This window comes from Microtus oregoni, unplaced genomic scaffold (genome assembly GCF_018167655.1).
Source record: "Microtus oregoni isolate MIOR12 unplaced genomic scaffold, Mior012 000046F_ref0000063, whole genome shotgun sequence".
Classification (NCBI taxonomy): domain Eukaryota; kingdom Metazoa; phylum Chordata; class Mammalia; order Rodentia; family Cricetidae; genus Microtus; species Microtus oregoni.
The window spans coordinates 13,521,340-13,663,928 of record NW_024543220.1 but is presented as its reverse complement, the minus strand read 5'-3'; the positions used below and the strand labels follow the sequence as shown (position 1 = coordinate 13,663,928).

Below are 142,589 nucleotides of genomic sequence, written 5' to 3'. Positions count from 1 at the left end.
TGGTTCTCACCTTCTACCGTGCGGGGCCTGGGAATAAAATTTAGGTGGTCAGACTGAGACGCAAGTGCCCTTACCTACTGAGCCATCTTGCCCTGGGTTTTGTTTGAATTGTTATTCTTTCTGCCTCACACACACAAAAGATGTTGTCAGCAGGGCGGTGGTGGCGCACGCCTTTAATCCCAGCACTTGGAGGAAGAGGCAGGCGGATCTCTGTGAGTTCGAGGCCAGCCTGGTCTACAGAGCGAGTTCCAGGACAGCCAGGACTACCCAGAGAAACCCTGTCTTGCAAACAGCCAATATGTGATTGTGAATTAAATATTTAACCTTTTACTTCTTAAAGAATATGTGATTATTGTGTGTGTGTAAGACTTGTGTGCCCTGGCTTGCACGTGGGCTCAGAGGACGGCTTTTGGGGGTCAGTTTTCGAACTCAGGTCAGCACGTTTACCCTCCCAGCCCTTAGCCATTTTTAACTGGTGAGGAAGAGACATTTTGCTAGAGAGCAATTTGGGGTCAAAGACCTTATATTTTAGAATTTACTTTTTGTTGTTGTTGTTTTGTTTTGTTTTTCTGAGTCATCAGACCCTAGACCCTGGAATGGACTTCACCTCCCAATTCTCCAACCACCTCCACCTTTGCTGGCTTCTGGGGTCCTGAGGCCAGGACTCCCCCAGCTGAGCTAGCTGGGTCCCCAGTTGCTGTTTGCTTTTTTAAACATCCCTGTGGTGAGCCCTAAACCAGGATTAGGGAACAGGAATCTTCAGCCCCACTCCAAGCGCCACAGAGGGAGGTGGAAGAGCTGGTGACCACTGGGCTGCCATTCCCACACAGGGGAGTGCCCGAGAGAGAGACTGAGCAATAGGGTTTGGCCTGCGGAAAACAACTCCCATCTTTTCTCCTGACCTTGGCCTATTTCTCCTCTCTTCTGTCTGGCTGGTGTGGAGCTGTGACTTCTACTTCCCTTCAGCTCCTCCTCCAGCCTAAGCGGGAAGGTGTGGTACCTCTAGCTGCACAGCCAGTCTGTCAGGAGGCAGACACCGTCTAGCCTGGAAATGAGAGGCCTCACCTGTGTGTTACGCGCTGGGTGTCTAAGACTAGGAGGAGCTTTCTGCTCTTTGTGGGGCGGGTGTCCAGTGTCATTCAGATGTGTGCAGATAAGTGTGCCTGCCTTGTTTCTGGGTTAGAAACTCAGATTCAAACAAACTTACAGGACCCGACTTTTCACCCTATGCAAATCAAAGGACCCAAACCTTGGGGACAGGCTCACCTGGATTTTGAGCCTGAACTTCCTGATTCCAGAGAAAGCTTTAAGAGCATTCAGGGCTTGGATTTTGACGCTGTTGTCCTTGTCATCCAGCATCTCCGCCACCAGGCTGACGTCGTCGGTCGTACAACCCGAGGCCTAGAGCGTGTGAGGAGAGGCGGAAGAGACAGGAGGAGCGGGTGTCCTGGGCCACTGTCTCCCAAGTCTCTGAGACCTCCCCCTGCCGCCACCAGCCAGAGGGACAGGTCTGAGGATGCTGCCTGGGGTTAGGGGTGAGCTGTGAGCCAGGGGGGCAGACTGACGCCCGGGACGCCCCCACCCCGCCTCTCCTCACCTCAGCCTCCAGCAGATACACATAACGGGTGATGCTGTGTAGGATCATGCTCTTGGCATACTCATCCTGTCTGCACTCCAGCGAGTTGAGGAGTCTTCGGATCTCTCCCGAGTCCCTCCCGTGGCGCTCTCTCTCGATGGCCAGGCCTAGACAGCACCCCAGGCCCACAGTTCAGGAGATGGGCTCGGAAGCGGGGGAGAGGAGGAGGGAGCCAAGGGCAAAGGCTTCTCTAAAGTGAAGGCTTCGCTGTGCCCAGCCCTTCAGGCACTAGCGGCACCGCCTGGGCTCTGTGCAAAGACCATGACTCCTGTGCCCTCTGTCCTGACGCTCGCTCACTGGTTCACAACCACAACCTTCCTGGTGTGTAGTCATGACAGGCTCGCCGGACACCTGGCAGATGACAACCAACCATCTCCAAGAAGTCACCCTTTCCCTGATGGCACAAAAGTACCCTATGGAGAGATGGCTTAGGGGTTAAGGACACTGGCTGCTCTTCCAGAGGACTGGGGCTCGGTTCCTAACACCCACATGGTGGCTCACAACCATCAATCGGATACTTCTTCTGGAGTCCCTGGGCATTGCACACAGGTGGTATACAGACATCTACACAGGTAAACTGCCGTAACACATAAAAAAAAACATGTACCCTATGACCTAGTGGGGAACTTAGGGCAGAAAGTCCCTGCTCTTCCTTTCTTCACTGGCTCCAGGTCCTGGGGGAGAGCAAGAGATAAAGCTCTTGATCCCACTTCTAATACCTGGGGTGGAAGAAGCCAGAGTGGGTGATTCCTCGGGCCCAGCTCCATGAGTTCTGCTATTCAGGGACCCTCCCCCCAACTATCTTCTATAGCAGTGCCTTGCCTCAGGTGCGGGAGAGGGGGAGGGAAACTAAGGCAGGCTGAGGAGAGAAAGAAGGGAGAGAGCAGCTTGAAGGAGTCACCTTTGGGCCTTCCCCCAGGGGAGGCCTTAGGAGCAGGTGTCTCCTGGGGTAGAGCCCTCTCCCCAGGGACCAGACACTCACGGGCGATGCAGATGGGTGAGTTGGAGCAGAGGGGCGGATGACATTTTATGCCAGCCCTGATGGCCTTGTAGAGCAGGTAAATGGCCCCGGCGCCTGTAGCTAGGCCCACAACGCTTTTGCGGAGGTCCAGTTGCTGCAGGCACCGGGGAATGGTCTTGCCCATGACTTCAGTGCTGCCCTGTGGTCTAGGTGGGAGCTAGGCCCAAGGTACCTGCAGAGAACATTCCGGAACCAGAACCCTGGCAGGGCCGAGAACCAGGGTACTAGAATTGGAGCCTAGGCAACAAAGGAAACCCAGGAGTTGATGGGGTTAAGGGTGGCCTTCAGGGAAGTAAGAGACCAGAGGATTCAGCTTTGGGAGGCTGCAGAGATGAAGCCAGGGACTCTGGAGGTAGAAGGTGGGGGGGGGGGGGGCTGAGTGGGGCTCAGAGGCTGCACTTCCCGGCAAGGCAAGGCCATGGGCTTGTCATTGCCTGTTTTTATATGCCCATCATTTATTTGTAGACAGGGTCTCAGTGTGTAACCCTGGCTGACCTGGAACTCAGAGGACTACCTGCTCTGCCTCTCCTTGCTGGAGTTAGAGGTGTGTGACATCACACCTGGCTTCAGTGTTTTATGCGTGTGTGTATGTGTGCCGTGCACACATGCATATGGTACCCAGGGAGTCCAGAAGAAAGTGCTGGATCTACCGGAGCTGGAGTTACAGCTGTGAGCGGCCAGTTGTGAGTGCCGGCAACTAAACTCGGGTCCTCTGGAAGAGCAGCAAGTGCTCTTACCCCTGAGCTGCCTCTCCACCTCCTCGCTTTCAATTTTTTGAGATGCGATATCACATAGCTCAGGCTGGCTTCCTTCTTACTATTTTGTTAAGGATGACCTTGGTTGACCCTCCTGCCACTACCGCCCAAGTGCTCGGTTACAGGTGTGCCCCACCATGCCCAGCCTGTTGGGTTGTAGGAGTGTGTGGGAGGTGTGTGTGCATTCGTGAACATGTTTCTGTATGCACATGCAGGTATAAATGCCCGTGTATTCACATGCATATACGCTGGACAGAGATTAATACCAGGCATATTCTTTAGCTTCTCTCCATCCTATTTTATTGATTGTATGTATCTGAATGTTTTGCTTTCATGTATGTACGTGCACCCATGGAGATCCGGTCACCTGGCACTGGAATTAGAGAGCACTGTGATCCAGCATGTAGGTGCTGGCGGCTGAACCTAGGCCCTTTGCAAGAACAACCAATGGTCTTAACCACTGAGCCATCTCTCCAGCCCCCATTACTGGTTTTCAATTATGTGCTTACATCTGTGTGTGGGTTTGTGACCGTCAATCAGGTGCCTTCAAGGGCAAGAGGCACCAGATCTTCTTGCAGCTGGAGTTGTAGGTGGTTCTGAGCTGTCAGATGTGGGTGCCGAGAACTGAACTTGGGTCCTCTGCAAGAACAGTGTGCACCTTAGCTACTGTCATTGTTCTCAGATGGACTCTCCCTGAACCTGGGGCTCATTGACCTGACTTGACCAGGTGTTCAACAAGCCCCAAGGATCCTCTCGTCCCCACCTCCCCAGTGCTGAGATTACAGGCACACACTACTGTGCCTGAATTTTTTATATGGGTACTGGGGATCAAATTCAGGCCCTTGTGTTTGTATGGTAAGTGCTCCACCCACTGAACCATCTTTCCAGCTCCTGTTTTTTTTTATTAGAATATATATTTATTGTTTAAATTGAGGGGCTGCACTATGACATCTTCACGTGTGTGGGCTGTGTATTTTGATCTCATTCATATGAATTTCTCCAGTTCCTTTTTCTTTGAGCCAAGTTGGAGTGGCCGGCGGGTGGCGCGTTCCAGTACCTTTTGTTCCACTAGAGGGCAGCAGAGGCCCACTTCTGGGCTTGGGCCTTTGGGTTTGGGGAAACTCAACTTCCAAGACCATCTGTTGATCTCCAGCATGGATGTTCTGCCTGGGTGGCAGGTTGTTTCTCAAACAGGGTTTCCTCTTCCCACCCGGGCTTGAAAATGACAGATGGACACCTTAGAAAGAATCGTCCCGCCCAGCTTCCGATTGCAGCCCTGGAGTACGCCTCCCTGAGGAAGTCTCAAGGGGGCACCCAGCTTAGCTGCCTGCACTTAGTAGTCACAGCTTAGAGACTTATAGGCATAGCCCTTACTGTTTGGAATGAGGGGCTCTGTGTCCTCCTGACATGGAGGGAGAAAGGGCAGCTTGCCCAGGTGTCTTCTCTCCTCACCAGGGTCTCTTCACAGCCTTTGCTGTTGCGTGTGGAGGTGAGGGGCTTTGAGCTGGCCAAGAGCATGGAGGTGCTAGAGCAGGGCTGAGCCTACCTGCTGGGAAGAGCCAGGACAGAAGGCTCCAGAGCTGAGCCTAGACAGAAGTTTAGGGGGGGAGTAGCTGTAAGGACAGGACCTGGCAGGCACCACCCACTAGGTGCAGGGAACAGGGACTGCTCCTGCAGCCATTATCTTCCTGTCCCCTCTTCAATTGCTAGCCACCAGGGGCACTCAGATCTGCCTGGCTTCAGGCAGGCAATTCCAGGGTCTCCTGCAACAAGGAACCAAGGAAGGGGAGCACAGTCTCTGCTGCTGTGGAATCACCCTCACCCGTCATCCCTGCCACCTGGTGGGGACTGTCACCTGAGACTCAAAGGCCACTCTGGCTGATCTTAAGACGAGGTCCGTGTTCCACCCTTCTCACTCAGCCTTCCCACCTTTTCTGACCCCCAACCGAGTTGATTCTGCACACTTGACAGCCTATGCACAATGCTCACCTCTCTTTTATTCCATTTTCCAGTATGTGTGTGTGTGTGGGGGTACCTGTGTCCATGTATGGTACCACATGTGTTGGCGTGTGTGTGCACATGTGTGTATACACGTGGAGGCTCAAGGCTGACTTCTAGAATCATCCTGGATTCTAGCTTGCTTTCTGTGGTGATAAACACTGTGACAAACCCAGCTTGGTGAGGAAGGGGTCGATTTGGCTTCCACTTCCGGATGACAGTCCTTCATTTAGGGAAACCGAGGCAGGAACCGAAGCACAAACCACAGAACGTTTTTTTCTAGCTTGGTCTTTGGCTCATGGTGAACTAACCTTTTCACGCAGCCCACTCCCACCTGTTTAGTCCTGGCACTTTCTAGCCAATCAGCAATCAAGGAGGTGCTCCACAGACATGGGCCCAGACCAATCGGATGGAGGCAAGTCCTCATTTGAAGTCCCTCCTTCCCAGGTGTGCCAGCTTGGCTGCTACCCTCTCTCCCACCTTCCTCATTAAGACAGGGTCTCTCAGGCAAACCCCCGGCATTCAGATAAGGCTAGTTTTGCAAGCAAACTGAGGGATCCCATGTCTGCCCCAGAGGCTAGATTTACAGGAGGAACACCATACCCCTCTGGCATGTACTGAACGCAGGGCTTGCCATGTACAGGCAAGGGCCCTACCAAGCTACAGCCTGTCCGCTCAGTACACATCGCCTCTGGTCACGATGAGAAGCCACACAGCTCAGGCGCAGGTGGCAAGCCTACCTGCCCCCTAGGAGGCCTCTTAGATGTGTCCACTAGTGATAAAGCACAAGCACATTCCCTGAGCCGAGGCCCACGTCCACCTGTGGAACTCCAAAGCCACTTCCTCACCGTTTTCACCCAAGCGTGGGTGGGGGTGTTTCACTGTCCTTAGGCTCCAGGCTCTCTTGGGGGCTGGTATAAACCGGACTGGGGGCACAACTGTAACCCCAAAACTCTCAGGAGGTGGGGTGAGGGTCAAGAAGTTCAAAGTCATCCTTGAGTACTTAGCAATTTGAGGCTAAGGTGTAGAGCAAACCTGTTATTCACAACACTTTTATTTACTTATTTATTTTACTTTTTTTGTTTTGTTTTTGAGACAGGGTTTCTCTGTGTAACAGTCCTAGCTGTTCTGGAACTTGTTCTGTAGACCAGGCTGGCCTCGCGCTCACAGAGATCCACCTGCCTCTGCCTCCTGAGTGCTGGGATTAAAGGCCCGGCTTACTTTTGGTTTTTTGAGACAGACTCTAGGTAGTCCAGGAGTTCAACTCAAGAGGTATTCCTGTCTCTGCCTCTTGATTGTTGTGTTAAAAGTCACCAGGTTCGGCTCCCCCAATTTTTAAATTATGGGGGGCGGGGGGGAGCGGGGCATGCACATACTAAGGCACACATGTGGAAGTCAGAGAACAATTTACGTAAATCGGTAGGTCTCTCACCATATGGGATCTGGGAATCGAACTCAGGTCGTCAAGCTTGAAGGCAAAGGCCTTTACTCGGTAAGCCTCCTTCACTTCCGCGGCCTATCTCTCGGGAGCCTTATCAGCTAAGGGGTTTTTAGTCTTCGCTACACCCATTGAAAAGCCCTTTGCGGTCCGATCGATTCGGGTTCTAATCCCCGCAGTGTGGGGTTCCTCAAATGCACTATCTGCGTTTCGGTGTTGGCTCAGAAAATGCAGCCAGCAGGACTGGCCAGAGAAGGTGCAGATCCTATCGCTGCGCAAGGGACACCTCCCCATCAGTGCTCAGAGGAGAAGACTGGGGGGCGCCCGTGCCTCGCAGCAGATCCCACACTCCCCGCGCTTACCCTGGCCGCGGAACTCGAGCCGAGGGGCCCCTCTGGCCAGCTCATGACCCGCGAAGGCGTGGGGACCAGGAGACGCAGCGTGAAGCGCGGGAGCGGCCAGCGCCCGGGAGGAGGAGCGCGGGGCGGAGCGCATCGCTCGGCCTCCCCCGCGCCCCCGCCCCTCGCATCCGGTGGCGGCACAGGATGTTCTTTCGCTTCGGTCCCCCCCCCCCCGCCCCCGCTCTCACTTTCTCCCCGCTCCCCTCCTCCACACCCGCCGCGCCCCACGCCGGCACCTTGTTTAACCCCTTCCCGCCCGCGCCCAGGGCGCGCAGCGAGCCTGGGGTGCCCCGGAAGGCACACGACTGCGCCCAGCCGAGCTGCCCGTCTTGCGTCAAGGATGGAGGGTGCAGTGGGCTTCCGGGGACAGGCCTCCAGTTCCCAGACTCCCGCTAGATCGCCAAGGGAGGTTCTCGGGGACCCAAACCTGCTATTTCCAGACTCCCTACACACCTTCACCCCTCCACCTTGCTATATCGCAAGGAAAGGTTCCCGGGGACCCGGCCCGCACTCTCAGATCCAGGGCGAGATCGTCAAGAGCAATCGCGAGGCGCGCGCTCTCCTAGGCGCGGACTGGCGTGCGTAGTTATCTCCCGCCTAAGGGGCGGGGGAAGACCCAGCAACTATAACCTCATCCTCCCCCCCCCCCCCCCCCCCGCCCCCCAGGTTGCGCTAAGGCGCCGCTCAAGCCGTTGGAGAGGATGGAGAGAGGCCACACCCCCTAAACGTCACTGTTTCCAAGGCAATCGGAGGCGGGGCTGGAGACAGGCGGACTTTAGGGACTACAGGCAGCCTGGTGCTCCGGGACAGGGTGCGGCTGGGCTGGGGGCGCGGCGGGGGGGGGGGGCGTTTCTGACTTTTTTTTTTTTTTTTGACTTGCTTGGTGTTGGAGAAAATGAATGAGCGACAACTTGTGTTCGTTTGTTTTGATTCAACAAACGTTTATGCTTGTCGCCATTCTTAGGGATTGTCTTGCTCTTTCCAAGCCTCCTGTTCACAGGTTGTCACGAATGCGGGTGGAGTGGCCTTGCATCTGGGATATGATTCTGGAATCGATGTAATTTTTCTTCTTTTACATTTATTGCGGGGGTGGGGCTCGTGTGCCACCACATGCAAAAGGATCTCTGAGAGCAGCTACTTGTAGGAGTCAGTTCTCCCTTTCCACCTCGTGGGAGCGAAGGAATCGAACCCTTGTCTCCAGGCTTGGCAGCGCCTTTATCTGCTGAACCATCTCTGCAATTATTCAGTGCCTCTCTTCTCTTGTAATAAGCGCTAATCAGGGAAGATAGTTCTGTAATTCATGGAAGGCCTCAGCCATTCAGGGAAGGAAGGCAAACCTGTGTGCTCACGACTTATCAACTCATTCCCAGCACTCAGGTCTTTGTGACCTTTGCCCCTTGTAGTTCTAGCTCCTTTGACAGTTGTAGGAACTGAGTCTGAGCGGTTCATTAAGCTAGGTGTTGGAACCAGTGTTAGCCCAGTAGCTGAGTGGTGGAGCCAGGATAGGACCCACTCCTATGGGTCTGAATCCCCTCGTCATGTTTCCTTCTTAGACTAAGTGACATGAAAGGCCGAGTGTCTCCGTCATGAAGGAGTTTATAGTCTACAGGGAAATGGTGTGAAGATACCACAGGACATAATTAAGCAATAAAACCTAGAAAATGTTGACGGCTGCTCAAAAGGTTCAAAATAGGGTTGGTATTATTAGAGGCTTTCCTGTGGAAGGTGCCTTTCCAAGTGGGTCAGGAGGTGGTTGTAAAGCCAGGCCGCCAAACTGGTGACTCAGAGCTAACCAGACCCTTTTTAATTTTTTTATTTGTTTTAAAACAGGATCTCTAGCCCAGGCTGACCTCAAACTCTGTATTTAGCCAGGGATAACCTTAAGTGTCTGATCTGCCTGTCTCTACCTCCCAAATGCTGGGATTATGGGTGTATATCACACCTTGTTGGGGATGGAGGGATCCAGGGCCCCCTACGTGTGTGGCAAGCACTTAGGTACATCCACAGCCCCTCCTTTGGGTCTTCTGTCCTCTGTGGCTCTGTCTCATAGGAGCAGGTACCACAGCAACTGCCCTGTGTCTTTGCAATTTAGCACAAATTCTCTGAGGGTTACCTGGGTGTTAGCTTCCCCTTCCGAACTCTGAAGAGTCTGAAGTAGATGAAAAATAGGGCAAAAACAGATTCAGTGGGCAAAGGTGCTCGCTGCTAAACCTGATGACCTGGGAGCCACATGGCAAAAGGAGAGAAATGACTCTTGAAAGTTGTTCAGTGACTGCCACATTTGCCCACTGGCACACCTGCACCCCCACCAAATATACATACATACACGCATGCATACACACATGCATACACGCATACATACATGCATACATACATGCATACATACACAAATAAATATAGATGCGTGCGTGCATGCATACATACACCAAATATACATACATGCATGCATACATACACACACCAAATATACATACATACATGCATACATACACACACCAAATATACATACATACATACATACATACATACATACATACACACACACAAATAAATGTTTAAAAACAGGGCCTGCATGAGCATCAGGAAGGCACGACGCTCTGTGGGACTAGAGGGACCAACTCGGGAGAGAGAATAAGGAGGTGAGGGGAATGTTGGATCAAATGAATGGTTTGTTCACTTAAGAATGCCTAGTGTCCCCTCGCTGTGGGGACTGTGCCCAGTACAGTGGGCTGGAATGCATGAATGAACCTGGGCCTCTGCTCAGGGAACACCCAGGATAGTACCCAGTGTTCCCAGAGTGCTTGGCTGAAGTTGATAGCATACACAGTAAATGGTGTTTGGGAACGATTATTCCAGGAGGGTGTGTAGGAGCAAGGAGAACTCCTGGTCAGAAAGCAGGACAATTTGGGCCAAAGGTGGACTCTCTAGGGCTGGAGAGAAAGAACTGGAAAAAGTCAGGAACAAATAATAGCAGTTTTAAACATAAGGAGCAAAGTGAAGAATCTGGTACGTGGTGACAGATCAAATATAGGCTGTTGATAAAGAGATCAATTAAGAGTTACTAACTGGAGCCAGCGAGATGGCTCAGCGGCAAAGACGCTTGCCACCAGCTCTGACGGAGTGAAAAGAGAACAGACAACAGAGCTGTCCTTTGACTGCCACATGTACCTTGTTCACGCACACCCACGTGTACCTTGTACACGCACGCGTGTACCTGTGCACTCACGCGTGTACCTGTGCACTCACGCGTGTACCTGTGCACTCACGTGTGTACCTGTGCACGCACACACACGTGTACCTTGTACACGCACGCGTGTACCTGTGCACTCACGCGTGTACCTGTGCACTCACGCGTGTACCTGTGCACTCACGCGTGTACCTTGTACACGCACATGTGTACCTGTGCACTCACGCGTGTACCTGTGCACTCACGTATGTACCTGTGCATGCACGTATGTACCTGTGCACGCACGCACGCGTGTACCTGTGCACGCACGCACACATGTACACACAGTGATTTTATTTATTCATTTGGTTTTGTTTTTATTTTAGGTTTTCTGTTTGTTTGTTGGTTTTTTGAGACAGGGTTTCTCTGTACAGCCCTGTCTGTCCTGGAACTCGCTCTGTAGACCAGAGTGCTTGGGTTAAAGCTGTGCACTGCCACTACAAAGGGCTCAGTCATTTTAACTTTTTTGTCCAGAAAATTTTAACAGGTTTATTTATAATGGTTATGAAGTTGAACTGTTGAACTGTGTTCACTGTACCCCTTTGCCCGCATTAATGCTTTATTTACATCTTGTATTTATACTAAAATTTCCTATACAAGTGAAAATGGAAAAACTGCCAATACCTGATTTCTGTCCCTTATTTTCCACTCACAATCATATACTCAGGTGCCTTTTGACCCCATGGGAAGAAAAAAAAAACCCTAACATTCAGAACTACCGGTAACAGGAAGAAGAAAAAAAAATTTTGAGAATGGAACATTTCCCCCTCATCCTGGACTCTGGGACACATTCTCCGTGGGTGAGGCTAGCTTCCTGGATGTCTTTTTGCCCAACTGTTACACGGTTGGCATGGACAGGTTGGTATCTTCAAAAAGGCCAAGCAGACAGGTTTCACTTGCTTCTTGCGAAGCACCAGTAGCTGCACTCTGGAAACACAGATCTCTTTTGAAGTCCCGAGCAATTGCTGGAAAGGGAGTTCCAGCAGTCAGAAGATGGGTGGATTTCACGGAAGTGCCAGGTCTGTAACGATGAGGTTTCTTCACCCGTCCAGTAGAGGGCACACTCTCGCGAGTGGCTTTTGTAGCCAGTTGTTTCCTGGGTGATTTGCCTGCTATGTAGGAGCCACAGTATGGCACTTCCTTACTGATCCCTCTACTCCTTTGGCTGGAGCTGGGCAAGCAAGAGGCAGTGCTGGCGTTAGGCTGTGAACACCCAGTCCAATAAAAACCAACAGGGGTAGAGATTTAGCTCAAAGAGCCTAGATTTCATCCTCAGCCTCCCTAAAAATTAGCCCACCACTGTAGGGAGTTTGGGGGATCAGGTCTCAGTGGGCAATGGGTCTAGGCACGTGGTCAGTTAAGTCAGTCCCTTAGAAGCGTGTGAAGAGAAGTGTCTGGTGGGGAACCAGAAGTTAGAGAAGTCAGTGTACCCAGGTCACCATTTCACTTACACCAGCAAACATAGGCACCAGGAACTGACATGGTTGTAGGTTGGAATAGGTGACAGTCAGGTTGTCTCCCTCCTGGGGTGTTTGTTGAGTGTCAGCTGAGTGACCTTCTGCATGGGGTGTGTGTTGTGTTGAAAAGTGGTCCCTAGCCTGGATCCACGTTGGCACCCCTCCCTTCACCTTTGGCTACAAAGCGTGCAGATGGTGCAATCAGATGGCCTGGGGACACTAGGCCCAGGTGAGGTACTCCAGCAGTCTAGGGTCCCTCCCCTAAACTTCAGCCTGGAAGGCTCTGGAACCCAAGCCTGTGCTGTCTGCCAAAACCTTTCCGGGAATCCGGCAGAGGACAGAGCCCCTCCCTGCCTGTCCTGGCACTCTTAAGGCACAGGGTGTCCCTCGGGGTACCTTGAAGACACCCCAGGAGGCTGGAGCACTAAACAACCCCGCCCCCAAGGAACCACCCTGTTCTGGTTCTGGCCTGCTGCCATGCTCTCAATGGCCCCACCAGACCACAAGAGTCAGCAAGCGCGAAGGAGGAATTTTGTGGCTGGGTGGCCAGCTTCATGGGCCTTTGCTGTGGCTTCAGGTGGGAGGGTGGGGACAGCAAAAAAAGCAGAGTCTCAGGCTTCAGAGGACCAGGCCACCTGCTTCTCCCTCCCTCCCTCCCGGGAGGAAATCTTCAGGGCCCCAGTGGTTTTGAAAGGAGGGGAGGAGGGGGGACAGGAAGAGACACTGAACACTCTGGGTCAGTCAAGGACAGTGCAGAACTCTGCCTTAATTCTTCTAGGATGCTCTTGCTTGGCCCCCCTACCCCCCAAACCTCAGAGCAAACTGACAGTCACAAGCCACTCTGAGACCTCCAGAGGTGTTCCAGAGTGGGTGGGGCTTGGTGGGACCACGGAGCCTGTAGCCAGCAGCTCCGTGGTCCTCTGCACGGGTGGATGCGGTGAGGAGGATACTCTCGTCCCAGGTGGGTTGAACTGGCCAGCGGTGCACTGGCCTGGAGGGTCCGGAGATGGCTTCATGCAGGGGTGAGGAGTCCTTGTACCCGACCGTGTGGAGGTACCGGAGCTCCACGCCCTCCCTCCCCAAGCGGAGCCGGCTGCTGACCGCAGGCTGCCGGAGCGGTTGATCTGGGGAGCGGGTGAACACACCCACTTACCCAGCTGCTGAGTCAGGCTGTTCTCGCTCGCGCTCGCCCGCCCGCCCGCCCGCCAGCTCTCGCCCGGGACATTGTGTTCCAGCCCCAGCGCTCTGGCAGCGGGCCCAGGCGCTCACACCAGCCTCCTCGCCCTGTTTGTGCTCGCGGCTTGCGCTATGGCGCAGCCTCCCGTGGCCGCAGGGACTCTCAGAACGCACCCCTGGAGGGTGGGCCCCAGCAAACCTGAGCACTCACCAGCCTCCGAGCACCCGCGCCTCTCCAGACGCCTCTGCCCTCCCAGGCTGGGTTCATCCCCTGCCCTGGGTTGGTGGAGAATGAGTACAGCTGGGAGCTGGGGCAGGTATTAAGAGCCCCCCACCCCACACTTCCCACTCTCCACGCAAACGTTCAGTACCAGTGACTGCAGGAGGATAGTTGGAAGCACGCCAGACCCAGACTTGGGAGACCTGGAATGTGACCACGTGACAACGAAGCCCGCTTTGAGGGGACCAATTCAAGCGATCCCCCGGAGGAGCCTCCCACTTTCTCCCCCCCACCCTTGAGCCGTCACAGAATCTGGGAGCACGGAGACTCCAGGGATTCCCGGAGTCCTCAACCAAGCCCGGCCTTTTTGGAAAGCTTGGGAAGCCCCTGGCAGGATGCTGAGAAGAGGGAGAGCCGAGTGGGAGTGGTGGAGCAAGGGCAGGGTGGCGCAAGAGGACCCCAAAGGCTCTGCCTGTTGTTCAGCCCCAAACACTGGTGTGTTACTGAGAGTCACCATTTCTCTCAACCGTCCTGCAAAGACAACACCAAGTGCTGGCTCCTCTCCCAAGCCAGGGACTGTGTGCTGAGCCTGAGCTAAGGATGTCATGAAAAGTGAGGCATGCTTTCTTTTTTAATGTTTATTTCATTTTTATTTGTGTGTGTGTGTGTGTGTGTGTGTGTGTGAGAGAGAGAGAGAGAGAGAGAGAGAGAGAGAGAGAGAGAGAGAGGGAGGGAGGGAGAGAGAGAGAGAGAGAACTGCTCTTTGGAGCTGCCAAATCCAGAAGAGGGCGTCAGATCCCCAGAAAATGGGTTATAGGTAGCTGTCAGTCGCTGTGGCCCGAACTCAGGTCCTCTTCAAGAGCTGCAACTGTTCTTAACCCTGAGCCCTCTCTCCAGCCCCATAGACATTTTCAAAGGTCCTGGCTTCTCCCTTCTTTCCATACCTCCCTGATTCGGCATCACGGCTGTCATGGTGCCTGCACTCTGTCTCCCCATCCTGTGAGGGAGGCACCAGCTAAACCGCACTCCCTCCCAGTCCTTTACCCAAATTCATTTGCACCTCCCAAAAGCTCAGCAGCCTGGGGCCTGTCTCCTGTTCTAGTTATCTGTTCATTCACCCAGTTCTAACTGGATTAGAAAGCCTTGAGGCTGAAGCAAAGTCAACTTTTTCTTAAGGCCTCCTTCACACCCTTCATTCATCCAATCCCAGCTCATCCCTCCCCCTCCAACCCTCCAAGTCCCTTGGGCTTTTTTTTTTTTTTTACTCACAAAGAGCCTTGGGCATTTTGTCAGCCAGGTGAAGAGGTTTAGGTTACCATTTAACCACACACACACACACACACACACACACACACATTTTGTACCCAGTGTGTGTATGGTTAACCTAAACCAACAGGTAAACGTTTGAAGTATGTAACAGCTACAGAAACCTCCAAAGAACAAGGGGGTGATATGAAAAACAAAAGGGCCCCAGAAGGTGCTATGCCTGGGTTTTTGTGGTGTGTGTGTGTGTGTGTGTGTGTGTGTGTAGGAGAATAGGGGAGGGGTGGAGGTGACTCATTTTAGTTGATATCCCCACCAGACAGCCTTCACACGAAATATTTCACAAGTGTTATCTCTGCTATGTAAGGGGGAGTTTGGGGAAGGTTGGGAAGGGGACTGTACCCAAGCCTCGCCCACTCACGGCCAAGCAAAGCATGGTGGGGGCAGCCTTGACTGTGGGCTCCCCACCCTTAGTCCTTGGGCACTGCCTGTTCCCTGCCTTGCCACTCCTACAATCCTACACCCAAGAGTGCCCAGCACTGCCCGGTTCTGGATAACTTTGTCCCACCCCGAAAACAACTGTGTGACCTTGGGTAAGGCACTTCCTCAGTTACTTTCCCTGCAACCCTCACTTGCTGTGACTGACAGGGTGGGTCCCTGTCTGAAGGATGCCTGCCATCTCCCCTGTGCTGCCTGGGCTGTGGTGGCAGCCTGCCCCTACTCACAGGCTCGTGGCTCCCACCCCCAAGTCTCACCCTTTTCCCACCCTCCTCTGACTCCCCACCCTTGTCTGGAGCTGGGAGAAGAACTTGGTACAGAGTGTGAGTGGGGATGGTACGCTTCCTGTGGCTGCCAGGGGACAGGGGCTTTCTGTGTGGTGCCAGGGCTGTGGGAGGAGGGGGGGAGGCTTCTCTGCTGTCTTCCCACCCCTCTGCAGTGCTCCCAGCTCTCAGGAAGGCTGGTACAGTTTGTTACACTGGGGCCGGAATGTACCGTGTGTTTCAAATGGCCTCTGTCCAGTCCTACACTGGCTGTTTCTTATTTATACTCCTCCAGCAGTGGCATCCTGCTGTCCAGCACCAGCGGCTCTCATCTGCCCACCTCCTCCTCCCCCCAGTACCCCCCAAGGCTCACAGAGTCAGTCTCCAGTCCCTACAGCCCATGGAGCAGTGGGGAGCCCAGTGAGTTCATCCTGGAGGGTGAAGGCAAACTCCAGAAGGGTTCAGGAAGCCCCCAGTTCATTTCATTCTCTCTCAGTCTCCCTCCCCTCCCTTCCCTTCCCTTCCCCTCCTCTCCTCTCCTCTCCTCTCCCTTCCCTTCCCCTCCCCTCCTCTCCTCTCCCTTCCCCTCCGTTCCTCTCCCCTCCCCTCCCCTCTTCTCCAGCTTCTCTGTGTTTGAGGTCAACTCCATCCCTCTCTTTTGATTCCTGTATTTGTTTCTTGTACCTCAGCAATAACCCTGAACCTGGCTGGACAAGTGAGGTTGACACCCTGAATCTGGACTGTTCAAGCGTCTGCCCTAGCAGTCACAGGGCACAGGCAGAGGTGGGGGCCTAGGGAGGGCAGAGATCCACCCCAGGATCTCAATGCCAGGACTCAGTCCCTACCCAAGATGCAAACTGGAACTGGACATACTATTTGTTTATAGACGTGATCACGCAATATATCCCAGGCTGGCCTTGAATTCATGACCCTCCTGTCACAACCCGCTGCACACAGCATCAGTGACACTGGCCCGTGGGACAGGATGAAATGACCCATTTGCAAGGTCCCCATGACACCATCAGCAGAAGATTTGCAGTGCCAGGCTTGCCTGTCATGGCTCCCAGCTTGGGACAGTTGAACTATCTGTTGTTACCTCCTTCACTCTCAGAGGTAAATGGCCTGATAAGACAGGGCTGTAGCCCAGGCTAGCCTTAAACTCTCTGAAAAACTGAGGAGAACCATGAACTCTTGATCCTCCTGCCTCTGTCATCTGAGTGCTAGGTCACAGGCTTAGGCTACTTTGCTCAGCTCACAGCAGCATGATCCACAGCACAGTCTCAGTGTCCACAGCAGGGCTTCAGGGAAGAATCTAGACATTGGCTCTGACTGTCCCACGTGGCAGTCCTAACTCAGCATGAGCCCCCTCCAAGAGGGCTGTTAGCCCTGCAGCGCGGGGAAACAGACCACGGTAGCTAAAGTGCTCGCTCAAAGTCAAGGTGCCTGGCTTCCTGTCACAGGGCTCCTCTGAGCTGAGAGATGAAGAAACTTCCAGGATGTCCTATATCCGGTGGTGTGTATAGCCTTTCATAGAGCCCTGTCACCCCAGGAGAGGAGAGAATCACAGCTCCACAGGGCCTGCCCACACTACTCTTCCACCCCAGCGGATGGAGACACCAAATAGCCCCTGTGTGGTTCCTCTGTGCTGGTTCCTGGCTTCCTGTCCTCGGTGGCTCTCTGGGGGACACTGTGTTCTAGGCAGCATTTTCTTCCCCTAAGTTTACTCTTCTTCCTCTTTTTCCATTCTCGCTCACTCAGAGTTCTGTTTATACAGTTCTTATCTGTTGGTCGTATTTTTTAAGATACTACATTTTATTTGTGTGTGTGTGTGTGTGTGTGTGTGTGTGTGTGTGTGAGAGAGAGAGAGAGAGAGAGAGAGAGAGAGAGAGAGAGAGAGGAGAGAGAGAGTCACAGTGCACACTGACAGAGGACTGCACTGCTTAGGGAGTCAGCTCTCTCCCCCCACCACATGGGCCCTAGGATTGAACTCAGGTCAGTCAGGCTTGGAGGCCCTTTACCTGCTGAGCCCTCTCGCTGGCCAGATGACCCTTCCCCAAACTTCTGCCAGAGTCAGGCTTATCAACTTAGGGCGCTTCTCTGGCACCTGACATAGGCTCTGGGACCAGACTGCAAAAGCTAGGTCTTTACTAAGTACCTCCTGTGTGCAGCTGGCATAGTGCCTTCCTCTAGAGCGGTGCTTCTCAACCTTCCCAGTGCTGCACCCCTTTGGCACAGCTCCTCAGGTTGTGGTGACCACAACCATACAATTATTTTTGTTGCTACTTTATAACTGTAATTTTGCTATTGTTGTGAATCATAATGGAAATATCTGATATGTGGAATAGCTGTTATGTGACCCTTGTGAAAGGGTTGTTAGACCCTTGTGGGGTCGTGAACCACAGGTTGAGAACCACTTCTCTAGAGACATGGATGCTGGTGGTTGTTCTCAAGACCACTGAATAACTTGGGGAAAAAAAATACATAAAACCATATCATCCTAAAGCCTTGGGAACTCAGGGACCCGGGTGTGGCCAGAGCAGAAGGTTCTGGCAAGTTTCCCTTTGGAGGAAGTAAATTTTCTTAAGTCTGCAGAGAGCTGGCTAGGCACAGTAGCATGCAAATTGTTCCAGGTACAAGGGACAGAGGGCATGAGACAGTCCTGTGCTGTGTGGCAGGCACCAGGCACTGTTTGGTCTGGCTGGACACAGAGTGCAGGTTGAGGAGGCCAGGGGGATGAGGCCAGAGGCAGGCAGGCCCAGATGGTGCAGTACCTTGTGTTCCAGCAAAGGGCTGACCTTTATCCTGGAGCAGCAGGAAGCTCAGAGAGCCTCCCGGCTCCCTGTACCCGGGGAGCTTCAGGGCTGGGTGAGGGCCAGGCCCAGAGTGTTCTCCAGGCCTCTATTAAGGAACATTTACTGCCCTTTGGCTCAGGGAGGCCTGTGGGAGAATCAGTCACTTAAACACAATGTCATTTGCAAGACTAGCTGTTCATTCATTCAGAAGTGCTCAGAGGCCACTCAGATGCTTAGCAAACTCCAAATACAGCCAAGTCTGGATCAGCTCTCAAGAAACTTACATCCTGGGTGGTTAGGGCCATAAACAAGCAGGCAAATGAAGCAAATTAGCAGATAATGTGGGGCCATAAGTGCTCAGGAGATGTGAACATGGAGACAGCTGAGCGGGTGCAGGTCCAGCAGGGAGGGCTGGGAGCCCAGGAGTCCTGCGGACATCTGGAGGCCCAGGACTCCCCTCAAAGGGAACAGCACTTTTGAAGATCCCAAGGTTGAAGAACTTGGTGTTTTCTAGCACACAGAAACGGCAAATCAAACGAGCGGTGGTGGCACACGCCTTTAATCCCAACACTCAGGAGGCAGAGGCAGGCAGATCTCTGTGAGTTCGAGGCCAGCCTGGTCTACAAGAGCTAGTTCCAGGACAGGTTCTAAAGCTACAGAGAAACCCTGTCTCGAAAAACAAAAAAACAAAACAAACAAACAACCCCCCCAAACCCAAAATAAACAAAAAAAGCAAGTCCAGCGTACAGCTCTCCAGAATATTGTGAAAGATTAGATCCATTTTGTAGAGATGGAAACTGAGGCTCAGAGTGATTGAGGATCTCTGGCCAAGAATCACAGCTGGAGGTGGGGCGTGGTGGCCTGTGCCTTAATCCCAGCATTTAGGAGGCAGAAGCAGGAGGATCTCTCTGAGTGCAAGATTAGCCTGGTTTACATAATGAGTTTCAGGACAGCCAGGGCTATAGCGAGATCCTGTCTCAAAATCCATCAATCATAACTTGTGACTATAAAGTCTTTTTTGTTTGTGGTGTGTGTGTGTTTTCTACCAAGTATCAGGAGCGGTGCTCATCTGTCCTGAATTAGCCAGGGAAGTCCCCTCTGAAACCCTTTCTCGTGTCCCCTGAAGAGTTCTCTGAATACACTGTTTCTCACGTTCCCAAGAGCCGTCTCCTGCATGTTCTGCACGTAGGGTACAGACATGTGGCCATCCTAAGTCTGTTCCTGCTCTGACAGTTAGAGAGTAAGGGTCCATCTAGGGTTTGCCGAGGTGGGGAGAAATTGTTCACGCAGGAGTCCTGGAGGGCCTGGAGCTGTGTTACTTTGTTATAAGGAGGTCAAATGCAGACCAGTCCTGTCCCAAGAAGCCGTGAAGCCAAGTCAGAGAGGACCTGAGAGAAAAGCCTTCCCTTTCCATCTCAGTTCCCTTCCTTGTTCTTACTCATCTTTCTCTCCCCTCTCTCCTCTCCCTCACCCTATCCCCTCCTCCTCTCCCCCCACCCTGTCCTCTCTTCCTCTCTCCCACCCCTTCCTCTCCTCCTCTTCCCCCACCCTGTCCCCTCCTCCTCTCCCCCACCCCGTTCCTGCCTCTCCCCCATCCTTCCATCCTCTCTCCTCCTACCCTCCTCTCCCCTTCCCTTTCCTCTTCCCTCTCCTCTATTTCTTTCCTCCCCTCTGCTCCTCTCTTCTTCCTTCCCCATTCCTTCCTTATCCTCCTCTCCACTTCCCTACCCCCATCTCTCTGTCCTCTCCTCCTCCCCTCCCCTTCCCTCTCCTTTCCCCCCTCTCCTCCCCATTCCTCCCCTCCCTCCCCCTCTGTCTGCTCTGTTGGGATCCCACACTGACACATCTTGTACTTCCCGTTTCCAGGGAAATTCCTTGCCCACTCCACCACACCCGCCCTCGAGGACCTGCCCATCTCTTTGGGCAGAGCAGAAGCCAGACAGGGACCTGGATTGTGAGGCGACACCCCCTGTTGGGTGTGTGCCAGGAGCCTTCCAGGGGCAAGACAGCCCCCCTACACCCCGAGCCTGGCTTGGGTTACAGAGACTGAGTGCTTCTGAGAAGAGGTGGGGACCCCGTGAAGTAGTAACTATGGCCCCTCTAGCTGCAGTTAGTAGGACAGAGACCCCTCCCCAACTGGTCCTCTGACTTCTGTTTCCAGCCCAGGCTGCTGGGAGGCCCTGTCACCACAGCACACTGGCACACAGACATGCCGGCCGGCCCCTCCCAGGCACCCTGAGAGGACCAGCTGTAACTGCCCCCCTCCCCCCCGCCAGGGTCACAGAACCTCAGCGGCCCTCCACCCCTGCCCGCGCCCCAACTGCTGAGCTGCTTGGAGGTTTCAAGCAAAACAGCGAGCTAAGTTGGGGGGCCTCAGTACAGGCCCGGGGTTATTTTTAGCAGGGATTGGAGAAAGGCCCTTTTCTGCTTGACTTTCACTGAGCGCCACCCTCAACCCCCAGCCCAAGACTTGCGCCTGAGAAGGCCGGCTGGGAAACCCCCTCCCAGGAAGAGGAAACTGGGGCATTCTGCTGTGCAGCTAGTTCTCTAGGACAGGAGTGGCAGGCAAGCGTGGGGGTTCACTGATGGGGAAAATCCTGCTCATTCCTGGTCTTTGGGTCTCATACACTTGGGGAGCAAAGAGGACTCTGTGTCTAGGTTCAGGATGCCCAGCTTTGGAAGCTGGAACCCCAAGGAATCAGTTGGTTGTTGTCATAGACTTCTGGAAGTTTCCACAGAAGTTAACTTTATGGTTTTGTTGTTGTTGTTATTTTTGTTTCAATTTTTTTGCTATAGGGTCTCACTAGCCCTGGCTGGCCTGCCTGGAACCGGCTGTGTAGACCAGACTAGCCTTGAAATTACAGGGATTTGCCTGCCTCTGATTCTTGAGTGCTAAGATCAAAGGTGTGTGCCACCACACCCAGCCTTTTGCAGAATTTTCTTGAAATTACATCTTGCTAGTGAGGTGGTTCAGTGTGTAAAGGTTCTTACTGCCTAGCTTGATAGCCTAAGTTCAACCTCTGTGACCCACATGGTGGGATGAGAGAACTGATTCCAGAGGGTTCTCTTCTATCTAAACACTGATGCACAGACACACACACACACACACACACACACACACACACACACACGTGACCCAGACAGACTCACAGACACACAGGTAGACACAGACAGACAGACACACACATCCAGACACACACGCGCGTGACACAGACAGACACATACAGACAGGCACACACGCACACACACGTGACACAGACAGACTCACAGACACACAGGCAGACACACACAGACACAGACAGACACACCCAGATACACAGACAGATACACACACATAGACATAGATACATGCAGACAGACAGACACAAACGCACAGAAGCACACATGCAGACATAGACAGACAGGCACAGACAGGCAGACAGACACACATGCACACACACGTGACACAGACTGACACACACAGACACAAATGCGGACAGACAGACACAAATGCACAGACAGACACACACATAGACATAGACACATGCAGACACAGACTGACACACACACACAAATGCAGACAGACACAAACGCAAATAAATACACTAGAGCTGAGGCTATGGAGATACCTAGTGGCTTTGCACACCCACTTTGCACACCCACTTTGCATGCCCACTGTGAAAGCATGAAGACTTGAATTCAAATTCCCAGCGCTCAGGTAAAGTAGGGATCCGTGACCCCAAATTAGGGGCTGACCCCAGGAGATCACTGCCAGCCAGCCTGTCCTGACCCGCAGTGTCAGGTTCAGAGGGAGAACCTGTCCCCAAAAATAATGTGTAGAGTTGTTAGAGCAAGGCTTGTGACATAATCCGCACAAACAGGTACACACACGTGTGTGCACATACCACAGACACAAAATAAAAGGGCTGAAGTGATGGCTCAGGAGTGTAGAATTTGTATGATTTTTCCACAAGACCTGAGTTAGTTCCCAGTACACACCTCTAAGTCCAGCTCCCGGAAGCTCATGCTGTCCTTTGTGGGTTCTCACATACATGATAGATATGTACACACATGCACGCAAATAAAAAATATTTATTATTATTATTTTTCATTTTCTATTTTTTAACTTCTTTTTTTCAAGATAGGGTTTCTCTGTGTAGACCTGGCTGTCTTGGAACTCGCTCTGTAAACCGTGCTGGCCGTGAACTCAGAGCGCTGTCTGCCTCTGCCTCCCAAATGTTGGGATTATAGTCATGTGCCACCACCGCTCAGCTGTTTTTCCTTTATAAAAATAAATTCTTAAAAAAATAAATTTAGAGCCGGGCGGTGGTGGCGCACGCCTTTAATCCCAGCACTCGGGAGGCAGAGGCAGGCGGATCTCTGTGAGTTCGAGGCCAGCCTGGTCTACAAGAGCTAGTTCCAGGACAGGCTCCAAAGCCACAGAGAAACCCTGTCTCGAAAAACCAAAAAAAAAAAAAAGAAAAAATAAATAAATTTAGCTGCTATTATCGGAGGGGGTGGCCATAAGATTAGTGGTGGTGACAGAGTAGATTTTTAGAGCTGTTTCCTCTCTGTGTGGCTATGGCTATCCCTGAGCTCACCTGCCTTTGCCTCCCCAGTGCACCACCATGCCCAGCCCAAACAAACTTTTGTTTGTTTGTTTTCATTTTGTTGTTGTTGTTTTTCAAGACAGAGTTTTTCTGTGTAAGCAGCCCTGGCTGTCCTAGAACTAGCTCTTGTAGACCAGGCTGGCCTCGAACTCACAGAGATCCACCTGTCTCTGCCTCCCAAGTGCTGGGATTAAAGGCAAGAGCCATCACCATCTGGCCAAAATTAACTTTTGAGACTGACCTTGAACTTCTGACTTTCCTGCCTCCACCTGCCCCAGTGCTAGGATTACAGGCATGCACTACCATGCCCAATTTATAAGGTTCTGGGGATTGAACCCAGGAATACATGCATACTAGGCAAGCGTACCCCCAGCCTGTGGACAAGAACGTTCTTAAGGTAGAAAGGCCTCCACTGTGGAGTTACTTGAACTTGGGCACAGGAAGTGGGAGTCAGTGCAGAGACCAGAATGAACGGCTGTGAGTCAAGAGGGGGCGAGGAAGAGGGCATGGCTCCTTTGCTGCAGCTGTCCCTGGTTGATGCCAGTCCCCTACTCCTCTAGCTCCTCACCAAGCATAGTGTTTTTTTTTTGTTTGTTTGTTTTTTTTAGCAAGGCCAAGACTTTGCAAAATGGAACTCTCAAGGCCATCCACCCAGGGACAGGGAGAAGTGGGGGCTTTGTAGTTAGCTCATTTCTTCTCTGTCCCCCTTTCAAGGCCATTCAGAGGCTGGGCCTCTCCCATCCTTTGGCCTGGAGAAGAAAGAGCTGAGCTTCCAAGAGAGGTAGACGATGGCTGTAGGTGCCCCCGGCCCCTCTCTAAAACACCCATTTAAGCTACCGCTGGGCAGTAACTCCCACCAGTTGCTGGGGACCAGAGGCTGACTGGGATGCAGCCCACTGGCTGTGACGTCAGAGTTGGCGTCCCTAGGAGGGAGAGGTGGGCTACGGACAGACAGCGAGCTGCTGGCTCACCCAGCAGGCTCAGCACTGCTCGGCCCATTTGTCCCGTACTGGTGTGCAAGAGCGCTACAGGCCTAAAGGAAGAGCGCTGACCTGGAGTCAGAAGCCCTCACTTCCGGTCCTAGGGCTCCCAAGCACTTCCTCTCTCCAGGCCTTGGTCCCCTGTGAACACAGAGGAAGCAGTCTTTGGACGTCGACAGGTCCCGTCAGGTTTCCTCTTCCCTGCCTTAGCTCCTTTGCTGGAGTCATCTCTGTCGCCTGGAGGGCTGGGATTTGACGCCCTCCTCTGCGGGCGGGCGGGGTAGCCGGGTCTGAGCATCAGACTGGAGCTCTTTGGGCAAAGCTAGGTGCTTTGGGGTGGGCCCAGGAGGACAGTAGAGTGGTGCTGCCCCTAGCCACACACACCCAGGCAGACAGCATCCCTCGGCAAACACTTGAGCTGGCTGTGGCGATGCACACCTGTGTTTCCAGCCTTTGGGAAGCAGAGGTCAGGCTTCCCAGGTCAGCCTTGGCTACACAGTGACATTGAGGCTAGCCTGAGGTACTTAAAACCCTGTCCGACCCAAACCAAAAACAAGTGCTAGAGAGATGGCTGGGCGGGTGAGGTGCCTGTTGTTGAAGGCATGAGGACCCAAGTTCAGATCCCTAGAACCCACTCACTGGTGATGGCGTCTGTAATACCAACCCTGGGGGAACGGTGAACCCTGGAGGCCATTCCCAGCCAGCTATTGGAATAAGTGTGCCTCAGGTTTAGTGAGAGGCCCTGCAAAAGAAAGGTGGGGAGTGACTGAGGAGGTCACTTGATGCCCATCTCTGGGCACGCACACACGTACGCACTCACAATCCACAAAAGCATCAAAACCACAAAATACATGCCTTCTAGGCCAGGCCTGGTGGTGCATGCCTTTTATCCTAGCACTCAGGAGGTGGAGGCAGGCAGATCTGTGTGAGTTTGAAGCTCGCTTGGTCTATGCATTGAGTACCAGGAAAGCCAGCGCTACATCATGAGACCCTGTCTCAAAAAGCAACAGCAGCAACCAAATGTGGCTTCTGCTCCCACCACCTCACCTAAGCCCACTCTACTTGCCGGTCCATCAGCGCACTAACCAGTTTGCAAAAATGTTCCCTGTGGGTCCCCTATGTACTCGTCAGCTGGTGGGGCATCACCCTCATCCTCACGCTCATGGTACAAATAGCCTCAGGCACACAGACACGAAGACACAAGCAGCAGATGCAGATATGTACAACCCAGTACAAGCATGAACATGCAGAACCCCCACATCAAATACACACATACATGCACATGGGCACCCAGACAGACACACGTGTACATGCAGCTTCATGCACATATACTTCCTTGTCCACCCCAGCTCACACTTGTTGGACCAAGAGGACTCCGGAGAACCTTCCAGGACAGAGGCCTGCTTGCCCCTGGTTGCCTCTGGGTTCATATAGATCTGGCATCTGTTCTGCTGTTTTCCCTGCTGGTGTCTGGAATTAGAGGAAGCATCAAGATGGGGCCCCACCCTGGGGCACCCTGCTTGAGTGACTGGCAGGAATGGGGCTATGGAGAGGGAAAGGGCAGGCAAACAGCTGGACCCTGTCCTTTCTGGATACTGACATCTCCAAGGCCCGGTACAGTGACTCTGGTTTCTCTTTTTCTCATGCCCACATTTGTTTTTAAATGATTTATTTTACGTTTTGCCTGAATGTGTTTGTGTGTACTCTGTGTATGCCCGGCACCCGAGGTCAGAAGAGGGTGCCATCTCTCCAGGCCCCTCCCTTGCATTCCTTAACTGTCCCGCCCCCACTACCTGAGCCTGTGTGAGCCTTTGTGGTGTTGTTTTGAGATAGGGTTTCGTGTAGCTCAGGCTGGCCTCAAATTGACTAGTAGCCAAGGATGACCTTGACTCCTGACCCCCTGCCTCCACCTCCTGAGTGCTGGGGTTACAGGTGCAGAGCTCCTGTGTTTGCTGAAGACAATTTCTCCCACTACAGGTGAGTCTAGGCCTTAAGCCCTGACCTTTTTAAAAAACTGAATGAATTTAGTTTGGTGTGGGTGTGGGTGTGGGCAGGCAGGTGCCGGTACTGTGGTGTGCTTGTGGAGATAAAAAGGACGGTGGAACTGGGTGGGGCTGGGCGTGAGGCTGGCTAGGGCATTTTTGTCTTTGCTTTTTTGACTCCCTTATATCGGAAAAGATGAGTGAGGGACAGCTTGTTGTTCAACCTTTGGTTCAACACACATTTATGCTTGGCACAATGCCATTCTTAGGGACAGTCACCTTCTCTCTCCAAGCCTGTGGCTTACTGGTTTGTCACAAATCAGGTGGGTGGGATGGCCTAGCACCTAAGTTATGTTCCTTGAACAGGAGCTAGTTCCAGAACAGGCCCCAAAGCTACAGAGAAACCCTGTCTCAAAAAAATAAAATTTTTTTTTTTTGCTGCATTCATTTGTGTGGGTACTGCGTGTGTGCCACCACATGCCACTGTGCGGATGTGCAGGCCAGAGGACAGCTTATGGCAGACCGTTCTCTTCTTCCACCTTGCAGGTCTTGGAGCCTGAGCTCGGGTCACCATGCTGGCAGCAATCTCCTTTTTCTGCTGAGCCATCTTGCTGTCCTGAGTCCCTGAAACTCCTCCTTCTGCCCCCACTTTCTGTGTGCTAGGATTATACCAGGCCTGGACTCTTGCTACAGGAGCTTCTGGCTTGAGGGGAGGCTTAGACAGGACACAGTTTTGGTTGTGAAACAAGCAGAGCCCACACAAGCCACCCACCTCACGTAGAAGCTTCTTCTAGGCTCCTCCAGGGCATCCAGGTAGAGGGGTCATGTCTGACACAGTTAACCAGATCTGAAGGGCTGGACAGGGAGGGGCTTTGGATTTGCCTCAGCCTTGGTCAGCTGCAGACACCATGTCCAGAGTGGGCCTGGCGTGTGGGGCTGGCAGGACTCGATGCGGGCAGAGCTAAAAGTCAGTGAGACCTAGTGGTGTCTCAAAGGAGTCCGTGTCTGGGGTGGGGGCTGAGGAACACAATCCAGTGTCAGGGATGTTGTCACAGTTGTACAGGATCCCAGCTGAAGCAGGAAAACTGAGTGTCCCAGGCCAAACTGTACTACACAGTGAGACCCTGCCTTAAGACAGAAACAAAAACAAAACAGGAGTGGGTGGGGCTGGGCAGGTGGCTCAGTGGGCAAAGCCTTGCTTCAGAAGCAGGAGGAGGGTGCAAGTGAGCACCCTTGTAAACTTGAGGTGTTTGGAGCCCACTTGTCATCCTAGTGCTGGGAGTCAGACACAGGGATGCCCAGAGCACACTCACCCACTGGCTGACTGGCAGCTCTGGGTTCCTCAGGAGGCTTTGCCTCAGCATGCAAGGTCGCGAGTGACTGAGGGAGACGAGATCCATCATCAACCTCTAGCTCCACAGGCCCCTGAACACACACATGGCGTGCCTACACATTCACACTATATACACACCATGTACACATACACGTGGAAGAAAAGAAGCCAGGGCTTAGGTTGGCTAGCATTCCCAAGGCCACGAAAACAGATAAAAGAAAGTAGAGCTCACATTTATCCAATGCCCCTCTCCCATCGCATCTGACTGAGTTAGGGGTCCAGGAGGAAGGTCTGTTCAGTCAGCCCCTCCCCACTGCAGGAGCTTCTGCCGGCTGCAGGAGCTTTAAGCAATCATCGCCAGTTGGTGGATGATAAATAGAGGAATAAATTTATTCAAACTGAATGGAATGAGAAAGTAGGTTTCGTTTTGTTTTTATTTACGTAAGATTTCTGTCTGACAAAACTACTTGAATATAGCATATTTAAAAGAATGTTTGAGCCGCCTGTAGCGGTGGCACACACCTTTAATCCCAGCACTCCAGCGGACAGATCTCTGAGTTCCAGTCCAGCCTGATCTACAGAGTGAGCTCAGGAAACCCTGTCTCAAAACAAACAAAAAGTTTGAGAGTAAGACCCAATGGCACGCATCTTCTTTTATTTTATGTATTTACTCTTGAGACAGAGTCTTGTGTGGCCCAGGAGGCCTTGAACCTGGCACAGGACTGATCTCAGTCTCTCCTCTCCACCTGCCAAGAGCTGGGAGGACAGGCAAGGGTCACCACACCTGGCTCTTCCTGGCTTTCAAATGGAATTCACACTAATCCAGAAAGTGTGTTTTTTTCTAGTTGGTCAAGAGGGGTGGAGTCTGGGCCTGTCACCTCAGCACTTGGCGGCAAAGCAGCAGAAACCCTATAAATGTGAGTCCAGCCAGGACAAAACAAATCAAAAGACGGCAGGAAAAAGAGTGAGAGAGGAGGTCCCTTATGACCTCCTAACAGCGCCCTTCCCATGATAAGAGGCAGCTACTCCCGACTCATGTCTGCTGCTCACCCTCAGGAGACAACCCTGGAGGCTGACTGATGAGTGCCACCCCTTGCCTTTGGCACCTCATATCCCAGCACCGGGGCCAGAGATGGTCATGTCCTCCAGGGCAGCCTCTGAGGCTGCTGTCGTGAGGACTTGGGTGACTGAAGGGAAGGAAGCTAGGAGGGCAGGGAAGCCGGCAAATGTCTGGACCCACAGGCATTTGGTGGTAGGAAAGGAAGTACAGGAAGGCAGGGGGCAAGAGGATGTGAGAGACCAGGGAGGCTGGGGGCTGGGAGACTGGGAGCTGGGAGGGCAGGGAGTTGGAGGCAGGGGGCCTGGGGACTGGAAGTCAGGAGGGTGGGGGGTAGAGGGGCTAGGAGGCTGGGGTATTGGGAGGGCAGGGGGCTGGGGACAGAAGAGCTGGGAGAGCAGGGAGACTGGGGCTGGGATTCAGGGGGGCTGGGGGCTAGGAGGGCAGGGGGACTGGAAGTCAGGAGGGTTGGGGGCAGGGGGACTGAGAGACTGGGGTATTAGGGGGGCTGGGGGCAGGGGACTGGGGGTTGGGAGGCTGGGGAGTTGGAAGGCTAGGGACTAGGGGTAGGGGGGCTGGGAGACTGGGCTGGGAGAGCAGGGGTCTAGGGTGGGAGCCCACCAGGTCTGGAGAGCGTACTGACTCTCCACACCACAGCCTGTGAACATGCTCACTCCCTCTGAGAGGCCTGATGGCTTACAGCTTACACAAAGGCTATGCCACTCACTAGTTAGCATGTGCCTCAGTTTCCCTATCTGTCAAAAGAAAATAGCATCTATTTTTAAGAAGGTTGTTGAAGATGATATTCTTTTTTCTTTCTCTCGAGACAGGGTCTCACTGTGTAGGTTTGACTGGCCTCGAACTCACAGGGATCCACCTGTCTCTGTCTCCCAAGGGCTGGGATTAAAAGCATTTGCTACCACTATTTCTTTTCTAGTTTAGGATATACCCGAGGACAGTGTCTAGCTAGACAGGGATGGCTGGAAAGTCTCTGAGAGCGTGCGGGACACAGACTGGACTTGCTGTAGTGAAGTGCGGAGCCTGGGGCTCAGAGGCCTATGGTGCTAGCTACTGAAGATGCTAAGACAGAGAGATGGCCTGAACTCTGGAGCGTGGGGCCAGCCTGGACAACACAGCATAGGGGTGTAGCGCAGCGGCAAAGTATTATCTGGCTCTGGGCTCAGTTCCCAGCACTGCGAGTAAACAAAACAAAACAGAGCCCTGGTGCTTTTCCAGGTTCAGGTTCAAGCGCTGCCTCTTAGGGAGCTGCCCATTGGAGCACGCATGTCCTCTTGCCCCACCCCCACCCGGACTTCATCCCTGTCTTGCCCTTTGACTTGTTTCATTTTTAGGTTGTTGCTTATTTCTATGTGCATGCATGTTTACGTGTGTGTGTGTGGTCATAAGACGACATTCAGGAGCCAGTTCTGTCCCTCCACCATATGGGTACGGAACTCCATCTCCGGTCATCAGCCTTGGCGATGGGCGCCATTGCCTGCTGTGCCCTCTCACCGGTCCTCCATCTTCCCTTTGGATTAGTCACTGTTCTCATCACTGTGACCAAGTGCCCAACAAGAAGGAAGCTAAGGGAGGAGGGGTCTACTTTGGCTCACAGTTCGGAGACATCCAGTCCTGTCTGCAGGGCTATGAGGCCGCTGGTCTCCTTGAATCTACAGCCAGAAAGCAGGGAGTGGCAGGAAGCTGAACAGTGCTGGGTAATGGTGGTGCACACCTTTAATCTCAGCACTTGAGTTCGAGGCCAGCCTCGTCTACAGAGTGAGTTCAAGGACAGCCAGGGCTACCCAGAGAAACCCTGTCTTGGAAAACAAAACAAGACAAACAAACAGCCATACTGCTCTCTGTGGCCCGCTTCCTCCACTGAGGCTCCAACTCTTAAAGGTCCTTTCCCATTTCCAGGGCTTTTCTCCATCCACAAAAGTCATGCCTCGTAGCTGGAGAGATGGTTCAGTGGACTGCTCTGTAGAGGACCAGAGTTTGGTTCCAAAACTCCTGTACAGTGTTCACAACCACCTGTAATTCCCGGTCCAGGGGATCTTCTGACTTCTTCTGACCGACACTGCGCTCACATGCGCGCGCACACACACAGTTAAAAATAAAATAAATCTTAATTTAAAAAACAAAGGCCCAGGCTCCAAAACCACAGAGAAACCCTGTCTCGAAAAACCAAAATAAATAAATAAATAAATAAATAAATAAATAATAAAAAAATAAAAAACAAAGGCCACACTTGGATCCCTGAGAAATGGAGAGAAGGGGACCAAGATGGTGTCTGTAGTGCAGAAGTTGGACATCTGTGGTGATGGGCCTAATGCCATCTGGGGAAGAGGCTAAAGGGAAAAAAACCAAGAGAACAGGTAAAAAATGCTAATTTAAGGGGGCCTGGAGAGAAGGCTCATTGGTGGAGAGCACCAGCTGCTCTTGCAGAGGACTTGAGTTCTGTTCCCAGCTCCCACAGGGCTGCTCACAGCCATCTGTAGATCCAGTTCCAAGGGAACTGATGCTCTCTTCTGGCCTCTGCAGGTACTGTATACATACGGTACACAGACACACATGTAGACAAAACACCAGGACATATAAAATGACAGTAAAGAGGGCAGCAGGAAGGCAATGGACCAGGCTAAGAATTAAGCACACATTATGTGGTTTAGGTTAACTTCACAGAGCCATGATTACATGTGATATCATTCATCATCTATGTGTATGTTTTTTATTTTGTTTTGTTTTGAGACAGAGTCTCTCTATGTAGCTCTAACTGTTCTGGAACTCTTTATGTAGACCAGGCTGGCCTCAAACTCACGAGAGCCACCTGCCTCTGCCTCCCGAGTGCTGGGATTAGCAGTGTGTGTTCTCATACCTGATTTAAACAGTTTGATGGGATGATTTTTGCTGTTCTCAATGGTGGCACTCAATCTCAGGGCCTCACACTCCCTAAGCAAGGTCTCACTGAGCTACAGCTCAAGGCCAGTTTGATGAATGGTTTTTGTTTGTTGTTGTTATGTTTTTTAGATTTCTTTGCTTTATAAGCATGAATGTTTCACCTATATGTATGTATACCAGGTGTATCTCATGCCAGTGGAGTTTAGAAGAAAGCCTTGGATCCTGTGGTGGTTTAAAAGAAAATGGTCCCAAAGGGATTGGCACAATGAGGAGGTGTGGCCTTGTTGGAGGGGGTGTGGTCTTGTTGGAGGAGGTGTGGCCTTGTTGGAGGAGCACGTCACTGTAGGTGGGTTTTGAGGTCTCCTTTGCTCAAGCTTAATGCAGTGCGACACTCAGTCTACATTCCTGTTGTCTTCTGATCAAGATGTAGCCAGCACCATGTCTGCACATCACTGGGTCCCACTATGTGACAATGGACTAAACCTCTCTAACTGTAAGTGAGCTACCTCAGTGAAATGTTTTCCTTTTAAGATTTGCTGTGGTCGCCAGGAGGTGGTGGCGCACGCCTTTAATCCCAGCACTCGGGAGGCAGAGGCAGGCGAATTTCTGTGAGATCAAGGCCAGCCTGGTCTACAGAACTAGTTCCAGGATAGACTCCAAAGCCACAGAGAAACCCTGTCTCGAAAAAAAAAAAAAAAAAAAAGATTTGCTGTGGTCATAATGACCCTTCACAGCAATAGAAACTCTGACGAAGACACATGCCCCAGACCTGGAATGAGTCACCCTGCAGGTGCTGGATCTGAACTTGGGGTCTTTGCATGGGCAGTCAATTGCTGAGCCATCTCTCCAGCCCCGGTGTGATGAGTTTTGACAAATGTGTTTAACCTCTACCACCCGTTAAATCAGGGTCCTCATTCCAAAACTTTCGTTTCTTTCTTTTTTTTCCCCCCAACCAGTTGGTGCTTGGTCGAAGCCACCCTAATCTCCTTTATGTCACTATGGATTTGCTCTGTCTTTAAAATAATTATTTATTACTGCTGTATTGTGTGTGTGTATGCCTCCACATGTGCCAAGGTCTACATGCTCCACGGCTCCGCATGTGCCACGGCTCCGCATGCTCCACGGCTCCGCATGTGCCACGGCTCCGCATGTGCCACGGCTTGCATGTGGAGGTCAGAAGACAGCTATGTGGAGTGAGGTTTCTCCTCCCGCCTGTAAGTGGGTTCTGGAGAAGGGGCTCCCATCATCAGGCTTACACGTGGTTGGTGTGAGCTGAGCCATCTCGGGCTCCCATCACCAGGCTTACACGTGGTTGGTGTGAGCTGAGCCATCTCGGGCTCCCATCACCAGGCTTACACGTGGTTGGTGTGAGCTGAGCCGTCTCGCAGCCTGCAGATTTGCATTTCTATTTTTTTTCTTTCTTTTTTTTTTTCCTGTTTTTTAATTTTTCGAGACAGGGTTTCTCAGTGTAATAGCCCTAGCTGTCCTGCAACTAGCTCTTGTAGACCAGGCTGGCCTCGAACTTACAGAAATCTGCCTATCTCAGCAATCTCCCGAGTGCTGGGATTAAAGATGTTCACCATCACCACCCAGCTTATATTTCTAAAATTTTAGATAGATGGAACACCCAGTGTATTCTCGAACATCTCTTTCTCTATGAGAGTGTGCGTACATGTGTGTATATGTCATGTGTATGTGTGTAGTTGGTGTATGTATATCTGTGTGTGGTGTGTATGTATGTGTGTACATGTTTGTGGTATGTATGCGTGGTATATGTATGTGTATGTCTGTGTGTGGTATGTGTGTATGTATGTATGTGTGTGGTATATGTGTGTGGTGTGTGTATGTGTGTATATATGTGTGTGGATCTGTGGCGAATATGTATGTGTGGTATGTGTGGTGTATGTATATGTGTGGTGTGTGTATGTGTGTGGTGTGTGTATGTGTGTGGTGTGTGTGTATGTGTGTGTGGTGTGTGTGTATGTGTGTGGTGTGTGTGTATGTGTGTGTGGTGTGTGTATGTGTGTGTGGTGTGTATGTATGTGTGTGTGGTGTATGTATGTGTGTGTGGTGTGTGTATGTGTGTGTGGTGTGTATGTATGTGTGTGTGGTGTGTATGTATGTGTGTGTGGCTACCTTTTTTCTATGCAGGCATGTGTGGAAGCCAAGATTGAGACTGATATGTCTTTTTCAATTACTTCTCCATCTTACATTTTAACTATTTACTTTTATTTTATGTGTATGAGTGTTTTGCCTGCATGTCTGTCTGTGCACCACTTCTGTGCCTGTGGAGGCCAGATGAGGGCTTCAAGTTCCCGGAAGTGGGTTTACAGATGACTGACAGCTGCCGTGTGGGTGCTGGGAGCTGAACTCAGGTCCTCTGCAAGAGCAGCACTACTTGTAATTGGTCTGCCATGTCCTAGTATCCCACCTTATTTTTTGTGGCCAGGTGTCTAACTAAACATGTCAGCTAGATTGATTGACCAGCAAGCCCCATGGATCCTTGTCTCCATTCTCAGCCCTGGGGTTGACTCAGTGAGCCATCTCCAGCCCCTCTTTCTCTTTTTCCATTTCTTTTCTTTTTCTTTTTAAGTCAGCTCAGGGTGTTCTCGAACTCGCAACTATCTGCCTGCTTCCGCCCCCCGATTGCTGGGATCGCAGGCATGCACCACCACAGCCAGCAGGGGTTTGCTTTTCATTTTTGTTGCTGCTGCTACATTGATTTCCACTGAATGACCAAACCATAAGTCATTTTCACAACTCCCCACTGATGGACGTCATGATGGTCTGTCACTGTATCTGTTAGGAAGGAATCCCCCAGAACCCTCTTACACAAGCTGCTTTTTTTCTGGACACCTCTATTTTTTTATGGGGAGAGAACAAATTGCTGAGTGTGCTTGCATGCGTATGGTGTGTGTATGTATGTGTGTGCAAGTGTGTGTGTCCCTGTGTGTGTGCACGTGTGTATGTGTGCATATGGATGTAGGCACATGTTGTGTTGAATGTGTGTGGGTGTGTTTGTTGTGTATAGTGTGTATTTGCACATGTTGTGTGGAATGTGTGGGTGTGTTTGTTGTGTATAGTGTGTATTTGCACATGTTGTGTGGAATGTGTGGGTGTGTTTGTTGTGTATAGTGTGTATTTGCACATGTTGTGTGGAATGTGTGTGGGTGTGTTTGTTGTGTATAGTGTGTATTTGCACATGTGTGGAATGTGTGGGTGTGTTTGTTGTGTATAGTGTGTATTTGCACATGTTGTGTGGAATGTGTGGGTGTGTTTGTTGTGTATAGTGTGTATTTGCACATGTGTGGAATGTGTGGGTGTGTTTGTTGTGTATAGTGTGTATTTGCACATGTTGTGTGGAATGTGTGGGTGTGTTTGTTGTGTATAGTGTGTATTTGCACATGTGTGGAATGTGTGGGTGTGTTTGTTGTGTATAGTGTGTATTTGCACATGTGTGGAATGTGTGGGTGTGTTTGTTGTGTATAGTGTGTATTTGCACATGTTGTGTGGAATGTGTGGGTGTGTTTGTTGTGTATAGTGTGTATTTGCACATGTTGTGTGGAATGTGTGGGTGTGTTTGTTGTGTATAGTGTGTGTTTGCACATGTTGTTTGGAATGTGTGGGTGTGTTTGTTGTGTATAGTGTGTGTTTGCACATGTGTGGAATGTGTGGGTGTGTTTGTTGTGTTTAGTGTGTATTGTATGTATGCATGTGTGTATGTGAGTGCACGAGTGTATTTGCACTTCGTTTCTGAAGAGATCACCAGCATGTGTTCCAGAGTGCCTGTGTGTTCCCACTAACAGAGCAGGAGTGTTCCGGTGCTGTCAGATCTGGGCCAGCCTCTCTCAGGTACTGTTGCTCTTTTTTTTAATTTTTTACTCTGGTGAGGTATCGCTAGTTCTTCCAGAAATACTGAGGGTCGAGTGTGCACCCTGAAGGCTCACGCACTGGATGCTGGGCTCCTGGTGTGTCAGGGGTGAGGCCCTGGGGTCTTTAAGAGGGGAGGTTATTGGCAGTGCCTCAGAGGGAAAGGTGAAGGTGACAGAGGGCGTCAGCTCCCTCAGGGTCGGGCTGCTATAAAGCGCGGCCATCACTGTCATCCGTGTGGCCTTGTGCGCGTAACCAGCAGGCTTGCTGTTCCTCCATCACAGATGGTGTAGACCGGGGTAGGGCTCACCAGGCTGATGGTGCCCTGTTCTCTGATCTTCAAGTTTTTCTAGTCTTTCTTTTTTTTTTTTTTTTTTCTGTACAAAGTACTCCAGTCAGGGCTGGGGAGATGGTATGTTCAGTGCTTGATGCCAAGCGTGAGGACCTGGGTTCGATTCCCAGCACTCGGGTGGACGTGAGTGCACTGCTGGAGAGGTGGGCCAACCAGCCCCCTAACATAGAAAGCCAGGTCTCAGTAAGAGACCCTGCCTCCAAAAACACGGTGGCTGGTGTGTGACAGGGAACGACGCCTGAGGCTGCCCTCTAGCCCACACCTCCAGGCACGCGCACTGACGCACAAGGTGCTAGCCTTGAGTGTTTACTGCAGCAACACAGAATGAACTAAATGGGTGTGTAGCAATCTGTCACTGAGAGGCACATTGCCCACCCCTCCCTGAGGCCATTCTGTCAATGCTCTAGTCCTCCCCACTCACCAGCTGAGTTCCTAGAATTCAGATTTGTTTTGCTTTTGTTTGTTGCGTCAAGTCAAGGTCTTGTTACATAGCCCAGATAGGCCTGGAATTATACTCTTTTTTTTTTTTGTGGTTTTTCGAGACAGGGCTTCTCTGTGTAGCTTTGGAGCCTTTTCTGGAGCTAGCTCTATAGACCAGGCTGGCCTCGAACTCACAGAGACCCACCTGGCTCTCCCTCCCTAGTGCTGGGACTAAAGGCCTGCGCCACCACCACCCAGCTGGAACTAATTCTTATCAAGCTGCTCAGTCAGTCCTGTGGGAACATCAGTTTCAGTAACAAAATCATCCTTTTTCAAAATTGCAGACAAGTGCCTAATAGTACTCAATATCTCCACATCTACTGACACAGGCGTGCAGTGTGTTGACCTTGAGGGTTCTGCCCATTAAAGGCAGACTTGGCATCAGAATAGAAATATTCAAGACATGGCCTATTTCTATTGGGTGTTGCTATCTCATGCTGCTAAAAGCACACAGAATAAGAAAGAAAGGGAAAGTCATCACAGGCTCACCAAATGATCAAAGTTAAAAATTAACCTGAGCAGTGGTGGCACATGCCTTCAATACCTGCACCCGGGAGACAGAGGCAGGCGGATCTCTGTGAGTTCGAAGTCAGCCTGGTCTAAAAGCAGAAAACAAAACATTTAAAACTCAGGGCTGGGGAGATGGCTCAGCAACTAAGAGCACTGGCTGCTTTTCTGGAGGACCAGGGTTTGGCTCCAGCACCCAAATGTGGACTCACAGTCACCTGTAACTCCAATTCCAGGGGATCTGACACCCTCTTCTGGTCTCCAAAGGTCCTGCGTCCGTGTGGGCACATAGAAACCTGCAGGCACACGCTTAAAATAAAAATAAACCTTAAAAAACAAAAACTCAATATGATGGTGCATGCCTGCAATTCCAGCTCCCAGGAGGCTGAGGGGAAAGGATCATGGGATCTGAGTTCCAGGCCAGTAAGACCCTGTATCTCGATGTACACACACATTGTTTTACCCAGTAAGACCCTGTATCTCGATGTACACACACATTGTTTTAGTTTAATTCCTTTTTCCTTTCTTTCTTTTTGTAAAAGAAGCATCATGGTCTCTCCATGTATTGCCTGCTGTCTGGAAACTCACCATGTAGCCCTCACACACCAATGATTAATCAAGAAAATGTTCCACAGGTGGGGGTGGGGCGGATGAGTGGAAACTGCGGTGCAAGTGGCAGAAAATGTAAAATAACATCAGTAGGATAAACCTTCCTATCTCTGTCCAGTGAAGTCCAGAGGATTCTACAGTTATCAGAAACCCAGATTCCTTCTATCTTTGTCATTCTGTCTTCAGCAGGGAATTTGACCTATTGATCCAGCACGGTACTGGGCTCCTACCATTGCATCTGCATTTATCTGGCAGAAAGATAATTTGGAGGGGGGGAGCTCCTTTTTTTTTTTCTTTTTTGAGATAGGGTTTCTCTATAGCTTTGGAGCCTGTCTTGGAACTTGCTCTGCCGACCAGGCTGGCCTCGAACTCAAAGAGATTTGCTTGTCTTTGCCTCCCGAGTGCTGGGATTAAAGGTATGCACCACCACCGCCCGGCGAGCTCCTCTCCTTAAAGACAATTCCATGTTCTTCTTTTTTTCTCTCATTAGCCAGAAGATGGACAAGAGAGGTTGGGAAAGGGAGAAGATGGTGCAAGGGAGGCTGGGAAACGTATCCCTTATTCTAGGTAGCCAAGTACCTACTCCAACATCAGAGGGGAAGGGAAATGAATAATGGAGGAAGAATAGAATTTTTGCTATATTACATGGAAATTTACCACATTAAAAAGAAAAAGAAGGGCAGTTTCAGGGCATTTAAGCATCCTCCAGCATCCACAGCATCAGGCATATGGTGCACGGACGTTCATGTAGGCAAACCACCCAAGCACATAAAAACACATACACACATACACACAAACATACACACATACATATTGGTTTTCGAGACAGGGTTTCTAAGTAGCTATGGAGCCAGTCCTGGAACGTGCTCTGTAGACCAGGCTATAGAACTCACAGAGATCCTCCACCTGCCTCTGTCTCCCGAGTGCTGGGATTAAAGGCCTATGCCACCACCGCCCAGTGGAGGGTAACATCTTTACTTGTCATTTGTATTCCTATGCGGTGATGCTTCAACAAGCTATATGTTTCCTACCACCTCTTTGGCATCGAGGGATTATTTTGGCTGGGTGAACTCCCAGAAGGGGAAGTGCTAGGTCAGAGACTGAGTGCTCACTGCCAAATTGCTCTTTGAAGAAGTTTCAACAATTTCTGCTCACCAGTAATATCTTTCCTGTACCTGGACCATGCAGACATTGCCAGCCTCAGGTAGAAAGGGCTATCTCTTTCGGATAAGAGCAGGATGTGAGGTTTGTTTCTGTTTTTACGAGTCAGTTTAAATGTCTTTTCAAGTGTATGAATGACTTATTGATGTTTTTGATGATTTTTGGGCTTGTGTCAGGTGTGTATATATGCGCTTGTGTGTGTGTGTGTGTGCGCGCTTTTAGTTGGGAATTCCTCCCCTTCAGACACTCCCCTCCTGTTTTTTTGAGACAGGGTCTCTCACTGGCCTGGAATTCTCTAAGGGGGCTAAGCCGACTGGGACATTACGCCCCAGAGATCTGCCTGTCTCTGTGGGTTCAGCACTGAGATTATAATTGCATGTTGCCATGCCTTGTTCTTTTAAGTGTGATCTCTGGGCATCGAATTCAGGTCCTTGTGTTTTTGTGGCAAGCATTTTTCAACTGAGTCATCTCTAGCCGTAGTCTGGATTTTTTTTTCTTGTGTGTGAAGAGTGTATAAGAAATAAAGTAGGGTGAGGACCCGAGTTTAGAGTCCAGCATTCACACTGGATAGCTCTGTGACCCCAGTTCTGGGGATCCAACACTTCTGGTTTTCATGGGTACCTGTTCTCAGGTACACACACCCATACACATGCACATATGATTCAAAATAAAAATGGGTGGTGATGCACACCCTTAATCCCAGAACTTGGGAGGCAGAGGCAGGCGGATCTCTGTGAGTTCGAGGCCAGCCTGGTCTACACAGCAAGTTCCAGGACAGCCAGGGGTACATAGAGAAACTCTGTCATTTCCCCCCAACCCCTGCCAAATAAAATAAATCAATTCTTTGGGTTGTAAAGATGGTGCAGAGGTTAAAAGAGTGTTCTGCTTTTGCAGAGGACATGAGTGCAGTTTCCAGAAGTAAGATAAGAATCTGGGTTTCTTCACCTCGCTCCCCCCAGAAAGCAAATCAGCTGTCACAACATTACCTACTAAAGCACATCTGGTTTTGACATTGCTCTGAAATGTGGATAGGCAGGAACTGTAGTTATTATTATTATTATTATTGAGACAGTGTATCACTGTGTAGCCCTGGCAGGCCCGGAACTCACCTACCCGTATATCTGGAGTGCTGGTATTAAAGGTGTGTGTCACCATAACTTGCAAGATATATATATATATATATATAATATATATATAAAATATATAATAATATATATATATATATATTTGTTTTGTTTTTGTTTTTTTCGAGACAGGGCTTCTCTGTGGCTTTGGAGCCTGTCCTGGAACTAGCTCTTGTAGACCAGGCTGGTCTCGAACTCACAGAGATCCGCCTGCCTCTGCCTCCCGAGTGCTGGGATTAAAGGCGTGCACCACCATCGCCCGGCCTAGATATATATTTTAACAATGTATTTATTTTTATTTTATGTTTTTAGCGTTTTGTCTGCATGTACATTTGTATGCCATAGCATGAAATATCCGAGGACATCAGAAGGGGGATTGGAACCCCTGGAATTGTAGTTACAGACAGTTAGGAGCTGCCATGTGGGTGCTGGGAACCAAACCTGGGTCCTCTGGAAGAACAGCCAGTGCTCCTAACCTCTAAGCCATCTCTCCAGCACCAAAATAGAGGGTTGTTTTTTTTTTTAATGTCCATTCAAACTTGTGTTGGTGATGATGGCCCTGCAGTACGCCGTAGCTTCTGGTGGGTACTGCGTGGTTCTTTTTTGGAGTTTTCCTCTATGTCTGTACACTCATGCTTCCAGAATGAATGGCAGCTGTAACCTCATCACTACTGCTATTGGGATTGCAATAATCTATAAAAACAAGACTCATGAATGGTGTGCACTGTTGTTGCGTGACTTTCCTGTCCCGGGTAGGACACTGACAACAGATCAAAAACGATTCCACCTTCTCTGGGTGTCTTCAAATTCAATTCGTAGACCAGGTTGGACCCAGCTCACAGAGATCCACCTTCCTCCGCCTCAGGGCAAGATAAACGAGCCTCGCTCCCTCACTCAGGTAGCTTCTTGTTAGGTCGTGGGTCACAGTCGAAGAAACCTAGCTAGTTACCATGCCACCTCCATGGAGGTGACTCTGATGCCTTGAGTAACAAGTTTCTTCAGCCTGAACGTCTGCAGAGGATGACCAAGGTCACGGGAGGTCATGGGCCCTGGTTTAGATGTGGAGGCTTTGGGCTTCAGGCTCAACCTGGTACTGGAATACTGGGCCTTGGGACAATGGCCCACGGAGTCAGGAAGGGACAGGTTGAACTGTACTAGGTTACTGGATACTCAGGCGAGACTGATGTCTGAGTCCTTGCCACACTTGTTCCTTTCCCTTGAACCCGTCTTTCTTTAACCAAGCTGGAGGTGCTAGAATTGGTGCTTTGTTAATTGGAGACCCAATTCCTAAAGAGTTAAATGGTCTTTGGGAATTTTTACATATGTGTGAACCATCCCGATAATCACTTAGTAACATTCAAAGAATATTTTTTATTTGTACTGTGTGTGTGTGTGTGTGTGTGTGTGTGTATCACTGGGGAATGAACCCTGGCCTCTGTGCACTTGAGGCAGGACCTCCACCATCGCCCCAGCCCCTCCTCAAGGATTCAGGTCTTCAGTTTCTTTCAGTGATGTAAATGTTCACGGTGTGGGGAGTTTTACACTTCTTTTGTTGAGGGCAACCTGAAGTATGCTGTTCTGGGATTTGGCTAAGTGATAGAAGAGCCGTGAGGACCAGGCCTTGACTTCAATGAACTACAAAAACAAAACACAATTTATTTATTTTAATGCACCATAAATGAGTTTTGTACATTCTGAATTTCATTTTGGATTATTCAGTGCAGGCACACAGAGATACAACTACTGGCTGTTACTGAGTGTGTAGCCTAAAGCCTCGCTGAGTTTGCTAGCTCTGAGTTTTGATGCACAGAATATCATATACCTGGGAAAAGCCATTCTATCTTTCGCTCCTTCTCCCTTCCTTCCCCCTTCCTCCTTTCCTTCATTCTTTTGGAAACAGGGTCTCTAGCTCAGACTGGCTTTAAACATACTGCATAGCCAACGATGACCTCAAGCATCTGGTCCCCGACTCCACTCCTCAAGTGCTGGGATGACAGATGACAGATAAGTGCCACCACATCCTTTTTTTGTCTGTTTGTTTTGTTTTTGAGACAAGGTTTCTCTGTAGCTTTGGAGCCTGTCATGGAACTAGCTCTTGTAGAACAGAACTAGCTCTTGTAGACCAGGCTGGCCTCGAACTCAGAGAGATCCCCCTGCCTCTGCCTCCCGAGTGCTGGAATTAAAGACTTGCGCCACCACTGCCTGGTGACACAACATTCTGTTTATTCAGTGTTGCAGATCAAACTCAGGACTTTGTGCATGGCAGATGACATTCTGCCAAGTGACCCCCACCATCACAGCCTGCGGGGAGTGGATGAAGTCATAAGCGAATGTGCGTTCATACCATGAGCGTATCCATGTAAAGGACCCCAGTGCCTCAGACCCACGGGAATGGCAGTCTTCCCCTGGTGGAAGTCCAGATGTTGACAGTTGTGCGGAAAGTGTCAAGCGTAGCCTTTTCTTCCCACTGACTGCTCCTCTGCAGAGAGCCCTTCTGACATCAGCTGGCACACATCCTGTTCAGATGTATATAGTAAACCAGCCCCCTCCTCGAGAGCCGCGTATAATAAACATGAGTTTCTAGGCATGTCGCAGCTCCATCCCAGCACGTGGCCCACCCAACCCCAGCTTTTCGGCATGTGTGTCCTTGGTTTTCATCTCCTTCACTCCAGCTGGGCAGTACCAAAGCTGGCAGGTCCTGACACCAGCCCAGGTTACTTTTTTTTTATTATTATTTGTTTAATTTGTTGAGACAGGGTTTCTCTCTGTAACAGCTCTGGTTGTCCTGGAACTCGCTCTGTAGACCAGGCTGACCTCAAACTCACAGAGATTCACCTGCCTCTGCCTCCTGAGTGCTGGGATTAAAGGCGTGCACCACCACTGCCCGGCCTCTTTTACTTTTTAAATCCATATCCTTCTTTATGTATGTCTTATTTAACTGCCCTGACTAGTACACTAGTCCAGCATTAAACACACGTGGCCAGCCAGGCGCAAGGATGTGCCCCTGGGAGACAGAGGCAAGAGGATCAGGAATTTAAGTTCATCTTCAGCAACACAGCAAGTTTGGGGCCAGCCTGGCTTTCATGAATACTTGTCTCAAAAACAAACACAAAATAAAAGTTAAAAGTGACCAGAGTGGACATCCTTGTCCTGTGCTTATTCACAAGCACCCACTTTTTTTTTTTTTCCTTTTTCGAGACAGGGTTTCTCTGTGGCTTTGGAGCCTGTCCTGGAACTAGCTCTGTAGACCAGGCTGGTCTCGAACTCACAGGGAGCCTGCCTCTGCCTCCCGAGTGCTGGGATTAAAGGCGTGCGCCACCACCGCCCGGCAAGTACCCACTCTTTCATTATTATGATGTTAGTTATGGGTTTCCATAGATGACTTTGGGTGTAGGGTGGAGCCTGATTTTATAAATAAAGTTTTATACAAACACAGCCATGCAATTTATTTACATATAGCAATGGCTGTAATGGCAATTGAGTCAGTGTGACAAAGAATATGGTTTCTAAGCTTAGAATATTTCTCTTTGGTCCTTTAAGAAGAAGTCCACTGGAGTGGTTTTCAGTTTTGGGCTAGTTTGTTAGGAAGCAATATATAACAAAAATGACTCTTAGATTGAGGCCCCCCCAAGCTGTGTCACTTAATAAAAGGGAACTCCCAGAGGCTTTGCAGGTGAGGTGCTGTCTAGCCTGACTAGTGGAGCTTCATTCCTGGGGTCCACACGGTAGGAGAGAACTCCCTAAAGTTGCCTCTGACTGCCATGTGCACACCATGGCACACGTACACATGCACATGCATGCACACACAAACACGCCACAACAACAACAAGATCATGGGGCTGGAGAGAGGTCTGAGCAGCTGATAACATGACCTGCTCATCCCGTGGATCTGAACTTCTGCACCTGTGACTCTGCCCCAGAGGACCCCAGGGGTCTCTTCAGGGCTCTCGGAGCACCCGTCCTCAGGTGCCCTCTCCCCTACAGACAGACACATATAAATAAAAAGTAAAAAATTTTTAAAAGAAGCAAGTTACATAGCGGTGCTGGAGCTATGGCTCAGGGGTCACAGCGGACCAGCGTCCATGTGGCACTGGCTCACTACTGGATATAATTTTAGTTCTAGAGGAACCCATGCCCTTTTCTGCCGTTTTGTGGGCACTGAGCGTGCACGTGGTACACAGGCATACATACATGAAAGCAAAACACTCACATATAGAAATTAAGGCTAAGAAACCTTTTAAAAAGTGAGAAAGAATTATAAGCTCTGGTCTAGCCTTTCCTGACCACTGTACTCTTGTTTTCACCAACAAAAAGTCCCATAAAACTGGAACGAGAATTTGTGAGCTGAAACAGAGAAAGGAGATAGACAACACTGAAGAAGGGGTGGAGTGGGGTCAGCCCCGGGCTTAGACTGGAGTCCCAGAAGCAAAGAGAGAGATAAGACCTACACATACTATGATTGAGATCTGTCCAGTACGGGTGACAAACCATTCGAAGGGACAGCCATGCAATGGCGGAGGCCCACTTCACTGTGTCTTCTGACTTCCCAAGCAGGCTCTCCTCCGTGTGCAAAGCCGCCTCAGGAAATGGTTCTCACACCGGGCTGGGGCTCTGTAGTGGGGAGCACAAGGGCTTTGGACGAGCCTAGTGTGAACACGGCCTCTGCCCACTTCCTAGCCAAGCCACCTGGAGGAGGTTCCAGTCTGCAGCGTATTCCCCCCCCCCATTACATTTATTTCTTTGTGTGTGTGTGAAGTGGGGGAGGTGATGTGTGTGCCACACGGGTGAGTTTGTAGAGGTCAGAGGCCAACTTGCAAGAGTTCTTTTTCTTCTTCCATTATGTGAAACCCAGGGATCAAATTCAGGTCTCCAGGCTTAGCCATAAGGCCCTTTACCCGCTGAGCCCTCTCATTGGCCCTCCGCTGCAGCTCTCTCAATGAGTAAGAGAAAAGAAATGGATGCCACATGACAACAGCGAGCATCGAGTTACCCATGCTGTGGGAACAAACCTGTGGACACCGAGTGCTTTAAGACCGAGATGTGGTTTGAATTCTATCACAGGCACAAAGGGCTATAGCACCGGATGTGCAATTTGCAGAAATCGGTGCAAAAAGAACACACAGGGCCCCTTGTTGAAAAATGACTATGTCAAGATGACCACAGCAGTACTTTAAACGGAGCACCGGGACTTTCTTAGTGCGTGTCACTAAAAAATATGACACACTCATGAAGCCAGCCTCGGTGACAAGACCTGCAAAGAAGGCTCCATGCGATGGGAAAGGGCTTCTCCTGCCACATCCAGGGCATCCATGCTTAGGGAAAATGCCGAGGAGGGTGAGTTTGGTGACCAGAGTGGTTTTTCTGGGGGAGTGGGTGGGGCCAGCCAGGCTGCCGTCGGAGCAGAAGAACTGACTGTTCCCCACAGACTCTGGCCTAGAAAAAAAAAAAAAAGCCTGCAGCTGTATCTACAGCCCCTGTTGTTTGCTGTGGTGTGTTACAACACAGCCTGGCAGCCTCCCGGGCTTTTCTTCCTCCTGGAAGAGGCTCCTCTCAGAACACGTGACAAGCCGACACAACCCTGCAGACTGGCCCACACTGCCCCTCGCTGTTCACTCAGCTCCTCAGCAGTTCCAGGGTTGCATGCTTTGTTAACTCCGGGCTGTCCCATCCCACCTTCGGGCCGAGTCCGTTCCTTATCCATCTCGGAAGAGTGGGTTCTATGAGACCTCTTCAATGAAGCCCCTCCCCTGCCTCTCACAGGGGCACGGACTCTTCCCTGGAGAGAGCACCCCACTCTTCTATGTAGACACGCACCACGAGCCCTGGAACATTACTCAAGTGTGGATGTCCCTGTCTGCTAGCTCGGAGCCTTTGCGGGCTGGCACGGTGCCTTCTCACCTCGATGCGCCCTCCTCCACACAGGGCACACTTCTTGTTCTCTGTGGGCAGAGCAGACGCAGAAGCAGCTGGCATTAGTGAGCAGTGCTATCCACATCACGGTGATGAATTCACGTAAACAGCCAGTGGCCCTCCCTGGAGGCTGGAACGGGGGAAGCTTCCAATTATTGGGAAAACTCAAGTGACTAAGACAGGACCCCTGCCCAAGAGGAGGGTCCTAGGTTAGTTTTGTCTTTTCTGAAGACAGGAAAAGAATGACCATTCTATCACCCAGCATGGTGACATAAAGAATGTCTTCCAAAATTCTAAGTATGACTATGCAGAAGAAACAAAAATAACTAAAATAAAAGCAGACACGGAGCCAGAAACCACGGATTTTCACGTGTCTACGAGACATTTCCATAGGCAATTGAGACTTTTGATTTCTCTTCAGAGCGAGCCAGAGAGAGAGAGAGAGAGAGAGAGAGAGAGAGAGAGAGAGCAAGAGCACTCAGTGGCTGCTCTCCCAGAGGATCTGGGTGCCACCGGCAGCACCCACATGGCAGCTCACAACTCCAGTCCCAGGAGACCAGACGCCCTCTTCTGGCCCCTGCTGGGCACTGCACGCACACAGTGCACATTCAGATGAGACACTACAACATTCATTTAAAAAAATTGAAAAAAGGAACAGTTCGCGCTCAAGTCCCCAGGTCCAGCTCCTGCATGTCCAAGGGAGTCACCCAGGGTTGGCCACGTGGTTGGGGCAGGGGAGCCCACCCTTCGGGCTCCTTCCCGTCCCCTTCACCTGGGCGACTGTGTTGGACAGGGCAGAAGGCCCAGAGGGAGAGCGTGGAGCTAGGTGCTAACCTGGGGGCTTCCCAGTCTCTAAGGAGCATCCTGGAGTCCATGAGGTTGTTTCCTGGGGTCAGCATGGCCTGATCCCTCCGGCCTCGCGAAGGGCGGGCTGGGTGGACAGACAGGGAGGGCAGGCTTAGCAGGAGTGCGTCTGGAGGCCAAGGACGACGCCAAGAGGTGTCAGTCAGCTTCCTCCATCCCTCCTCTCCGGCCCCCACAAAGGGCAAGGGCCAGACACGTGGGCTGCGGCGGAGAGGCGGGGAGGCACCCGAAGGGGGCGGAGCCTCATTTGCATAGACTGTGCGCGGCCACCAATGGGGACAGGCGGAGCCACAGCCCGCGCGCCTTTTGGGGGCGGATTGACAGCCCCTCAGGCCTATGGGAGGCGGGTCCTGCGGCCGGTGGGGGCGGGACGACGGCGGGCGCTGCCCGGCGCACTAGCCGGCTCGCGGGCGCTGCCAGTCTCCGGCGGCGGTGTCCGGCGCGCGGCTGAGCGACTGGAGAGTGCGGGCGGGCGAGCGAGCTAGCGGGCGGGCGGACTGGCGGCCTGCTGGGCGGGCTGAGAGGCTGAGCGGCGGCGCGCGCCGCGGAGAGACGCGGAGCCCGAGACGCGGCGGCGGCGGCGGCGACAGGTACGGGCGCCATGGCCGCGGGGATGGAACGCGCGCGCGCGCGCGGTGGACCCGGGAATCGGCCCGGCGCTGGCGGTCCCGCCTCCGCCATCCCACACGCGGCTTTCTCCGGGGCGGCGTGGACGGGGCGTGCGGCAGACGGGGGCCACGCGTGGGAGGCGGAGCGGCCGCGCCTCCGGTCAGCGATCGCTCAGCGCGGCGCCGGCTCGCCCGCCCGCGCGCGGCTTTTGTTTCCCGCGCAGCCTGTGCACAGGTCCAGGAGCCCCGTGTCGCCACGCCACGCCACGCCGCCGCCGGGCGCGGAGGAAACTTGGCCTTCCGGAGCCCCGCGAGCCCGCACGCGCTCGCGGATAACGGAGCGCCCCGCCGTGTCCGCCTGGCCGTGCGATGGGCGTGCCGCCCGGGCGCCGCCCTCACCTGCCATTCCCGAGCCGGCTCGCTGCTGGCGGGCAGGTGACCCGCGGGCTCGGAAGTGGACGCAGGAGGGAAAGCCAATTAAAAGTTGCTTTAGGGGCCTCCGAGGTGGCTGAGCGGGGACAGGCGCTTGTCACCAAATCTGACGACCGGAGTTCGATCCCCGGAACCGACTCGCGAGAGTTGTCCTCTGACCTGCACGTGTACACACACACGCTCACACTCACTCTCTCTAAATATGTAAGTTGTTTTAGGAGCCTCCATTCCATTCCCTTCAGCCCTGGGACATCACAGTCTGGGCGTTAGCCCGTGACTCGGAACCCAGCCTTTGGTGCGCGCGCGTAGGAAGCTAAGGGAGCACACTACATTATGATCATCTTCATCATCCTCTTCGCTGTGGGTGAGCCAGGTTGGAGCGCCTGCGCCTCGGGTTTTGAATAATGGGCTTCTGCGGCGGTGCGAAAGCTTTGGAAGGTACAGATCGTAAGCAGAGCGTGCAGGGCTCGGGACAGTGTGTTCCGCGCTTGGCCGCCTTTCAGTCAATTCTGCAGGCAGCAATTGGGACCTGGTGGTTTGGGGATTTTTTTTTCCAGCGGACTGAAGTTGAGCGTTGAATGGGCACTTTCTTTGCCTTTCCTAGGGGTAGGAGAGAGTTTATTTTCATTGTCTTTCCATTTTCTTAGGGTAGCGGACAAGGGAAAAGTTAAGGTGAATTTGGGTTAAGAATTTTGTCCCTTCTTTCCCGCTCTTGCTGTTAGTGTTTGTTGTTATTATTACTATAGAATTGTAGTAGCTCCTTCTCTTGTTGTTTGAATCAATTCAAGAAGTAACTGAAACGATCCTATCCTGGTGAGACATTCTTGCTCCGTCGTACTTTCCCTTAACTGTTTTCTGGTAGCTTCTCTCCCAGCCGTCCGGTATGCGCTGAGAGGCTTCTAAGAGCTTTCACTTTGCGGATCCTACAGAAATGGCATATTTTAGCTATTTTTAAATGGGAAGGTTAATAACATTCATGATTTGTTAGAAACACGTGGTTTAGTTCTCCCCCTTGGACTCTAATGTGTCCTGTGTGGAACTGCTGTGGGTATGATCTGTACTTAGAGGAGTTGAACTCAGAGCAGTTAGTCTCCACCTGATCACACTAATTAAGAGTGGCCATTGTATTCATCTAGCTAGTTTGAGTTAGCTATTAGTTGGAACCACTCGAGATTATTTTAAATTAATGTAGGAATATTACTTTTAAATTGTTTTAAAACAGCAAGTTTATACATTAATGAGGTTTTTGTCATTCCAACATTTTTTAAAAGTTTGCTTCTCGGTATTTACTTTTCAGTTATGTGACGTGGAGTGGATTTGTTTTTATTCTCTTTTAAATCTTCATTTATGTATTTGTTTATTTATGTGTCTGTTGTCAGTGTTGGTGCGACCATGCTGGCACAGGTGTGGCTGTCAGAGGACGTCTCTGAGTTGTTTCTCTCCTTCCACGATGTGGGTCCTGGACTTCACATTCAGGTGGTCTCCTCAGCAACCCCACCAGCCTAAGACATAATTTAACTCACTTCAGCATGAAAAACCTACGGTTTTGGATTAGGCAAGTCAGTGGATTTTGAAATTCTTCCTTGTTCTTGGATTGGGAAAGAATGTGCATTCTGTGTTGTTAGTCCTAAGGCGTTTCAGTTGAGAGTGAACCAGCGTACCCCGTGGTGCCGAGAGGTTCAGTCTGGCTAAAGTTCCTCATGGTTCCTGAAGGCAGATTAAGTGGCTCTTCGCCATGTAGAATGGGCTGCTTTAAAAAGGGGGCTTTCTTTGTTTTAGATGACTTAATTCCCCTTTGGTGTTTCACTATACGAAGTTGGAGGGTTTATAATCCTGTGTCTTATGATGCTGCTTATATGTACCAAATACCATAAGTCACATTAATTAATTTTTTAAATTTGTTTATGCTTATGGGTCTTTTATCTGTATGTCAGTATGCTATTTGCATGCTTGGCGCTGGCAGCATCAGAGGCCAGGAGAGGGCTCTGAAGGTCAGGAGCTGAAGTGTGGGTGCCCTGGAAGGGCAGCCGGGACCTTCTCCCCGCCCTTCAGGGCTTATTTCATCTAGTTACACAAAGCCATGGCTGGCATGTGCTTGAACTAGAAAAGTGCTTTTTGATGCCCATTCGTCAGGTATTTTAATTACTGATTTTTGTTTACTTTGTCTTATTTGTGGTAGACCAGATCACAGAATTATCAACCACATTTCACTTTCAAAATTAGTGCACAAGTTGTTTCTCACATCTAGACACACACACAATATTAGGCTGTTTATTAGGCAGTTACCTTCAAGTGTAGCTCCTTTTGAGTCTGGATATTGCTGGTAAGTTTCTTTTCTCCTTCTTCCCTCACCTCCCTCCTTCCCTCCTTTTTTCTCTCCTAGGCTTGAACTCCTTGTGCATACTAGGCAGATGCTGTACTCTTAAGCGAATACTATAACAGACATTAAGAACATGCTCTAAACGCCTTTAACATTTCCATGATTTCCAAAGAAGATTCTGTTGTGCATATTTTGACACTCTGTAATTAATGCACACTGAACCATTATCTCCATTTTGTCATGCTTGAGCTTTTCAGCTTAGCCAGTAACTAGACTTTTTCTCATTATTTTATATTTCTGAAATTCTCTGCAGTATATTTTAATGCTTTTTAATTTTTTTTATTTTTATTTTTTATCTTTGCTGTCCTGGGATTCAGCCCAGGGTCTTATGGGTGCTAGACAAACGATCTATCATTGAGCTCTTTGGTGCATGTTAAAGTTCTGACATACGTGCTGCCTCAGATGTTTCAAACATTAAACTTCATGCATCGAAGACCGAGTGGATGATATGGAAGTCCTGTATCTGTTGTCTTAAAACAAGGACTGCCTATGTGTGCGCTTACTTGCGAATAATGATTACTTTGTATAAAAGCCAGTTCTGTAAGGGGGACAGGCTGAAAGAATTTGTTAGAGAATGTAGTAGATTATTAAGGATATTATAGTAGTATTTAGAGCACTAAAATCCCACTATTCAGAATCATTTGTCCGTCATAGTTTGGTAAGAGAATTTGACTTGTGCTATAAGGGTACATGCCCTTTTACTCCCAGCATCCAGGATGCAGAGGGCAGCCAGATCCTCACACGGAGTTCCAGGCCATATGTAATAGGACTGCAGGAAGCCCTGCTACAAACAATACCACGGACAAAAATCCACCAGTGATAACTGTCTACATTGTATGCGTTAATCGGTATTTACTACTAGTCGTTCTGGAAACATTTGATTAGTTAGAGTGAAGGACCACCAGAGGGAGTGTAGGGTCTACACATTTGGTGTGCCTGGTTTTAACCCTTAGTTTGGAAGCAAAACCTTTGTCAAAAGTAAGAAAAAGTGTTATTTTAGTTATCTGGACCAACCAGGCCAGCTCTCAGTAGTGAAAGTAGGAGATTGTAGATGTTTGGAGTTGCTCTGTTTTCTGTAACAAAGCTCAAGGCTTCATTGAGCCTCTCTCTCTCTTTTTTCTTTTAGAAGAAGATACAATTATTACCAAAATGAAAATGATACATTTTCAAAGTGAAACAATGGATTTTTAAGTACACAGTCATACAGCAATGAAAGGGAGCATCCACAGGCTCAGAATGTTTCTTCATATTTATAGTGTGGCACATTCGAATTGTATAGTTTTGAAATTGCTCAGCGTTCGCAAAGAGCACAAGACAAGGAAAGATCAAAGACTAGAAGAGGTTGCATTTTTCCTTTCCTGATTGCAAGCCTTCCTTTGGTGCCAGTGTAAATTATAGAACCATCTGTACACTCTGTCTGGGCTACTGTTAAATGTATCTCCTGAAAATGTTCATCAGAGTGTCAGAGCAGGGTTGCAATTTTCAAATTGATCTTTTTAAAAGTCAGATTTGTTTTAAAGGAGAAAAAAGATTAGTGATTCTTACTCCAGCATCTTTCAAGCTTGAAGGTGGTGGCATCCTTTAAAAAAAAACTAACTAAAAATTACTATGAGAAATTGTAATGACAAGCAAATTATCTAGAGAAGCCAACAGAGTGCTTACTTTTCACCCTTAATATTAGTAATTAACATTGGAGGAACAGTTAAGATTTGGAAGGTTGGTTTTAATAGACTTAAGTTTGAGTGATGAGGTAAAGTCTTTATTTAAAAAAATAGATTTGTGTGTGTTTTAATGTTTGTATGTCTGGAAATGAAGTCCTTTCTCTTGTCAGCTGAAATTAATTACACAGGAGCATTTGAGTCAGTTTTCTCATCATAGACTTCATGTTGTGGTGAGCTACTTTTTGGACTGGAGAGAACATTAGCGATTGAGCCTTTATCAGCATATTCTGAATAAGCATGGAACGCTCTTTACCTGTGTAAAATATTTACTGATGAAATTGTTTCCATGTGTAAGTTTTGACAGAGTTAAAAAAACTTAAACATTTTGTGTTTTGTCTTTGGTGTAAAAAAAATTATCGTGCAGTAGATGGTAAGATGCCAGTGTTCTGTTTTTGGAAGGGATCTGCGAGGACACATTTGTCTTGCCGAGGTGCAGCATCAGCTCAAGTGGGAGAAAGATGTTTCTATTCTTCTGCTCCCGGGTAGATTGAAAATTAAGAAGAGCTAAGATGGTCATCTTTCCATCGTAGATTTAATTCACCTTGAATTTAGTAAGCTCTGCAAAATTAGTATTTGTGGGGCTGGTTAAGAGTGCTCATTGCAGGGCTGGAGAGATGGCTCAGAGGTTAAGAGCACTCACTGGCTGCTCTTCCAGAGGTCCTGAGTTCAATTCCCAACAACCACAAATGGCAGTTCACAACCATCCCTAATGAGATCTGGTTCCCTCTTCTGGTGTGTGTATACATAATAAATAAAAAGAAATCTTTAAAGTTAAAAAAAAAAAAGAATACTCATTGCTCTTATAGAGGACCCAAGTTTGATTTTGACACCTACAGTTCGAGAGGATCTGACATCTTCTTTTGACCTCTATGAGTACATGGTCTGCATACAGACATTCAGGCAAGACACTCCTATGTATAAAATAAATCTTTACAAAACAGTTTTGGGTTCACAGTTAATATGTACAAATATACATCGCATCTATGTGTGTGTGTGTATACCAGATCATCAATTGTCCACATTACATATAACAACATGATTGTGTATATATGAATATGCACACAAAATATATACACACATAATTGCTGTATGTATATTTGTATGTAGCTATCCATTCCAGTTTACTTAAAGGTGAACCTCTCTCCCCTTTTTCCCTTGTGCTCAGGAACAGGTACAGGTGTGCACAGCAGCTTGCCTGCAGTAGAAACAAACTGCTGAGCCCACAGCAGAGTAGCGGGAAAAACACAGGAACAGGCAAAGTCAGGACAGGATGGTAGAAATGAGGACTGCTGCTAGGTGGGACCGGGGGTCCCAGGAAGGGGTTCAGGGGACCTTTCTGGGACGATGGAAAAAGTGATTTACCTTTTAGGTAATGTTATTTTTCTTAAATTTTTTTTTGTGTGTGTACGTGTGTGTGGAGATTTACTTGCCCGTGTGTGTGCGGGGAGGCCAACATTCTCTTTCCTATTGCTCATCCACCTTCATTTTTAAAACCAGGAGCTTTGGGGCTGGGGAGATGGCTCAGAGGTTAAGAGCATTGCCTGTTCTTCCAAAGGTCCTGAGTTCAATTCCCAGCAACTATATGGTGGCTCACAACCATCTGTAATGAGGTCTGGTGCCCTCTTCTGGCCTGCAGGCACACATAGACAGAATATTGTAAACATAATAAATAAATAAATGAATGAATGAATTAAAAAAAAAAAAACCAGGAGCTTTTAGCCAGTCTGGCTGGCCAGTCTGCGCTCTTCAGACTGGTGTTCATGGTGTTCCAGGCCTGCACCACCATGCCTGCTTTTGCACGGGCACTTGGAATGCGAGCTCAGGTTCTCACGCTTGCGCAGCAGACACATTACCACGGAGTTACCTCCCAGTCTCTCTCTCATTTTTAACCTCCAGAAAATGCAAAATCAGTACAAAGGATGTTATATACAGTTTTGTCCAGACTCCAGGGGTTCCATGTTCTCAGACTCACTAAGCTCTGCATTGTATGGTGTGTACATTGCATTCTTAGTAAAGGAAAAAGTGTGCTGAAAGTGGGAAATGATCTTACCTGAAAAAGTGAAATAACCAACCATAAATTAGCTAGTCAGTTAATGACAGGGAAAGAGAACTGTCTTGTGTGTGTGTGTGTGTATGTGTGTGTTGCTTTTCACTCATTCCAAATGTTTTTGTTGTGTGTGTGTGTGTGTGTGTGTGTGTGTGTTGCTTTTCACTGACATTCCGAATGTTTTTGTTGGAAGAGGCAGGATCCAGAGGATGATTCAAGGCGGAGCTACGGTGAGGAAACCCTGCTTTATTTTGTCATCTTATGTGTGCCACCAGGGACGGATCAGCCTAGTTTTCCTGGAATTGAAGGTGGCGTTCATTCTTATGAAAGAGTTGCACACCATGCTGGGTTCTGCATAGACAGGTACCAGCTTTAGTGTTCTGGACCCTAGACAAAGGAAGAGGAGGCCAGAAAGCTTGGTTGTCAGCTCTGGGTGGTGCTCTTTATCAGACAGAGGCCATCTTGGTGTTTGCAAACCGTGTTGCTCAGGGTGAGTCTCCCATAGCCTCTGCATGACTGATAGAAACTAAACCTGATTAAGTCATGGTTTAAATAGTGATGGTTTTAAACATCTTTTCCCCTCTTAATGGTTTGTGTGATTTTCAGTGTATGTTCTTTGGCTCTTTGCTATTCAAGGTTATTTCTATATAATATATGTGTGTGTGTGTGTGTGTGTGTGTTTATTTTTTACAAACAACTTTTTTTTTCTTCTTTTTTTTTTAAACACCTGTGTCAAAGTTTTTGGTTATTTCTACGTTGGGAGATATTTAAAGTATCTAGAGGACTAGCCAGAGGCTTCAGTAGGTTAGTCACTGGTATATTTTTCAACAAAACCAAAGGTACATTAAACAGAAAAATGATAGTTGTCTGCTGCCAGCCCAGATCAAGGAATGATTTTCTCTAAAGAGTGTGTTGAGGGCTGGAGAGATGGCTCAGCGGTTAACAGCATTGTGTGCTCTTCCAAAGGTCCTGAGTTCAATTCCCAGCAACCACATGGTGGCTCACAGCCATCTGTAATAAGGTTTGGTGCCCTCTTCTGGCCTGCAGGCATACATATACACAGAATATTGTATATATAATAAATAAATATTTAAAAAAAAGAGCGTGTTGATGATATTCTGAAGTGGCAGACTTGTAGTAAATAGGGGCGGCGGGGCTGCATCCCCAGCACCCCGGCTGCCTGGCTAGCTTATGCCCGAAATAACAACACACAAACTGTATTCATTTAAACACTGCTTGGCCCTTTAGCCCTAGCCCTTACTGGCTAATTCTGATATCCCGATCAACCCATCTCTAATAATCTGTGAGCACCGGTCTTACCGGGAAGATTCTAGCCTAAGTCCATCCTGGGTCGGAGCTTCATCGCGTGCATCTTCCCTGGAGCGGGGAGCATGGCGTCTCTCTGAGGTGTCTGCTCCCGAGAGGAGAGCTGTGGAGTCTGAGCTCACTTCCTCTTCCTCCCAGTGTTCTGTTCTATTTACTCCTCCCACCTATCTTCTAACCAATGAGGGCCAAGCGGTTTCTTTTTATTTAACCAATGACCTTCCTCCATCAGCAGACTAGATCTTTTCTCCGGTTTATACAGTGAATTTCTATGTGCTAAGGGATTGAACTCAGGGTCTTTTATGTTAGGCAAGTATTCTGCTGCTGTCCTAACTCACCCGGTCCTATCTGCTGGAATCTGGTTTTGTCAGTCTCCACTAGAGATAGAAGTTTTAACACACCTGTAGGTGACGCTGACCCCTCCTGTTTTGCTGTGTTGTCCGCATAACAAAGTGCAGGCCCGGAGAGAGGAAAACAGTGCCCTCCACATTCTCCAGACTCATTACTTACCGACATTTTGATCAGTGTGCCTTTTGTTTTATTTTGGTTGGTTTAGTTGTTTTTGAGATAAAGTCCCACTCTTTAGTCTGTCTGGCCTTGAACTTGTGATCTTCTTGACAGCCTCCCAGTTGCTGGCATCATGGTTGGTGTGCTTTTAAAACTTCATGGAAGCCGGGTGATGGTGGTGCACGCCTTTAATCCCAGCACTCGGGAAGCAGAGGCAGGCGGATCTCTGTGAGTTCGAGGCCAGCCTGGTCTACAGAGCTAGTTCCAGGACAGGCTCCAAAGCCACAGAGAAACCCTGTCTCGAAAAAAAAAAAAAAACTTAATGGAATTTGGTAAGGTGAGATGACTCAGGAGAACCAGAGTTTGCTTCCCAGTACCTTTGTTGAGCAGCTTGCTGCCGCCTTAACTCTGGCTCCAGGGCACCTGCACACGTGTGCACACTTGCAGTCAGAAATAAGCGAATACACATACTTAAGTTAAAGAAAATCTTTAAAACTTGGTAGCTTTGGGCTGGAGAGATGGCTCAGCGGTTAAGATCACTGACTGCTCTTCCAGAGAACCGGGGTTCAGTTCCCAGCACCCACATGGCAGCTCACAACTGTCTGAAGATCCAGTTCCAGGGGATCTGACACCTTCACACCAGTGCACATAAAATAAAGTAAATGAATAATAAGAAATATTTAAAAGAAAAAAAACTTGGTAGCTTCATACAGAGAGAGGAAATGGTAGTAGTATTGGTGTTCCAGACTTCTGTTATAAACAGAATCAGTACTTTTTAGCTCAGAGATTTGGCTTTGGACAAATGGGAATTGTGAAATTTTTGTCTTCTAGCTTCTTGTTTCATGGACTAAAAAACAAAGGTTGTTTTTTTTTTGTTTTTTTTTAATTGCTTCTTATTAGGATAACTGCGTATAACCAGTGTCTGTCGAATGCAGCGCCACTCGCCTAGGGAGTTAGGGAGTTAGAGAATGCAGTTGTCCAAAGGTACCACTCTTTCTTTCTCCAAACCCCTAGCGCTGGGCGCTGAGAAGATTGATTGCTCAGTGACCAGAGCACTGGATGTGCAAGCATGAGGACTGGAGCTCTGACCCCAGCATCACATAAAAGTTGTGTGCACGGCAGCCCATCTGTAATCCCAGTGCTTGGGAGGCAGAGACAGTATTCTGAGACCCCGCTGGGCAAGTAGAGCAGCTGAATCAGTGAACTCTGGGTTCAGCTGAGAGACCCTGCCTCTGCTTAAGGTGGAGAGCAGTTGAGAAAGTCACCTACAGTGACCTCTAGCCTGCACATGCACGAACACATGTGCGCCCACACTTGTGCACACTCAAACAAAATGCCGCCTTCCTGCGCCCCAGCCCATGGTGCTGTTTGGTGGACTACTGTGAGTAGCATCTCTAGCTGCTCTGCAGCATCTCCGCCCTCTCCCCTTCCAGCCAAGGCAGTTCTCTTCAGTCTGGACTCTTTAGCCTTAATGACTCCATTATTCTTACTGGTCATTTTTGATTGTTTTTTAAAACCTCAGTGACTCACTAAATTCCTTTGTTTCTGACTTTTTTTTATACTTTTTTTTTTTTTTTTGGAGATAGGGTTTCACTGTGTAGCCCTGGCTGTCCTGGAATTCGCTTTGTAGACCAGACTGGTCTTGAACTCACAGAGATCCTCCTGCCTCCACCTCCCGAGTGCTGGGATTAAAAGTGTGCCACCACTGCCCGGCTCACAGTGAATTTTTTCATGGTGTTCTGTGGTGGCTGTGCAGTACGACACACACTTTTTTTTTTTTTTTTTTTCGAGACAGGGTTTCTCTGTGGTTTTGGAGCCTGTCCTGGAACTAGCTCTTGTAAACCAGGCTGGTCTCGAACTCACAGAGATCCGCCTGCCTCTTCCTCCCGAGTGCTGGGATTAAAGGCGTGTGCCACCACCACCCGGCCCACACTTTTTTTTTTTTTTTTTGAGACATCTTGAATAGCCAAGGCTGAACTTGAACTCACTGTGTAGCTGAACTTCTTATCCTCCTGCTTCTACCTCCCAAGTGTTGGGATTACAGGTATGTGTTACCATGTTCAATCTTATGTGGTGCGGGGACAAAGCTTAAGACTTCGTACATACTAGACAAGCAACCCGAGCTGGACCCCGCCCCAGCTAGACTCTTGATTGTACCGCTGGGATCTGAGTCTCATGACTACCATCTTGCAGTGAGACAGGACATTGGATGAAATATTAGTTTCCCTCAGCTAAGTTTCTTTATCTGTAAGATAGAGTGACAAGATGAGCCGCTTAGCTGGAGGAGTTCTAGAAACAACAGATGTAGCGTCCGCAGGCCCAGGGTCTGTGCCTTCAGGAACGCTTCTGTGCCTGAGCAGTTTTCATTAACTAACAAGCACCGCTGTGCTCAGATATTCTGGGGTCCGTTGTGTTCTTAGCAGTGTTAGGAAACAAGACACTGTCCTTTCAGAACATAGGCACAGAGATAAATAGCAGTCCAGATCCCATGGTAACTGGCAAATTTCTGAAGAGGTGAAGAGGCATGGATAACTGCCAAACAGATGGGAACTTAAAGAAGGTGACCGGAACGTTGAAGGACTAGTTAGCAAGTTGGCAGGCTGAATCCTTGCTCTGCTGGTAGGTTTCCTAACCGCCGCCCCAAGATCACAGAGAATTAGCTGAGTTCATCCTGTTAAGATGTTTGGAACAGTGTCTCCAGTGTCATTAGAGCGAGGGGAGATGCACGTCAGAACCCTGAAGGAAGGAGAGGTGCCCTAGATTTGTTTGCATCCGCGGCGCAGCGTTCAGAGTGACAACCTGCTGGGGAACAGTCTAGCTCGGGAGCATGGCGTCTTTTCCTTGTGGACTGAGAAAGCTCTGGGCGTGCATGCAGGGACCGTCCAGACTAGGCCAGTGGGGTGAGCAGCACTGTTCACGGGCTGGTTCTAAGGCTGGTAAAGGAGAAAGGCAGCGAGGGTTAGCCCCACGCCTCTCTGCCTCCTCACGCTGCTGCCATGCTGCACCCCCCAAGGCGGGCTGCACCCTTTCTCCTTGGCTTTGTCGGGTATTTATCACGGCAGAGCCAGTAACTAACACGGGAGAAGATGACTTGCATTCTGTCGAAGGATCTTGAGTGTTCTAGATCACTTCTGAATCTGCACCTGACATTCATTTCTCGCTGCCTTTCTTCTTTTTTTAAAAAATTATTTTATTGATTTTTATTGAGCTCTACATTTTTCTCTGCTCCCCTCCCTGTCACTGCCTTTCTTGGGGGAAAAAAAGTAGTTGAAACTGCCTAAGAGAGGACTCAGTGGTTAAGGACACTTGTTGCTCCTGCAGAGGCTCCCTTTGATTCCCAGCAGCCACATAGCAGTTCACAACTGCCCGTAACTCCAGTTACAGGAGCTCCAGTGGCGTCTTCTGGCTTCCACAGGCACCAGGCACTCACAGATCCATATGCAGGCACACATGCATATAGACAGGTCTTTGCCTGGTGCTGAAGAGGCGGCAGCAGGCGGCTCTCTCTGAGTTTGAGAGCTGCATAGCAAGTTCTAGCCTAGCCTGGGCTACGTCATGAGACCCAGTCTCAAAAACAAACAAAACCAAACCCTAAAACTTTACAACTAATTTTAATAGTGGAGCTAATGGCTGTTTATTGTGAACTATTATGCCTCTTTAATTTGTCAATTTGTTTTTGGCTTTCTCTCTTTATAATTTTAGTTGTTTATATAATCCTTAGTCTTTGTTTTAAAAGTTTGGTACTTTTTGGTGTTGTTGGTTTTGTTTGTTTGGTTGGTTTTGGTTTTTCAAGACAGGGTATCTCTTTGTAACAGCCCTGGCTGTGCTAGAACTCACTCTGTAGACCAGGCTGGTCTCAAACTCACAGAGATCCGCCTGCCTCTGCCTCCCCAATATTGGCATCAAAGGTGTGCACCACCACCACCTGGCTGAGTTTGGTGGGTTTCTATGACTGGTTTCTCCCTACCCTCTAGACAGCCTAGATTCTAAATAACAAAGCCCCAGGGTGGAAAGGACAGGCAGAAGGGCAGAGAGAAGGGAGGAAGGCATTCTCTATCCAGCTGCCTTGTTTACAGGCGTGGAAACTGAGATGCGGAGGAGGTAGTCGAAAGTTCAAGACCCACTGCTGATTACTGTGCAGGTTCTGGCTCTCCGGCCTGAAGAAGGGCTGGTGTTCCTGTCATTGCTGTGGTACTCAGCCATCTAGGTGGAATTATACCAGTACTAGTTCTACTGCCGATTCTCAAAACCAAGATAAAAAGTGCTTGTCTACGAGGAAGAGCACGGTAGTAATTCACCCTGTTATGGGACGGTCATGGTTGGGTTCTACGCTGAGCACTACTGTTCTCTATTTAAAATTGCACATGGATTTAGTGTGTGGGTGATGTGCGTGTGTGTGCTTACGTTGTGACTCACTTGTGGAGGTCAGAGGACAGCTTTCGGGAATTGCTACAAAATCAGCTCCTCTTTAATCTTAACTTGTCAGTTATGAGTGCTTTAAGCATCAGTCTTTCTTTCTTTCTTTCTTTCTTTCTACCTTTGTTTTCCTCATGATAGAGCAGATTCTCTTACAGCTTCAGTCAGGTGGTAGTGGTGAAGAGCTGGGCACCGCCGTTAGACTGGGCCACCTCTGAGCTCCCGTCAACTGCCTTCAGTCTCACCCGTTTTAGCGTGAGCCAGGCAGAATGGCAAGAACCTTACTTAAGCCTTGCTTTCTTCTCCGATAAGGTTCTTGCCACACCAGTTACTCAATAATAATCCCTTCCCTTTCACAGAGGGTGATGCCAGATCCCAGGCCCAAGTCCCTGTCGTAGCAATTCCTTTTCCCTGGGAATGGATTGTTGTAACCTCTGTGAGACACTGTTCCCGCAAACAATACTTCTTAGTCACTATAAGCATAATTTTACCATGAAATCATCTCACAACTGGCAATTGTTTTATGTTCTATATTCTTTCCCACGATTAAAGAGAAAATGGCCTGAGTCACAGAGATACCCCAGACTTCTGCAGACTTTTCCATTCTTCCCAAAGAAGCAGGCTGCTGGACTAGATTCAGTTTTACTGAAATACTGATTGTTCTTTGTCTGAGATCGAATTGTATAAGCTACTAGTGTCTGTCTTTAGTCTTTCCCGTGTATTCAGTGCTGTGCATCAGGTCATTTAGTGATTGACCAGACTTTGCTTTTCTTATTCTTCCTTTTCTGAAGGGATTAGAGGATATTTCCCCCTTCTTCCTGATCTGTTACTTTTATTAGATTTCTCTTTTATGATACCTTTTTTTTAAAAAAAAAATTACATCACTAGAGAAGAAAAAAGCTTCCAAATTCAATTTAAACTTTTTCTAATTTATTATAATTGGGGAGGGGCAGCACAGAGGCCGGGGACAATGGTGTGTGTTGACTTGGTTCTCTTTTTACATGTGGGTCCTGAGGATTGAACTCAGTGTTTACTGCTGAGTCATCTCACCAGAGCAGATTTGGGTTCTTTTGAAGGGTATGTGTGCATGGTGTGTGTGTGTGTGTGTGTGTGTGTGTGTGTGTGTGTGAGAGAGAGAGAGAGAGAGAGAGAATTCTGTTTTTTCTTTTTCTTTTTTTTTTCTTTTTGATACTAGAGCTTGAATTTGGCCTTTGAGCCACATCCCACTTTCCCAGCCCTAAAGTATTTTATTTGAAAAGAAGTCTGCTAAGGTATATATAGATGGTTGCTAGCTTACCTTCTAAATTTACATAGCAGCAATTTTTGTTATCTTAATTCTTAAAATTTTTTTTTTTTAATATTTATTTACTTATTATGTATACAATATTCTGTCTGTATGCCTGAAGGCCAGATGAGGACACCAGACATCTTTACAGATGGTTGTGAGCCACCATGTGGTTGCTGGGAATTGAACTCAGGACCTTTGGAAGAGCAGGCAATGCTCTTAACCACTGAGCCATCTCTCCAGCCCCTTAAAATTTTATTAAAATAATTTGATTCATTTGGGTGTTAATCCTGAGTTTCTTATACCTTGAAAGAGAAAGAGGAAATTGATTTTTGAGAGGATCTTTAGAGACAGGGTTTCTCTTTGTAGCCCTGACTGTGCTCTCTCTCTGAAGACCAGCCTGGTCTTGAACTCAGAGAACCGCCTGCCTCTGCTGTGTACCTGGCCATTTTTTTTTCTTTTTTGATTTGAAGAGTTGGTCCGGGGTTTTCATATGCTAATCAAGTGTTTTTCCACTGAGCCGGAAACTGAGGCTCCTGTCTGTTCTTCCTTGTTCTGTTCTTAAGACAGAGTCTCTATAGCCCTGGCTGTCATGGACCTCACTAAATACCAGGCTGGCCTCCAACTCAGAGATCCGCCTGCTTCTGCCTCCATCAAAGTCGTGTGCCACTGCACCAGGCTTCCTGTGGATTTTTACAGACTACTGGGTTATGTTGTTTATGCACTTTTTTTTTTTCTTCGAGACAGGGTTTCTCTGTAGCTATGGAACTGGCTCTGTAGACCAGGCTGGCCTCAAACTCAGAGATCTGCCTGCCTCGGCCTCCCGAGTGCTGGGATTAAAGGTGTGTGTCACCACCGCCCCTCTAAGTTTTGATTTTTATCTCATTTTATTCTTTAATTCTACGTGTCATTGGCTTTTTTAGAAGCCAATCATAATTATATGGAAAAATACCTTTGAAAGACAAGAGTAAAGATTCATTTTAGAGCCTATATTCTGAATAAAAACAGATACACAGTGATTTGGAGATAAGAACTTTTAGGCCATGACTTTTATCTTTAATTTGTAATTTATATAAAAGAGTTGATAATTTAAAACAAAAAAGGTAAGGATCATTACAAACAAAGGAAAATGAACATAAATTACTTGAGGAATAATGAGCAGGATGAGAGACTGGAAAGGAAGAAAAAGTACACCAGCAATCTAAGGCCAGAGAGTGTCTGTGCCTGAGCATTAAATTTAGCTCCGAGCTTCCTGGCAGGCAAGTGAAAAAAGGAAACAGGATGAGTTTCACGGCTGTTGTCTGATAAAGAAGCTTATCAGTTTTTCAGTTGAGAAAAACCCAGAAAAGCCCTGGGTTATAAAGGAGCTGAATTCATACACAGGGAATGTACTTTCTCTCTCCCGTGGACTTGGTTACGTTTTTGCTGTTGCTGTCTTCACTGCTGTCCTGACTTCTGTGTGGTCAGACTCAGTTTGTGCCCCCTGCTGTGACTGGGGTGTGTGTGTATGTATGTATGTATTGCCCCTGGGGCTGAAGCCGTTGACGAACAGGAAGCTGAAAGCTAAGGTTCAGGAACTACATTGTGTCTGGATTGTATGGAGAAAATACATAGTCCTTGACTGCTGAAGTCTGTGGTCACTCCAAGACTGCAGTTTGTATTGAAGTCTCTAGAGGGGCGTTGGGGATTCTGACGACAATACCCCGGATGCTTAAACATGATGCTAGATGCAGCGACAGCCTGTGGAGGAGATGTTGTGCAATTCGAGAGGAAACATGCGGCAGATGACACGCGCTCCCCTCAGTCCCTCAGGAAGCAGCACAGCCAGCATCCGTGAGCTGGTCAAGGATGCTTTGTCTTTAGTTTGGTTCTAATGAAAGGAGGCTTATCTTGTTAGATGTTCCATTTTACTCATAGCCAGCCCTGATGGTCAAGTTATATTTTCTTATGCTTCATTTTACTCTTCTCAATTAATACATTTAATAGTTTTCTCAGTGTTCAGGAAATTATTACCAAAGTTAGCTGTTGCCCAGATATTTTCTAATTATTGTGGTATTGTAGGAGACGCACAAAGAATATAGTATTTTGTTGTTGTTGTTTTTTAGACAGGGTTTTACTATGTAGCCTTAGCTGCCTGGGAGCTTACGATGTAGACTACCTGGCCAGTCACAGAGAGCTACCATCCTCTGCCTCCCAAGCGCTATGCCCCCATTGAACCCCACTCCACATGTGTGTTTTTATGCACATATTTTATGCACACATATTAATTCTGTGGTCGTTGAGACCAAACCAAAGGCCTTGTGTATGTTCATTAAATACCTTATCACTGACCTTTGACCCTTAGAACAGTTAGGTTCCGATCTATAAATTGCTTTTTTACGTCATTCCTAAGTATCTTTACACACTAATTTCTAGATAACTGAACTTATTTTTAACCGCTGCACAGTGTTTCATTGTTGGTTTTTAGTAATAGTCCATTAATAATTATTTCCCTGTGGCTGAGATGACTCAGTAAAATGCTTGCCATGTAAGCATGGGCACCTGAGCTGGGTTCCCCGACACCCTTGTGAAAACCCAAGTGTATGGTGTGTGTCTGTAATTCTAGCCCTGGGGAAGTAGAGAAAGACAGATCCCTGGAGCTGGCCGGCCGGCCAGCCTAACAGAATTCATGCTGTATCCATGTTTAGTGAGAGCTGTCTCAAACAGTGACCGAGAAATGCACCCAGCATTCACCTCTGGCTCCGTACACATCGACACGCGCATTCACTCTGCACATACACACAGAAATGTCCTCGTTGTGTCGTCAGAAGTGCTGTGTGTAGTAGCCTTCCACCAGACACTTGATTCTGAGAATACCTGCAGTCAGGTTTCTGGACACGATGTCATTGGGCTAAAGGAGTGCAGTGTACAGCGCCCGTCTGCGCTCTATGCGCTACCATACAGTTCGCCAGCTTCGGGCAAGGGGCTGGAGAGTGAAACACACAGAGACACAGACCTCTAGTCACTGGTAAGAAGCCCCTTATTCAATAGCTCCACGGAGGCTTATATACCCAACAGTCAGGTGGGCCCACAGGTGAAAACCTTATCCTCTGATCCTCAAGGCCAAGGCAACACGCGCTCGTGAAGCAGAGCTGGTAAACAACTTTGACACAGCTTTCAGTAACTCAAATCAGAAGGAAAGTAAAGATCTCTAGCAGGGAAGAGCAGCTGGAGGCCAGGACTCCAAATGGTCCCAACAAAGGATATTAAACTTTTTGTAGATATTAGCAAATGTGCTCTTAAAAACACAGTGCCAGCCTGCATTCTCACTAGGAATGTAAGGCGTCATTTTCTGGTGGGCGTGCAGATTTCTTTTTATGGACGGAGTGAGGACTCTGCCCTTTACTAGCAATTGTCCATCCTTCAGTCACACTGTTCCTCAGTTCCCTGTGTGGAAACAGTTCCAGCATCTGGGTCATTGAGAGCCTCTCCCGTGGACCCTGTGCTCCTCCAAGGTGAGACAGCAGTGTACAGACGGGAGATGGGAAGATGGGAGGGTGTACTGTGAAGTCCTAGCAGAGGGGCCAGCAGGTGCAGAGCCCTGGAGAGAGGGAGCAGGGAGTAGGATGTTTGCCAGAGCAGCCCAAACCGAGTACGAGAGGTGGGAATGAAGCGTTCTCTCGGATGGCCTGTGATCCCTGTGGAGGGCTGTCTGTGATGGGAAGCCGCTGGCGGGATGCCAGAGTCAGTTGTTTTAAGCCAGTCTGGTTGTCACTGTCCTTAAAAACGCTCAGTTCCCATTTCCTTTGGAGTAAAGTTCAAATGGTGTACTCTGGTACACAAGGTCCTTCAGTCAAGCCTCTGCTATTTATTTAGCATCGTCTGCGTCTTTCCCACATGTACCCTTCACTTTAGCCAAATTGGATCACGAGCAGTTCCTGGATGGGTCATGGTGATTCATGTCTTTGCTTCTTCCTGCGTGCTGCTGGCCCTGCAGGAAGCCCTCCCCCACCTGCTGTGGTCACTGGCTTGGTTTAGAGGGTCTTCAGCATTCTTGTTGGCTGGCCATGCCCTCCGCAGTCACTTTCTGCGCTAGCCACAGTCTTGAACTGTGCTGTCTTCCCTGCCCGCCCTAATTGCACCCCCACCACGCCCTTGCTGGTTGAGAGCCATCCTTCAGTCCCATCTCCAGCACTGCCCGCCATGCTTTCCCTCCTGACTGCCTCATTGTGGGGACCTTAAGCTGTGCTCTCTGCTGCACAGAAAACCCTCAAATGGTTTGCTTTAATTTCCTCTGTAGCTCATTGCGCAGAGTTTCTGCACCTTTCCTGCTCGGTTCCTATGCATCTTGTGTAGAGCCAAAGAATAATTAGACAGCTCCTGGTTTTTAGGTTGCAGAAATGAGTGAACAATTAACTGGAATGTTGATGACATAGTAACCCTCATTCTTTGAGAACACTGAAAGCAGAAATTAGCGTATCCACCTGTTTGTTTTTATTTGCGTGTACGTCTGCGTGAATGATGCTCCTTGAGTGCAAGTCCTCGTGGACTCCAGAAGAGGACATTGCGTCCCTGGAGCTGGGGGTGCTGGGAACCCAACTTGGATCCTCTGGAAGAGCAGTAAGCCCTTTTGACTGCTGAGCCGTCCCTTGAACCCCTAGTCTACCCTTTCTTGAGATGCAGCTTGGTGAGGTATATTTAAACATAAATACTTGCTTTGTTTTGTTTTTCCAGGTGGGGTCTCTCACAGGCTAACCTTTGAGTCTCAAACCCAGTATGTGGCTGAGGATGTCCTTAAACTGATCCTTCTGCCTCAGCCTCCTGAGTTCTGGGGTTATCTGTGTGAGCTTCCATACCAGATTCATGTTAGTGTTTGTGGAAACCTAAGAAAGTAAAGCCAACTAGAAGGAGGGTCACAAAGCTGCTGCTGAGGCCGGACGTTCACTGTGCCTCATACTGCAGCTCTCAGTGCCATAGGTCCATTCCCGGGATCCCCACACATAGGAACTCTTTCTCCCAGAGCTGAGGACAGCTCTGAGCTATGCTCCAAATTCCAGTAATGTTAAACCTTGTTTTAAGTGGGAAGCTGAAGCTCAAAGTTGTTACATGATTTGCTCAAGTTCTTATAGCCCTTCTGTTGTCAAACAAATTCTTTTTTTGGTTTTATTTTGTTTTTGTGGGGAGTGCAGGGTTTCTCTGTGTACCCCTGACTTTCCTGGAATTTGTTCTGTAGACTGGCCTCAAACTCACAGAGATCTGCTTGCCTCTGCCTCCTAGGTGTTGGGTTTAAAACATGTGCCACCACTGCCTGGTTGTCAAGCAGATCTTTTTTTTTTTTTAAAGATTAATTTGTTATGTATTCAGTGCTTTGTCTGCATGTATGTCTGTACACCAAAAGAGGGTACCAGACCTCATTACAGATGGTTGTGAGTCATCATGTGGTTTCTGGGAATTGAACTCAGGACCTCTGGAAGAGCAGCCAGCAGCAAATGCTGCCATCCTTCCAGCTCCAAACAGATTATTAAGCAAGACTTTTGATTCCTTCCGACTCACAGTGGGCAGTTAAATGCAGAAGTGTCACAGCAGTGTGGCTTAGTACAGATGGAAGCAGCACGGGCCCGTGTATTCAATGGACTGTTTCTATGATGGCTTTATTGACTAAACCTCAGGTATTGATAATTATTATTGTTCCTTTGGAATACAAAAATCAGTTTTTGTTCTTTTCTTGACCATTTCTTTTTTTTTTAAGATTTATTTATTTATTTATTATGTATACAACATTCCTTCCATGTATGCTTGCCAGAAGAGGGCACCAGATCTCATTATAGATGGCTGTAAGCCACCATGTGGTTGTTGGGAATTGAACTCAGGACCTCTGGAAGAGCAGTCAGTGCTCTTAACCACTGAGCCATCTTTCCAGCCCTTAACCATTTCTTATATAGATTGAAAAGCAAAATAAAAACCGAGTGTGTGGGGGTGGTAGTGGTCCACATCTTTAATCCCAGCACTCAGGAGGCAGCAGCAGGCAGATCTCTGAGTTCGAGGCCAGCCTGGTCTACAGAGCGAGTTCCAGGACAGTCAGAGCGACGTGGAGAAACCCTGTTTCAAAACAAACAACTGGGTGTGATGGCGTACTCCTGCAACACTAGCACCTGAGAGGCAGAGGGAGAAGGCTCACTCCGAGTACGGTGCCAGCCAGGACTATGTAGTGAGACTTTATCTCAAAGAGGATAAAAAAAAATCTGGAAAAAGAAAGGAAAAAAATGAAATATGATGCTTCAGTTATCCCTATCACCACAGTCATAGTTTTGATTAGCATTTAGAATATAATTCCTGCCATTTTAGAAGATTTTATTATCAGTTAAAGTAGTAGACTTTCATAGTGTCATGGGAAAACCATACTTTTCAAATGTGAAACTATTATTTGTCCAACAATGCTGATTCTATAAGACTTTATTGTAGCTGGCTTTCTCCAGCCGCTAATCACAACACAGGTTGGAATGCTCACCCTAGCTTATGCTCCTTTCTAGGTAACTCCTTTAGCTCAAAGTAACCTGCTTCTCTTCATTTACGGTTTTCCTTGGGGCTTTTTACCTTTCATTCTCTCTGTTCTACTTTCCTGTTTCCTCTGTGTCTGTCTGGCCCTAGGCATCTCCCTCTTAAGCCTAGATTCTTTCTCTTCCTTATTCTCCCTGCCCCTCATGCCCCGCCTGCCTCTCTACTGCTAGCTTTTGGCGGTCAGCTTCATATTAGTCCAACCCGGTGCCGTAGGCAGGTAAGGTGCAGCAACAACACATCTTTACATCATCCAACAAGTACAGCGTAAACAAATTAACACATCTTTATTTAATTAAACAGTTACTCTGCAGCACAAACAAGTTGAACACATTTTTACTTAGTTAAGCAAATGTTCTGTTCTACAACACTTTGTACCTGTTGAACTCCCACTTGTCCCATCCATGTCTTTTTCTGGCTTAAAAGTGGAATTTGTAGACTTGTGATTCTGACCAAAATATAGTTAGAGAGATTGGATTTACTCTCCTGGCTACAGTCACAAAGCAAACAAAAAGCTCCAGACAGAACATATGAGACAACTTCAAACACCAGTAAGCCAGCTGCAGAGGGGAAGTGATCCCTGGGGAAAGAAGCCAGCAGGTAAGGCCTGCGGTCACACTAGACTCCCAGAGAGTTCTTGTCTGCTGAGTCCAGAGAGGACAAACAGATGGCCTGGAAGAGGAGAGAGCTCCCAGGGTGCTCCAGAACTGTACTTGTTCCATTTGCTCTGCAAATGGGCACTGCTCAGTTGTGTAGAAACTACTCAGAGAAAGAGCCACCCAAAACAGCCGGTTTTCCAGAGTCAGATATGGTGGCAGATGCCTATACTCTCAGTACTCAGAAGGCATAGGTGAGTCCAAGGCTAGCCTTGGCTACACAGTAGCAAAACTTTGTCAAACAGAAATGTTTGTGTTACTACTAACCAAACTAGGAAAGCCTTGTGTTGCACAAAACACCAGGGAGGGACTCAGAAGCAGTTGCCTTAGTGGTGGGCGAATACAGACTTCTTATCCTCCCAACACAGCTCCAGGACAGGCCTGGAAAGGATCGATTGTCTCCAGGTAGCTTAACCAGTACAACCTCCCACATTTAGAGGAATGCAGAAATACCTGGCGCTCACCAGGGCCAAGTTCAGTCAGCCTCTGCTGAACAACCTCCAGGCTCGCAGAGAAGCAGGAAAAGTTAGTCAATAGAAACAGACCCAGAAATGCCTCTGATGATGAGATTATTAGACCCTGAGGCAGTTGTCAAGAAAATACAGGAAAGACTGAGAGTGTTGAATACTGATCTGATAGGAAAATCATGACCCCATTTGAACGGTGGAGTGAGACCTACAGTGTGTGCAGATGGTAACACAACAAGGGGTTAGCAGACAAAATAGTGCAGGAGAAGCTCTAGAAAACTGAGGCCTTAGCAGTGTAGACTATCCAGGTATAATTAGAGACAGTTTAAAAAAACTGGGAAAAAGGAGTCAGCTTCGAGACTATCATGAGGACATGATATTTATATCATTGTAGGTTTTAAGAGAAAAAGGAATTATGTTAACTTTTTTTTAAGGGAAAAATTGCCAGGAATTTCAAAATTTGGCCAGAAAAAAGGGAAAATGTAAAATAGTTGTCGTTAATAGGAAATGCACAGTTAGAAGATAGATTCAGATAAACACTGTGTCCATCCATGGTCACATTGAGTCCAGATGGCTAAAATCTCCACTGTGAGTGTGGCGACTCACTACGGGGATACAAACATAAATAAGATAGAAAAGTGAGCCATGCTAACACCGTCTAACGGAAGCTGGAATAGTGCTGACTTACACCAGTTCAAGTTTAGAGCCAACAAGATTGCCAAGAATAGGGACTAGAAAAAATGGCTCAGTAGTTAAGAGTAAGTTCTTCCAGGAGACCTGAGTCCCGTTCCCAGCACCCACATTGGGTGGCTCACCTCCCCACACGCACCTCCAGCTACAGGGGTGATGGCCTCTTCTGGCTTCTGCCGTCATTCACATGCACACATGCCTACACATGAATGTTAAAAAGACGAGATTACCAGAAATAAAGACCTCGTGTTAAAGGGGTCATTACTCCTAAATATTTAATAGTTTGAAATATTTATGTACCTATAAAGAGAACTTCAAAATACATGAATCAGAATCGGATAAACCCTGGAGAGGTCTCTAGTTATCCTTGGAGACTACAGACCTGACCACTTATCAACAGATTTTAAGAAAACAGGTAGAGAAAAACAAAGACTAAAGTAAATAGAAGAAACAGAACAAAGATAAAGCTTAAATCAGTAAAGTAGAAAATAGAAAAACAGCAGGGAAAGCCAGTGAAGTAAAAAGTTGTCTCTTGGAAAACACAAACATGGTCTGTGAACTTCCAGCCTGAGGAGAGGAAGAGAGGGCACACACTGCAAGTTGGGCATGAAAGTAACAAAAGTATAGAAGACGCAGTTTCCAAGGGAAGATAAAAAATAGTATGCATGAGTTGCTTTCACTAGTGAGTAGACAGATTCCGACAGCAAGGCTTAGTTCAGAAGCAGTGGACTGCCTGCGAATGGCTTCATCTGTGGAAAGCAAAGCCAAAGGCTGGATTCCTCCAAGGAAAACTAAGGCCTACTTGGTTTCCCTGAGGAATCTTCCAGATGTTTTAAGAACCGTAACATCAGTTTTGCCCAGACTCTCAGATAACAATTGACAGAGAGACTATTTCCTAGCTCATTCTGTGATGCCAACATTACCACAACGTCAAAGTTGAACAAATAACCCTTAAGAACATAGCCCACAGTCCCAGGGGATCTGAACCCCTCTTCTGACCGTGATAGGCATCAAGCATTTACATACTGCACAGACATGCATGCAGGCAAAATACATACATAGAATAATAAGCCCTTAGAATTTGTTTAATAGAAAAAAGAAAACAAAACTGGGGATTGCAGATGGTTCAGCCGCTAAGAGCGCTGACTGCTCTTCCAAAGGACCCAGGTTCATTTCCCAGCACCCACATGGCAGCTCACAACTGTAACTCCAAGACCTTAGACCTAACACAGACATACTTACAGACAAAATCCAATTGCACATAAAAATAAGATTTAAAAGGAAAAAACCCAACTTTTCACAAATAAAAACTTGGAGCAAATTGATCTTTGTGGTTTAGAAAATAATCCCTTTTTCATACTACACTCTTGGTATGTGGAGGTTTAGGTAGGTGTATATAACCCCTTTTTATTTTTAAAATTTCCTGTCTAAGTATTTGATGTCATCATTCCACAATAATTAATCCTGTAGCTTGACCCTGGATGGTGACGGACTCCAGGATCATGATTAATGTCTCATAAATTGCAGAGTCCCTTCGTGTTTGCTAGTAGCAGGATTTAGCTGGAGTGGGCATCCTAGAACGGAGGTGTAATCGATGACTAATGGCTAGTCGTTTCATCCTGGTTAGACAAAGTGCCAACGGTACAGGAACATATTTTAAACGCTCAAATTCTGAGATATGAGTAATACCTGTTTGCCAAGTGGTGGTAGATTTTAACCCTCAAGTATTAGTTCCACCCGCAGAGGGCAGCAGAGAAGAACCAACCACGGGGAAACAAGATGGCCGTTCAGCACAAGATGGCACAGTAGCACGCATGAGCTCAAACTTGGGGAGTCTGACCCCAAGTGGTTTATTTTAGGCTAATTTAAGCACAGCACAGTCTGGTGAAAACTATTCTTCTGCACAATCCCTTGTGTACAACAAAGCATGCCTAAGTCTCTAAGGGGCAAAATAAATAGAGACATCGACTGACAAGTACGTCTGACACCTTCCGTAAAGTTCCGTTCTATAGACTGAGACAGCATACGAGGAGTGTCCAGTGCTGGGCGTCCTCAGCCACACACATAGCACGGAGGTCACCAGGCTAGAAAGCACTTCCGTTCCAGCCTTCTGGGGGGTGGGAGGGGGGGGACATGGGTTTTGCATTTCTTCCCTTGAAGGAACAACCCTATCTATTTAATATTCCAGGTTCCCCTACGGCATGTCTGTGCGCACAAAGACTTCTGTACCCCTACGAAAAGTAAACCCAGTTGATCATAGACTTAAATGTAAAGCACAAATTTATGAAATTTCTGGAAGAAAATCTTTGTAGCTTTGGATGTAGCAAATTTTTCTGAAGTAAAATGAGTAAAAGAAAACACAATGGAACCAGTTATGGTGACGCTCCTGTAATCCCAGCGTGAAGGGTGAGGCAGGAGAATCATTTGAGTTCAAGGATAGTCAGAGCTACACAGCAAGCAGATCAGAGACTGCCTAGAGACCTGAGCTGGGGAAGAAGGAAGTAGAAATTGGTGGATGACAGATCTGTTATCTGGATTGTGACGGTGGCTATACGGGGATGGGGAGAGTGCACACACGCACATGCACACCGTATGCAGAGTATGAGCGATTTGTTGTGAGTTTCTCACAGTCTGCCAGTGATGCTTATACATCTTCACATTTACAGTAAAGTACTGCAAGGGCCCTAGTCTCGTTTTAGAGAGACGTGCCAGTGATTAGTGAGGAGGAAGAATGTGTGCCGTGTGTGTTGTTTTCTTGCAATTTCAATGTGTGGTGGAATTGAAAGACCAGGTAGCCGGGTGGTGGCGATTCACACTTTTAGTCCCAGCACTTGGGAGGCAGAGGCCAGCCTGATCTACAGAGCGAGTTCCAGTACAGCCAGGGCTACACAGAGAAACTCTGTCTCAAAAAACCAAAAGTAGGCCGGGCGGTGGTGGCACACGCCTTTAATCCCAGCACTCGGGAGGCAGAGGCAGGCGGATCTCTGTGAGTTCGAGACCAGCCTGGTCTACAAGAGCTAGTTCCAGGACAGGCTCCAAAGCCACAGAGAAACCCTGTCTCGAAAAAAAAAAAAAAAAAAAACAACCAAAAGTAAAAATGAAAGAAGAAGACAAAGACAGACAGACAGACCAGGTTAGTGCCCGGTCTATGTACTCTGACATGCTGAAGGCATTTTTAGAATATCTATGAAATGTTAGATTTTTACTTTACTATCAGATTAGAACTTGGCTATCCAAGTGGGTGGTAGAGAAAGAAAGGACAGAGCTGTCGGGGAGCCCTAAATGTGGGATGAAGGAACCTACTGAATGGTGTTGGTCACATGACTGGGTATCTATAATAAGTGGATGAATGGCTCCTGAAAGACTCTGGATGCTGCTTCACAGGACAGAGGGCACATTGTGGTGTGTGTAAGGCGAAAGACGGGATGGTTCAGCTTGTCCCTGCTTTGTCATGAGTTTGCTTATCGAAGCATGGGGTTCTTGAGACAGGGTTTCGCTATGTACTTCTGGTTGGCCTCTGCCTCCTGAGTGCTGGGACTAAAGGCTTGCGTCACCGTGTCCTGCTTACGTGAGTTCTTAAGAAAAAGAGAAACTTTGTGGTGGCAGGCGGGAGCTGGGACTACAGAAGAGCGGTGACAGAGCGCACTGGCTGGCGGGGACGAGGGGACGCGCTTATTAGCAAGCACCAGGGCCTGACTTGAGATCCCCGGCACCCACATGAAAAGCCACTTGTGGTAGTGTGAGTCTCTGGGCCTGTTGTCCAGAGTCCAGTCAAATATGCATTGATTAAGTTCAGTGAGACCCTGATACAAAAAATCAGGTGGAGAGCACCTCAGGAAGGCACCTGAAGCCCACCTCCAGCCTCTACAGGCATACACAAATGAATAACATTGAAAAATCAATTAAGAGCCGGGCGGAGGTGGCGCAGGTCTTTAATCCCAGCACTCAGGAGGCAGAGGCAGGTGGTTCTGTGAGTTCGAGGCCAGCCTGGTCTACAAGAGCTAGTTCCAGGACAAGAACCAAAAAGCTACGGAGAAACCCTGTCTCGAAAATAAAAAAAAGAAAAGAACAAAGCAATGCAGCATTTGATGATGGAGGAAGGGGACCACTTTCAAAGGCACTGTAGGTAGCACCTAGAATCTGGGGAAGGCCAGGAGAGCAGGTCCCTTTCGGCCCGTGGGCAGGATGCACCGTGCTTGCTCTCTCACCTCCAGAAGTGCAGGTTTGTAAACTACGTGGTTTCGGGCAGTGAGTCTGGACGTCTGTTAGAGCAGTGACAGAAGCTGGGGGAGCTCACAATCCCCCCGCCCCCCGGGCTAGAATGGAGAGTTGAGCTCTATAATACTAAAATAACTTTTTATTCCTTGGGAATTTTCCCTTTCCACCTGTCACATCTGACTTCCCATAAAGCATAGATTTATTCATTAAAGATAATTTCTAAATATAAAGTCTCAGAGCTGGAGTGTTGTTTTAACCTAACCCCTGCAATTTATAGCTAGAGAAATTGAGGGCAAAGGCTCCACAGCCAGTGCCTGTCGATAAAGGGGTGCCTTCTGGCCTTTCAGACTCCGTGGCCAAAGCTTTTGTTCTTACGGGAGGAAGGCTTGTTCTCAGACCCAAAATGCTATTCTTTTTTTAAAGAGCTGATTTATTCCATGTGCTCACAAACCTTCATATCTCCAGAAATTAGAAAGGTATACAAACTACAAACAGATGTTATATATTAAATTTTGCTGTAATTTATCTTTAAAGTGCAGGAAATTTATTTTTAGCCATAACTTAGAAAGTATTTATTAGTGTACTTTTTAGTACTCTAAGGAAATCATTCTTTTGTGTTTTCAACTCTTGTGATGAAGCCTGTTTACAGTTTTTCTTTTGGACTTAAAAATGGCCTTTAAGAAACACAGGGAAGGGGCTAGAGAGATGGCTCAGAGGTTAAGGGCATTGCCTGCTCTTCCAAAGGTCCTGAGTTCAATTCCCAGCAACCACATGGTGGCTCACAACCATCTGTAAGGAGGTCTGGTGCCCTCTTCTGGCCTGTAGGCATACATGCAAACAGAATATTGTATACATAATAAATAAATAAAATATTTTAAAAAAAAGAAACACAGGGAAAAAGAGGAAGCCATGCTTTTAACATCTGCTTGATTTACATAGAAATGTCTGAATGAGAGTGGTTTATTACAGGAGAATGCAATATTTTATTTATGTGTATGGTTGTTTTTCCTGCACTAATGCCTGTGTACCGTGTGTGGGGGGGGGTACCTGCAGAGGCCAGATGATGGGGTCAGATGGTATGGAGCTGGAATTACTGGTGGTTGTGAGCTGCTGTGTGGGTGCTGGGACTCAAACCCAGGTCCTCCGTAAGAGCTGTCAGTGCTCTTGATGGCTGACCCTGCCTCCAGCTCTGGAACACGATAGTGTATGGAACTTTGGCTCTAGGTTTCTTCCCCCCCCCCCCCCCCCCCACAACTCTTCCCCCATCGCCAGCCAGTGTGTCCTCCAGAGATGGTGAGTGCGGTCCTGGTCCTCTGCTTGCTGTGTGTACACAGGTGTTCTTCAGTACACTTCACGCCTACATGGTTAATTATGCCCACTTTTCTTAGTTATCGCTCCTGAGGAAAAACAAATCTTATTTTTAATTTTAAAGTTACGATTGGGTACAGCATGATTTTTTCCCGATTTAGAGAAGTCTAGTCAGCTCGTCGTGGCATTTTAGCACTGATTCTGTTTCGTGCCTGGTGTTTTCCTATCGTCGTTTTAACTGCTTTTGAAAATCACAGTCCTCACCATTTGTCAGTACTGCTTACGTGCCCTTTATTATAAGTGGTGGAGCTTAAGAAAGGAGCGCACTCTACACTGTGGGGCTTATTGCCTTCTGGTGGTCTGTTCCTAGAAATGAGCAGCAATTGGAACTACACTATTAGGTGTTAATGAGTCACCTCAAGTTAATAATCTACCACTCTGCTACCAAGTAGAAATTTGATTTTTTTTTTTTTTAAGATTAAAAACACGGAGGCAGGCATGGTAACACACCCTTTTAATCTCAGCACTTGTGAGGAACTTGAGGTTAGCCTGGTTAACTTAGCAGGTTCCAGGCCATCAAGGGCTACATAGTGAGACCCTATCTCAAAAACAAAACCAACAACACGGACCAAAGTTGCAGAGATTCACTCTGCTGTCTCTGCCATCACCAAATGTAAGTTTCCTAGAGGTGCTTGTTTCGGTTGTCATAGTGGAAACATTAGAACAGCACAGCCTTAGATAGGCTTAGATTCCCCTCTTGGGGTTCAAACTCAGGACCTCGATATCTCAAAACATACATACAGACGATGTCTGTAGCCATCTTAACCGAGGGAAAATGATGAGAACAGACATTTGACATTTAGGTGCTATGTCTGTGCAGTTGTAGTCAGATGACTGTAGATGTCTGCACACACTGTCAGCTGCAGTTACAGTGACGCATTGTAATCAGGTGACTGTACACATCTGCACACACTGTCAGCTGCAGTTACAGTGACACATTGTAATCAGGTGACTGTAGATGTCTGCACACACTGTCAGCTGCAGTTACAGTGACGCATTGTAATCAGGTGACTGTACACATCTGCACACACTGTCAGCTGCAGTTACAGTGACACATTGTAATCAGGTGACTGTAGATGTCTGCACACACTGTCAGCTGCAGTTACAGTGACGCATTGTAATCAGGTGACTGTACACATCTGCACACACTGTCAGCTGCAGTTACAGTGACACATTGTAATCAGGTGACTGTAGATGTCTGCACACACTGTCAGCTGCAGTTACAGTGACACATTGTAATCAGGTGACTGTACACATCTGCACACACTGTCAGCTGCAGTTACAGTGACACATTGTAATCAGGTGACTGTAGATGTCTGCACACACTGTCAGCTGCAGTTACAGTGACGCATTGTAATCAGGTGACTACACATCTGCACACACTGTCAGCTGCAGTTACAGTGACACATTCAGATCCAAGCAGTTTGTGTTGCCTGTGGTCTCATCCATAACTCAATACCTAGGAGACCAAGTCATCCCTGGGCACCATAGTGACACACTTTATCTCACAGTGGCGTGGCAGTGGTGTGCTTTTTAATGAACATTCATCTAAGAGATTTCCTTTGTAGTTTGGTGATTGAGTGTTTAATGCTTCCAGGCTTAGCTAGATAACTGTCAGCTGCACATACACGTAACTCTTCATTTTACAAACTATAATATGATGGTTCACATTTCCAAATATTCAGACATTTTTATGGCCACCCACTTAAGGAAATACTTTGATTTGGGGCTGGAGAGATTGCTCTTCCAAAGGATCCAGGTTCAGTTCCCAGCACCCACAGCTGTCTGTAATTCATCCTAGGGAGTCTGACATCTTCTGGCCTTTGTAAGCACCAGGCATACGTGTGGTGTGCGGATGTACATTCAGGCAAAATACCATGCACATAAAATAAATTCATATTTAAAATAAGAATATGTTTAAAAGAAACTTTATTTCACAACACTGTCAGTTTAGCTGTAAGTAGGCACCTGTGAGTAATTTCTGCGGAGGCTTTCCGCGTCCTTTTCTTGAATTGTTCTTTTCATTCTCGTTCCTCTTTCCCTTATGAGTTTAAACAGGACTTGTCCTTTACACAACTAAACCTTTACCTCCCTCTGCCCGGAGCTTTTGTTTCTTCTAAAACCCTGCCGCGAATACCAAACTTTCCAGCTATTGTCTTGGCATCTCTCTTCATCCCTCTCCTGCTTAACTTTCACACTCAGGAGACCCTGCCATCCCTCTCCCGTCCTCACCGTTGTCCAGTGCTCTGAGGACACGAGGGAACACAAACTCAGCACTTCACGCTACCTTTTTAAACAACCTTTAGCAAATGCTTACTTTGAAGAGGTGTCCTGTCTTAGTCTAAGGAGGAGCTGAAGAGAGAGGTGAGTTTCACAGTGCTAAGGAAAGTGCGCAGTCAATTAATAAACATCATGTAAAGATGAAAACATGACTAATTGTAAGAAATCCTCTGGAACAGACTAAACAAAATATTGGCCATAGCTACTGACCAAATGGTGATCTAAAAATTCCATCAAAGAAAAATTCTTCCCACACAGAGCGAAAAGGACAGTGGAGGAAAACTGAGAGAAGCCGTGGTTCTCAGCCACATCTTGCTTCATACAGAGACCATGCAGTATGTGCCCTGACACCGGCTCGGAGTCCCGGCACCCACAGCGTTTAAGAAGTTCTGCAGGTAATCCTAAGGGCGACAGTGTTAGTTAGCAGCATTAGTAAGAAGCCCGAAGGATGAGACTTAAAGGCCTGACATCTGTCCAGTAAGACTTAGGAGTACACCGTGAGGATGGGAGACCTGCAGAGTACCTCTGCTCATCGGAGCATCAATCAGCTTCCAAACACTGTCGCCTGGGGGATCTGGTGTGGACACTGGTACGGGAACTGTGTCAGTGTGGGAGATCCAGCCGTTTGGTTAGTTAACGGAAGCTCTCAGTCCCCTGCTGATGATCTGGGGGGATCTGGGTGGACACTATGTCAGTGTGGGAGGTCCAGCCTTTGGTTAGTTAGCTGAAGCTCGTCTCAGGGTGCTTGCTGACTAGCACTTTGCGAGTGCGTGCTTATCTGTCACGTCCATAGCAGAAGGAACTGTGTGTTCCCTTTCTGCGGCACTGGGAAGCAATTTCCCCCCTTTAGCTGGTGCGGTACAATAAGCTTTATCATGAATTAATAATAGCATTAGGTAAGAGTGACTTTAAATCCAGACTAAAACTCGGGCGGGGAAAGAACACAAGACTCCATTGGAAAATAGTGAAACTTCTTCAGTTTGCCTTAAAGGGCTTTGTCCTGTCTTTTTTATGTAAATAAAGTAAAAAGATTATTTGTTTGCTTACAAAAACCTATACTTCTAGTGGCCTAAATGGAATTTAGGAGAAGTATTTGGAAAATTTAGTTTATTTCTTTATTCTTTTAAGATTTATCTGTCTTGGAAACCCGAGAAAGGGTTTGTTTTCTTGTTCTGAGGATTCCTGGTACTTTTCTTCACATGGACTCAACAGTACTGTTAGGCACCGTTCTCTGAGCTTTCTAGTACTTGCATTCCCTTAAAGGCTGAATAAGTTCCTTTGTCAGGTTGGCATTTACAGAGCCAACAAATTGGCGCGTGGGGATTTGTTACTTATTTGAATAGCAAGCCAAGTTTTTTTTTTCCCCTTTTCACCTTTTATTTTTAGCGTAATTATTTTTCTTTTGAGAATTTCATATATGAATACTTATTTACATGATTTCCCTTTTAATTCCTCTGTGCCCCCTTCTCAAATCCATGCCCTTATTCTTTAATTATTATTGTTACGTGTTTGTACGTATAAATTTATAAATACAACCTTCTGAGGTCATGTAGCTTTGCTTGCATGTGTTTAGGGCTGACCTTCTTGAGAGGGTCTTGTGTAGCTAAGGCTGATGCTTAACCCCTGGATCTTCCTGCCTCCACCTCCCAAGGGCTGGCATCGCAGGCGGTGTATGCTGCCGCCACCACCAGCATGTACCTGGCTGGAGAAAACATTTTTTTCTCTCTTTAATTTAGTTGATTTTATGTGTATGGGTGTTGCTTGCATGTGTGTCTGGGTCCCCTCTGCATACAGAACCCATAGAGGCCAGAAGAGGGTGTCAGATCTACTAGATCTGAGTTATAGATGGTTGTGAGCCACCTGTGGGTGCTAAGAATCGAACCTCAGTCCTCTGGTGCTCTCCACCACAAAGCCGTCTCTCCAGCCCATAAATAATGTATGCCTCCCATTCAGCACCGTGAAAGCATCTATCTGATTGTTGCTGCGGTGGACTTTGGTTGTGACGCGTGTCACCTATTAAAAGGCTATTGCTTACTGGGTTTCTGTTCACACTCATGACCCCTTTTGACCAAGTAATTCTTATGTAATCCCAGACATCGAGTATATTAAATGGGTGTACAAACTGAACATTTATTGATAATAAATCAGTAATAGTTTACTGTAAAACTTTGTGTGTATATATACATACATATATACGTATACATATATATGTATTTGGTGGGGGGTGGTTCAAGACAGGATTACATCTCTGGCTGTCCTGGAACTCATTTTGTGGATCAGATTGCCCTTGAACTCACAGAAATCCTCTTGCCTCTGCCTCCTGACTGCTGGGATTAAAGGTGTGCGCCACCTTCGCCCAGCTGGTGTACATATATTTTTACTATTTGTTAAAGATGAAAGCAGATGTGCACACCAACAGAGGGTCATGTATGTTTGTTGTACAGTCCAACTCAAAGATAGACTAATTTGATATTCCATGCCAAGAAACAACAGTAGAAAGATGGTAGGTGTTCATTGTATGTCACTAACCTACGATGTTTCTATCAGAGCAGAAAACAATATGTGCAGCAAAAACCACTGCTGCTTATAGCACGCAGTAGCTGCATTCTGAGCCAAGGGGTTGCAGGCAGTCCTGTTTGGTGTTGCTTGGTATGGTGGCATGGCCACACTGCCAGACAACTTGGATTCCTTGAATTTATTTTTGAATGGACTTTGGGCCGTTGTGCATTCAGAAACAATTACTGCTGGTTAGTTTTTCTCTTCCTGGTGTGAGAACACCACTCAGGTTTTGGTGTTGATACACATCACCTGTTAAAGGGTTTATGTCACTGTGTTGAGAAGGGACCTTTCTCCTGGGTTGGGAAGGTCCTTTCTCTTGTGTTGGGAAGGTCCTTTCTCCTGGGTTGGGAAGGTCTTTTCTCCTTTGTTGGGAAGGTCTTTTCTCCTGTGTTAGGAAGGCCCTTTCTCCTGGGTTGGAAAGGCCCTTTCTCCTGGGTTGGGAAGGTCTTTTCTCCTGTGTTGGGAAGGTCTTTTCTCCTTTGTTGGGAAGGTCTTTTCTCCTGTGTTGGGAAGGCCCTTTCTCCTGGGTTGGAAAGGGCCTTTCTCCTGGGTTGGGAAGGTCTTTTCTCCTGTGTTGGGAAGGCCCGTTCTCCTGGGTTGGGAAGGTCTTTTCTCCTGGGTTGGGAAGGTCTTTTCTCCTGGGTTGGGAAGGTCTTTTCTCCTGGGTTGGGAAGGGCCCCTCTCCTTTCCTGGTATGTAATCTAGAGTAGTGTTGGAGACCATTTTCTCAAGAATTTTTCACATAGTAGTTTTAATTTCTCCAGTGCTTTGATTGTGTGTTGTGATGATCGAGGTCCGTGTATCTGTGAGAACCTCAGAAACATGCTCCTATGGATACTGACCATAACCTGCTCCCCGAAGATACGTACAAGGCCATCTCTCTCTGCTGTTAGGTACTTCACACAAGTTTCTGCGCGTCAGAAAATATGTCACGAGCGTTGGGTTTCCAGAAGCTTGTCTGATTTTTCTTAATATCTAGTCCAGCATCATGTAGACTGGGTACTTAACTTTCGTTGTTTGTTTGAGAACAGTTTGTTCTAGCTTTCACTTACCCTGAGCCAAACACTTGGACCTTTTATTCTGGAATAAACTGTGCTAGAAATCCAGAGTGGGGGGTTGGCCCTCGGGTTTCGGAGCTCTCTCTGAAGATCTCTCACCCTGGAGAAAGCTTAGCTTGTTTGCAGAGGAGTTAAATGCTGTGTTTCAGCTGTCTGGTCAGGAGTTGTATCGGTAGAATGGTCTTTAACAGGATAGAAGTTGTTTTGTTCGGTTTTAACTGTAAACAGAGGACCCAGGGTCTGTTCTTACCCTAATGTAGAAGTGATCAGTTCTCAGCTGGGTTCGTAGTGTCCTTAACCTCAGGCCTCAGGAGGCTGAGGCAAGAGAATGTCCAGATTGAGGCCAGTCTGGGCTACGTAAGAACCTGTTCCAGGAAATAATTGGTAATTCTTGATTTTCCCTGCTCAGTTATGGAGCAGTATAAAATTAATCAAAGCAGTAGAAAGTGTGTTTTGTTTCTCGTATTGATGATTGATAATTTTTTTTGGCCTTGCATTAATGTGGGATGTCCTTCTGTATATGTGTTGCTTTTATTGGTTAATGAATAAAGCTGCTTTGGTCTATGGCAGGGCAGAATATAGTCAAGCTGAAAGAGATACAGAGAGAGAGAGTAGGCAGAGTCAAGAATGCCATGTAGCTACCCAAGAGGTAACAAAACCACGAGCCTTGTGGTAAAATACACAGATTAATAGAAATGGGTTAATTTGAGATATAAGGCACCTAAGCCATCGGCCAAACACTGTTGTAATTAATATAGCTTCTGTGTGATTATTTGGGTCTGGATGGCCGGAAATGAAGGAGCAGTCTCCATTCACATTGCATGAAGAAGTGTCGGATGACATTAGCAGTAAGAGCTACTCATGTAGACAGGATGGTGGCACATACCTTTAGCCCCAGCACTCGGAGGCAGAGGCAGGTGGATCTCCATGAGTTCAGAGGCCAGCCTGGTCTACAGAGCGAGTTCTAGGACAGCCAGCGTTGTTAACACAGAGAAACCCTGTCTTGGGGAAAGCGGGGGGAGGGAGTGAATCCCACGTTTAAAAATATATAATCTACCAGTTAATTCAGATCTCTTTGTGAGAGTAGAGTCTTTATTCTGATCACACTTCTCTGCACAAAGGTTTAGAGTAGCCCAAGTAGGAGCAGAGGGAGGACCTCAGGGCTCTGAATATGAGCAATGCGTAACCGTGTTCCCCAAGACCCTTTAACTCTACCAGGAATGCCTCATAAATTAAACATTGAATCAGAGCTAAGGAAGGGTAAAACATGGGCAGAGTGACTCACACGTAGGCAGTAGAGCTGGCATGTGGGGGAAGAAGAAAGAGCTATCAGATCGGTGGTGCGGGAAAGCCCTGGGCTGGCTGCGGGAAAGGACTTGGTCAGTTTGCTCTGTGTGGTGTGTGCAGAGAATAGCAGAGGCTGGATCTAAAAGACGGGTTAGAGTTTTATGAGAGACACCTTGAGTGACAGGGGAAAGGGAACTTTGTTCTCTCCTTTTTGTGTGTGGGAGGTGATTTTGTTTTGATTTTCCTTTTTTTCTTTTCTTTTTTCTTTTTCTTTTCCCCTTATTCTGGTATCTTATTCCCCAGGCTAATCTGAACTCATTAAGTAATCCAGGTTGGCCTTGACTTTGCAACCCTCCTGCCTCTTCCTCTGAGTTCTAGGATTATAGGCAGGAGACACCACTCCCAGCCCCTAAAACCTCCTCCTGTAGCTGTCAGAGGTGAGTGGTGGAACGTGTAGTCTTCCAGAAGGTTCAGCGGTGACAGGTGCTTGCATTCTTGAGCCTTGGGTCTCTGCTGTTTCTTAACCTCAGTGATGCCTGGCTGATAACTCCCTGCCTTTAGCTCTTAGTTCTCTGGAAAGAGAAGGATACTGTAACATTCTGAGAGGGCAGCTTCTCCCTGCGGAGTTGTCTGAAGGAGTGTAATTACCAGCAGACCCGGCTGGTACTACTCTCTAATCTAGGACCAGGGCTAGACGGGAAATGGAAGAACTGGGTGATGTCTTACTGACCTGACTGATGACATCAATACATGCGCGCAGCGAATGCTTTGTTATTATTTCTGGTGTTTTAACTCTATTAGTCTTATGTAAGCTCAGTTCTCGGGGGTTTTCAGGCACATTAAGAAATGATGTTTTCACTGCAGAAAATACCTTTCTTTTGGCAGGTTTTCTGATAAGAGACAATGACTACTGATGAAAGCACCAGTAACAATGGAGAAAACCCGACAGCCACAGTGCTTGAGCAGGGAGAAGATATTACTACCAAAAAAGATAGAGGAGTGCTAAAGGTAAGACGCAGAGGAGTGTGACGAGGGAGCCCTGCCCTGCAGAAGGGAGAGGGAGGGTTTATCCAGCCTTTTTGTGGAGGGGCAGGCTGGCTGGTGTTTTTAACTAAGGCGAAGTAGTAAACCCTACAGCTCAATTCTCGTCTTTCATCTCAGACTGTAAGTGCAGCTGAGGCTATGCTGGGTCACACACATCTTAGGTCCTGGAGAACAGCCCAAGTTACGCTTGATTCCAAGAGACTGCATCCTCTCCTTACTTTAGAGCATGCATGTGGATGGAGTGCTGTCTTAACTACTGTTCTAGTGTACTGAAGCTACCCTGTAGCTGTGCTAAAGAATTTATAGAGGAGAAGCAGAGGACTTAGCTTTATATACAGGTGCTGTTTCTCTGTGTCATGATGTAGGAGAACAGGCTGTATGTTTGAGTCATCTTTCCTATTATTTAAAGCACAGTAAATACTTTCTCATTGTGTGTGTGTTACCTGTTTGTGTGCACGAGTTTTCATTGTGTGTGTGTTACCTGCTTGTGTACACGAGCTTTCGTTGTGTGTGTGTTACCTGCTATGTGCACGAGCTTTCAATGTGTGTGTGTTACATGCTTGTGTGCATGTGTACTTGCCCTCTGTCAGGATATCTTTCTCAGTCACTTCTCCATTTTATTTCCCTGTGAGACAGGGCCTTTCATCACTCCTGGAGGCCACTGTTTTGGTAAGACTGTGTAGCCAGCAAGCCCGTGGGTTGCAGACGCCCTCTGTCATGAATAGGTTTTCCCATCTGCCCTAGGAATCTGAACCTGGGTTCTCCTGCTTGCCCAGCACACACTACCCGTGAACTATCTCCTCAGACTCCTCATAGTTTGTAGTCTGTGTCTCAGCAGCCGTGTTCTGGAGGCATTACCCTTTTAATGATGTGGTTCTGCGGATGGTACTTAGGGCGTCCTGGATGCTAGACAGGAGCATCACCAGCTTTGTATTTTTGAGACAAGGTCTCACTAAGTTGCCCGGGCTGCCCTTGAATTCACACTGTAACCCAGGCAGATCTTGAGCCTGTCATCTTCCTCCCTTAGTCTCCTGAGTAATTGGGATATAAGACTGTGCCAGCAGGGTGGGCCAAGTTCTCCCATTTTACAGGAGAATGAGCTGCAGTCGAGGTGCCGTGACTCGAACACGTTCAGCATTTGCTTGTCCCACGCTGTCGTCACACGTTTCACGTGGTTAATTTTCTCTGATGAGCTTATCTTGCATATTCTTAATGTTCCTGTCATGTGGAAATCCAGCCACTCCTGTGTCGACACTGTCTCTCCTTGCTTATGTGGACGCCTGTCTTCTGTGCTGGTCTCTTGAACTTCATGTGTTCCTGTTGTCTTACCCTCTGCTGTCAGTCCGTGCTGTCTTCTCCTGAGGCTTCCCTCCAGAGCTCGAAGAAACTTCTCAAGACACTGAAGACTTTTCAGGCTGTCCACAGCATCTCCCTTATTTTTTTCAGTGTGCCACATTCAGAGACCTGGCCTGCAGGTCCCTCAGACCCTGTGTATTCTGTAACAGGATCCTGGGTGATTCATAAAAGAGACGTTTATTTTGGCTCCCAGGGCCAGAGCCTGAGAAGTCCAAGAACACGGCACGCCTGCATCTCCTTGTTCACTGTAGAAAGCAGAGGGGCGGGCAGGCAGTCTGGGAGGCACAAACAAGAAGCAGTCATGGTTTTTACAACTTGTGTGGTGAACCCAGTCCTTCCACCGGGAGATCACACAGGCAAGGCATTAATTCCACCTAAAGCTACCTCCCTCTTGAAGTCCTTGTGTCCCAGCACTGGCTCAGTAGCAATCAGATTTCAGCATAGACTTTAGAGAGGACAGATCGCAGTCATGCTTTCTTCAGACCACAGTATCCCTCCACTGGAGGTGCACATTGCTGCCTAGCGTGCTCAGAGCCCGCTAAATAAGCAGACAGTAGACTATAGTCTCCTTTGTCCTAGGGAATAAATCTGAAGACAGCAAGTTTTAGGTTTATTATGAATGTTTGTGGTTTGATGATCTTTAGGTCATAACACAGAACACACAGGCATACCCGCCACCTGCTCCACACACAGAACACACACGCATACCCGCCACCTGCTCCACACACAGAACGCACATGCTTACCCGCCACCTGCTCCACACACAGAACACACGCACATACCCGCCACCTGCTCCGGAGCGATGCTGTCGCATCTGTTTCCATTGCAGCTGGCCTCTGACTCCCACAATGCATCCCACATGCCTGGGGATTCTTAATAGTCCTCAGGTGCAAATCCCCACCCATGCTGTCACTGGGCCCTAGTGTCACATGCAAGTTGGAACTAGAGCTTCTTAAGGATTTCAAATAGGTTTTTTAAAATTACTCTTTTGAATTTTTTTCTTTTAAGGCCTGGAAGAAGCTGTGTGATAGTAGTGCATACATTTACTCCCACAGGGAGGTAGAGGAGGATCTCTGTGAGTTTGAAGCCAGCCTGAACTGCCAAGAAGTTCCAGGACAGCCAAGACAACATAGAGAAACCCTATCTTGAAAAAGCAAACAGAGAGAAAGGCCTGGAAGAACAGTATTGCCTTTTTTCCTTTACAAAATATTTGAGCCTACTGGGCGGTGGTGGTGCATGCCTGTAATCCCAGCGCTCTGGAGGCAGAGACAGGAGAGTTCTATGAGTTCCAGACTAGCCTGGTCTCCAAAGCAAGTTCCAGGACTGCCAGGGCTACTCGGAAAAACCCTGTCTCAAACAAAACAAAACAAAAGATTGGGCATTTGAGCTGAGAAAGTTGAGAAATCTAAGTTCACGGTGTTTATGTGGTGTTTATGTGGGGTGGGGCTGCAGAGACACATCTCCAAGAATTTAAAAGCAAGTAATTATTTAAATGAAAATCAAACTCTTCCCAAAGAGGATGTTATCAGGTGTTAACTGCTTGCTATCTTAGGTACTGCTGAAAATGACCCTGGATGCTTGACAGGCTAAGTTGCACCACCACCCTCCAGGAATGAATTTTCTTTTCCAAGAATTGCATTAGAATAAGAGAAATATTCTGGATTTTACAATGACCAAATATTTTTCATTTTGGAGTTATTCTTTTTCCTTTCTTTCTTTCTTTCTTTTTTTTTTTTAACTAGAAAACAAGTTACTTGGTGTCATCCAAGTCTAGATTTTACAGATTGTTCAAATAATGGAAATGTGACCTGTTACATCAGGGAATAGCAGAATAGAGTCATGATCTGTCTTTAGCAAAGGGGGAAGTAAGTAAGCCAGTCTTTGAAGCTTTGCTGTGGCTGTCTAAGTGGCTGTTGAAGAGGTGTTGCACGCTGTGGCCTATTCAGTTTGTGTACGTTTAGTCTGTCCATCCGTCTGTGTCTTAGGAGATTTTAACATCAGAGTGTGGAGCATTGAGCCAGCCTGCTGAGGCACCTTGTTAATTCTGTTTGGTCTAAGATAAGGTTTCACAGTACGTCCTAGCTGGCCCAGAGCTTACCTTGTAGCCCAGGCTGTCTCCTGCAGTGATCCATTCACCCCTGTGCCTGCCTCGTCATTTTGAGAGAGTGCTGCAGTAGTGGTAATATTGACTGTAACATGAAGGGTTAGGGGAAGACTGTTTTCCAAAAGAGCGGTGAAGAAAGCCTTGAGGAACGAGAGGGAATTGGCCCATCAGTCTGGGCACTATGGAGTAGCCTGTGTGGCCTTTTCATTCTTTTATAAATTAAAAGCTCTACATTTTCCCCTTGTGCTTGTGTTTTCTAGATTGTCAAAAGAGTGGGGTCCAGTGATGAGGCCCCGATGATTGGCGACAGAGTCTACGTCCACTACAAAGGACAGCTGTCAAACGGGAAGAAGTTTGATTCCAGCCATGATAGAAATGAGCCCTTTGTCTTTAGCCTGGGCAAAGGTAAGAGGCAATCTTTGCAATGTTGTTTAGATTTGTTTCTGTTTGTCTTCTGTAGAAGCAGTGAAGCCTATCTCTGGAGAGTGTGGCCCACAGATTCCCCAGGAGTCTCTGAGATCCTTTGGGATCCGTGATATCAGTTCTTTTTGAGACAGTGCAAAGAGGATGTCTTAACAGCCGACATTTGCACTGACTGACTAACACCTTCGGAGGCACAGACCCCTGGTGCCTCGGTGTGAGCGTGGCAGAGCCAGCCAACTCGGCCAGCAGCCACTGGCGCTGCTGCAGTGTGGACGAGCAGCAGGAGCAGAGCCCCTGTGTGCATGCCCATCTTCAGGGAGCCCCTGCACTTGGAGTTGGGAACAGGAGAGCTCCGTGTTTCCGTGAAACCCCAGCTATACGTGAGAGGGCAGACTGTGATTACTCAGACTTAGCAGGCATTTCCTGACAGGGAATGAGGTAGACCTGCCACTCCGAGGAAGACAGCTGACAGTGTTTGTCGCTGCCTTTTCACGTAAAAGGCTTTAAAAATTGCTGTCTGCTGTGTGCTTACAGCTTCCTCAGACATAAGCCTTTTCTGTGAGAGAGCCATGGGTATGAGCGAGGGATTTTCTGCTAGACGGTGAAATTGGTCACCGTTGGAATCTCTTCCTCACTCAGCAGATACATAAGGTCAAGTGTGCACAAGTAGTCCATTCAAAGTACACGCTGGGGCGTGGTGTTGGCACAACACAGTGTGAAAAGACCTTTGATGAGCTCTCAGACCCCGCGTTGCAGATGACCTTTTGACTCCTGTCCACTTTTGACACAGTCACCTGAGAAGTCTGTGACCCCGCTTTTCTACCATTTCCTAGCTCTCTGTGTGGGTTTGTACTTTCCCCACACCTTCAGTCAGAAGTAAACAAATGAATTCATCTTGGCTTAGATTAAATGAAGCACAGTTCACTTTTATGTCACTAGAAATGACAGCTCAGGACTGGGGTGTTCTTCAGTTGTTAGAGTGCTCCCCTGGCGTTTGGTCCTTTGTATAGTAGTACAGGCCCGTGATCCCAGCACTTGGGAGACTGGAGGCAGGAGGATCAGAAGCAGTGTGGTCTCAGTTGACTGTAGAACAAAGAAACACAAGCCAGGCGTACAGACACTCATCCCAGCAGTTGGGAGGTGGCCTAGTTAGGGTTTCTGTTGCTGAAACAGAAACACCATGACCAAAGCAAATTGTGTGTGTGTGTGGGGGGGGGGAGGGTTTATTTGACTTACATTTCCATATTGTAGTCCATCCCTGAAGGTAGCCAGGACAGAAAGTGAAGCAGGGCAGGATCTTGGAAGCAGGAGTTGATGCAGAGACCATGGAGAATGTTGCTTACTGGCTTGCTCTTCATGGCTTGCTCAGCCTGCTTTCTTATAGAACCCAGGACCACCAGCCCAGGGATGCCCCACCCACAGTTGGCTGCACCCTCCCCCGTAGATCACTAAATAAGAAAATGCCCTATAGGCCTGCTTACAGCCTGATGTTATGGAGATATTTTCTTAATTGAGGCTCCCTCCTCTCAGATGACTCTAGCTTTGGTCAAGTTGATATAAAACCGCCCAGCACTGGAGGCGTGTTAAGACTGTCAGTTCAAGGCTGAGTTGGACTTCACAGCAAGACCCTTTCTCAGAAAAAGAGAAAAAAATAAAAAAGATAGCCAGGCTATTTAGATTTTATATTAATATTTTCTAACAGTAGCTACTTCAAGATAAAAACTAATATAAAACCATCTCTGGAGCTCACTGATCCTTCATAGTATTCCTTTCCCAAGGAAATACATAGAGATAGTCCAAAAAGAAGTTCCATACTAATTTGAGGAGTCTAGTTTGATTTTAGTGTTTTGTTTTGTTTTGAGACGTAGTCTTCTCTATGTGCTCTGCCTGTCCCAGAACTCGCTCTGTAGGTCTGCCTGCCTTTGCCTCCTGAGTGCCGGGATTAAAGGCGTGCACCACCACACCCTGCTGGACGTTAGTATTTAAATAGAGCTATTATGAGCCTGACTGTAAAAACTTTATTGAAAAATGCAGGGACAGCAGAGTGCCGCGCTTCTGCACTGCCCACGTGCCCATTGCTCTGTCTGTAGTCTTAGGCTGCCTTTCATCATCTTCACTGATGACTGAATAACTATTATTACTATAGACTGTGGTGTGATGTTGAGATGAAAACAAGGCATGTCACTGCGTGGATCTGCCTGACGTCGTGCACACTTAGGTGTTTATTGTTGTTATTACATCAGAAGATTACTGGCTGGCTTTAAAGTTTTCACTGCAGTCACAATAAAAACTATTGTGATGTCTCGTGTCGTAAGTCTGCTTACCGTGCAGGCATATAAACCTGAAACAATGCTTAGCCAGCCTCTTTGTCCCGGGATGTTGGGAAAGAAACTCTGAACCAGTCTATGAACCGGTTGTTAGCACTGTGAAGTGTGTTACAGGATAGGAGGGGGACAGTTTCCCTTGTGTGTTTATTGTTATTTTGTTTGGGGTGGTGGCATTCAAATTCATTTTCTCAGAAGCATTCTTCCTTGACTGTAAAGTACCAAGTAGAACAAAGCAAGTGTTTTCTTAAAGTTTCCCGTCTATCCACGTCACATTTTGGGGGTCAGAAAAATTAAATGTCCAGTTTCCCCAACGATGTTATTGCTTGAAAGACTTAACATTGTCTATTACTCCCTTGGTAGAAATCACTAAGTGTACAGCTTTTAAATGTCTCCCTGCATTTAAAGTGTGAGTGTGTTTAGAATCTGGGAGCATGAAAGTGCTTTTGTTCAGGTGTGAGGAGACGGAAGTACAAAGAGGTTATGTGTGGTGCTTGTTCACTTGGACACAATGACTCAGCCGTGACTCAGCCCCCGGGTAGTGTTTCTGAAGTTTCATCAGACCTTAGGTGTGAAACAGCCCCGTCCAGGAGAGCCCGCAGCATGTGCGCTGTGCCTGCTCTACACCAGCCGCTCTCCCCAGGGTTTAGGAGAAGCAAGTTGCATGTGCTTGCCTGATGGGTGACGTTAATGTGTGCTTGGAAGGAAGCGTGTGTTATATCATGCTGCTAAGCCTGAAAGACATTTTACACCGGTAAAATACACTTACTAGAAAGGACTGAGTGTGTGCCCAGTGTCAGGAGCTGTTTGTGGTTGAGCACGTGCTCCTTCTGTTTCCGCGGGTCCCTTATTCCTCTGCAGACAGCTCATGTGCGTGCTTTTCCCTGCGGTTCAGAGTGCATGAGCATGTAAGGAAGGTAATCTGAAGTAGTTCACTTTCCCGCTGAGATACTATACCATGCGATCAGATTTTAATATGCTTTTAGGAAATAATGAATTGGACCCTTACCGTGCATCGTATGTAATTAGTAAGTCGATGTGGAATAAAAACCAAAGCCTATGAGCAAAAACTGATACTGCCAGAAGGAAACAAGAAAAGCTTCATGTCATTAGATTTGGCAGTAATGTTGGAACAATACCAACACCAAAAACATAAACACAAAAGTTTTTTTTAAAAAAAAGTGTTTTCTCTTCAGTACGGGATACAGTAACGAAAAGGATCTACGGGATGGAGAGAAGGCTGTCTAGGAAGCAGCTGGTCTGTGGCGCACAGTGAATATGCTCAATACAACAAATAGTCTCAAAAATGGAGGAGCGAAGCCAGAGTCGCACATGCCTGCAATCCAGCCACTCTGGAGTTTGAGGCAGTCTAGTGCCAGGAGAACAGGCATGCAGGTGTCCAGTTGACACGGGAGGGTACCTGGCATCATTTGTCACTAGTATAGCCAAATGCAGGGTGATGAAATTCTTACACATTTGGATGAATGCTGTTTAAGAGAAGGAGGGAAGGGAGCATTGATGAGGATATGGGAGATAGAGGAATCTTTCTCTTCTCTTGGAAGGTAGGATGATGCCACCTTTATAAAAAGACATATCCCAGCACTCATGAGGCAGAGGCAGGTGAATCTCAAAGTTCAAGGCCAGCCTGGTCTACATAGTGAGTACCAGGACAGCCAGGGCTACATAAAAACCTGTCTCAAAAAAACTAAAAAAAGAAAAAGAGGAAGAGAAGAAAGAAGGGGGAAAAGGAGGAGAAGAAAAAGAAGAAAGGGACTGGAGAGACGGCTCAGCAGTTAAAAGCACTGGCTGCTCTTCTAGAGAACCTGGCTTCAATTCTCAGCACCACATGGCAGCTCATAGCTGTCTGTAACTCCAGTTCCAGGAGATCCGATGCCCTCACAAAGACATAGGTGTAGGCAAAACACCAATGCACATAAAATATCAGTAAATAAATCATTAAAAATAGTTTCAAAAAATTAAACACAAAAGACTCACTTATGATGCAGCAGTCCGCTTCTGGATAGGTATCCAGAAGAACTGTGTGAAGGGTCTCATATTTATACACGTTCACAAACGTGACCAAAAGGGCAAGCGTTGGAAGTGTCATCAGCAGGTGACTGGCAGATATTGTGTGCAGCCTGACTTGGTCTAAAGGAGAAGGAAAGTCGGGCACATACCACACCAGTGATCAACCCCAAAGACATGATGCTACACGAAATACTCCACTCACAAAAATGGACACTTTGTGACTCCATTTGTATTAAGTATTTATAGAGTGGCACTTTCCACAACACAGAACAAGTGATTGCTGGTGACTGAGGGCAGGGGGAAACGGGGTGTGTGATCCAGGTATAAAGTTTCAGATGGGCAAATTGAGAGCATTCTGGAGCTGAGTCGCACAGCCTTGTAGGTGTCGTCACACCAAGTGCTCCCAGAAAATGCTTAAGATGAAATAACATGTTTACCACGGTTAAACATGTTTGGAGTCAGCAAGAGGAGTTATGCAGTAAGAATCACTAAAGTAGGCAGTTATTAATAAAGCAGTCTGTATTATAAAGGAAAGTGTCAGGTGAGTAAACTTTAATGCGTTGTTTAAAGTATATAGGGTTTTTGTTTTCTCAGTAGAGCTATCGCTCTCCTGGAGCGCTGTAGTAATAGGGCGGTGGGGCTGCATTCCCAGTACCCCGGCCACCTGCTCGGCTAGCTTATGCCCCAAAATAATTACACAGACACTGTATTCTTTTAAGCATTGCTTGGCCCTTTAGCTCTAGCACTTACAGGCTAATTCTCACATCCCGATCAACCCATCTCTAATAATCTGTGAGAACCGGTCTTACTGGGAAGATTCTAGCCTAGTCCATCCTGGGTTGGAGCTTCATGCCTTGTGTCTGCCCGGGAGCGGGGCATGGCGTCTCTCTGAGGCGTCTGCTCCCGAGAGAGCTGTGGAGTCTCTGAGCTCACTTCCTCTTCCTCCCGGCATTTTGTTCTGTTTACTCCTCCCACCTATCCTCTAACCAATAAAATGGGCCAGGGCAGTGCCTTTATTAGCCAATGACCTTCCTCCATCAGAGCGCACTCTGTAGACCAGGCTGGCCTCAAACTTGGAGGCCTGTCTCTGCTCCCAAGTGCTGAATCAAAGATGTGCTCCACCACCACCCGACTCACATGGGTTTTTTAACCAGAATACACACACACCAGTACAGAAGAAGGAAAAAAATACAGTGCATTGCTCTTGTCCTGGGGTTTGGTGTGCATTTTATTACTTGTGTGTTGTGCAGTTGTGTGTCATGTTCTCGTTGGTGTGCATGTATGCAGAGATGAGATGTCAGCCTTGGGAGCCGTCCATATTGCTTTTGAGTTAGGTCATTGGGACGTAGGGCTCACCCATTCAGCTACACTGGCCGTCCTGTGAGACTTGGGATCTTGTCTCTGTCTCCCAGTACTGGGATTAGGTAGCACACGTCACAAGGCCTGGCTTTTACATGGAGCTGAGGCTGTAAGTCAGAGCCTCATACTTGATGCATTGAGCTATTTGTCAGCCTCTGTCTTTAAAGTCATGTTTCCAGTGTCTGTGTAGGTATAAGAGATATAAATGTATAGTATTTGATACTTTGTTGCAGTGGGCTAGAACTCCTAGAATTGATACATTGTGTTTGGGGTAGTAAAACTGAGGTCCATATCAAATATAAAAATATATTTTCTAGATGATGATGATGATGATGATGATGATTATTAGTTTTTCAAGACAGGGTTTCTCTCTAGCTTTGGAGCCTGTCCTGGAACTAGCTCTTGTAGACCAGGCTAGCCTCAAACTCAAAGAAATCTGCCTGCCTTTGCCTCCCAAGTCCTGAGATTAAAGGCATGTGCCCCCACCACCCAGCTTATTTTTGGCATAGTCTGTCCGCAAGCTAAAGACCCTGAAGATGAAGAGTCTTTGAAATGTTCGTCTGTCTGGCCCAGTGGTTCTCCTACGAACTGCACTCAAGGGAATGTGGTCGGCCGTGCTTAACTAGGTCCAGATTAGATTTTGCTCTAGTCGTTTGCAGATACCCTGAGTGATATGACTGGATCCCGCCGAGCAGAGCGGTGATCCCCACACTGTGCCCACGAGTGACCTGGACATTGGTCCTCTCCAGTCACAGACTACCAGGAGCACCCTGCAATTGAACAGTCTGGGCTCTGTCCTCTCCAGAGAGAATGTACATAGTGAGCTCCATGGAGCGTCGGAGGATGCATGTAGAAAGGACGTCGGTAGGGTATGGGGGACTTCTGAACAAGCAGGACAGTGAGGATGCAGGGTGATCCTCCTCTTGAGAATGAAGATTTCTGCCTGGAGCAGACAGAATGGGACTAGGGCGGCCCATGTAAGATGCAACAGTCGCCTGTATCAGCCAGGAGAGGGGGCTGTTTGGTATTTTGTAGGATGCACAGCGACCTTCTTTTTTATCCAAGCTTAGCTAGATTTTTAAGTGTTCTTGTTTTGTCTGGGTTTGTGATGGTTATACAGTGACCTCGTCTGATGCTGGTGTTTTATAAGCTTGTTTCTGTTCAGTGGGAGAACAGCTTGGCCTTGATGTGAGCCCCAGGCCATCCTCTGACAACAGAGGCCTAACTGCACGTGTCTAAGCACTGGCAGATGCCAAGGACTACATTTTTAATTTAAATCTAACTGTGTACTTTTTCCAAGTATCTTGTTTCATTAGATATAATGAAGAGAAACTTGTAGGATACTCTAGAAAGATTTGTTACAAGAAATTCTAAAAGCATCCTTGAATGAGAGGTGGATAAAAGAGTTAAAGTAAGTCACCCTCAGAACACTTCACCAGAAGAACCTACATACTGATTGCCTGTATCGTTCAGCTCTTGTTCCATATCAAGGTAACATTGCTATAACCTAGAATGGCCATACTCACAGACGAAGCCTTGGCCACTAACACACTATGAATTACGAGGTTGTCCATGTTTTATAAAATGAGTTATGTATGTGTTTGCATGATTCTTCACTTAAGAGTTTACTGACATACCAACCGATCTGGATCATATCAGCTACAGGCTTTCACTGTACAAAGGAAGCCATGTGGAGTTAGTGATGTGGGATTCCCCTCTGTATGCTGTAATTACCATTACTGTATAAAGAAAACTGTCTTGGGCCTGCACAGGGAATAGAGGTAGGTGGAGAAAACTAAACTGAATGCTGGGAGGAAGAAGGCTATGTAGCCCCGCTGGAGACAGACACCAGAACTTTAGCCCATAAGCCACAGCCACGTGGCGATACACAGATTAATAGAGATGGGTTAAATTAAGATTTAAGAGTTAGCCAAGGGCTAGAGAGGTGGCTCAGAGGTTAAGAGCACTGGCTGTTCTTAACAGCCTGAGTTCAAATCCCAGCAACCACATGGTGGCTCACAACCATCTGTAATGAAATCTGGTGCCCTCTACTGGCCTATAGGATATATGTAGGCAGAATACTCTATACATAATAAATAAATCTTAAAAAAAAAAGAGAGTTAGCCAATAAGAAACTAGAGCTAATGGGCCAAGAAGTGACTTAATGAATACAGTTTCTGTGTGATTATTTCAGTTTTGGGCGGTTTTGGGCAGCCGGGACGAGCAAGCGGCCTCTCCACAACAGTTAGAGTCAGGACTGCTCAGTGGTCGTCGACGGAACGACACACGTTACAAAAGATGGGCTGCTCTGCTTACTAAAGGGCATGTGTTCAGACATCTTTGAGAAAAGAACTTTTATTATATGAACTATGTCGAGAAGACTGCAGAGCCAAAGAACAAACCCTCCCAGTTTTAAGACTAGGCATGTAACGATGCAATACACAAGCAAAGATTATGTCTATGATTTAAAGGACATCGACAGTTCCCTGGGTTGCCAGGATTTCAGAGGTTTTCTTGGTATTGCTTTTCAGAAGCCAGGTCGGGGAAGTGGTGTGGTGTGCACACCTGCAGATCCAGCACTGGGGAGGCGGAGGTAGGACCGTGAGAATTCAGGGCTGTCCCTGGTGACGAAGGAGTTGGAGGTCAGCCTTGAGGACATGACAACAGTGACAACTCAAGTATCTTGGTGTGGCGATACCTAGTGCACTGCAGAGTTCCTAGAGGAGAGGAGGGAGGCGCGAGCTTTCACATTGCTGTCCCTAGCGGGCCCCTTGCCTTCAGCAGACACATAGTAGTGCACCCCACAATAAACACGTTTGCCCCATGGGCTCTGGAGAGATGGCTCAGTGTGAGGTGTCTGTCCTCAGATTATTAGGATTGTGGATATTTGTTCTGTTGCTGTTCTAAAGGTGTCAGCGGTGAAGTGGAAACACAGTGTTTGAAGAGTGTCAGAAAAGCAGCCTCAGTCCCAGGCTTTCAATCCCTCCCAGTGATTCCAGGCCACTCTCAGAACTGAGTGGGCGCACAGATACACTGAGATAGCCATTTTGTAAAGGCTCTTGGGTATTAGTTGTTACCAATTGAACTTTACCTAGGAATTTACATGCTAGATACACTTGCATAAAGTATCTAAACATATATCCTCATTACAAGATTGTTGGTAATACATTTTTCGATAGGAGATTGTAGTACTGTATAGCTATTAAGAGTGAGGTGGGCAGGGTGGTGATGGCACACGCCTTTAATCCCAGCACTCGGGAGGCAGAAGTTCGAAGCCAGCCTGGTCTACAAGAGCTAGTTCTAAGACAGGCTCCAAAGCTACAGAGGAACCTTGTCTCAGAGAAAAAAAGAAGAATGAGGTGGGAGCTGGGTGGTGGCACATGACTTAATGCCAGTACTGGGGAGGCAGAGATGGGCAGATCTTTGAATTCGAAGCTGGCCTTGTCTACAAGGCAAGTTCCAGTACAGCCATGACTATACAGAAATCCTGTCTCAAAAAACCATAATAAATAAATATAGAAATAAGGAGGACTGGTGAGATGGTGCGTGCTTCAGAGCCCCATGACCGAGTTAGGCCCCAGGACCCATGATGAAGAAGAGCACTATTTCCTACCAGTTCTCACGACTTCGTGTGCACACACATAAGGAGTGTGATAGATAGGGAGAGTGTCATTGCTGTGACCCAGCACTTAGAAGCTGAGCCAACCTGAGCCGTGTAATAAGACCCTGTCTCAAAAGCCAAGAGAGAGGGATTTGTTTGTGGCGGTGGTTGTGATGCAGCGGCTTCCCTTTATTAGACTGTACCGTACACCCGGCACCGTGTCAGGAGCCTAAACGCTTCTATTTCATCTTCAGAAAGCTACATTCTGGGTGCTGTTATTTAAGGTTTTAGGGTCAGGGAACAGATTAAACTTACACATAAGTTTTCAAAGCTACTAAGGGGCAGACCTGGGGTTGGGCTCTAGCACTCTTAATCCTAAAATGTGTGTCCTCCCTCTGGGAATAAAGAAAGAAGATGAAGTTGTTAAATAAAAAGTTCAGAGTTGAATGTTAAACTGAAGTCTGGACTAGTAATAGCAAATGCTTTCTCTCTACCTGCTTTCGTACATACAGGGTCCTTGATCCTCATGTACCAGGTCCAGTTCTCTGTCACTCCACTTGTCCTACTTTAAAGGCTTAAGTGTTTTTATTAATTTTTAAAATACAATTGTGTGTGTGTGTGCGCGCGCGCAGGTCAGAGAGCAGTCTTGCCAGAATCAGTTCATTCATCTTAACACTTGAGTCCCAGGAATCAAAACCAGGTCAGCAAGCTTGTCAACAAGTAGTTTGCCAAGTGAGACATCGTTCTAGCCCAAATGTTAAAGGTTTTAATTGATGATAATCGTCTCAAGTGTGTTTTGTTTTTGCTTAAATTCTCTGTTGTTTCCCAAATGGTTGGAGACTGCTTACAATGAGATATTGTTTGTGTATTATGTGCATTGATGTTTTGTCTGCACATATGTCTGTGAGGATGTGGGCTCCCCTGGAACTGCAGTTACAGACACTTGTATGCTACCATGTGGGTGATGGGAATTGAACCTGGGTCTTGTGGAAGAGCAGCCAGTGCTCTAACCACTGAACCCTCTTTCCTGCCCCACAAGGAAGCCTAGTGAATGCTGCATATGATAAGAGCTGTGTGTATTACCCGAGGGCATGCCTCTCATCCCAGCATCCTCCTCGAGACAGGCAATCAGCAGGAGAACTGGGAGTTCTAGCCTAGTTGGTGCTACACCATAAGGCTGACTCAGAAAAAGACAGTACCCAGATATCGTGACACAGCACTGGGGAAGTAGAGGCAGGCAGATCTGTGAGTTTTTGGACAGCCAGGCCTACGCAGAGCAACCCTGTCTTGAAACCAAAATCCAAAGCAAACACCCTAACAAGAGCTTGTAAATACTGACAGCGCACAGGTAGCCTGCTGCAGTCCTGCAGTCGAGCAGTAAAGCCAAGGTTCTGGAACCGGCAGGGAAGGAAACATCCAGATTTTATAGTTCTTGTGATTTGACAGATTGATTTGACCTTTGTTTGAAGCAACCTGTTTTCTTGCTTTCTTTTAGGCCAGGTTATCAAAGCCTGGGACATTGGCGTGTCTACCATGAAGAAAGGAGAGGTCTGCCACTTGGTGTGTAAACCAGAATACGCCTACGGCTCTGCGGGCAGTCTCCCGAAAATCCCCCCGAATGCGACCCTCTTTTTCGAGGCAAGTGTGTGTGTCGTCGCCCGCCTTGCCGGCGTGTAGTGAGCTGTCTGCAGCAGTGGGAGAGGAGCTGAGTTTGCGCTGAGAACCCGCTCTGGCTTATTTATTTTCCAGCTTGGCTTCTTGAATTGTTTCCCCCACACCCAGGGGATGTGCCTGTGCTTTCTTAGCCGTGTGTCTCATGTGTCTCTGGCACTAAGTGGGCATATCCAAACAAACAAAAGACGCAGATTTAGAAATACAAGCTCTGGTCAGCAGGGGAAGTAAGACATGCTCACAACTGACAGGCTGGAAACGGTGATGATAAACGCGTTAAGATGGTAAATTGTGAAGGCTCACGACTGTCCGCTCATCTTCATCAGGAGCACTAAGTGCTAGGGTATTGTTCAGCCTGTGTTGAATTAGTTGCACATAATTGGTAAAACTTGATTGTAATCTAGCAAGGTGAAAGTGCGTCTTCAGTCAGCCGAAGGCCAGATTCTTAGTTTCCTGTTTTAGGATGAAAACTTCATAAATCAGGCGTGGAAACTGGTAGCGTCCGAGTCAGACAAAGCTGTTCTTCGCCGGCACCTTGTAGCCCTGGCCTTCTGCCCACGAGGCCGCTATCCTAGTATTTCCTGTCCGCCTTTGCTCTGCAGCCTCACAGGATGCAGTTCTAGACGTTGTCATTCCGCGGAGCCGTTTCCAAGTGGTGCAGAGTGCATTGTTTGCCTTCTCTGCTTTCCTCTCCCTGAGCCATAAAGATAAAGATGGAGTTTAGAGTCTCATAAAATAACTGGTAAGCTGACTGACATTTCTGTTCTAGATTGAACTTCTTGATTTCAAAGGAGAGGACTTGTTTGAGGATTCAGGCATCATCCGTAGAATCAAGCGGAAAGGAGAAGGCTACTCCAACCCAAATGAAGGGGCGACGGTGGAGGGTGAGTCCTGCTCCGGGAGCCAGTCCTCCGTGGTGTGAGCAAAGTGCAGTGACCCGGAAAATCTGTGGGCTGCAAACACGGCTCAGCAGTTATGAGAGTTTGCTCTTTCTTAGAGATCTGTGTTTGGTTCCCAGACCTGTATCTGCCAGGGCCCCAGTTCCAGAGAATCCAGCACCTTCTTCTGCTCTCCAGGGTGTACACATATACGATATAAAAAAATTAATAAAGTAATTAGTGCGTTGAATATATATCTCAAGAACAGTTTTAGATTCAGCATTCATCTAAAAGCTTCATTTGTTAAATACTAATTTAATGTGCATTCCAAACATCTGTCAGCATCTATAAACTCAAATACATATACAATAGTCCTGTCTACCAAATAATTCTCAGTCCCTAGATCCCTGGAGGGCATTTTTCTCTGTCTTTCTCACAGTAACTTAGAAGGTGAGATTTATTATCCCCAAGTGAGGAAAATTACTTCCGTGATGTCATATAAATGGCCCAAGATTGCAGAGCTGCTGAGCAGAGCGGTGGAGTTGGGCAGCTGTGTTCGTTCTGTGTGGGGTGGCCTGGGATCAAGTGCTGTTTTCCAGTTGCCAAGCCAACCTGGAGCTATTTTCATATCTTCCTCTGAAGACTAGGAAACGGAGTCCCTCCCCGAGCACACCATGCACTGGTTGCCCCTACTTACATCAGTCCTCGCCCACCTGCCTGAACTCAGACAGGGTTTTCCTTCTTTGCTTGTTACTTGCAGCATCTGCTGTGTGTCTGACACGCACTGGGCAGTCCATAAAACCTTCTGCACTGAGCTGATGTCTTCAAAAGGGAGTCGTGAGAAAGACGCGCTTCTGGAAGAAACCAAGTCACTAAACAGGGACATTTAGAAAAGGCCCATTCAGAGGAGAGTCTACCTAAAACAACTAGAATAACCAAGGCTTTAATTTCAGCATGTACATACTGTTTAGACTCATATTTCATTACACAAGTCTAACAATTAAATCAGGTTTAGTATTTTCTCTCTTTCTTTGTTTGTTGTTTTTGGATTTTGGTTTTCCGAGGCAGGGTTTTTTTTTTTTTTTTTTTTTTTTTTTGTAGCCCTAGCTGTCCTGGAGCTCACTATTTAAACCAGGCTGACCTTGAACTTGATCAGCCTGCCTCTGCATCCCAAACGCTGGGATTAAAGGTGAACACTCCCATGCCCAGCTTCATAATGTTTTGGTGGTGGGTTTTTTGTTTTGTTTATTGTTATTGCTTTTTTATTTATTTTGGTTTCTTGAGACAAGGTTTCTCTGTGTAACAGTCCTAGCTGTCTTGGAGCTAGCTCTGTAGACCATGCTGGCTTCAAACTCAGAGATCCAACTGCCTCTGCCTCCCAAGTGCTGGGATGAAAGGCGTGCACCACCACTACTTGGCTTCATAATGTGTTTTTAACTGGGAGGTATGGCAACTAAATTAAAAAGAACAGTTTTCCTGAATTATAGCAGTACAAAACTACTTGTACTTGTAGAGGTGGCCTTGGAGCAGGTGAGACTAAACCTTGATTTGGGTGTTCAGTAGAAATCATATTTTTAACTTTGTTTGGAAAAAAATTTAGATTTAGAGGAAATTCGCAGGCTGTTTCAGACTGTTCTTCTCCAGGTAGTAAGATCATACACATCCGCAGGGCATTTGTCACGAGCAGGGATTTCGCTTCCCACACCCACTACCTCACTAACTCTTTTCTAGTTTTGTAGTCCAGTCTCAGATTCAGAATATGGACTTGTATTTAGCTTTCATGGCTTTATTCCCTTGCAATAAATTTATCTTCCATCTTCATTTCCTATGGCTGACACTTTTGAATACAATTTTCCATTTGATAGACTGACTATCTCCCAGTTTAGGTTTGCAGTAAGTAGATTGAGGTTTGGAAGTTACTGTGTGGGTGATGCTGTGCCCTTTGAGTTCATCTTCAAGAGTCTGTGGTGTCCTGGCTCGTGGTGATTTCTGGGCTAGGGTAGCGGCCCCCGTGCCTCTCTTCTGTCCACTAGGCCTTTGTAAGGGCTGTCTCCTGTTAGAGCCTCCTTTACACCTCACACCAGTAGTGGTTTCTTCTCTGTTTGCTCATCTGGAACTTCTCTTTTCAGTAGATTCACAGTGTGTTCACACACGCAGTCCTAGACTACACATCACATCGCTTCTGAATTGTCACATGATACCTAAGACTTCCGCGGTGTAGTGGGGCTGTCGGGCATAGGGTACGCGTAGGCTTTGGAGGTTGTGGATTAGATACAGTGGGGCTGTCAGACATAGGATACGCGTAGGCATGGGGCCCTGTGTTCTTTTCTTATCCTTTGTACTATATTTACAGAATGTTTTGCTTCCTTTAACTAGATTTGTGGAAAGGAACCCTTGACTCCGTTCATTTCCTACACCGCATCCTTGGTCACTTTGTCTCTAGGAACAGTGGTGACTTCAGTCTGTATCTTTGCCGTAGCGGCAGGCTTTGCTTTTGAGGGGTGCATGGGCTAGATGGAACGCTGGTAAATCATCACCATCTGCTGCTTTGTAGCTTTGTGGAACTTATTTTTTCTCAAGATCTGCTTTCCACTCTTACCAAAATTCTCATTGTTATAAATCAGTCATAGGTTCTGTTCTTCTGTGCCTTTTCTTACCAAGTAAAATTGCTGTCTTGTCATGTTTATCCAGTGTCGTCCTTGTCCATTGTAAAGAAAAGTCACCGTATTCTGAGTGCTCTGCCTGTTGTGGTTGTAACGACCGATGCTTCGGTCATCACACGAGCGCGGTTGCCAGTGTGACCACGCTGCCACCCCTAAGCTTAGACGATCCGACTGTCCTGAAGTGTGCTCCGAGGAGCTCCCAGCTCTGTCCCATCTCCCTCTCTTTGGGGTTTCTGATTTCTGGTGTTGGTGACGGGCTCCTTTGCCTATGCTTTCAGCTGCAGACAGTGACGGTGTTTCCAGATGCTCAGTTCCAACTGCGATCTTCAGGGTTCTGCTGTGGGAGAATTGCCTTTCCCTTCCCTCTCACCTCCTTACGCAATAGAATGATAGGTGGAAGAGTGAGCATGAGGGAGTTGTTTGCTGTTGTTTGTTGTTGTTGTTGTTTTGTTTTTTAAGTAAGGGTTTCCTGTAGCTTTGGCGCCTGTCCTGGAATTAGCTCTTGTAGACCAGACGGGCCTCGAACTCACAGAGATCCTCCTGCCTCTGCCTCCTGAGTGCTGGGATTAAAGACATATGCCACCATTGTCCGGCTGGGAGTTACTTTTAAAAAGAGAAGCTCCTAGCAGTACATACCTTTAAACCCAGGCTGGAGGATCTTATGGATTCAAGGTCAGCCTAGTCTACTAGTGAGTTCCTGGATAGCCAGAGCTACATAGTGAGAACATGTCTCAAAAAAATTTTTTAAAAAAGGGAGGAATCGGAAATTCAAGTTTATGAAATATATACAATGCCAGGTATGGTGGCGCACATCTTTAATCCCAGCACTCAGGAGGCAGAAGCAGATATCTATGAATTTGAGGCCATCCTGATCTACATAGTGAGTTCCAGGACAATCAGGGCTACACAGTGAAACCCTGTCTCAAAACAAAGCAACAACAACAAAAATGAAATATATAAAGTAAATGGACTTAGACTGGTGGAAACTGAATTCTGCAAGTCCAACCCAAAGCAGGTGTTGAGAAGACCTCTGTAGAGGTACATACCGTTCTTCTCAACAAGCTCGGGCAGAACTCCAAGCTCTCCCAATCAGCTGGTTCACGGGAGCCAAAACAGGCTATGGGGCAATCATCATTGCTATAAAGCAGTATGGGGCAGCTGCACCAGCAAGCCTCTACTATAGTAACTCAGCCTTGGCTCGGCCCATTAAAATGAAAATCTCAAAGAGACTGGCAGAGGCAAATATTTTTTTAAGCTCCCAGGTGACTGTAGTTTGCAGCCAAGGACTGAACTAACTGCCTGAGGATCTGTCGCTGTGACTTCTGACTGCAGTAAGGGACTAGCCTCCAGGAGACTCCAGGTGTTAGGCTTGGACTGCAGAACAGGGATGTAGGGAGTCCTTGCACTTCTGAAACAGATGTGTTGGGCATGGCAGCTGTCCACAGCACTAACAGTGCTGGAGGGCTCAGTCTCTTTCCAAACATCGGCAGGAAGGCAGGGAGTCCCCAGCCTGTGTAGGTAGCTGCCTAATAAATACTTAAGAAACCACCTGTGCCCTTCACAGTCCCCATTTTGGGAAAAGGCCACCGTGTTGCCTGCATAGAGTAATAGTGACAGGTAGGTGCAGTCATTGGACCTCTGAACCTCCCCGGGTCCTCTGTGCAGCCAGCAGGGATTGGTCAACAGGAATGAAAAGTGTCAGGGAAACTGGGAGAAAACACAAAGGTAGCTAAGATGCAGATCACTGTCTTTAATTTAAGAGCCAGTTCAGAACTCAAAAACAAAACCACCTACCCAGGCTTCTGAAATGGAAAGAAGGATAAGAAAGTCTGGAAATTGATGTTCGTTAAAATTGAAGGTCCGGAAGGGCAGCAGGGTGAAGTGGACAGTGTCTTTCTCCACATCTGCATTGGTGATGTGGGTAACGGGCAAGAGCATCTCGGGATGCGGGGAAGAAAGATGTGAGTGATGGGGCTACAAGAAAGTCATTACCCCATCAGCCACAGGACAGAAATCTGCCAGGGACTGAGCAAAGAACACTAGCTGTTTCCTGGCAGACTGGAGCCTAGGTGCCCAGTACCCAGGTTGGGTGTTCACAAGCCCCTGTGACCCCAGCTGAAGGGGCCTCCTCGGGCATCTGTGCACATGTGTGCACCCACATAACACCTACACTGGAGTTGGTAGAACAGAGGAGAAGACCTTGGAGCTCACTGGCCATACACTCTAACCAAACCAATACATGTCAGGGTCTGTGAGAGAGCCTATTTTAAAAACTAAGGTGGGCCCTAGAGTTGTGGCACATGTCTTTAATGCCAGCATGTAAGAAACAGAGACAGGTGGATCTCTGAGTTTGAGGCCGGCCTGGTCTACATAGTGAGTTTCCCAGACATCCAGGGCTACACAGCAAGACTCTGTCTCAGAAACAAAAAAGTTGGAGAGCCACTAAGGAAGACACTCAATACCAACCTCTGGGGCCTTTGTGTGGCATGAATGAATGAATGAATGAATGAATGAATATCATCTGTTAAAGGCACCAGGGCTCATAATGTCATCATCAAGCCGTTTGTTCCCTGTAAATGAAGCAGGAAAAAGAGATCAGCATGGAAATGGAGGAGGGGGGGAGGATTCATGGGTGTTTGTGCTGAGGTCAGAGAGAGCTGTGAGTTCTGGTTCTGTGCACACACTTTGCAGATATTTAGTGCTGTCCAGCAGACGACCACAGAAGGCAATCCCAGGCTCTTGGAGCCATTTCATGATTCTACAAGATCGCTCGGTGTGTTCCTGATCTGAATGCAGCGTGCGTTCTTTATGTTGTAGAGTCAGGCTGTTCCTTCCTCCAGGCAGCATCTCCAGGTTTTTGAGTGAAATCATGTTAGAGAATAGTCTGGGTTTGTTTTTTTTTAATTTCTGTTTTGTTTTGGTTTTTACTAAAAAGAAAAAGAACAAACCACCCATGTATCATTCATTTTCGCAGAGTTGTACAAAACAAAAGCTCTGGTCAGTGGTGGATTTGATAGCCTCCTGGAGCTTATTAAAATCAGAGTACTGACTAATAGATTCAGAAAGGAAAATTCCTATAAATTAGTAAAAATTGCCACCATTCCCTTAAAAGCCCTGTTTTCAGATTAGTCACTAAGTAAATCCTTACTTTTGGGCCCTGGGCTGTGTGCTCAGTGCTGTGCTAGACAGAGACAGAGACAGAGCAGGGAGCAGCCCTGGGCCGTGTGCTCAGTGCTGTCCTGGACAGAGACAGAGACAGACAGGGAGCAGCCCTCGGCCGTGTGCTCAGAGTCCTGTACAGAGACAGGGAGCAGCCCTGGGCTGTGTGCTCAGTGCTGTGCTATACAGAGACAGGGAGCGGCCCTGGGCTGTGTGCTCAGTGCTGTGCTGAGCAGGTCTGGCCCAGCTGGGCGTCTTTCTTGTGCTTGACAACTGTGAAGACATTGGGTGCAACCTTCTTTTTTGGTGCAGTTTTTTGTTTGGTTGTTTTTTGTGTGTGTGTGTGTTTTGTTTGGTTGTTTTTGAGGCAGGATTTCTCTTTGTAGCTCTGCCTGTTCTGGAACCCGCTCTATAGATCAGGCTGGACTTAAACTCACAGAGATCCTCCTGCCTCTGCTTCCAATGCTGGAACTAAAGGCATGCACCACCACCGCCAGCCATCTGTACAGCACAGTATGTAACATGTAGTGTTGGGTAATACACAGCTAATCTGAACAGACAGCCATGTCTATCATTTCCCGAGCTCCCTTCCGTGTCCACACTAACAGAGTGCTGTGATGGACGCCCTGGCGTGTGTGAAGGAATGTTCTTTAAGGGCTTTAATTTAGCACTTGTTTTTTGGTTTTTTACATTTTTTTAGAAAATTGTTTTATGCACATGTGGTTTTTGTCTGCATGTATGTCTGTACCACATGCGTGTCTGGTCTCTAAGGAGGTCAGATGTGGGCATCATATCCCCTGAAACTGAAGTTATGGACAGTTGTCAGCCACCATGTTGGTGTTAGGAACTGAACCTGGGTCCTCTACAAGAGCAACAAGTGTATCTAACAGCCAGACCATCTCTCCAGCTCCTTTGTTTTCTTTAGAGACAAGGCCTCATGTCACTAAGGCTGGTCCTCTTGCCCCTCATGTGTTGAATGGTGATCAAATGTCCCCAGAATTGTACTTGACACTGTGTTCACTCTGAACTTTTAGTTAGTATTTTGTGCTGTGTGAGGATTGCACCCAGTGTTTTGAGAGCACTGATTAGGCGTTTTTCTACTGGATTATATCACCATGCTCCTGAGTACTTTATTTTTTCAATTTAATTCCCGTTTGTCGTCGTTGGTGGTGGTGGTTGCTTGCTTGAGACCAGGTCCCACTAGGTAGCTCTTACTGCCCTCCACTCGCTGTGTAGCTCTGTCTGGTCTCACGGCAGTGACCCTCCTTCCTGCCTCTGCTTCCCAAATGCCACTGCACTTGGCTTTTGAGTGCCTGGTTTATCCTACAGTTACAAGTTAGCCAGGGTTGTTAGGTGACAGAATGGGACTGATTAGTATCAAGGTCTAGCTCACGGTCTGCACTGTTGTGGAGGGGAGAGGGGTGAGATTGGAAATGTCTGCCCTTCCAGTATCTAGTCAGATCGCATGCCCACCCAGGGCAGGAGTCTGTCTCAGTGAATAGGGCAGACTGGCACAGAGCAGGAAGGGAGACCCTGAGGGGGTATCAACCACCACACCTGATAGGGACAACATCCTGTGATCAGTGTGCCTCTCTGCTTGCCTTCCTGGGGCTTAATCACATCTGCTCTCTGGGAAACCCTGCTCTGTCGGAAACAGATCCAGAGAAGCCCTTTCCACGTGAGCTAGGCAGCAGAGCCTCGCCGGGTGTGAGTGACCCGTCATAGCGGTTTTCTGTAGCCAGATGACCAGTCTTTCCTGGTAGTAATGCCGTCACAGCAGTCCCATTCAGATCCCGCCACCCAGTCATTGTTTTGGGAAGGAGTGCCGAGCTATCAGACACCAGCTACTATAATTAGAACGGGGAAAGCGGACACTCACCGAGCTAACGTCTTAGCTGTGGCGTTTGAAGCACTTTTTTAAAGTTAAGCAGCCTCCTCCTCGGTTCTGCTTCCTGAAATACAAGCTGTACGGTTTGGGGGTTCTTGCATTCCAGTTTTTGTTACTGCTGTGCGCTCTCCTCCCCCCCCCCCCCCCCCCCACGTTTTAATCAGAGAACAAATTGCTGTCAGCACATTGAGTTCATGTGCCAGCCACATTCAGAACAGGGTGTTCTGTGCTCTTCAAAACAAAATTGCTCTAGGGCAGTAAGAGAACAATAAAGTCAGAGCTCCAGTTGAAATGATGTTTTGCAGCGACCGGGCTCACTTGATGTGGTTACACTCTGGATTGCACAGCTACACTTGGGTAATTTGGTTTGGTTTGACTTTGTGGGGTTTGTTGGAGCACCCCCTTCCAGGTTACATTAGACCTTCAGTCAAGAGAAAATATTGTCTCTTTTTAACTTGCTTATTTCTCATAACCAAAAAAGCCCTAAGTAGAAGCATCCTGTATGTACTTCTGTTCACTTTGGACACGTCATAGATCATTTACTTCCTGTAAATCATGCTGGATGAGATTAGCAACAGACCTCCTGAGCCCTGGAGGCCGAGCTCCTGAGTGAGTCATGACGGCTCTTATTAAATATTTATTAAGTGAGTATTTGTACTATGGAATACAAAGTCAAAAGTACCCACAGGTCTCCCAGAGACAGAGCAGCGGAAATGGGCTTCGGAGGAACTGGGTGCCTCTGTATAGATCACTCCAAGAGTCTTCCCAGAGCCTTAGTGGTGAGTTCTTGTCAGCAGCCGTGGTGACTGTCACAGCAGTGTTCAGAGCTAGCCAGTCCAGCCAGTGAGGTGGAGAATCGTGGGCTGTGCTCACCCTGCTGATCCTGCATTTTTCTCTGACATCCCAAACTTCATATAATGAGGAGATGGTGCATAGATGTCTGAGGCGGAGTGTATGTGGGAATGCCACTTAAGATGTTTAATTACATTTTTATTTATTTATTATGTGTGTGGGTATGCATGTGTACATGAGAGGATAGCTTATGGGAATTGATTCTCTTCTACCATCTGAGGCCCAGGAGCTGAGCTTGGCTTGTCAGGAGGAGACAGCCACCTCTACCTGCTGAGCTAGCTGCTGCTCCTCCAGAGGTGGTGTGGTTCCCAGCACAGGTGCTGGACAACTCAAAATTACCTATAACTCCAGCTTCAGGGGATTGGATGCCCTCTTCTGGTCTCTGTGGATACCTGTACACATACAGCTTACACTCAAACACATACATGCATAAATTAATAATTTTTTTCCCTTTTTAGATGTGTCTGTGTGTGTTTGCCTGAATGTAAGTTTATGTACCACATGCATGCAGTGCCCACAGAGGCCAAAAGGGGGCTTTGATCCCCAGGAACTAGAGTTACAGACAGTTATGAGCTTCCCTATAGGTGTTAGGATTTGAGCCTCAGGTCGTTGGCAAGAGCAGCAAGTGTTCTTAAGCACTGAGCTGTCTCCAGCCTGTGTTTGCTTTCCTAACTGGGCCTTACTTCATTCTTCTTTGCTGCGCACAGAAGGCGAACGTCTGGAATTATTTGGTAATTTCAAACACATGATGCGCTGCAGATCTGTCTAGGAAACTGATGTGTAGTCGGGGATCCTTCGCAGGAGTGCTGGGTTTCCTGTTTTGAAAACACACTCAGACTTGATCGCCCAAAGCCACAGCAAATGTACTGACCGCTTCCTCCCCACTAAAGGCACTGGGCTTTCGGAAGGAGGCAGTCTTCTAACCGTAAATGTCAGCCTTCCCTGCCCCCAAATCTGTCCAGGTGTAAGCAGCTAGGATGATAAATCTGAGCACTAGATAGGCTGTTAGTAGTGGATGGGCAAGAGCTGTGCTCAGCAGGTCTCTTGTGGAGAGTAACGTCCATTAGTCTAAATTCTATTTATTTATTGTGGTTCTGGGGCTTGAGCCTGGCTTTCTACTTGCTAAGCAGGTACTATGCCACCAAATTCTATCCCTACCCCTCTCTTAACTTCTTACTGTGAGATAGGCCATAGCTGTATGAGTGAGTCTCCTGCCTCAGCCTCCTGAGTGGCTAGGCTTACAGGCCTGAGTTCAGGCTCAGATTAGATACCCAACCTGCTAAGAATTCAGTTTCTTTAAAAACATCACCTTTTACTCCAGGAAAAAAGAGAGAGAGAGAGAGAGAGAGAGAGAGAGAGAGAGAGAGAGAACCATGTGCTCCCAAGCCTGTGGTGTGCATCTATTTTAAAGTAAAGTCAAATCTGTTGTTAAAATGGAAGAGGTTGCTGGCAGTACTCACTGCTGCCCAGCTGGGTCCCTCCTACACTGTTCTCAGCCTGGTGTTTCCATGTTAAACATGCGCTCAGAGGGCAGGGGAGTATTCTACAAGTTAGCCATTAGTTTATCTAGAACATTCCAAATGTGGTTATACTATAGAAGGCTTCATATAAATTAACGAGTATGGGATATAAAACAAGGCTTTTTACCACGTCCTGACGTCAAAGCTGGCCGTCGCCATTGTTTGAAGGAACTGACTCGGGATTGGATAGACAGCAGTCGGAGCAACCAGGGCGGTGTCCATCCTAGCGCTTTGTGTCCTGACTCTGGTGACGGGGGCCCTGCTGTCTGTAGCCCACTGCTCCTTACTCTGGTGACGGGGGCCCTGCTGTCTGTAGCCCACTGCTCCTTACTCTGGTGACGGGGGCCCTGCTGTCTGTAGCCCACTTCTCTTTACTCTGTGGAGTTTCTTGCTTCTCAGCCTAGGCCAGATGGCTGACTGTAGGAATTAGCTTTAAAGCTGGCTTCTGGGCTAAAACAGGAGACTGTAGAGGTCAGATAGTGAAAGCGGAGTGAGCTGGGATTGGATCTGTGTTTGGGAGATTACAGTTGTCATAGGACATGGAATTAATGTCTCGGGGAGGGTGGTTTCTCAAGTCTCTGAAGTCATTTACCTAAAATCAGTTAAGCAGCCTTAGGAAGCGACTAGATCATCAAAGAAGAACAGGGGGCTGTTCTGTCTCACAAGCCATTCATCTTTCTCACTGAGGAAAAAGACCTGTCTGAAAGGCATATGGAGCCGGGCGCTGGTGGCGCACACATTTAATCCCAGCACTCGGGAGGCAGAGGCAGGCGGATCTCTGTGAGTTCGAGGCCAGCCTGGTCTACAAGAGCTAGTTCCAGGACAGGCTCCAAAGCTACAGAGAAACCTTGTCTGAGAGAGAGAAAGAGAGAGAGAGGGAGAAGGAAGAAAGGGCATATGTAGCATTAGCACTGAAAGTAGTTGGAGCTGCTATGTAACTCAATGGCTGATGGCTTGCCTTACATGCACAAGTCCCTGGATTCAGTCCCCACCACCATGCAAAATAATTAGAGCAAGATGTGGTGCGTGCCTGTGATAATATAACAGTAAAGCCCTTGGAAGGCAGGGGCAGAAGAACAAGCGTTCCAGGGCACCCTGACTACACAAGAAGAAACTGCCTCCAAAGTCCAAGAGCGCTCCTCATTCAGCATGGATGTGTTACTGCAGAAACAACCTTCAGTCCTGGGTATTATTATTTATTTTTGCCCAAGCATCTGAAACCAACATCCTGTTACAAATGGTTAAGCCATTGTATATAGTCAAGACTATATGCATTCTCATAATTAATGTGTTTAAGCCAGTATTGTGTGACCCTGTGTCACGGGGAAGCAAACTAGTAAGTATTTAACAAAAAAACAGAAAAAAGTACTGTTGTTCTTAAACTGTCAGACTGGGTGGGCAAAGCTTCTAGAAGACACTGGGTGTGTCTTGTGGACAAGAGGGGAAGCTGTGTTGCTGCGTGGCTTGTGACTGTCCTGTCTCCTCCCCTCAGTCCACCTGGAAGGCTGCTGTGGCGGAAGGATGTTTGACTGCAGAGATGTGGTGTTCACCGTTGGTGAAGGAGAGGACCACGACATTCCAATTGGGGTCGACAAAGCCCTGGAGAAAATGCAGAGGGAAGAGCAGTGTGTTTTATATCTGGGACCACGGTAAGAAGCAGCATTTCTGGACACGGTGGAGCTCGCTGCAGACCAAGGGCTGCCTGCTCGCTCACTCAGTGTTCTTCCCACGGCGAAGTCATCTCATTAGTCAGGGGACAGTCGGGAAGTTTGGGGCCTCACAGCACCGTGGAAGTTTCTGAGCGGTTGTCTAAGAAACAGCAGAGACTGGCTTGTGCTCTGCTCTCTGAGTGCAGCAGGCGGGTGTTGAGAGTTGCATTAGAGCATGGTTTACTACACTTGAATCCATGCCACATTCTTATATGGAGTCCCTGAAGGAAGAAAAAACCAGCTTGTTCTTCCTGGATCTAAAGGCAGCGGAGATGACTCATTTTTGCCTAAATTTTTCCCGTCATAAGGATAGCCATTGGCACTTCCAAGCTTAGAACTACCCGGCACTGACAGTCTCTTGTGAAAACATGTTTTGTATTATTTTTAGATCTAAAATTATACCATAAATTCAACTCTTCTATCTTGAGAAATGGACCCCTGAGAGAATCCAGGGGTGCCGCCTGCATGCAAGCGCATCCGCTTGTCCAGAGTAGCCTCGCAGGCTGCAGATTGCCACCGGCAGAATCAGAGTTCTGAGACTCTTTGGCCTGCCCTCACCTCTAAGTGGTCCAGTGATGATAATGCTAATCTTCTCTGTAATCCTGTTTCCCAGTTTCCTTGCCAACACTTCCTTGAAAATTCTTCCAGAGTACTCCATCCTGATTCTAAAGCTGTCGTGAGACCCTTTTGTCTGCTGTTTCTCTTCACCCCTTTCTTCCACGGCTGTAGTCCTATGTTGGTGTATTTGATGCACTGTGCCATAGTTCACTCTACAATGAAGCTACTTCTTTTTGGCTGAAAGCCCCCCACACACACTTACAGAGGTTCTTCATAACCTACATTTTTTTTTTTGAGCTATCTTCTCACTTTTTTTTAGCTTTGGCTGCCCTAAAGCTCACTATGTAAACCATGCTGGTCTCAAACTACCCGCCTCTGGCTCCTGAGTGCTGAGATTAAAGCTCCCTAATCACTTTAAATCTGACATTGCAGAATTATAGTAGCGCTCCCCTCAGGTGGCTTGTATGTTCTCACGGTTGAGTCCATAGGGATCAGCTCTGTAAAGGGTGAGCGTTCAGTAATACATGCCCCAGATCTTCAGGTCTTAGCCCAGCTGGTAAGACAGTTAAGCAAGTCAGACGTTTCTTAGTGTAGCTGGTTCTTTTTTTTTTTTTTTTTTTTTAAAAATAGGCTGTTTTTTTTTTTTTTAAAGATTTATTTATTATGTACACAGTGTTCAGCCTCCATGCCTGAAGGCCAGAAGAGGGCGCCAGATCTCGTTACAGATGGTTGAGAGCCACCATGTGGTTGCTGGGAATTGAACTCAGGACCTCCGGAAGAGCAGTCAGTGCTCTTAACCACTGAGCCATCTCTCCAGCCCCCTGTAGCTGGTTCTTGCAGGTCACACTGGCACGCTTTCTCCGCAGCCCACCTTGGTGGCACGGGGCAGGTCGCCTAACCGTCTTACAAGGTTGCAGAGGCCTGCTTGGAGAAGTCAGGTGAAGCCTTAGCAAACCCCCTGCCCAGGGGAGCCCTTCCTCATTAGCTCCTAAGGCCTTTGCAATGGCTTTTGTTCCTTTTACCCTTAGGCCACAGGAAAATAATCTCTGCAGAACAAAGGGTAAGCTTTTCAAATCTTTTCAGGCATAAAAACTATCAAGTTCTCATAAGTTTTGGTATATAAAGTTTTTTTTTCCTGCCTGCCCCCTGGGGGGATGGTATGTTGACATATCTCTGGAGTATTTTGTTGGTATATTGAGTTCTGTGAAGTATATTCTGTGCAATGCTGTCTACACTGTCTTCATGTGTGTGTGATGCTTACATGTATGTAGACCATCCCTATGCAACCGGTGTGCATAGGGATTGTATGCGTGCAACATACGGACTTGTCTTGTTCAGATAAAATGCTGAGCCAGTTTGTACTCTGAGTGGTCTTCTGTATGCCACCTCCCCCCCCCCCCACACACACACACACCTTCCTTGACATTCACAGACTCCTTGACAGGATGTTTTCTTAAGAAACTAACAAAGCATCCAGTTTTCTCCCACTGGAGCGGTGTCTTTTCTTCAGTGTTCTCTAGAATACTGAGCCTGGCAGTCCCTCCTGGAGACCTTCTCACTCCAAGAGTTTTTCTCACCGTTCTTAAATGTATTTCCTGTGCTCAAAGAAATAATTAAATATTGTGACTGGTCTCTCTTTTGTTTTAGGTTAAGTACTGATAACTTTTTTCTCTTTCCTTCTTTTTACTTTATGCCTCTTTTGTAACAATCCCAAACAAAACACAGGCTGTTAAGAGTGATGACTAATTATAGGCCAGCCGTGTGGGTCCCCAGCTCCCTCGGGACAGTGGGGTCTGAGCTTGGTACTGTCTCGGTGACCGCTCAGGAAGCACTTGCCTCTGGCCTCAGCTTTGTCTGTAAGGAGCAGCTGGTGAGAGCCCACGCAAGTGCTGCTGTTCCCTACAAGGCAGGCTGGCCCTTGACCTCTTTCTGTGTCTGCCCTAAAGGCAGCTGTTGCTCAGGTGTTGACTCTGGACTCCATTTCTGATGTTTCATCTTCCAGTCAGGTCCTGCTTTGCCCAGTCTGAGCCAGTGTGAGTCGGGCACCTTCTGTTTAACAGAGTCAGGCTAGCTGTTTCTGGAATGGATGGGTGTGCGCCTGGTCTCCCAAGATGTGTCCACCAGTCTTAGCAGAATTATTGTTTTAACCAGGAGAGACGGTACAAATAATCTTCTTTAATCCCCTGGTAATAGTTAGGCTGTGGTGCCTTCAAACTTGTCCCCACACTCCCCACACCCCACCCCACCGCGTAGTGGAGCCTCCAGCGAGAGCCCCTCTTAGGCAGCCCTCACCACTGTTGATGTTTAGGGCTAGATAATTCCTGGTTGTAGCAGAGGAGGATTGCCTGTGCCATGACAATGTACAGCAATATTCCTGGACTCTCTGCCAGCCACTAGTGGTCCTACTCAGATCTCCAAGCATTGCTAAATGTCCCTGACAAAGAAGGGTTAAAATCAGCCCAGTGAACGGCCTCTGTCCCAAGCGAATGCCGTTCATCTGTTGCATTCGTCCCTGCTTAGCAGAACTGCGGATCCTAGCATCTCTCAGCAGCAGACTTAAGAAGCACCCACCTGCCTGCCTCCGTTGCAGCAGGTGAGGAGCAGCTCTGGGACAGCCCACTCTCCCCGCCCCAGGGAGAAAACCAGGCGCCATTTCCTAGAATTGGCCACTGGCAATTGTACCCTCTCCTTTATTGCTTTGCTGAAGATGCCCTTTGCCTGTGTCGGGGCTGCCGCACCCAGTTCTTCCCAGGCGCCCGCGCCTCTGCTCCTGCTGCCCATGGTCTTGAGTAGCAGTGGAGGTGAGTGAGTGAGCAGGCCTTCCTGAAAACTCAGACGGGATGGAGGAGTGGCGCGTGCAGCATGGTGTGTGTGTTCTTCCTCAGTCCCTAGCCCCAAGAAGACCCAAGTGGGATATTATAGCCTTAAACCAGTTTTGACATCTTTCAAACCATCACCAGAAAGTTTGGATTAACTGAACTTTTTGTGCCATTTCATATTTCAAGAGTAGCTTGTTTCATAGCAAATAAAAACGGTGTTCCGGTGAACCCCTTGTTATATACTGAGCACTGTTCTGATTTTTCTTTCTTTCTTTTTTTTTTTTTTTTTTTTTGAGACAGTATTTCTCTATTTGTAGCCTTGGCTGTTCTGGAACTAAGAGAGATCTGCCTGCCTCTGCCTCCCAAATGCTTCAATTAAAGGCTTGGACCACCAAACCCAGCATAGGGCAGTGTTCTAGGTGCTGGGAAACCCTAAAACAGACAGATCTCCATGGGGTTCTGTTCTGTTCTGTCAGACACATGCTTCCCAAATACATTTAATTTGTTTAAGATCTGAAGCAGTTCCCTGGACCTAATTTACAAAAGCTTGCTGTGATGGCATACCCCAGTAAACCAGCACCCTACTTAGCAAGGCCTTGTTTCTCAAAATTAAATTTACATAGCTCCGGATTTATTTTGTGTCTTTTTTTAACTTAGTAGGTTTTGGCTAAAGGGTATTTACTGCATCTTAAACAGGATAATTAAGAGGTGTAAAAGTTTGTATGCCTCTAAGTGGGGTGCTGGGCTGCTGGCTGTAGCCATGTGTTCCATTCTGTTTTCAGTGCCCCTTTTAACTCTTTAAGAGCTGTTTTCTTAGCAGCAGTGCTTTAGAGTGAGAAGCTTGTTCTGAAACAAAGACTTGAGGGAACTCAGACTGAGAGTGGGAGAGGGCCATGGTGGGGAAAGGTTCCAGTGGGAGGGGAGGGAGTGCGAGGGAGTTGGGTAAAATGACAGTCATAGACGACAAAATGTTGGAAGTGATTCGGACAGAACTGTGTTGACTTTAATGATCACAGTAGCCAACTCCTCTGTCCTCTCTGCCCATAGAGCCAAAAGGGAAAAAATCCCTCGCAGCAAAAAAGGAAAGGATTAAGTCGCAAATCAAGCAGAGAAAAAGACATCAATATTGAAAAGCATATCAAACACACTGTCCCAGGTAGTGCAGGAATTATGTATGTGTATAAGAGACGAACATGTGTGTGTGTGTGCGCGCGCGTGTGCGCGCGCTCATGCACGAAAGCTGGGTCTAAGAAAACACAGCAGTGAACCGCGGGATGTTTCTCCTTCTGGTCAGCCTCTACTGGGTCTCTCATGGTGCTGATTCTACACCTCAGAATACCAAAGGAAGTACCTGGAAATGCATCAGTTCTTTTAAAGTCTTGTTTTTCCCTCTCCATTTCAGATATGGTTTTGGAGAGGCAGGGAAGCCTAAATTTGGCATTGAACCCAATGCTGAGCTCACGTATGAAGTTACGCTTAAGAGCTTCGAAAAGGTGAGAAAAGCGAACTTCTCAAAAGTCGTGGTGGGTCTCTTCTCATACCCTTCCCGTCACCGTCACCGTGTATTAGGCAGTTTGACTAAGTGGTATCTATTTCTGTGCCTGCTTCTCTTTCCCCGTGATTCCTGCCCCCACCCCGCCACCCCGCCCCTTCTGCTCACAGCCTGGAAGGCTGATGGAAGGGTGGATATAAGAGGAGCGGTGTTATTTTGTTACTGTGTGTGTCAGCCTTTGTTTTTCTGCTTCTTTTTTTTTAAACTCTTGGGTAGAATCCAAGACTTGTTCCCTTATTTGTTCCTAAGCTTGTTCTTTTTCTACTTTTTTCCTGGGTTGAGGACAAAAAAGTTCACGTACTGCCAAGCAGCTCCTTGGGGGAGGTGGGGTGCAGCTTCTCAGGGCTGAACGGATTGTACCCTTCACAGGAGTCTCGGAGAGGCCTCCGCTGGGGCTCCAGGTTGTGATCCCAAGGTCTCAGCCTTGGCGCCAGCAGGGCTCCAACTAGGGACAAGAAACAAACCTGCTACCCAGCTGTTCTCATGCTGGTCCAAGAGTAGGGGAGGAAATCTGCCATGGCCTTGGACTTGCTCACTCCCACCCAGGGCTACCTCTGTAGGTTCCAGCTGCCTTTACTGGGCAGACACACCGCATCCCCCATAAGCTACGTAGGCTGTCGTCCTCAGCTGTATCTCCAAATGACCAGCACCCCAGCCTTCGTTCCCGGAGCTCTCAGGAGACGGCCCTTTTTATCTTTCCTCCAGTGCTGCCACAGCCCCGTGATCTGTACGTCAGGTTCTTGCTAGGAAATGTCTTCCATGTCATACTAGATTCCAAAGGACAGTTGTCACCTCGTAGCCTGTAAGTCTGGGAGAAAGTAGGAGGGTTCTCCCACACCAGCATCCTGTCACACCATGGCTTCTTTTGAGGGGTGACCTCCTTTGAAGGCCTCCAAGCTCAGGAGTGATCTCTTCATGGGCTTTTATTGCTAAGATGGCGAAAAGAGTCTTTAGCACACGATTGTCAAGGCCTTTGGCTGTCCTGACCCTTCTTATAGAGGGCCCCTACCCTCTGTCCCGTGCTTTTTTGAGAGTATTCTCACTGTCACACTGCACCAAGCTCGTGCTGTCACCTCTCCACAAGTGTGCCTGTTCACGTCACTGGGCGGACTCACAGGTAGAGGCCTGTGATGTCTTTGGAATTCACCTGCCCCAATCCCCTGCCTTAAAGAAAGGAAATTGAAGTCAGAAGCCAGATGTGGTGGTGCACACTTATAATCCCAGTGCTCTAAAGGCTAAGGCAGAAGGATGGCATATGTCAGGCCAGCCTGGGCTACATAGCATGACCCTGTCGCCACCACCACCACACCCCATGAAAAAAATACAAAGAGAGAGCTGGGGAGGTGGGGTAAGCATGAGGGCCTGTGCTCAGACCTCTAGCACCCTGTGAAAGCTGGACGTGGAGACACATGCCAGTGACTCATGGCTGAGCAGACAGGAGCACCTTGGGGACTTGCTGGCTGGCCAGCCTAGCCAATCAGTTTGCTTCGAGTTTAGTGAGAGACCCTCAAAAAGTTCAGTGAAGCTCTGACAAGATGGCTGCCCGGGTAAAGCACCAGCTGCAAACCGAGTGGCCTGAGTTTGTCTCTAGAGTCTCACAGAAGGGGAACTGACTCCACAGGCACACACGGTGCACATGCACACACACGTAACAGCATTGAAAATCCATAAAGCTTTAGGAAGTACGCAAAGGAAAACTGTGTTGGAAAATAAATAAAAATGTTACTTTCTTAAAAATAGGTGGGGAGTGATAGAGAAATTGACATTGGCCATGGTTCACATAGGTCCACGCTCATTAGCAGTGTTTGTTGGTTTTGGTTTCTCTAGACAGGGTTTCTCTGTATAGCAGCCCTAGCAGTCCTGGAACTAGCTCTGCAGGCCAGGCTGGCCTCGAACTCACAGAGATACCCCTGCCTCCCGAGTGCTGGGATTAAAGGTGTGCGCCACCACTGCCCAGCTCCACTTGAAAGAAATTGTGGGGTTTTTTTTGTTTTGTTTTGTCTTTTTAAGATGTATTTTTATTTTATGTGCATTGGTATCTATTCTGCCTGTGTGTCTGTGAGAAGGTGTCAGATTTCCTAGAACTGGAGTTACAGACAGTTGTGAGCTGCCATGTGGGTGGTGGAATTGAACTCGGGTCCTCTGGAAGAGCAGCCAGTCAGTGCTCTAAGCTGCCGAGCCATCTCTCCAGCCCTCCATTTGAACTTTCTAATTCAAATAGAGCCAACCACACCTATTACTTTTTCCTAGAATAGCACAGTTATTCCGCTGAGTTCTGTGATCTTAAATCCAGCTGTATATATGGATTTTTTTTAAGTGCTGGGGGTTGAAGCCATGGTCTCGAGCACACAGAACAAGCACTGTCTCACTGAGCACGGCCCCAGAGCTGCTGTTTCTAGACCTGTGTGTACTACTGTGGAGGGTCAGGTACACATAATACAAACTATACTTCACCGGATGACAGTGACGTCATTTGTGTGCAGCTCTACAGTGATGGTGTCGCATGAGCTGCATCTTTCCCGTCGCATTTTGCTGAAAATCCCCCATGTGAAAGCAGGCAGTGTGGTGTGCACCGGTCATCCCCTGCACTGGGGACGTGGCAGCAGGAGGATCAGAAGTTCAAGGTCATCCTTGTCTGCAGGATTATACACTACGCTGTCTGGGGGGGGGGGGGGAATCCCGCAAGCTGATACTGTTAGAGGCCATAATACATCTGGTTGCGTGAATAATGAGACAGCTGCCTGATCTGGAGTTTGAAAAATTCTCTATGCAAGCGCAGCTTGGCCTGGACCATCAGTAATAATCCCACTTCAGAGTCGGAAAGCGAGTAGCTCGGTCCTCCCCGAGGCTGGAGTGCAGCCCATCGGCAGCAAGGGTCAGACCGCAGCTTGGGAGCTCGGCCTGCCAGTGTCTTTGCATTTGGGAATCTTCTAGAAGTAGGCGCTGTTTATTCTCTAGGCTTCAGCTGGTGCGTCCTGCTCGTCTGTCTAACTGCCACAAATCTATACACAGGCCAAAGAGTCGTGGGAGATGGACACCAAAGAAAAGCTGGAGCAGGCGGCCATTGTCAAAGAGAAGGGAACTGTGTACTTCAAGGTGCGTGAGTCCCTGTAAATCCTTCCGTGTTAAGCTGTGTACTCACGTGTCCGTGAGCTGTTTACTGTCGTGTTTCCTGCTCTTCATTCTGCCGACACCTTTTTAGTGAGAATAACCCTTAGTTTTCACAGGCCTGCTCTTGGCAGTGAGAACAGTGCGTCAGTGTGAAAGAGATACTGCAGGCCCTCTCTGTAACCGTCCTCAGAGCAGATGACACCTGGCCGGCTCACCCGCACCAGAGCACTCAGTGCCTAGCAGGTTCTGCTTGGCCCGTAGTCAGCGTGCAGTAAGTGTGGAGAGAAAGGATGCAGAGTGGCTGTTATGGGTCAGAGTTCACAGCAATGACACGTGACAGGAAGGACATGTAGTCTGCGGACATGTGGAGTGATTTCCTCATATGCAGCAGTGGGCTTGCTTTCCCGTACGCACAGCAGAGCCGTCTCCTGGTTGTTCACATTAGTTTCCGGTTGAGAAACGAGTTCCCTTTGCGTTCTAAGTGGGAACAGCGGTTTTCACAGCCGTCGTTATCTTCAAAATAAGTCATAAGTAGTTGAGAATATTGTTGTTTTAAGACAGGGTTTCTGGACAGGCTGTCCAGGAACTTGCTCTGTGAACCAGACCAGCCTTGAACTCACAGAGATCTGCCTGCCTCTGGATTAAAGGCTGCGCCACCACTGCCTCTCTTGTTTGATGAGTTTTATCTAGAAATACATCACTGCTGCTATAACTGAGCAGCAAAATAAAGATGCCTCTAGTGGTGGTGGCTGGGTGCTCAGAACGGCCTGGAGACTGGCATGGGTGACTCAGCATCCAGGGATGCCCAGCACAACCTTCCCAAGGACCTGCTAGGAAGACAGCTCTGAACCTTGCAGTGGCCACAGTGATGCTACTTACAACTGCCCTTAGTGACAGCTGCTTCCCCGGAGCCCTATCCGTGGGACCTAGGAGCCAGTGCTTTATCCTACGGGTCCTAATCCTAGGTGCAAGAAAAGAGATTTCAGAATGACACGCAGCTTGCTCGCCAGTCTATTCCAAAGAGATTGACGCCAGAAGCAGCTGTGGTGGCACACACCTTTAATCCCAGTGCTCCAGAAGCAGAGGCAAAGGCTCTCCAAGTTCAAGGCTAGGTCTCCATAGCAAGTTCTAACCAGCCGGGGCTACATAGTGAGGCCCTATCTGGAAAAAAAAAAAGAGGGGTAGGAGAGGCTGCCCATGTGTTCTTCAGTTATCTTTCTTGTACTGGCAGTCTTTTAAAAAAAGTTCTTTTTTTTCTAGGGCTTGTTAAAGAAAATTCATTGTTTTTTTTTTCCATAACACTATATATAAAGTGGATGCCTGAGTCAAGTGTTCATGAGCTTATTTCTGAGATACGCTGCTGCATCTACAGCCTCATCTGCGGGAGGGGACCAAGCTGAAGAACTGTGAGACTGTAGTCACCCCAGAAAAACACTGCCAGAGATAGTATAGATGACTGGGCTTTTTGTTTTGGGGGGTGGTTCATCTGCTTTCCACTTTGAACTGAAACCCATGATTGGGTCCTAGGATTGTCTTAGTGCGTGTGCACGCTGCGTGTAGTGAAGATGAGCTTGGTTTATCCTGAGTGATGCTGGATCATCATTTTAGAGCGTGCTTTTCACTGTGGATGAAATCCATAGACTTTTAATAATAATACATGTGTTTGTTTATTCTTAACAAATATGCTAAACTAATGTATGAATCGTCAGAAAGCATACAGATGGGAACTCTGCACGGGAATCGGAACATTAGGCCTTTGCTTTTCCTATGATTGAGATCACTCACCTGTGTTGGTCGGGCCACATCAACGTTACAGTGATGATACATAGGTTTCAGCATGTTCTGAATCTTCCTAAAATCACCAATCTGGATAAAATATGGATCGTCGGTCACACATATGGAACATGGTATTTTTAGCATGTAATTTGATAGACAAGATCTCTCAAAACGTTAGTCTGTTGAAGGGGAAATTAATGAAAGGTTCGAAACTGCTGACCTAAGGGCTTAGCTCAGCTCAGAACGTCTCTGAACATTCTGTCCCGCCAGAGTTCCTGGAGGCAGCTTCCTAATGATAGATCACAGCGGTGATGCTCGCTGGAGCTGCAGATTCCAGCAGCGTTGGTGGGCTGCCTCCTGTGCATGGTCCCTGGCAGCACTCGGGGCAGCCTTAACTACCAGCTCCGGCTCCCCAGGGTGGTACACACTGCGTGCAGATGTGTGGGTCCTGCAGAGATCGGCTGCCCTGCGGATTTGGACTTCAGGACATCCACACGTTTTTATCGGCCTGCCAGTTTGGTTCAGTGCTGTGAGCAAAGTAGGATTGAATAGTGCTCTTTGGTTGATGTTGGAACTTCCTTTCCATGTCGCAGGAAATGACTGTCCTCACCTGGTTCTGACCTGGCCTGTGAAGGCTGGGCTTACTGCTGTGTGCGGGCGTCTTGCGCCCCCTAGTGCCCTCGGGAAGGAAGTGTGTCTGGCTGGCTGGCTGTGGCGAGAGCTCCACACAGTGGGCTGAGTGCAGTCGGTCCTCTGTGGGTCTCAGCGGTGCTAAGGGGGTGATCCTGGGTTGACTGCCCTTCTGCAACCTGATAGGAAGTGTGCTCTGCGCAGGCTGTACTCGGCTGCTGCAGAAAAGAGCCCTCGCCTGTATTGCGGCTTCATGTGCGAGATTCCCAGATGCCGCTCCACCCGCGGCATTGGTTATTACAGCAGTCAGCACTAGTCAGCAGGGCCAGGGCCTGTGCCGGCCGTGCCTGGGATTCTGCTTACTCTGGAACAGCGCTTCTCAACCTGTTGGTTGACCCCTAAAGGGCTACAGCATTAAGAAAATGGAGAGCCACTGTTCTGGAAGCTGAGGCAGGGAGACAACAAGTTTGAGGCTAGCCTTGACAACTTAACAAGGCCCTGTCTGTCTAAAATAGAAATGAAGGCTTGAAGATATAATGGGTATAGTGCTTGCTTAGTGTGCGTGAGGCCTTAGTGTGCGTGCAGTCCTTAGTACTGCAGAGGAGGGACGGTAGGACAAGCAAGAGTAGACTAGTTTTCTCTCACATTGAGTTTTGATGTTAAGGTTACTTATACTGTATGCTGCCAACCAGCTAGGTGTGTTCCCACTGCCTGTGGATCAGCACACCATACTCTGGCCCACTGCCTACTCTTACAAGTAAAATGATGCCAGGGCACAGCCACCAGGGCACAGCCGCCGGGGCACAGCCACACTGGGGCACAGCCGCCGGGGCACAGCCACACTGGGGCACAGCCGCCAGGGCACAGCCGCCAGGGCACAGCCACACTGGGGCACAGCCGCACTGGGGCACAGCCGCACTGGGGCACAGCCGCCAGGGCACAGACACACTGGGGCACAGACACACTGGGGCACAGCCGCACTGGGGCACAGCCGCCAGGGCACAGACACACTGGGGCACAGCCGCCGGGGCACAGCCACACTGGGGCACAGCCACACTGGGGCACAGCCGCCGGGGCACAGCCGCCGGGGCACAGCCGCCGGGGCACAGCCGCCAGGGCACAGCCGCACTGGGGCACAGCCGCCAGGGCACAGCCACACTGCTGCAGTTTTGCTCGTGTTGGCAGGTGCTGCTTTCGCACTACTACTGAGAGTGGGGACTTGCGCCATCTGCTTTAGATAGCCCAGGCTTGCTGTCTGAGGACACATCACCATATTGCAGTATTTACTATGCAGTGTTGAATGCCAGGAGAGAAGAGAAAAGTCACCCCCTTTTCCATAAGCCATACGGCTCACCACCCTTTTGAAAGACTGTTGAGTGTTGGCTTCAAATGGTGTAACCACCTGCTGCTAGAAACCAGCACGCTGTGGTGTCAGCCTGCTGCAGGCTCCTTCCCAGGCTCGCACAGGACTAGGAGGGGGCAGGAGAGCTGAGGCCTGGAAACAGGGACACAGAGCGGGGTTGTCGTGCAGGCCTAGTCCTCCTGAGGACTCGGTTCACTCTGTCCCTTCCAGAGCACAGTACCAGTCATCACTGGCTTTCTCCTAGGGCGGCAAGTACATGCAGGCTGTGATTCAGTACGGGAAGATAGTGTCCTGGCTGGAGATGGAGTACGGCCTATCGGAGAAGGAGTCAAAAGCCTCTGAATCGTTCCTGCTTGCAGCCTTCCTAAACCTGGCCATGTGCTACCTGAAGCTCCGAGAGTACACCAAAGCTGTGGAGTGCTGCGACAAGGTGGGTGATGTCGTGTCGTGGGCTGGGGGGCCATCTTCGCCCTCTGCCTCTCTCGGCTGTCTCCTCTGTGCTCAGCATGAGCTGGGACACTCATTGGATTGGGCTAGACGTAGACTGGTGTGTGTTTGTTTGTTATGGGCCGTTGTGAGCCACCCCGTGTGGACGCTGGCTGCTGAATTCAGATCTTCTGCAAGAGTCAGACTCTTAGCCACTGAATGATTTCTCCAGCTCCCTCCCCCCATTCCCTAAACATTTATGTGGGTGTGGGAGGTTCTGTGCAAGCCATGGTGCACACTCATGGACAACCCTCTGGAGTCAGTTCTCCTTCCACCGTCTGGGTCCCGAGGACCAAACCCAGTTTGTGATGCTCCTCAGCAAGGGCCTTCGCCTACGAGCCAGCTCAGTGCCCCCCCAGTCACCACTCTACACACAGCTCCTCCCTTCACACGTGTACACTAGCACCCATGTTTGTTTTTCAGACAAGGTCTCAGATCCCAGTCTGACCTCAGATTTGCTGTGTAGCCACAAATGACCTTGAAGTTCTGATCTTCCTGCCTCCAGCTCTTGAGTGTTGAGATTACAGTCCTACACCACAAGGGGGGGGGGTGTTATTTTTGGGTTTGGTTTTTGTTTTGTTTTAAGCTAGGGATAAAATTCAGGATTTTGTATGTACAACCCCGCTGTCCGTGATTCAGGGCTGGAAAGGTGGCTCACTGGTTCTGAGAGCATTTGCTGTGCAGGCATGGGCGGCCAGAGTCTGAGTCTATCTCAGCACCCACATAGTAAGCCTGCCTAGCCCACACAGAGTGGGAACACTGAGTAAAACAGGAGGGTCGTGAAGGCTGTTGGCTGCTAGCCTCCCTGAAAATTAGGAGCTCCAGGTTCAAAGCAAGACCCCGCCTCAAAAGGGGTAAGGCAGAGAATAATAGAGGAAGATCTGTGGCCTCTGGTATGTGCGTGCGTGCGTGTGTGCATGCACACCCATACACTTACGCACAATACACATAAAATAAGTTTAAAGCTGATTAGAGAAAGATTTGGACTTAGTTGTGTGAAGCCAGGACTCCCCTTCCCATTAGATGAGTGCACTCAGGGGTGAAAGTCTCTTCGTTGTGTTTGCGCAGGGTGAATTCCTACAACTAGAAGTTCTAGAGATTTTAGGTGGGGCTCGGGAGGCAGAGCAGGTGAATCTCTGTGAGTTCGATGCCAGCCTGGTTTACAGAGTGAGTTCCAGGACAGTCCCCAAAGCTACACAGAGAAACTTTGTCTCGAAAAAAAAAAATTATAGGTGGGGAGGAAGTGGCTCAGTGAAGTGCCTGTCACACAAGCTTGCGGACCTGAGTTTGGGCCCTGGCACCCACATAAAAGCTGTGTCTAAGGAGTAAGAGCAGCTCCGTGGCTAAGGGTACCCGCCGCTCAGAGGACCCAGGTCACACGGCAGCTCGCTTTCCGTACCTCCCAGTCAGAGGGTCCACAGGCGTGCACGTACACAGACATGCATGCAGGCAAAATGCCCACACACGTGCAAAAATAATAATTATTATTATTACTCTGAGCCACCCATGCCTGTAATCTCGGTGTTGTTGGGGCAGACTGGCAGATCCTCAGGTCCCACTGACCAGCCGGGCTAGCAAGAGACTGTCTCACACACGAGGTGGACGGCTCCTCGAGGTGGACATCTGGCCCATGTACACACGAGTGCACACATACACAAACCGGGCTGGGGCACTTGTCTTACACTTAGTTCAAAGGTTTCCATTCATGTTTGGCTGGCACTGTTGCCGTGGGCAGAGAAGGGTGGCAGAAGGGCATAGCAGAGGAAACAAAGCCACCTCTAGGGCTTAGAGTGGCACTCACTTTTAATCCCAGCACTCAGGAGGCAGGGACAGGTGGATCTCAGTGAGTTTGAGGCCAGCCTGAGTTCCAGGACAGCCAGAGCTACATAGTAACACCCTGTCTCAAAACAAACATAAAAACACCACACGCCCCTTTGACCTTCCTCTAGTCCAGTGGTCCTCAACCTTCCTAACGCTGTGACCCTTCAATACTTTAATACAATTCCTCATGTTATGGTGAGACCCCCCCAACCATAAAATTATTTCATTGCTACTTCATAACTATACTTTTGCTACTGTTATGAAATTATAAATACCATACTCAGAATATCTGATAATGTGACCCCCAGGTTGAGAACCACTGCTCTAATCTCTTACTGTCCTGGTCAATAAGGACTCTCTGATGGAGTTGCCCGTTAGGGAGCAGCGCTTCAACACAGGAGCTTTGGAAGAGACATTTTATACTAAACCATTGAAAACCAAGTGAATCTGATTATTACGTGACCGTTATATATAACTACGCTTATCTTAGGGTGTAACGGCTGCCGTCCCACCGTCTCAGCCCCCTCGCCCGACTCCCTCCATCTGCACACTCTTTATACTAAATTCATTTTTAATGCCCTCGAGTGAGAACTGCAGCCAGCCTTGTAAACTGCGGACGTCTCTTCTAGGCCCTTGGACTGGACAGCGCCAACGAGAAAGGGTTGTACCGAAGGGGCGAAGCCCAGCTGCTCATGAATGAGTTTGAGTCAGCCAGAGGTGACTTTGAGAGAGTGCTGGAAGTGAATCCGCAGAACAAGGCCGCGAGACTGCAGATCTCCGTGTGCCAGAAGAAGGCCAAGGAGCACAATGAGCGCGACCGCAGGGTGTACGCCAACATGTTCAAGAAGTTTGCAGAGCAGGATGCAAAGGTATGTGCAGGACCCTGGCCCTCGGCAGCTGAGCTGAGCTTGCCCAGGGGAAGGCTAAGTCCTTGAGGCACACCAAGGCTCTTGGATTTTAGGTTTTGGATTGTTTGTTTGTTTGTTTTTTGTAAAATTCTATAGACCTGACTAGTTTCAACTCACTTATCCTCCTGCCTTTGCCTCATGAGTTCTAGCATTACAGTCGTCAGTCACCAAACCAAGTGAGCTTGTTATTTAAAAATATTAATAAATTCAGCCAAATGGCGGTGGCTTACACCTTCAGTCCCAACACTGGAGAGGCAGATGCTGGTGGGTCTCTGAGTTCAAGGTCAGCCTGGTCTGCAGAGTTCCAGGACAGCCAGGGATACACAGAGAAACCCTGTCTTGGGGAAAAACAAAACAAAAACGAAATTCTAAGCTCATCAGTATTTTTCCGAGTAATAGCTCCTGGTTGAGATGTCCAGCCTGACGCGGAAGCAGGTGTGTCACTGCTCTGCCTCACCAACACTGTCCGTGAGTGCCAGGCTGACAGTAGTCTGTCTGGAGACGGTCAGCTTCTTGCCCCGGTCATGCTCTGCTCCCAAGTCTGTCCTCCATCCCCAGCTCTACTACCTAGGACTTGATTATTCAACAGCCACCCCAGATAGCAAGCTCGCCACCGCCGCATTCACCAGCTGTGCGCCCCGAATACAAGATCCACGTTTGTAGACCAGATAAAACCTTCTTTCATCTCCACCTCTGTTAACCCCCAGGAAGCGGCCAGCAAAGCAACAAGCAAGAAGACTGGAGAAGGAGTGGCTGGTAAAAGACTGGAGAGTCAGGCCATGGGAGAAGGGAAGGCCGAAGGCCATGTATGACGTCGCGCCAAGGAGGGAAGAGAGTCCTGACGCCCTCAGCCCTCCTCGCTGGGCTCACACCCAGCTCAGGACTGAACAGTATTTAGTGTAAGGTTTGTTACAGTCTCTGGGATTCTGGAAGCAAATGGCAAAAGCAGTAGCTTCCCAAAATAACCACCTGCTGCTGCCTGGGGTGGGGTGGAGGACACGCCAGGAAGCAGACCAGAAAGGGCCGTTGGTGTGGAGAGACCAAGCCAGCGCTCAAGTCCAGCTCATTTCAGTTTGTCCCCTTCAGTGCCCAGCACGGTGTCCCTTGATGATCCTAATGCCCGGCTGCTGGAGAGTCCATCTGCCCTTCAGTAGCACTGCAGGAACCCCCAAAAACCTAACTCAGTGATCTCTGCTTTCCCCTTGGGAGGTGGGGCAGGGTGGAAGGTGAGGTTTTGTTGGAAACTCACTCAAGTGCTGAGAACATATGCCCAAAACGAGGGATCCCCAGGTCCACAGCAGACTTGCAGGCCACTGCCTGCCTGCCCAGCTTCCCGGCTCCCTTCTCAGACTCTTGAGTGTGGCCGTCAGTCCCCAGGCTGGCCTTCCCTGATGAGAACAGTGGAGTGGCCTTGCTTTCCCCGCTGTCCCTCCTTAGGAATGAGTTCGCGCTCAGTGCTTCATGCTGCTGCTGCTGCTCAGCCTCGTGTTTCTGCCTCGCTGTGAGGAGCTTGAGGCTCCCTCTTGTCCTAGATGTGGAGTGGACTGATGTCCAGATCCAACCAAGACTGATGCGGTCACTCCTTTTTTTAAATGGCTTGTAAGCATGTTAGCGCGCTATGGAAGGAACTTCACACTCCTCTATCATGCAAAAATACTTCTTCACTTTTTACTTTTTTGCTTAGGTTTTGAAAGGCAGAATCTGTGAGGTTTGAAAGCAGACAGTTCCTCTTAGAATAAGGGTACCTGGAGGTGCTGTCCCCCTGTTCCACAGCCTCTTCATTCTGGTATGGACTGTAAAGGATGCTGACTTCCCATGCAGGTACATCACACCAAACTCTCCAGTACTTGGGCATTAGATCAGGGCACGTTTTAAATAGTCACGTAGTTGGATTTTAGTCCTACGGGTAATGGATGGGATTGAGCAAGCCTTGCTTCTCCACAGCCAAGAAACTCCCAAGGGGATGCGCCCAACAGCCCAGGGAGCCGTTACCTAAGCCTGGAAACCTCGCTTTCCTAGCCCTAGGAACACTGGCAGTTGCGTTTATATGGGTTTTTATTTTTATGGTGGTTTTAATAAAGCAAGTCTCACCTTTAGGACCTTAAAACCTACAAATCAAGTTGTTTCCCTCTGTTCTGATTTAATTCTACGTGCAACAGGTGGAATTAAGTTTGGAGGAATTTCATTTACTGGTGACTAAAACCCCTTGAACTTCACACTTTATGCTTCTTCCTCTTTCCATGAATGTTTTCAACCCTGGTCTCCCCTAGGAGGTACAAAGAGCTGGAGGTGACTTCTCTTATTTAACTCTCCAATGTCCGTAGTTTTGTTAACTAGACCGCAGAAACAGTGGGGGCATGGCGAGAGCTTGAGTCTAACAAGTTGGGCCAGTTAGCTTCTTGCAGGAAACCTCACCAGCTATCTCTAGAGTGTACGTCCTGGGCCAAGGAGACCGGTGCCGGGAGGGGGCAGCATGTAAGGTTCCAAACCAGCACCCCTGGACATGTTACTGTAGTCAGTAATTCAAACAATTTATATGGAAATCAGAAGATGTTGTCAAACCGCTGTTAGATGGGATAGAGTGATGGATGACCAGATGATAAATTTAAATTTTGGTTTTTAAAAAATCTTTTAGAATCTGGGAGTAGTGGTGTACTCCTTTAATCCCAGTACTCAGGAGGCAGAGGCAGGTGGATCTCTGTGAGTTCCAAGCCAACCTAGTCTACAAAGCTAGTTCCAGGCTAGCTTGGTCTACATGGTGAGTTCCAGGACAACCAGGGCTACATAGTGAGACCCTGTCTCAAAACAATACAAAAAAATCATTTAGATGCATTTTGTGTTCCTTAAATAAATTTTTTAAAAAGTGGTTTTTCATTGTTCTCAGGGTTTTTTGTTTGTTTGTATGATTTTTAAATTTTACTTTTATCCGTGTATACTTGAGTGTATGTGTGTTCTTGGAGACCAGAAGAGGACTCTGGATCCCCTAAAACTGGAGTTACTGGGAGTTGGGAGCCAGATGTGGGTCCTGGAAACCGAACCCGAGTCCTGCCGAGCAGAGTGCTCTGAAGTGCTGAGTCTCCTTTCTTCCCAACCCGTTCATTCTTCCTGGTTGTTTCAGAGGGCTTTTTAGGAGTTTAGTTTGTGTGTGGGTGTTTACCTGCATACGTGTATCCGTGCACCATGTGCATACAGTGGCCGAGGAAGATCCCTGGAACTAGAGTCACATGGTTGGGAGTCACCTTGTGGGTGCTGGAAACGGAACCCAAGACCTCTGCAAGAGCAGCCAGTGCTCTTTACCTCTGAGCCATCTCTACAGCCATCATGCTGTGAACAGTGGATCGTCTGGTCTCAAGCTCAGCAGAGTGGCCTTGTTCTCGTCACTGTTCTATGGCAGTGACAAGATCCACGGCCAAGGCAGCTGTATAACAGGGATTGTTTGGAGCTCGCAGTTTCGTGGTGGCAGGAACAAGTTCTGAGCCACCATTGCCCCAGTACATCTTGCAGGCAGGACAGGTGTGGGTGGAAGGTTTTGTGTCTGGGTTGGTGTCCCGGTCCCAGCGCTGAATGTCTTATGTGGGTACAGAAGATGGCTGGTTTGGTCTCCCTGTTCTCCGTTACCAGGAGTCCTTGCTAAGGCTCCAGCGCACTGGGTTTCCACATCACTCCCCCAAATGCCCCGCAGTTCTAGCTGTCCCTCCTTCCCCCACCTGGACTCTACTGTTCCTTCCCTACCTGCTCCCAGTCCACCCGCAAGGCCTGCTTCCCCTCCCAGAGAGCTCTGCATCCTGAAGGGACACTTGTCCACTGCTGGTGGAAGTTGTACGGCCGTTATGGAAGCCAATATGGCCGGTTCTTAAGAAAATTGGGAATCATCTACCTCGAGACTGAGCTATACCACTCTTGGGCGTATACCCGAAAAGACTTCATTCTACCACAGGGACACTTGCTCAACTATGTTCATAGCAGGTTTATTCATAATAGCCAGAGACTACAGCCCAGATGACCCTCAACTGAAGAATAAAGAAAATGTGGTATATTACACAATGGAGCATTATTCAGCTGTTAAAAAAATGAAATTTTCTTTCTTTTTTTTAACCACTATACAAACGAGGAAAAAAATGAAATTTTCAAACAAATGGAGGGGACTAGAAAAAAATTAGCCCCAGTGGGGCAACTGAGACCCAGAAAGACAAACGTGATATATAGTTCCTTATAAGTGGACATTACTTGTGAAGTAAAGGATACTCATGCTATGGTCCATAGACCCAGAGAGGCTACGTAACAAGGAGGGAATCTAGGGGGACACATTGATTGTTTTTTCAATCTAAAGCCTAAATCTGGGCTGAGCAGATTTCTCAGTGGGTAAAAGTGTTTACCTCCATACCTGAGGAGCCGAGTTCAGCCCCCAAGTCCCAACTTGGTAGGGGAGAACAGACCGGCAAGTTGTCCTCTGACCTCTACAAGTTTACAGTTATAGAAAATCATTATTTCAGAAACATCATGCAGCTGGGCAATGCTGGCGCACACCCTTAATCCCAGCACTTGGGAAGCAGAGGCAGGAGGATCTCTGAGTTCGAGGCCAGCCTGGTCTACAAAGGCTCCATAGCTACCGAAAAACATGTCTCAAAAAAAAAAACAAATAATAAAAACATCATGCATATACATTAATTTAAAAGCAAAACAGGGCTGGAAAGATTTCTCGGCAGTTAAGAACACCTGCTGATCTTGCTGGGAACCCAGGATGGGTTCACAGCCACAATCAGGTCTAAGCTCAGTTCCAGACCTCCACAGGCAGCTACATACAGCTGAGCACATGAACACACACAGGCACACATGTACACACAAATATAAATGACTTTCAAAAATAAATTTATAGCACACCACCCCTTAAATCAGCTAGGCATGGTGGCGCACACCTTTAACCCCAGCACTCGGGAGGCAGAAGCAAGTGGATCTTTCTGAGTTCAAGGCCAGCCTGGTCTCCAGGGAAGTAACACAGGGAAACCCTGTCTTGGAAAACAAAAGCTCTTTTTTGCCGGGTGGTGGTGGCACACACCTTTAATCCCAGCACTCGGGAGGCAGAGGCAGGTGGATCTCTGTGAGTTCGAGACCAGCCTGGTCTACAAGAGCTAGTTCCAGGACAGGAACCAAAACCACAGAGAAACCCTGTCTCGAAAACCAAAAAAAAAAGCTCTTTTTCCTCACAATCAGAAATACAGACTTTCTGTTCACAGACATGTTTCTAAGAATCAAGTCAAAGAGAAATTATGAATATATGATGTCAAAGGAAAAGGACGATACAGGATTGCATACAGCATAATCTCACTTAGATAAAGATTTGGGGGTCTATTCATACCCAAGTTATCTCCGTGTGTTGAGAGTCTATGTGGATTCAGTCTTCTTTCTTGTAATTCATGGTTCCTGTTTTTCTGGAGTAAGGCATTCCCAACATCCCCTTTCTAATCAGAAAACCCTACAAGCAGAAACCAAGTCATGGGCTAATGTCACAAGTGAGGAGCAGAGTCCTCTGTCGTGAACTCCTTGCCCCTGCGATGGCTGGGGGCCTGATCCTGCGGTCATTCTGCAGATGACTGCACCTCAGCAAACACCTGTAGGGTTCTCGATTTGTTTTAAAATAGTTCCACTTCCTGGATTTTTTTTTAAATGAGCAGGAAGTGAGGTCTTGACCCCATCTGGTTAATGATGTTCTGGCCAGTTGAGTGAGTGTGTGTACGCGCTCTGGGCCAGCAAAACCAGCTGAGGACTGAAGCCTAAGACCCTGGCGTGCGCTCATGCTCCTCTCTCTCTCTCTCATCAGATCCCAGAGCAACAGCAAGGAGCCCCTTGGAGGCTTCTTTTTTTTTTTTTTTTTTTTTTTTTTCGAGACAGGGTTTCTCTGTGGTTTTGTAGCCTGTCCTGGAACTAGCTCTTGTAGACCAGGCTAGTCTCAAACTCACAGAGATCCGCCTGCCTCTGCCTCCCAAGTGCTGGGATTAAAGGCATGCGCCACCACCATCTGGCCTGGAGGCTTCTTTTTTGTCTTTGATTTTTTTTTTAATTTTATTTTTATTGTGCTATACATTTTTCTATGCTCCCTTCCCTGCCTCTCCCCTCCCCTTCAACCCTCTCCCATGGTCCCCCTGTTCCCAATTTACTCAGGAGATGTAAAACAAAAGCTCTTAAACCCACACCTTTTTTTTTTAAATTTATTTATTATGTTTTTTGTTTTTGTTTTTGTTTTTTTTTTTTTTTTTGGTTTTTCGAGACAGGGTTTCTCTGTGGTTTTGGTTCCTGTCCTGGAACTAGCTCTTGTAGACCAGGCTGGTCTCGAACTCACAGAGATCCGCCTGCCTCTGCCTCCCGAGTGCTGGGATTAAAGGCGTGCGCCACCACCGCCCGGCTTAAATTTATTTATTATGTATACAATATCCTGTCTGAATGTATGCCTGAAGGGCACCAGACCTTATTACAGATGGTTGTGAGCCACCATGTGGTTGCTGGGAATTGAACTCAGGACCTTTGGAAGAGCAGGCAATGCTCTTAACCACTGAGCCAACTCTCCAGCCCTGGCGCACACCTTTAATCTCATCACTCAGAAGGTAGAGGCGGGTGGATCTCTCAGAGTCAGCCTCTGCCTCCCGAGTGCTGGGATTAAAGGTGTGCGCCACCATGCCCAGCCACGCGGGCTTTTTATGTGGATGCTGGGGTGAACTTGCACAGCGAGCTCTTTGCTGACCAGGCATCTCCCAGTCCCTTCGTAACAGTTAAGTCAATAGCTCAATGCCCTCTCAATGTTGTGTAACCCGTCTCCAACACAGCCATCTCCCAGCTCTGCAGCTGTCCCAGTAAACCGTAAGTCCTCACAACACTCCCCCAGTCCCCGCGGCCTCCTCTCCACGACTCCAGTAAACCATAAGTCCTCACAACGCTCCCCCCAGTCCCTGCGGCCACCTCTCCACGACTCCAGTAAACCATAAGTCCTCACAATGCTCCCCCCAGTCCCCGCGGCCACCTCTCCACGACTCCAGTAAACCATAAGTCCTCACAACACTCCCCCAGTCCCCGTGGCCTCCTCTCCACGACTCCAGTAAACCATAAGTCCTCACAACACTCCCCCCGGTCCCCGCGGCCTCCTCTCCATGTCTCTCCAGTAAACCGTTAAGTTCTCACAACGCTCCCCCCAGACCCCACAGCCACCTTTCCACGTCTCCCCAGTAAACCGTAAGTCCTCACAATGCTCCCCCCGGTCCCCGCGGCCACCTCTCCACGTCTCTAGGGTTAACTGTGAGCAGACTGAGTTTCTTTTTTGCACTGCTGGGCATTGAACCCAAGGCCTCACACCTGCTAGGCAAGGGCCTTCTTGCTGAGCTACACCCCAGCCCAGGACCCTTTTGTCTTTCTGTGACTGCAATCTTCCACTTAGCATTTGGTTCTGTGTTGAAGCAGGGGCCAGAAACTGAATGACCTGTGGGCGGAGGCTGTTTCCCCCTTTTTTATACTGGTGAAAAAGCTGATAGGAAGAACCAAGTGAGTGTGGTGGCCACACCTGTCATCACAGCACATAGGAGGAGGCGGCCAAAGATCAGGAGTTCAAAGCTGGCCTGGGATACTTTCTCAAGAAAGCAAGACAGCGTGTAGTGCGTGAAAGCAGAAAAATGAAAAAGAAAGAGAAAGCGCCTCACTGCCTTGCTCTCAGTGGTTGTAATCACCACTAATGTGTGTGGTATGTGTATTACATGTCTTTGTGCCTAATTTCCACATATTTGCGACCTTTCCAGCCGCCTTCCTTCTGGTATTAATCTGATCTCATTCCTCTGTGGTCAGAGCATGTACCATGTACGATCCTGCTGGGTCCAAATCCTTTTAATGTATTGAGACTTTCACAGCCGCACATGGTCCGCCCCAGAGAATCTGCCCTACTTTTACGAACATCATATGCGTGCTCTTGCATGGCATTTAAAGAATTATTGCTATTGCATTTTACTCTGTGTGTGTATGTGTGTGCGTGTGTACACACGTGTGGCAGCCAGAGGACAACCCAGGGGACTCGGTTCTGTGTTTCCAGCAGGAGGGGCCACCTTGCTGGGCCGGGTGACATTTTGATTAGTAGCTGTGAGGTCTGCTGGGTTCCAGGGCACCCTCAGCCTGTTCTTTTGTCCAGTTGTTCTGTCCCTGGGTGGAAGTGGATTTTAGTCTCCAGCATGACTCTTAAGCTGTCTTGAATCTGCCTTTGGCCCCTCCAGCGTGGCTTTGTATATTTTGGGGCACACAGATGATTATAATAACGTCCCTCCTACTCTTCATCCTAAGATCTTCGGCTCTTCATTCAGGGGTGCTTGCTGCTCTTCCAATGGCCCTGGGTTCCGTTCCCAGCACACCACATCCATGCAAGGCAAGCTCACTGCCGAACAAGTTAGCCCAACCCTGTTCGCAAGCTCTGTCTTACTAAGCTGCCCAGTCTGCCACTCCCCTACCCTGCCTGCCACTCCCCATTACCGCCTTAATTTGTGTTAAATAATATAAATATTTTCTAGTGTGACCTTCCAATTTCCTTGTCTTTTATTCTTTGGTGTCTAGGTATTGGTGATCCTAGAGATGACTGTGAACATCTTTTTTTTTTTTTTTTTTTTGGTTTTTCGAGACAGGGTTTCTCTGTGGTTTTGGAGCCTGTCCTGGAACTAGCTCTTGTAGACCAGGCTGGTCTCGAACTCACAGAGATTCGCCTGCCTCTGCCTCCCGAGTGCTGGGATTAAAGGCGTGCGCCACCACCGCCTGGCCGACTGTGAACATCTTAATTTAATATAATTTTGAGCTAATACCAATGTAATTTCAATAACATATAAAAACTTTAGCCAAGCCAGGTGGTGGTGGCATAGGCCTTGAATTCCAGCAGAATTCAAGGCAGAGGTGGGTGGATCTCTACAAATTCAAGGCCAGCCTGGTCCACAGAGTGAGTCCCTGGACAGCCAGGCTACACAGAGCTTCTCTGTCTTAAAGAAAACAAAACAAAAAACTTTAGCCAATTATAGTAGCAAGTGAAGGTAGCTCCAGTCCTTGGGAGGCGAAGACGGGAGGGTTAGGATTTCATGGCCGGCCTGGGCTGCAGGAGACCCTAGTTGGGGGGGGGGGGGGGGGAGATCAGTTTATCACCGCTTTCCCTCCCCAGCCCCTTGCACCAGGACGCTTACACAGATAAAAGATAACGCTTCTGATCAGGTGAGCCAGACAGCAGTTTGTTACTTGTTTGTTTGGGGGCTTTGGTTTCTCGAGACAGGGTTTCTCTGTGTGGCCCTGGCTGTCCTGGAACTCTCTCTGTAGCCTGCAGTGCACGAGGCCGGTCTACGCTCTATGCGCTACCATAGTTCGTGAGCCTCGGGCAAGGGGCTGGAGATTGAAACGCACAGACTCATAGAGACAGTCAGAGACATGAACCTCTAGTCACTGGTAAGAAGCCCTTTTTTCAATAGCACCACGGAGGCTTATATACCCAACAGTCAGGTGGGCCCACAAGTGAAAACCTTATCCTCTGATCCTCAAGGCCAAGGCAACACGCGCTCCTGAAGCAGAGCTGGTAAACAACTTTGACACAGCTTTCAGTAACTCAAATCAGAAGGAAAGTAAAGATCTCTAGCAGGGAAGAACAGCTGGAGGCCAGGGCTCCAAATGGTCCCAACAGTAGACCAGGCTGACCTTGAACTCAGAAGTGCTGGGCCACCTTGTCCAACCAGTGTTCCTAGCTACTGAACCTTCTCTCCAACCGCCCCCACCTTGTTTCTCCGTGCAGATCTGAGTTACAGTATCCTGCCTCTGCCTTTTATTCCACCTAAAGGGTTCTTTGGGTTCCCCCGTCCCGTGGCTATGGAGTTTGTTTGTTTTTAATTGAATGTCAACAGTGACCAAACCATTTTAAGATTACATCCTAGAAAAAAGATCTGGGGAGAGGAGGGTTTTATCGCTGGCCTTGCTGGGGATGCCAGGAAAGGCTTGTTTGGCCTTGTAGCCATCTGCCCACCCTGACTGCCCAGCGCGTCATAGGCTGCCATAGAGCAGCTCCCCTCAGCTCCGGGACCTGGCACTTCCAAAAACCAAAGGAAGAAGAGCCGGGGCAGCCACAGGCATGGGGTCAGTTCACCGAGTGAATGCAGACGGTGCAGCTCGGAAGGGCAGTCGCTGCCCGCCCCGCAGGTGTCTTCAGGTCCCGGCAGTGCTCCGCTGTCCAGCTGGTGAGAGTCACTGCCCACCCAGAGGGGGGAAAGGCCCCGCCTCTCCCTGCCCTTCAGTGAGACCACCCCGCCAGCCCCACTCTCCACCCTCGGCCAGAGCTCAGAGGCCGCACGCACGGTCCCATCAGCGGCCGGCACCTTCTGCGCATGCTCTGTGTGTTCAGGACCTCCAGCTCCGTCCTCCCTAGCCCAGTGGGGCCTGATTGGCAGCTTCCCGCAATTACAAGTAAGCACCCTCAAGGAAGCCCCGAGTGCAGGCCTGCTGCGCAGCCTTCAGGTGACTGACTGGCCAGGAGGTGGGTGGACATCTGGAAGGAATCTGGGTCCTTCAGCTCAGCACAGTGAGGGGCCCTGAAGAGCCTGCTGGGGTTGGGGACCTCAGAAGCTGCAGACTCATGCTGTTACCAGCAGTGACTTGAAGTCTGTGAACGTATGCACGAGGGAGGAAGGGCAGAGGCGGGCTGGGCCGGAGCGGGGCTTCGGAGGGAAACAAAGCAGCCAGCCGCTCGGGATTATCGCTCTTTTGGTTGTTGTTTTGTTTTTCTCAAAACAGGTAATAGTCCTAGCTGTCCTGGAACTCGCTCTGTAGAGCAGGTTGGCCTCGAGCTCCCAGAGATCCGCGTGCCTCTGCCTCCCGAGTGCTGGGATTAAAGGCGTGCGCCACCACCACCCAGCGGGTAATTGTTCTTAAAGTCTCCCCAGGCCACTACACCTTGGTGCATGCACCGTAGATCCCGGCTGCCTCAGTCCCTAAAGACGATCATGAGTTAGTCAGCTGGGCCTGAGGGATGGCTCAGCGATAGTGCCAACTGCTCTTATTGAGGACTTGTTCCGTTCCTAACGCCTGTGCCGGGTGACTCACAGGCACCTGTAACTGCACCCCCAGGGGACGTGGGCTCCGTGGACGCCTGCGGTTCCTGACCTGGGGCCGAGGCTGTGGCTCAGTTATTAGTGTACAAAGTGTTGTTGTACACTATACTTGTACAAAGTATGGTTCCAACCTAGCTCATCGCAGACCTGGACGTGCGCATCTTTAGTGCAGCACTCGGGAGGTGGAGGCAGGAGGATCATTGGCTCCAACCATCTTCAGCTACGTAGCTGGTCAGATCCCCCTCCTGAGATCCTGTCTCTAAAATAAATAAATAGAAAAAGAAAACCAAAACCAGGCAGTGGTGGCGCACACCTTTAATCCCAGCACTCGGGAGGCAGAGGCAGGTGGATCTCTGTGAGTTCGAGGCCAGCCTTGTCTACAGAGCGAATTCCAGGACAGGCTCCAAAGCCACAGAGAAACCCTGTCTCGAAAAACCAAACCACCACCACCACCCCCCAAAAAAGGAAAACCAAGCCAGAAATGGTGACACATGCGTTTAATCCCAGCACTGGGGAAGTGTTCTGTGGGTGAGGACGGGGCAAAGGACGTCCCAAAGACTGGGCAGGGGGTGAGAGGAGAGGTGGGAGGGGCAGATAAAGGAGTTTGTTGCCTCTGGGCTGGAGACTGACTGGGATTGTCATGGTTGTCACCTCCTGAAGGGGCTCCACTGCCTGGCCTGCTCTGCCCTGGCCTGCCTGGGTGGAGACCCGCCTGCTGGCTACAGACAGGAGACCCAGCCCTGGAGACTACAGAGCAGCTGGGCTTCCTTCATTCCCCTAGGCCATTCTAGTCTCTACAGCCCTTTGCCCTTTGTCCCAGTGACCTGGCTTCAGAACTTACCTGGCGGTGGCCCATCCTATAAAAAAGGAGTCCCAGCTTGGAGGTTATGCCTTTGGGGTCAGGCACAGACATGCTGACCACAGAGAAGAGCACTCTGAACGGCACCTCCCAGAGAGCACCAGAGGTGCTCAAACTGAAGGTGGAAATGAATACTGGATGAGGACCCAGCCAGGAACGCCGAGATTCCACCAGAGGGCGGAAGGAGACCTTGGGTGGCTGATTTGGAGAGAGGCATCCACATGCTAAAGCTCACTCCTTTGGGGCCTGAGACACCACCCAGAAGGGACTCAGCCTGGTGCACCATCACGGCCTGGCTTAAATATTTGAGATTTTATTTATTTATTTATATTTATGAGTGTTTGCTGGCATGGATAGCTGTGTGCGCTTACAGTGCCAACAGAGGCCAGAAGAAGGCATCAGAGCCCCCGGGACTGGAATTTGAGAGGTGTAAAGCACCAGGTGGTTGGGGAATTGAACCTGGGTCCTCTGGAAGAGCAGCTGGTGCTCTTAATCACAGAGCCATCTCCCTATCCTAAAAAAAAAAAAAAAAAAAAAAAAAAAAAAGCATTTTTAAAGATATCATTGTATGAGCAAAAAAACACTGGAGGAAAGGCCATTTTAAAATTATTTTGTGCATGTGCGTCTGTGTGCACTTTGTGCTGGAAAGCACACTCACGTGACAAGTGTTTGCTAGCAAAGGCCAGAGGAGGGTGTTGGATCCCCTGGGGCTGGGTTGTGTGGGTGCTGGGAGCCAAACTCTGGTCCTCTGCAAGAGAAGCAAGTATCCTTAACCTCTGAGTCATCTCTCCAGCCCCAAGAGACCTATTTACAAATTTAAATTTATTTGTTTTTTTTAGATATTTATTTATTTATTATGTATACAATATTCTGTCTGTGTGAATGTCTGCAGGCCAGAAGAGGGCACCAGACCTCATTACAGATGGCTGGGAATTGAACTCAGGACCTTTGGAAGAGCAGGCAATGCTCTTAACCTCTGAGCCATCTCTCCAGCCCCCTATTTGTTTCTTGTATGTGTATGGGTGTTTTCCCTGCGTGTATGTCTGTTCACCACATATGTTCCTGGTACCCTTGCAGACCAAAAGAAGTTATGGTCCCCTGACACTGTAGTTACAGACAGTTGTGAGCTGCCATGTGGGTGATAGGGATCAAACTCCAGTTCCACGGGATCTGAGGAAGACATCAGGCACACACCTGGTACACATACATGCATGAAGGCAAAACTCACGTAAAAAAACAATACACACAGATATCAGGATGTCCAGGCATCTACCAGAAAGCTCTGGGCTGGGCATGGTGCCACTGCCTACAATCCAGCACCTGAGTGGGAGGCACGAGGACCGGTCCAACTTCTGCTGGCTAAGGAGGCTGAGGTTGGTCTCCAGCCAGGCCAGCAGCCAGGTAGCGTGCCTCCCTAATCCCAGCACTGGGGAGGCTGCGGCAGAGGAATGGCGAGCTCCAGGGCAAGTGACCAGCCGACCCTCTTAGTGCCGGGATTCCAGACAGCGAACAAGAACTGTGGGCTCTCTGTGTGCTAGGAATGGGCAATGAGCAACAAAAGCGCCCCAGAGCCCGGTGTGGCATCTTACCCTATGACAGAAGCATGGGAGGCGGAGGCGGGAGATTGAGGAGCTCAAGACTGTCCTCAGCTACAGTCCAGCCTGGCTGCATGATGGCCCTCTCAAAAAAAAAAAAAAATGAAAAAAAAATGAGGGCTGGCTGGCAGGATGGCTCAGTGGTTAAGACCACTGGCTGCTCTTCCAGAGGACCTGAGCTCAATTCTCAGCAACCACATGGTGGCTCAGAATCATCTGTAATGAGGTCTCGTTTCTGGCCTGCAGGCAGAACACTGTATACTTAATAAATAATTAAATTAAATAAATAAATCTTTAGAAAAAGAAAAGATGAAATACAGAAGCTGGCTACAGGCCAGTAAGATGACCTTTTCAAGTTTAATCTTTAGGACCCCACATTATAGATGGGACCTAAGTACCTCCCCTCAAAGTAATTGTTAAAAACTATTTAAAAAAAAAAAGCCAGGCTTGAAAAGCTGGGTGTTTGTACTTTAATTCCAGTACTCGGGAGGCAGAGGCAGGTGGATCTTTGTTGAGTCCAAGGCCAGCCTGGTCTACAGAGAAACCCTGTCTTCAAAAACAAACAAAGCCAGCCATGGCCATATGATCCTGTAACCCCAGAGCTGGCAAGCAGAAGGTGGCAGGCCATAGAGGAAGACATCCAAAGTTGTTCCCTGGCCTCCTGGTTCTCCACACCACACACATCTGAAATTAAATGTAAAAATAAAATGCAGAAATACAGGGCTGTGAGCAGCTCTCTGTGCTAAGGCACTTGCCTGCATGTGTGAGCCCTTAGGTTCAATCCAACCCCAAGGGAAGAAAGCAAACTAAAATCCTGCGTGAAGATGTGCTAAGAAAGTCTCAATACATCATCTCAGAGACTAAAGGTCACAGGGAACAGGGGACACCCTGTGTCTGTGGATCAGAAAACTCAGTCAGCTTGATGCCAGTAATCTTCCAGCTAAACAGCTCGATGCAGTGGCTCCCGGAATTTCAACTTTGTTGCTATGACACTTATTTTTTTGTGTTTGCCTGAATGTATGTATGTGTACCATGTGCGTGTAAGTGCCCAGGGAAGCCAGAAGGGGGCGTCAGCTCCCCTGGAACTGAAGTTAGGGATGGTTGTAAGTCACCACATGGGTGCTCTTGACCACAGAGCCGTCTTCCCAGTACCCACTGCTGTTCTGATGCAGGGAATCATGTAGACCAGGCTGACCTCAAACCCTCTACATAGCTGAGGAAGACCTGGAACTCTTTTGAACTCCAATTTTTAAATTTATTTATTATGTGTACAATATTCTCAGTATTCTGTCTGCATGTATGCCTGCAGGCCAGAAGAGGACACCAGATCTCATTACAGATGGTTGTGAGCCACCATGTGGTTGGTGGGAATTGAACTCATGACCTCTGGAAGAGCAGCCAGTGCTTTTAACCTCTGAGCCATCTCTCCAGCCCCCTAGTTTGGGAGGTTTCTTTTTCATTTTGTTTTAAATATTTATTTAGTTAGTTTACAGTATTCTGTCTGCATGTATGCCTGCAGGCCAGAAGAGGGCACCGGATCGCATTACAGATGGCTGTGAGCCACCATGTGGTTGCTGGGAATTGAACTCAGGACCTCTGGGAGAACAGCCAGTGCTCTTAACCTCTGAGCCACCTCTCCAGCCCTGGGAGGTTTCTAATACACTCTCAGGACACTGCCAGATCCTGTCTCAAAGGATCCTTGCCACAATTCAGTCAAAAGATCTGTGAATTGCCTTAGGTCCAAACTGGGTGAGAAATTATTAGTTATTTTTGTTGTTGTTGTTTAATAAGATACCTGACAAAAAGCAATTTCATGAAGGAAGGGTTTGGGGGGCCACAATTTAAGGGTAACTTCCATCTGCCACATAGGTCAGCAATAATTTAGTAGTCTACCATCTAGTTTTTGCTTTTGTTTTTCAAGACAGGGTTTCTCTGTATAGCCCTGACTGTCCTGGAACTCACCCTGTAGACCAGGCTGGGCTCAGAGATTAGCCTGCCTCTGCCCTCCCAGTGCTGGGTTCGAAGGTGCATGCCACCATGTCTGGCTTTCAAGCTCTTTTTGTTCTACCACAGAGATAACTGAGCACACGGCCCCCAGGGTCCCTGGGCAGGAACCTTGTGTCTGAGCCTAGGGCAGCAGCAAAAATGCCAAACCCAAAGGGTGAGGGATGTCCAAATCATTGGGTGCCAAGAATAGGGGTGCGGGGAAGACAGCTCTTGGGGGGTCTCCAGTAGGGTGGGCAGAGCCACTTACAGGATGAAGTGCCTGCCCATGGTGTCAGCCCCAGATCTGACCCTGGGAGTAAGTGTGAACACGGAGTGTACGAAGAATCCGCAGTAGGGTGAGGGATCAGGATAGGGGCACCCAGGGGCCCAGGTCACCACAAGCCTGACTGGAACAAATGTGTGGGCTTAAGGCAAAGACCTTTGGAAAAGAGAGAAGGGCATGGAGCCGTCCTGGCCCCGGGTGGCAGGAACAGAATGGGGGTAGGGGGAGCAGGGGAAGCAACCTCCCCACCCGTGTGGGGGGTGGGGATCAAGTCTTCTGGAGGATTAGAAGATGAAGGAGATATCACAGAAGACAGTCCCCCCTCTTCTGTCCCAGGCCTTGTTCTGAGGATGGGGAGACAGAGGAGACAAGGGAAGGGGCCAGATGGGGATTAGGGGCAGGGAGGGGGGCAGCGGGCTGCTGTGACAAGGGGAGCCTTGTAAGCTGGGGAACCTAATGAGATTAGTCCTGGAGGAGGTGGCAGAGCGGGTGGGCAGAGCAGTGAGCAGCAGGAACCCCTGGCTGCCTGTCTGTGTGGGCTGTGCAGCAGCCCGTCATGCACAGGGGGTCTCGCTGGGGCCTGGTGGAGGCCAGACTGCTCACCCAGCTAGTCTACCTGGAACTGTGACTCGGACCCCTTTCCAAACACTCTCAGACAAATGAGGGGGGTGTGAGAGGCCTGGGGTGTTGGCCCAGATCTGAGTGTTACCTGCCTGGGACGGGGGTGGGGGAGGGTGACAGGGGCAGGTTCCATCTGGGGAAAGATCAGGATTCCTGAATGAGCTAGGCAGCCCCCCTCGGCCCTGCCAGGAGGACGGTGAGGGAAGCTGTGACCATATGAAAGTAAACCCAGTCTTGGGTGTGTGCCCCCCAGCACACACAGGCCCTGCTCCATCTCCAGCACCCCATAAGTACCTTTTGGGGGTACACACTTGTCACCCCAGCTCTTGGGGGTGGGGACAGGAGAACCAGAAGGTGGAAGTCCTCCTTAGCTCGACAGTGAGTTCAAGGTCAGTCTATGACCTTGTGTGGTTGGGTTTGTCAACCCTGATACAACTAGGTCATCTGGGATGGCACAAACGCCTCTATCAGATTGGCCTATGGGCACGTCCACGGGGCCTTCTTGATTGATGGGAGGGCCCTGGGCACATGGTCCTGGCTCTAAAAACCAAAAAAGAAAGAAGAAAAGAGCGAGTGAGCGAGATGGCTCTGCAGGCAAAGGAGCCTGCCACCAAGACCATGACCTGAGTGAGTTCCAACCCTGAGACCCACGTGGTGGAGGGAGGGGACAAGTTGCACTATGGCGTGCACCCGTGGGAACGCCTGTGCACAGGCTTTCGTGGGTGTACACAAAGTAAATGTGCTTTTTTTGTGTGTGTGCTTTTTTTTAAAGGTCTTCAAAATGATTCTAATAGAGTCTACCGCAGTAATGCCAGGCCTGTCCCCAGTAACAGAAAACCATTGACACGTGAAT

The 142,589-nt window shown here is 48.3% G+C and overlaps 2 protein-coding genes across 3 annotated transcripts in view; one reads left to right on the top strand and one right to left on the bottom strand.

The window, feature by feature from the left end:
* The window catches only part of Armc12 (armadillo repeat containing 12), a 15,707-nt gene extending 8,411 nt beyond the window's left edge, over positions 1-7,296 (bottom strand). Inside the window, exons 1-4 of one of the 2 annotated variants that reach the window (XM_041634914.1) lie at positions 7,211-7,296; positions 4,470-4,627; positions 1,598-1,743; positions 1,267-1,401 (exon numbers count right to left, since the gene is read on the bottom strand). In XM_041634914.1, the coding sequence (XP_041490848.1) occupies positions 1,267-1,401; positions 1,598-1,743; positions 4,470-4,551 (363 nt within the window). In that variant the 5' untranslated portion in view covers positions 4,552-4,627; positions 7,211-7,296. Of the gene's footprint in view, positions 1-1,266; positions 1,402-1,597; positions 1,744-2,537; positions 2,830-4,469; positions 4,628-7,210 lie in introns of both variants that reach the window. The other variant, XM_041634915.1, reaches the window with a different exon arrangement.
* Positions 7,297-46,271: 38,975 nt separating this feature from the next.
* Positions 46,272-128,025, top strand: Fkbp5 (FKBP prolyl isomerase 5). Its single transcript, XM_041635093.1, has 11 exons — positions 46,272-46,450; positions 82,582-82,704; positions 86,461-86,605; positions 97,431-97,573; positions 98,376-98,490; positions 110,059-110,215; positions 115,055-115,145; positions 118,217-118,300; positions 122,329-122,514; positions 125,021-125,260; positions 126,007-128,025. The coding sequence occupies exons 2-11, from the start codon at positions 82,600-82,602 to the stop codon at positions 126,109-126,111; spliced, it is 1,371 nt and encodes a 456-aa protein (XP_041491027.1). The 5' UTR covers positions 46,272-46,450; positions 82,582-82,599; the 3' UTR covers positions 126,112-128,025.
* Positions 128,026-142,589: the final 14,564 nt, after the last annotated feature.

What these genes read in the sequence shown, in the direction of transcription:
- Fkbp5 (XM_041635093.1), top strand. Translation starts at nt 82,600, where the DNA reads ATGACTACTGATGAAAGCACCAGTAACAATGGAGAAAACCCGACAGCC. An exon ending in ATGCGACCCTCTTTTTCGAG is followed by an intron (nt 97,574 to 98,375) that starts GCAAGTGTGTGT and finishes TTTCTGTTCTAG; the next exon opens with ATTGAACTTCTTGATTTCAA. An exon ending in TTGCAGAGCAGGATGCAAAG is followed by an intron (nt 125,261 to 126,006) that starts GTATGTGCAGGA and finishes GTTAACCCCCAG; the next exon opens with GAAGCGGCCAGCAAAGCAAC.